The sequence below is a fragment of the Vanellus vanellus genome (assembly GCF_965231255.1).
Source record: "Vanellus vanellus genome assembly, chromosome: 9".
Taxonomy (NCBI): Eukaryota; Metazoa; Chordata; class Aves; order Charadriiformes; family Charadriidae; genus Vanellus; species Vanellus vanellus.
The window spans coordinates 14,976,943-15,098,838 of NC_138914.1; the positions used below are offsets into that span (position 1 = coordinate 14,976,943).

At 50.6% G+C, this 121,896-nt stretch overlaps 3 protein-coding genes across 5 annotated transcripts; 1 reads left to right on the plus strand and 2 right to left on the minus strand.

Moving 5' to 3' along the window:
* Window positions 1–260: 260 nt before the first annotated feature.
* Window positions 261–12,630, minus strand: ABHD6 (abhydrolase domain containing 6, acylglycerol lipase). The gene is made up of 9 exons (XM_082487851.1): window positions 12,129–12,630; window positions 10,294–10,445; window positions 6,729–6,885; window positions 6,205–6,318; window positions 5,860–5,992; window positions 4,394–4,551; window positions 3,487–3,541; window positions 2,910–3,010; window positions 261–2,168 (listed from the first exon to the last, which is right to left on the minus strand). Exons 2-9 carry the CDS (start codon window positions 10,410–10,412, stop codon window positions 1,992–1,994), a joined length of 1,014 nt encoding a protein of 337 aa, XP_082343977.1. The 5' UTR covers window positions 10,413–10,445; window positions 12,129–12,630; the 3' UTR covers window positions 261–1,991.
* An 11,367-nt stretch (window positions 12,631–23,997) lies between these two features.
* Window positions 23,998–30,028, plus strand: DNASE1L3 (deoxyribonuclease 1L3; the record flags this gene model as incomplete). Its single annotated transcript, XM_082487946.1, has 8 exons — window positions 23,998–24,129; window positions 25,852–25,940; window positions 26,546–26,638; window positions 26,921–27,033; window positions 27,552–27,664; window positions 28,038–28,195; window positions 29,095–29,191; window positions 29,444–30,028. 8 exons carry the CDS (start codon window positions 23,998–24,000, stop codon window positions 29,570–29,572), a joined length of 924 nt encoding a protein of 307 aa, XP_082344072.1. The 3' UTR covers window positions 29,573–30,028.
* Window positions 30,029–39,388: 9,360 nt separating this feature from the next.
* On the minus strand, window positions 39,389–114,831 carry FLNB (filamin B; the record flags this gene model as incomplete). Of its 3 annotated transcripts, XM_082487780.1 has the most annotated exons (47): window positions 39,389–41,196; window positions 41,925–42,128; window positions 43,081–43,299; window positions 45,726–45,902; window positions 46,941–47,073; window positions 48,947–49,062; window positions 49,153–49,290; window positions 49,749–50,015; window positions 50,616–50,738; window positions 51,895–52,047; window positions 52,649–52,852; window positions 53,238–53,396; window positions 53,537–53,710; window positions 54,210–54,338; window positions 55,963–56,103; window positions 57,006–57,108; window positions 57,832–57,906; window positions 59,666–59,913; window positions 61,722–61,911; window positions 63,623–63,779; window positions 64,052–64,175; window positions 65,007–65,096; window positions 65,703–65,870; window positions 67,008–67,168; window positions 67,547–67,709; window positions 68,114–68,287; window positions 68,519–69,116; window positions 69,753–70,015; window positions 70,738–70,855; window positions 73,009–73,178; window positions 73,422–73,512; window positions 74,088–74,248; window positions 74,509–74,632; window positions 74,981–75,124; window positions 75,653–75,766; window positions 76,127–76,320; window positions 76,697–76,833; window positions 77,386–77,512; window positions 78,740–78,877; window positions 80,594–80,791; window positions 82,070–82,232; window positions 83,042–83,119; window positions 83,875–83,993; window positions 87,130–87,277; window positions 88,164–88,261; window positions 89,251–89,499; window positions 114,483–114,831. In XM_082487780.1, 47 exons carry the CDS (start codon window positions 114,829–114,831, stop codon window positions 41,009–41,011), a joined length of 7,959 nt encoding a protein of 2,652 aa, XP_082343906.1. In that variant the 3' UTR covers window positions 39,389–41,008. The 3 variants fall into 3 exon arrangements, with proteins under 3 accessions (XP_082343906.1, XP_082343907.1, XP_082343908.1); XM_082487781.1 differs by lacking the exon at window positions 57,832–57,906 and having other exon boundaries at window positions 114,483–114,774; XM_082487782.1 differs by lacking the exons at window positions 57,832–57,906; window positions 65,007–65,096.
* Between the last annotated feature and the right edge of the window lie 7,065 nt (window positions 114,832–121,896).

Sequence of the window (121,896 nt, forward strand, 5' to 3'; positions counted from 1 at the left end):
GAGTGTTTAGCGCCACCTCCTCTTAATAAAAAGAAAAAAGCAAAATTCGTATTGTCTGTGAAGAGATGAGACCCAAGCCTTCCCAGTCTTCACCATCTCTCTTGACATCGTCAAATGTTTCTCGAGGCAAAACCTGCATCTCCCAGAAATGCGGGGAGGAAAGAAGAAGCAGAGCAAGTCCCCCGCGCCATGCATCATCCCACACCACAGCCCTCTTCTTCCTCAAAGGAAAAAATAACCGTTGCACTGTGGACTCCTTAAATCACTAGATTTTAATAGCCATATAAATCCTTTGTGTACAGCAATCTGTGGCATATGAGAAACCATATAGATACCCAACAACTTTTTCTGGCTTGTACCGCATAAAACTATCAGCAATCATTTTTTTTTTTTTTAAACCAACTCCTGTAGTAGAAACAATAACGAAGCAATTAACAGCAAATTTCTAATTTTCTAAAAGAACAATGTCTCTTCTCTTAAAAAGAGCAGAGAAGCTGATGGGGAGTTTCAGATATATGTACAGATCAGGGTACCTCAGAAAGACGGCGAGGAGATGGCTGTCAGCACCACAAGCACGCGTACCCAGTCTGCAGGGGAGGGGGGGCTCTAGCAGCACCCAGTGTCAACCCCCATGGAGGGATGGGGGTGACCGTGGGGTGACGGCCGCTGCTGCTTTGCCTTCCAGAGGACTACGCACCGCCTTGCCCTCCAGCAGCCACAGGTCCGCCGAGACCAGGACCAGCCCTCTCCCCGTGGGACACGCAGCGAGGGACAGCACCGGGGGAGGCGCAGGATCCATCCCCGTGCATCACCTCCCAGGCTGCAAAGCACAGCTTGTCTGCATTGCCTGTTCTTATCTATAATTTCACTCAGTCAGGGGTTATAATCACCGAGAGGATGTACAAGCACACTGTACCTTCCCACGCCACCGCCCAGCACCGCGCAGGCGAGCTGTCCCCCTCCTCACTGCCCAGTGACCCCACATCCCCCGTGTTATCCACATACACAGCCCCCTCCCACCCCTCACGCCTGGCTTCGGTGATGTCAGCATTTGCAGAATTCATGGAATTCATTAAGAAAATCGTTATTTACATCAACGTGTTCAGCAGCGTGATGCGATAGAAGAGCTGAGACAAGAGTTCGCCCGAGTTTGCTGACTCGCACCCTGCCCACAGGCTTATTGCTGACTCGGGCTCAGGGATCGCATCGCTCCGGCCGGTTTCCATCCCTCTGGTTCATACAACGGCGGTGAAGCTGCTGTCTGCACCCCAAGTTTTCACTCGCTGTGTTCAGCCTCAGGGGCCACCATCCCCTGGGCAAGGCAGGCTGTGCGCAGATGCCATACCCTGGGCAATGTTAAGGCATTACATATACGCAGGAGCTCTTCGGGGATTTAAAAAAACCCACTCAAAGTGTAAACATTTTTTGCACATACAGTCGTTGGACTTCCACGCGTGAAGTTTTCTCTTGTTTTCTGCATAAATCACAACTTAGGGAGCTACACAAAAAGCACTCGAGCCTGGAGCACTGGGGTTCTCTTACAGCACGGCAGCATGCAACGTGACGGACTCTAAGTAGTAGAAATATTGTTAAGTCTCAGTCTAGGACGCTTCCTCCTTCCTACGCTTCTTATATAGTTTCAGTAAATGTCATTAACAACTACGTGCCGGTAACTCGGGTAAGATGGGTGGCTGCATAAGGAGCTTCAGCACACGGCATGGCTAGCGCTTGGTGATTTCAGCTCGTTTCTACTTTGTCTCTAAGTAGAAAAGGGAGAGATTCTGCTTCCGTTCCTGTATCTATGGAGGTTGCTCAATGACCCCTAGGTCGCTGTGCCGGCGGTGCTATAGGTTTAGGTATCAGTGATTCTGCCTTCCTCAGGGACTTTGGCACGTTCACCCCGATTCGTACAAGATCCCTGAGAACTGATCAAAGCTGCAGTACTTTACAATTTAAAAGACCCGGTGTGGGCCCTCGGCTTCCTGCCACGCTCATGCCTGCTTCTTGTTGTTGTCCATGTTGTGCAGCAGCGCCAGGAACTCCAGGATGAGGTTGGCCGTCTTGCGGGGCCGCTCCACCACCACCGAGTGCCCACAGTTCTCCAGGATGTACACGTGGCAGTCCGGGATAGCACTCGCTAAAACACTGGCGCCAGAAACATCCAGGACCTGGACGGGAAGGGAAAAAATAGTCAGTTCCACGGGCAAAGCCAGGTTTTACTGGCCACCATAGAAACCCCATTGGAGCCGCCTTTGCAAGTCCAAGCGAGATGCTGAGCAGGGATGTGGACAGAGTCCTTGTGATGCCAGCCCCATCCCGTGGTACCCGTGCCTGGGGATGGGACAGGGAAGTTGCACGGTGCCAGTCTCAGCATGTGGCACGGAACTCTCTTGGATGTTTTTTGGCTGCCAGCTCAGTGCAAAGGGGTGCAAGCACACACTTGCACCTCTGCATTCGCAGAGCCTGCAGCTCGCCTCCTTCCCCCTCCCACTCCTCTCTCTGTAACCAGCTCTACACAGAAACACGGAAAAGTCCCATGCCTTTGCCTCGCCGCCTGCCCACGGCCAACACATCTCTCCCCAGTTGCCAGAAAAACTCTTTGCTGGCACTTCATTCTTCTTCCCACCCCACGCCTGCCACAGATGGTACCTGCCCCCCACCTGTCCCCTCGCCCTCCCCAGCCCTGGCTCTGCCCTCTCCTCCCTCCATCCCACACTGGCTGCCAGCTTTATGCCCATCGCCCCGCCAAACCCCATGTTCAAACCCACTGGGGACAGGGACACGCATGTGCCAGCTCCCGCCTAATGCAGTGCACAGCTCAGCAGCACAGCCTGTGCCGTGCCCCTGCGGGGGGACGCGGGCAGAGATGGAGACATGGTCCCATGGGGGAGGCGGAGCGGGACACGTACCTGGTCCTGTCTTCCCCAGATGACCTGTGTCGGCGCTTTGATCTTGCTCATGTTCTCGTGGAGAGAGTGCCTGGACTTTTCATCCACGATTTCTAAAAACACTAAGTGGGGGCAAGAGGAGAGTCAGTCCTACAAGGGGAATGCTTTGCCTTCCCTTCTGGCAGGGGTCCCTGCGGGCCAGCCCTGCCAGTGTCCCCTCAGTGGGACACCCAGGCAGGGGCAATGGAGAGAGCCCCGACGGGCTGTCCTTGCAAAGGCCGAGTCCTGCACCACTACCAAGTCCCTCTGCAGAGAGATCCTCCTCCAAGCCCGTCTCCTTGTAGATATTAGTACTAATTAACCCAGCTGGCAGGATGAGGGCAAAGCAGCAGCCCCATCGCCCAGTGGGTTGCTACCAGTGACTGAAGTGCATCCCCAAATCTGTTAATGATGTTGTCCCTTCCCACCCTCAGCAAGGCAGCAGGGGGGTGCAGGGGACAGATGGCAGCAGGGGACACGGTGCTGGGGACAGCCCATCCCCGTGCCCCGGGGGTCCGGCTGGAAAGCCTGGTGAGAGGGGCTGCCGCCGCACACTTACGTTTCCGGTAAAAATCATTGTGTGGGATGCGAACGTCGACGAGGCCCTGGAGGATCTGCAGGGAGAGCAAAGGAGAGCTGCTGGGGTGGGGGACAGACCTGCATCCCACAACGGGGCTGAGCGCGCCCGAGAACGCCTGCGAGCGCGGCAAGTGGCCGGGAGCGCACCCCCGCCACCCCGACCTGCTCTGCACAGCCTGGCCCTGGCGCGAGCTCCTTCCTAAGCACGTCTGGCAGTCGCAACCGCACTTAAGTAACATGTATTTCAGCAACAAGTACTTTTGTCTTTTATGATGTCAACCCAGTTTTATCCCCCAGGGCAGCTATCCACTGCCAGCAGGCTGCCTCAGCCATGACTGTGCTTTTCTTCCTTCTTTTATTCTTATGCTAAAAAAAAAAACCAGGTCTTGGCATTACCTTACATTTTTTTTCTTACTCTCCAATCTACTCATCCCAGACTTCCTAAGGAAAACCAGCTTAATGGCCAGACCCTCACCAAGTTCCTCTCGCCTGACAATGAGGCGATTAACATTTCCATTGCTTTTGCTTAAAAAGCAGCAAACAATCCCCCTCCAGGCCAGACAACTGCCGCCTTAGTTATCTAATCCTTCCTGCCAGCCATATTTACTAAAAAACCCTTCAACATCCCAGCCCGCTGCCAGAGACCTCGCAGGGAGGAGGAATTTCAGGAGGTCTTGCCAGAGGGAGCTGGGATAAGCCGGTTTGCTGGGGAGGTGCTGGAAGCGGGGCCGGGGGTGTCCCGCCTGGGTGACGGAGGCGATGGCAGCACCGGCTCTGCTCCTGGCACTGCCTCGGCTGCCGGCACGCACGCTCGGGGAGAAGCAAACCCGTTCCCCACCTCCCAGCCCCCCCTTTCCCGGCCGCCGCAGCCAGCCCGGGCTCCTCACCTGCTGCGGCACCTTGAAGCGGACATAGGAGCAAAGCTTCAGCATATCCGCCATCTCCTCAGGGGTCGAGGGAATTAAAGGGATCCGGTCGATGCATTCGGACTCTTGCAGCTCCCGGAGCTGCTTAATGAACTTGCTGTCGGTGGTACTTGGCAGGCCTGGGATGAACGAGAAGGGGGATGCAAGTTAAAACCCAGATGAGACCCGAGCATCACCATACCGACCTCCCTCATCCCTGCCTCTGGCCTCCCACTTCATAACTCATTAAATAAAAAAATAAGGGGAGGGGGAAGGAAAAAATCTGTACATACGGCAACCTTAGTACATACCCAGAGATACCCCAGCCTCCCGCCTGACCCAAGGCCTGACACCACGGGGCTGACATGGGCTGAAGCAACACGAGGTGTATTCCCTGTAGGCAGGCATGAACACTTTGGCAAAAATTATAATGCTTATTTTTATGTGGACAGCGGATGCAAATACTAATGCCCGTACCCGGCCTGCCACAGCAAAGGAAGGGTCAGACAGAAAATTTCAGAAGCCCTATCCGCATGCACCACTGCGGGGGAAAAATCCCCCAGCAGCTTAACCCCAAAACCTCTCTGCAGCCCCCACACAGAGGTTTCACATCCCGAAACACTGGGAGAGTCAGCCAGCATCTCCCCCGGAGCGGAGCAGGAACCTTGCCGCCCCCAGAGCCTGGTAGCTAGGTAACGTTCGCTTTGCTTCATTACTTATTTCTTATCTGGGAGCCGCTTTCCTTGTGTGGGAGGGGGAAGGAGCTGCTATAACAACTGGGATGCAGCAAAGCTCTCCCTGACAAAGAAGCGCGCTGCCAAAACCCCCGAGCCTCCTGCAGCATGTCATGCCCAGGGCTCCCCTGCCCCCCCAGCCAAGGGGGCAGTGGGGATGGAGGGGACGGTGGGGATGGAGGAGACGGTGGGGATGGAGGGGTGCTGCACGGGCACAGGGACACCCCGCAGACCTGTGCGTGGCCCCGACGCGCTCTTCCCATTGGGAGTACTCAAACGTGGGAGGACCGAGCCCTCCATCTCCTGAAGCCCCAGTCCTTTGGTGCACTGGGGCTCTCAAGCGGCCAGACTGGGGAGGCTTTTCCCATTGCTGCCTGGGTTCCCCCTCCAGAACCGAGAGGCTACAGATGTGCCACATATAACAGCTGCCACCCCAAGGGGAAACACATTTTCTTCCGGAGCAGGACTTGTCCCATTTGCCCTAGTCCCAGCTCTAACCACAGCACAGCGCGGCAAACCCCAAAGCCCTGGAGAAGAGCAGTCAGGACAAGGCTGTGATTTCCTCCCATGCTCTGCCAGAGGTTTTCAGACTGTACATACAAAATATTTCAAAATGCTTTGCACTGAAAGCCTATTTTGCTCCCAGCACTGCTCTGGGCTTTTGCACCGGCTCCTGCTCACCCTCTCCCCATCTGCCTCCCCCGCGTTGCCCACCTGCAGGACAGATGAGAGTCAGGCTGCAAATATCTTCTGGGTACTGAGCAGCATAGACGCCGGCTACATTCCCCCCCATGGAAGTGCCAACCAGATGAAAGGGCCTTCTGTTCAGCTTGATGCACTCCACGAACTGGCAGGGGAGCAGAAGGAGCGTTGTTAGGGGAGAGGAAGCAACAGCACGGGGTCATTAGAGAAATTCAAAAAAGCTTGAGGTCAGCGGCTCTGGCTGCCTGCGAAGGGCTGTGGGTGGGAGTGGGGCCACATGAGGCAGCGCTCGCAAGGCTTAACATCCCTCACATCCCCACGTCCCTCTGCAGAGGCGATGTGACGCCAGGGCGTTACCTGGTGTATTCTCTTAGCTTGCCCGCTAATGGAGTAGTCGTCCAAGGCCGAGCGGGTTGTGCCCTCGTGCCCAGGCATGTCAACGCACACCAAGTGCAGGTTCTTTGGCAGGAACTGCAGAAACAAACCAGGGGCGGTTATGGCGCAGGTGAACTGCTGCAAAGCCCAGGGATGGAAACCAGTGACCGCAGGTGGGAGTACGGGCGGGGGACACTCTCTTCCTAGCAGCCCCTGGTTACTCGTGCACCGTAAGTCGTCAGCCAAGGATGACATGATGAGAAACCACGGGCAAGACTCGCTTCCCGTGGAGGAGGTAGGTACATACCGCTCTCCCCTGAAGCTCTGCATGACATAGGGATGAAAGGGATCCAGCAAGCAACCAGCACAGAGCTGAGGAGGGTGTCTCTAGCACATCACAGACATCTTCACAGCCCATGCATGCAACTGTTGGGTCCCCAAACCACCCCCAAGCCCAGGATCATTGACTCTTGCTAGTGAGCGACATGATAGAAATGGGGTCCCACCTTGACTATGGACAGCCACATGTCTTTGTGGGCTGAGAACCCATGTAACATCAGGATGGACGGTCGGTATCCAGGTCTCCCTCTATAGGAATAACAAAACTGATAGTCATCGTAGTTCGCATATCTAACCTGCATACCCAAGGCTCGGCGCCAGTACCTGGAAACAAGGAGAAAATACCACCAGTGAGTGAGGCCAGACCAGGGCTCAGAGGCAATAGAATCCCGCTGACAGGTCCAAACTCAGCCACAGATTTGCTAGTTCGCTAAGGCCGGTTATGCTGGGCTTACACCAGTGCTGTCCTGGCCCTAACTGGGACTAATTCGGAGCATCTGGTCCCTGGACCAGACCCTATGCTTACATGTGATCCCTTACACGTGTAGCACCGGCTACTGGCTATTCATGGCTGCCCTGGAGATGGCTTGTGGAGACACTCTGTAAAAAAACTTCAAAAAATACCCAAAATAACTAATTTGCACAATTCCCTCAAGGAAATTGAAATGGGCCAAAATAGCAATCCTAAAACTAAAAACACCCAAAGGTTGGTATGAGGAGAGAGGCTCAAGAGAGTAAGGCAGTGCACACGGTGAGGCAGCGTGCAGGACAGGCAGGCCAAGGGAGGCACTTGTTCCAGGTGGGTAAGGTGGATCTGTCGCGGGTTTATTTGGGCACAACCCCACAGCCATGGGACATCACCACCCCACGGACAAGCACATCAGGTCCCAGCCAAAACAACAATCTCACCAGGAGCACCACAGAAACCCAGTTCCCATATGCCAACTAGATGATCTTTAAGAATGTATTCATACACACGCGAAGGACCGGAGGGGACTGTCCTTACACAGGGTCGAGCATCCCAGAAGATACTGGGCTAACCCCAGGCAAACCTGGGTTATTCCTCTGAAAGCAAAGAGGCAGACAGCTCCTGCCAGTGCACGCTTGCAGCCTGCTCAAAGAGGATGCAGTGAAACTGTCGGCCAGAGGGGACCTGGACAGAGATTATCGGTGACACTTTGGACACATGATGTGTACGTGCAGTCCAGGACGGAGGAGCAGGCATGCTTTCACTGCATTTCCCCTGTGTTCAGACATAACCCTTGTCAGGACAACTACCGGGCTACTCCTGATGGCCAAGATACTGGCAAATATTTTTATACACGATACCATAATTTATTTAGCAAGGTCACCAACACTGCTGGGCTGTCCTAGCTCTCTGCCCACTCAAAGCTTATGCATAGTGCAATCCTCTTTTAGCATAATCCCTTTTTGGAGGGAGTTAGTGGGACTTAAGCAGCATCTCGGCTCTGTGCTGGTCCTACAAGGAGAGGTGAATTTCTCCCTGAATAAGTGTCTTAAGAGTCCTCGCCTCAAAGGCACCGGTGTAAACTACTGATGGGCAAGATGATAACATTTTTAGCAACTGATCCTGATGGATCAATTCAGCAGACGGCAAAATAATCTGTGCAAAGCTGAACTGATCCCTCGCAAGGTGTTAACACGCTTAGCGGCAGCGGCTAAACTGATTAACCCCTGTCGGCAGAGCAGGCAGGCGCCGGGGCCGGGGTCAGCGGGGCAGCCCTGCACGTCACACCGGGCATTAGTGGCAGGGGAGGGAGCGAGGCCACCAGCGATGGGGGCCCTGCGTGACCCTTGGCCACGCCGGCTGAGGACACGCAGACCGGCAGTGAGGAGGAGAAGGGGGACAGTGAGTGGTGGGAGAAGGGAGAAGCATCCCCTGGGACCTCTCGGGGACCTCCTGGGAGCGGTGCCACAATGCTGGAGCTGCACGGGGCCGAAAGGGGGAGTGTGGCATGGCATGCTGTCTGCCCCCTCGCCTGCCTCTGCCCGTGGGGAAACACAACGATTTTGCCCCCCAAAAAGCCAACTCAGAAGCACATAGGAAATGAAGAGTAAAAGGCAAACCCGCTCTCCTCGTCCGCTGTCCCTAAGAAAAGAGGCTCCCATGAAACACAGAGCATCGCAGCTACTCCTGCAAGATGCCAATGCTGCCAGAAACGCTGGAAGAGGGAGAGATGGGGGCACTTACCCTTCAAAAGAAAACAGCCCTGCTCATCTCTGCTCACACGCTCCCTCCCTCAGCCGAACACAGACCGACCCACCCACCCACCGTGCATTTTCACTCAGCCCCTAATTTGTGACTCAAAGGATGATGCAGCAGGGTCTTCTCTACCTCCCTCTCGGCCCGGCTCCTCAAAGCTCCCGGCATCAGCCCATTGCACCTCCTTTGCCCTGTGCGGCCACCCCTGCCGGTGGCCCTCTGAAGGCTTCACCCCTGCCACACGCGCTCTGCTCCGGTGTGGCAGCGTTTCTCCAGCGATCCTCCCCTGAACCTGAGCCCTGGCTTCCGCCGGCCACTCATATATCTGAGGGAAAAAAACCCTTTGATGAACCCAGTACCATCTGGACCTGCCCCAGGCAGCAGCCTGGATGTCCCCGGGGCAGGAGGCTGTCACACCGCCTGCTCTCCTTTGCAGAGCGGCATTTGGCCTTTCAGCCCCCTATATGATGCACAACGGGAAGAAATTCTCCCCTGTGCTGATCCAGTCACCGGGGTTTTCATCCCATCCCCCCTCCTCTCTCAGCCCCTAGATGCTGGGATTAAAAGGTTGCTAATAAATGTGCCATTAGAAACAGCCTTCATCACGCTGCTGCATCTGAGTGCTGGGGTGGGCTTAATGCCTTTCATTTGGAAACACCCCGTGAGCAAAACTGCAGGAGCCGCCATCTGCCAGCAGCACGTGAGGGCAGCCCGCTGCGCCGCCCGCGCCGGATGACGAGACGCTGCCCCGGCTTCTGACAGCAGCGTTATTCCAGCTTTCCCCTGCAACAAACCCAGATGGGAAAGCCGCCAGCGTGTTTATCACTGGTGTCCAGGGACAGGCGAGGACTGAAGGATGCGGTTCCTGCCTCCCGGTATCGGAAAGGAGGAGATGCCAGGGGGTAAGGAAGAACATTGCTCCATCTTCTGTGATGCTCCAGCCCAGAAGAGAGGGGCAGAATGAGAAAAACCTTGTCCGTAACTACTAGCGAGAGAAAAGTCCCTGCCTGTGGAGCAGGCTGGTAATCAGGAGGGACCGTGTGAGCCAGAGGAGACGCAGCAGAGCCAAGGACAGCCACACCGACGTCTGCATTGACGAGGCGGGAGGTCAGCAGCCTGCCAGGGCTGCCAGGCTGGGGGACAGGCAGCATCGGCGATGCTTTTCCCAGCCGCAGTCCCATCCTTGGGGGAAACAACCCAGAAACGTTCGGAGACATCCCGCAGCCCAGCTGAGGCTGCCCTGGCAGATATAAGCCTCGGCAGCAAAAAAGCAATAAGAAAATGCCATTTTCTGCTCCCAGAGGTGCTTAAAGCTACACACAGCCAGTACATCCGTGGAAAAATCCACCTCACCCGCGCCTACCGCCACCACTGTCCGTGCCACCTTGCTGCCCGTGGCTCTTCGTGTACCCGTGTGTGCGCCAGGGCACAGGGACCTGATGGGGACCAGCAGTAATTCCACCCCTGCACTAAAATGAGAGCAGACAGGGTCCCGCTGATGAACTCACCAGTAGTAGATGCGGATGAGCGCCGAGGGCCAGAGGAGGAAGGAGGCCACGAAGGCCAGGATGGGGATGGCCAGGGTGCCACCAGCGATGACAAACATGTTCAGCACATCCAGGTCCATGCTGCTCTTCACTGCCTGGCCTCACCTGCCCACCTTTAGGGAAGGAACAGAGGTTAAACACCAGAAACAGTGACAAGCTGACACTAAATGAGATCTCTGCCACCAGTGAGAGAAGAAAGCAGCTCTGCAAGAGGCAAAGGATACTGCTCAGGAATGCGGCAAAGTCTCTTTCAGTTTTAAAACTCAATTATTTGTTCTGGTTCTTAACGCATATAATTATTGCAATGTTATCCTCTCAGGAGAGCACATCTCAAATGGGCAATGAGCCTCCTTGACAGGCACAGACCATGTCCAGGGTGATGGGGCACTTTGGAGACGGGGGGACACACAGCCCTGCTGTGTTGGGTGCAGGCAGCCCTCTCCCCCCCGCCATGGGTGCAGGCAGGGCTGCCTTAACACAGGCTCCACGTTTCTTTTTGGAGGCAGGCGTCCAGCTCCGGCTCCCCTCCCCCTGCCCGATCCCAAATCCCCAGCACACAACCACTGACCTAGAATTGATGGCTTGAGCCCGGCTCTCATTACCGCTCCGCACAGGCACCAACTAATCAAGGGAGCAGAGCCTATTAATGGGCTCGGGAACTGAAGGAAACAACCTGGCAAGGCGCTCTTTGGCCACCAGCCCTTATCTGAGACAAATTCATCCCCGCCCCCACGTCCTATTCCTGCCCCATGGCCGTTCTGCACTTGCTGTGGATCACAGGTCCCGATCCCGGCTCCCGAGCATCCTTCGGGCAAACCTCAGGGGCGGCCGGCGGAGGACACAGGGTGCAAGGGCGAGCTCTCACGCAACGCCACACTCGTCCCTGAACTCGCCCCACCACAGGCAGCTGGGATATATTTTTCTCGTTAAGAGATTAAACCCTGCCGCACATACATCTCCTCTAATTCTCCCTGCTAACCAACTTATGTCTCGCCCTTTCCTCGGCGCTAGCTCTTTTGTCACACCTCTATAAAACGAAACCTCCTCGTTGCCTGCTCTCCCACCCCGCCACCCCCCCCCATCATCACCACCACATTTCTCTGTGCCGGGACAGGCAGAGCTATTTCTGCTTCCCGCAAGACTCACGGCGGTATGTGGCACGTTGTATGTTGTGCCGTGAAGCAGGAACCGAATCACCACAGTCACGTCCTCTCCCCCTCCGACGCCATCACGCTGGATCACATCAAATGCCCACATTACGCACAACCAAGAAAAACGGTTTACAGCACCTCTGAAGCAACAGCCAGGTTTTCCCCTCTTGCCCCAGGGAAAATAGAAATAGCTGAAATTTGAGGAATAACTGTAAATATTTCCACCAGGCACCTCCTTAAAAAAGCTCATTTCCTTCATTTCCCTTTTCAAGCCTCAACAACACACCGTTATTCGTTTAATTAACATTTTGTAGAAAGATCTTTGATCTCTGAGCGGCTTGTTCATACATAAACGCTTGTTTATGTATGATACATACAGATAGACCTTCTACACGAGAGCACGGGCTGCACGGGAGCCCACCTGAGAGCACTTGCTGCCTTTCGCTATGTCACTAAAACAGGGAAAGAAATTAAGCACGGAAAATCGCCACCGTTCCCATCAGTGACCCGTACCAAGAGAAGGTTGCAGCCAGAGATAAGCGCGGGGCGGTGGGAGCCCCTGTGCTCCCTGCTGTGGGGTCACCACCTCCGCCGCTCTTGGAAAGCAAAACAAGAAGGAGAAAGCCTTTAAAAAGCTCAGCTTACTTTGCAGAGATCCCCTCCTCCTCTCGGCACAGGTCCTGCTCGCTGTGGGTAGTGGCAGTGTCTGAAAACACTGTCGGAAGAGGGGAAAAAAAAAGGTTAAAAATTGCGCTCCTGCCTTTTTTCCTCCTTTCAGGCTCGGTAGCTGGGCGAGACGGCGAGTTTGGGGTATTTAAGCCTCCGGTTTCCCTTCAAGATGCCTCATCTTCACCTTCTGACCAACCTTTCCCCTGTTTATGTCAATACAGTCTTTTGTGCAATAAAGCCAAACCAGGGCACTTGCTCCAAGCAGGACCAAAGTGCAAGCTGCCATCGGAGAGGGAGCGGAAGCCGGCACGGCGCGGCGAGCGGAGGCCAGCAGCCCCCGCCGCGGCAGGGCTGTGGCACCCAGCGCAACAGGGCTCATGGTTCCGCTTTGGGTGATTACAGCTATTAGAACAAAGCCCGCTAAGCTCCTTCCCATCCCCTTCCTCTTCGTCTTAAATGTAATTTTCCAAATGCTCTCAGTAACCACCACCGTCCCCCCCCGCCCCCCCCGCCCCGAGCCTTCCCTGTGCGGGTCGGGTTGAAGTGTAGCGCAGCCGCAGGAAATTACTGGAGAGGCAGGAAAACGCCGGCCTGAACTTGCCGGCAGCTTTCGGCCATGGAAATTCAAGCTGGAGGCACAGCAGGAGCACCGGAGCCTCCCTGAATGAGCGCTGGGGCTGCTTCAAGCCAGAAAATCCCTAAGAGATCCCCACTGCCATGGCTGCAGGGCCAGGGTCACCCTGGGGGGCTCCCATCCCTATTGTGCCGGAATGTTTCGGCCGGGCCACGGCAGCCACCGCTCACCACGTGAGCCCCGGCGCCCAATGCCGGCCGCGCGCACCCGACAAGCCCCACTCGGGGCCCCCGCCGGCCATGGGTGCCTGGGGGAGAGGATGCTCGGGGACCCCCACAGCACAGCTGAGCCTCCCTCTGTGTGGGCAGAGCATCGCTACTGATTGCCATGGTTACCCGTGATGGAGGCAGCGGGAAGGAAAACGCCGGCAGGCCCAGCTCCGCCGTCGGAGACAGACAGCATTACCCTGGTGACCAGCACCCCCAGCACCCGGTAAAACCACCCCTATCCCCAGCAGCGCTGCGGGGACGCTGGCTCCCGAAAGCCACGAGGGAGCACCCACAGTGCCAACCCCCTGCGATGGTGCTTTGCCTGGGGGATGATCCCCCTCCCTGCTGCACCCGTACTGGGGACGGGAGCGGACAGCATCACCCCAGACACCAGCACAGTCCTTCACTACCAGCTAGAGAGACATCGTGGGCATAAAAATTGAAGCGAGTCCTGTGGTAACAGCTGTAAGTCTTCAGACCACAGCTCATCCATCACTTTGAGGTGCCCTGTGACCAAGAGTCACAGCAAATGGCCCCGAGCATTGCTACTGCCTTCTTGGAAGGATCTCCAAATACCTCATAAATTAACTTGCAAACATCAATTAGGCAAGTCTGATAAATGCCACATGATCACGGCGGTGATAGGGCCAAGCGTGCTGCGCACCCGGCAGGGCACAGGATGCCAAACCAGGAGCACCGGTTCCCACGCTGGCAGCTGAGCCGCAGGCACCGACCACCACGGCCCCTGCGTCCCACCCGGTAGGACCTCCCCCAGACAAGCCACCCCAGGTAATGGGATGGATGGACCAAGGACAGACGCTAAGAGTCATCTACACTTGTCTCCTAATTCCTCCACTGCGCCAAATTCACACGGGTGCCTCATCACCTGCAAACAGAGGGGCCAAGAGGCAGGAGGGGGCTGCCGGTTGCTACAGAGGACAGAATGTTGATGACAGTCCCAGGGCCACCGGCCAAACGGCCAATAAAATACTGTGAGCAAGGTTTGAGTCCTCATGGCTATTTTTTCTCTTTCAAGTTCATTGGATCACACCAGGGAGGCTGGAGAAGACCCAACAGTGCAACTCAGGTGTATATATTGATTTTTTTCCAAGCCCCAGGTACGATGAAGCAGCCGCACATGCCAGTGTGTGGGATAAAAAAACTGCATTGAGCTCAAAAAAAAAAAAAAAGGCAATTACAGAAATGCGAAAGCAGCTGGGATTGTAACCCAGGGAGACAGGAGGCTCTTCCCCAGGATCAGCATCTCTCGCACAGCAGGTCTCAGAGCCTACCTGATGGGGCGAGAGCTGGCAAGGGGTACCTGGCGGGGGGGAGTACGTTGAGGGCTGCAGCACAAAAGCCTTCACAAGGTGGAGAAGCTCCGCTGGGAAGGGGAGAGCAGCAGCGAAGGTGCTGGGCAGCCCCGTGCAAGGCCAGGGAGGGTTTTCACAACGCAGGAATCATACGTGTGTGCTCACTGACCAGACGTGCCGAAATTCAAGCCCAAAGGTTGAATTGGGCTGTGCTCATCGGGACTGGGCTGCAAAACCAGGGCCGCTGCCGGCGTTTCGCTTACCACTGCCTGCGCCCAGAGCAGCCCATGGCCGACCGACAGTAGATTTTGAACCCCCAAATAGCTGAAAGCTAAGCAGCACATTCAGGCATACTTGAGGGTTTTTTGAAGAGCTGAAGAACAACCATCGAGCAATTTTAAGATCCCGCTGCAGAAGCAGGGGGCTTTGACGGGCCTCAGTGGCTGAGACTGGGCCGCCAGAAACCCTGACTTACACCACTAACTGCCTAAAAAGAAAAACCCAAAACGTGCAAGTAAGCCATTTCCCTTGGAAACTGCCTCCCCCTTGACACCCTCAACAGCCAGAAAATAATACTGACAATAAACGATGACATCACTAATATTATGATTCCTCAGAGGTATATTTCGCAGCTTGATCTTTCAGATGCCAGCCACAGTGAAATTTTAATTTAAGACCTCTTAATATTTGAAAGATCTTTGTCCATCAGCCAGCCAGCTCTCGATCTTAATCCAGCCGCCGGAGGGCCGAGAGTAGGAAATGTGTCCTTTCACCTTCGTTTATTTATAGATGGCAGAAATGAGATCATTATTTCTGCAGTGCCGTTTCACAAAACGTGCCTCTCTGACCTATTTGTATCTGTGCAACGCGGCTCTTAAATGTGAGCCAGAGAGCCTGGGCTGGCCCCCATCCCTGCTGCTGCACCCCGGGCTGGGAACACACAGGGACAAGCCGTCAGCGTCACTGCCAGCCAGCCTGGGGGACAAGGCAGCTTGAAAAGCACGACCGGAGCAGGCTGTGCTGCCAGCCAGCTGCTGGTTTAGAAATTCGTAACGTGCCCGTCCTCCTTCCGGACCTCGTCACCATCCCCATCCTGCCGCACACGCATGCAGCCGAGCATGCACAGCGCATCCCATGTCACGAGTGCGCCCAGACTCATCCCTCTCCTGGGTGGGGGTAGGAAAGAGGTGGGGAAGGAGGGGGTAGGAGTATTGGGGGTCACCTCCAGGTCCCCTTTCCCAGCACACAGCATCCCCCACCACCAAGCATCCTCTTCCAGCAAAATGATGGCACCCTCCAAATCGCAGCAGCAATGCCACTCTCTTCCCTCCGTGCCCCGTTTTCTGATTATTTTGACGGGGGGAGGGGTTTTAAGGCAAATTAATGAAATCTTTAAAATATATGTGTGTATAGATGCATATATAAAATTATTTCTTGCATTTTGGCTTTGCTCCTGCCCACTCTCCCTCCCCATCCCCCCGCGATGCCAGGGTTGGGACCTGGGGGTGGGGGGGGGACCGGGGCAGGGCGTCCCGTCCGGCGTCCGGGTCCCCCCGCCCCGGTCTTCCCCCAGTCCTTTCATTGCTACCGTCAGCCCCGCATCCCCCCCCCTTCACCTCTCACCGTGCCGATCCGAGCCGTGCCGGGCCGCAATGGCAGCGCTGAGTGGCGAAAAGCGGCGGCTCCGTTGCGCCCTCCCTCCGCGCCGGTACCGGGGCGGCTCCGCGGGGGCGCAGCGGAGCGCGGCGGCGGCGGGGATGCGGCGCGGCTGCGCAGGGACGGGGACGGGAGGGGATGTAGAGGGGATACAACTGGGTTGGAAGGGAGGGCTAAAAGGGAGCGCACTGGGGTGGTACAACGGGGGGGGTGCAATAGGGCTGCGGTGGGGTATAACGGGGGGGGGCGGCAAGTGGGGGGACATAAGGGGGTTCCGTGTGGGTATGAAGAAGGGTCCAACAGGGGTGGAAGGGGGGCTGCGATGGGGTCACAAGGGGGGGTATAATGGGGGTGCAAAGGGGCTGCAAGGCGGCTACAATGGTGGAGGTGTAGGGGGACTTCAATGGAGGTGGGGGATGCAATGGAGCTGCAACAGGGATGCAGGGGGGGACATAATGGGGCTTCCATGAGGATACAAGGTGGGGTTGCAACAGGGGTGAAAGGGGGGCAGCAATGGGGGGATACAGTGGAGTGGCAACAGAGGGATGTGGTGGGAGTTCAGTGGGGGTGCAAGGGAGGGATGCAACAGAGCTGCAGCCGGGTGCAAATGGGATATAACAAGTGCAAGGGGGGGGACATAATGGGGCTTCCATGAGGGTACAACAGGGGTGCAAGGGGGGCCACAATGGGGTGCAAGGGGGGAGATAAGGTGGAGGGGTAACCGGGGGTTGTGATGGGACTTCAGTGGGGATGCAAGGGAGGGATGCAATAGGGTTGCAGCACGGAGGAAAGGGGGATGTAACAGGGATATAATTGCGTGACTTAATGGGGTTTCCACAGGGTTGCAAGGTGGACAGAGCGGCCCTGCAATGGGGGTGTGTGCAAGGGGGATAAAACAGGGGTGCAAGGGGACATGCAACAGAAGGGCAGTGGGGGATGCAAAGAGGCTGCAAGGGGATTACAACAGGTTGCAAAGGGCATGTGGCAGAGGTACAACAGGGGTGCAAGGGGGCTGCAATGGGGTGCAAACGGGATATAACAGGGTGGGAGGGGGCCACAATGAGGCTGCAACATGGGTACAAGGGGGATACAACAGGGGTGCAAGAGGAATGCAAGGCAGCAGTATAGGGATACAGTGGGGATGCTTAGGGGGGATGCAATATCACTCCAGTTGGGGGTCCAAGAGGCAATGCAGCATGGCTGCAACAGGGATGCAATGCAGCAGGTCAAGAGGCAACGCAACAGGGAGTGCAAGGGGGAGAATACAACAGGGTTCTAGGGGGTACAGCAGGGAATGTAGTGCAGCTGCAACAGGGACACAATGGGGATGTAAGGGGGTATGCAGAAGAAACACAGCAGGCATACAAGGAGGATGCAATGAGGCTAAAGATGTTGTACAATGGGGTTGCCATAGGGATGGAACAGGGATGAAAAAAGGCATGTGGTATGGCTGCAGCAGGGTTACAAGGGTGGATACAACAGGGGTGTAAAGGGGATGCGATACAACTGCCACAGAGATACAAAGGGGAACGCAACACTGTGCCCCACACAGAGACCGCACAGCCCCCTTGCACCAAGCTTGGGAGCAAGCTTGGGGGGGGGGGGGGGGGGGGGGGGGGGCATGTCTCCCTTTCCCAGGTCCTGGGATGGCACTGTGATCAGGTAGCACAAAGCTCTGCGACATTTCCCATGGAAAGGACACAAAGGTTGAAATCTGAGGATCCCACTGGTACTTTTACACCTGAAATAGGATTTTTAAGCCTGCCATTTAGGTTACAAGCCTGTTACCTGCCCTCTCTTCCCAACAGATGACACAGCTCTCGAGAGCTGCATTTCAACCTGCATTTAAAACGTGCTCTGATTTTTCTTAAAACTGCCACCCAAATCCTTTTGCTATAAGCAAATTTACTTTCATTCCCCCTGGGTCACATATCAGCTTGGTATGCACCTTTAAGATATGCTCCCAAATATGAGAAAACTTAATTAAATTGGGAATGAGATAAGCTCCTGGGTAAATACAAGCAAATTGGGTCAAATCCTCACCGCAGCTGTGCTTTGATAAAGGATGTCCCTTTGGTCTGGCAGGCTGGGAGAACCTAGAGAAGAACGGGTGTAAAGGGCTTTCTGGGTCAGAGTTTACTACAATAACCAAAAGGTTTTGTTAAGATGAGCTATCAGAAGATATTTATAACTGAAATAGAGTTTTTTACGTGGCCCAGTGAAGGCAAGGCACAGCTGCATGGAGCTTTTTTGTGTTCATCTTTGAAGAGTTTCCCAGTCAAGCTAGGCTAAGCAAAGATGAACTTCTACTAAGGTGACCTAAGCGGACACAGGAGGTATTTCACAAGCCTTGAAATGCTGTTTGCAGTCGTATTTGTTTGTTCAACTTTCTCATGCATGGCCCCAGGCTCCCGCGGGACACGTGCAGGGCAGAGCTGACTCATGTCAGGGATGGATTACCCACCAGGTCGTTATTCCAATCCACCCGGTGGGAAGACCCCTGGGAATAGTCATAGCAAATGGCAGCTCTTAAAATAGAGAAGCTGAAGTGGAGACCTGCGGTGGTTTTTATGTCAAAACAAGGCATGAGCTAACAAAGGAACTCAGTCTCGCAATCCTAGCATGGGCATGCAGCCACAGGGAAGAGTCATCAGGTGCTTCCCGTGGTGGTGATTGGGAAAGGAGGGATCTTCGGGGCTCTCTTGAGCCAGCCGTCACCAGAAGGCCACAGCTTCAACAGGTCACAGTCCCAGTGAGGAGGTTGGCAGTGCCATGATGACTTTGCTAAGCAGGGACCAAGGCTGCTCCTCTGTCCCAGCACAGCAGAGGAGACCTTGGGCTCTCCGGGTGGCACGAGGGACCATGGGAGAAGGCAGGACTGGGCTGGGCTCCCTGTCCCCACAGAGAGCAGAGGAGCCCCAGGCTTGAGGGGAAAACCCCAGCAAATCCCGTGGCACCTCCTTGAGGACCCTGCAAAGCTGTTTTTGGGGTGGCTGTGGCATGGCAAGCTCAAATTAAAGGCCATTACCTGCACTGACCTGCCCCATCTGTTGCGTTTCTCCTCTCAGCCCACAGATGTGACTCATCACACAGCTGCAACAGCTGGTGAGGATCAAGTCACCCCCATGTCACCCCCCCAAGGCTGCCAGGGGTTTGGAGCCCAGTGCCAGCTATCCCGGTCCTCAGCTGAAAATTCCTCATTCCTAATGCCAGCATCAGGAGCCGGGCTTCCCACCAGCAGAGGAGCACAGCTTTGCTGGTGCGAGCAGGGCAGAGGATGACATGATCCAGTTAGGGACAAAATGTCTTTCTAAATCAGAGTAGCCACAGGGAAAAAAAAAGAAAAAATCAGGATTAGCTGTCCTATGTCCCCAGAAACGAGGCAGCGAGACTTTCACATAAACTGTCTTGTTTTCCATGGGAAGGTGGAAGCTATGGTTGGATTCAGGCCAGGGTAGCTGTGGAGAACTGAAGGTCCTGTCTCACCAAGCTGAGGAGCAGCGTTGCTCCAACCAGATGAAAGGCTTCCATGTTATTTTCCACTGCTGGATGATGAATCCCCAGGGAGCACGGCGGGATTGTTTGCAACCACAACAAGTGACGGCACGCCGCTTTGGCGAAGTGAATCATCTTTCCAGGGTGACTCGTCCCCATGTATTTCTACTCATGCAGTGTCGGCCCCACGGCAATCCCCAGGGGACTGTGGGCATGGGAGAGCACTGGGGCAGGTGGGTGCCGCGCGAACCTGGCATGGCCCCACAGCCCAACCATGGGACCTGCTGTTGAGGAACACCTCCCCATGCCCTGAGCAAAGGGTGACTTTAATGACATACAGCTGCCAAATTGATGCCCCAGGGCAGGGATAAGATCTCAGCTCACCCTGGTTTGCAAACAGCAGCTTTCAGTGAGCACAGGGGTAAATAACGCCTCTGGGCAGCCGCCCCGGCTTCATTGCACAACCTGGGAAAAACGCAGGAAAAAACGCTCCTGACTTTCAAAACGTTATAAAGCAAGACCTACTTGCCTGTTAACAGCTCTAAAAATACTTTCTTAACCCTACTCAAAGTTAATGCATATATTACACACATTTTAATTATGCCTTTAACCGCTAACAATAAGGGTGTACTTATTGTCAGAAAAACCTCCTTGTTTGGTGGCTGCAATATCTTTATGGAGGGGTAGCTTCAAAGCACCGTCTAATCATCATGCGTCAAAGCCTTTATTTCAGATTACCACGTCCTCTCCTATGTCTCAGCTAAGTGGCCTCGTTCAAGAAACTGAAAACATGATGAGGCAGTTTTCCTTGAACTGCTTTAGCAGGCAGGCTCTCACCCTTTAAACCACTACTTCAATAATACTGACGCATGAAGTTGTAAAAGAAAAACCTATGAGTCCTGTACCAGCGAAGGAATTATGCCCTGACAGTAATTTATTAGGTAGGAAATGTACCTTCCAGAATTATAAATAAAGTATCAAAGAAGACCCTATTGATTCAAAACATACCTCGTATCTTGCGCACCACATGTTTTTACCCTCAGTTATGCTGAATTTCCAGAGGGTCACGCCAGGACACTTGTTGCTGTTACTTACATTGACACTGAAGTCACTTCCCAAATGACCGTATTTGGTCTGCAGCCCAACGGTGAACTTTAGCAATACGAAATGGCCCGAGTGCTTTGCTACTTATTAACTTGAAATTCCAGGAGACTTCGATAAAATACTCTGCCCGAAGGTTGTGATAAGGTCACTGAGAGCCCAAAGGTCATTTCATTTGCTCAAAGGAACCTACTTTTACGGTGACATTGGTGACTTTGGGGCTGGTCCTTCCTGCTTCTCCCACAGACCTCCCCTCGCCGCAGTGGATGATGACAGAGCTGCAATTTGGGTAAAAATGATAAAAAATTAAGAAACACCCAACACCTCAAAGGGAAGGGGAGCGCGTGGGCCCCTTGTATGGAAAACAGAGCTGTGGTGGCATCTGGGGAACACCAGCCTGGAGGTGCCGGTCCCCGCGCTGCCCTCTGGCAACCCAACACCACCCTCTGCCCACGCTGCCAGCGCTTCCCCAGAGCCACACGCTCCCCTTTCGGGGGGACAGGCTTGTGGTGGTGCTGGAGGGGACAGCAGGGACACCCTGATGGGCCAGGCCTTGGGCAGGCTGGGACAGCCTCTGCACCCTTTGCAGAAGGTGCAGAGCAGCGCCAGTGTCCCCAGCACTGCCAAACCCCTGACTGGCACACAGACATCACGTTTTGCCCACGGGAGGAGAAATAAAGCTTCAGCATCATTTGCAGGTGCTGAGCAAAGCGCCCCCATGCCCCATGGATGCTCCCCTTCCCCCACGGGGCATCCCATAGGTCACATTGCCCTTCAAGGCCAGAATAGGTTCCTCTGCCAGCGCAGAAGGGGATGTGGGCTCGCCTGCGGTCTCTCCCTGCAGCCTTCCCAGAGAGGTGCAGGAAACGTCAGAGTTCCTCTCAGTCCATCTCTGCCAGCAAAAACAAAGCTGCGTGTGCCGCGCGAGGCGGCCAGGCCTGCGGGTGGAAGGAAACGGCTGCGCCTGAGGGGTGGGTGAGGAGGAGCTCACCACGGAACCCCTGCGCCCCCGCTGTCCCATGGGGAGCCTAGGAAGGCATAGACATGGGGACACGTCCCACCCCATCCATCCCTCAGCACCTCCCTGGGAGTGGGAAGATGACGGAGGGCTGAATCGCTGCTCCAGAGGTAGCAATGCACCAGCCACAGCCCCCAGCACAGGCTGTCAGCAAAGCTTGGCTGAAGGACCTTCAGGAGGAACCATCAGGGCCTGGGCAACACCTACTTATGCTCTAACCTCTTGCCCAAGCTGACCCTGGCATTGCCTACAGCCTCATCGCCTGCACCTTCTCCCCTGGGCACAGGGAGAGGCCGAGGAGGGGCGTTATTCGGGAATGTCCTGCGGGTGCTGCTCAGCTGGAGGTGGTGTTCCTCACCCAGCACCATTCCGAGTAGGGGCAAAAACCCATCCCAGGTTGGTTTCACCAGCAGCTCCACCCCTCTTGTGCAAGACCAGGACAGCCCTGAACCAGCAGGTGATCGCCAGCCTGCCTCCAGCCGGTTTTGTGGCCTGATAAGGAGCGAAGAGAACATGCTCAGAAAGTGCAGTAAACAGAGAGATAAAAGGGTGCAGAAAGGACCGTGAGCTCCCTGCGTCCCCCCCCTGCAGGTCGCCTCGCTGTTGCCTGTCCCTGCAGAGGGTGGCTCTGCCTGTTCTGCTGATAAGGACCGGGATGGAGGGGAAAGGGGAGGCTGATAAGTGAGTAGTCCTGGGGACAATGCATGGCACCAACGAAGGCGGGTCCCTGTGGTTCAGGGTTAAAGCCCTCATAGGCACCACAACAAACATTTGCTTTTTGACGCCATGGTAGCCAAAGCAAGCCTGGTTTTGGGGCGAGCTCCAGGTTTTGATGACCCTGACCCCGAGGCTGCAGCTGCCATCACAAGCCTGTGGCTCATGCTGCTCTTTTGGCCAGGTCAGGCGGGAGATTTACAACCCCTAAAGCTGTTGCTCTCCCTCCCTCTTCATTTGTGTCCTCCAGACCCCGTCCTGCCCAAGGCTGGCTCGTTAGAGACCCAGCGGAGAGAAAGCACCGTACAACCCTCTCCTGCAGCACGCGCCCAGGAGAGCCGCAGCCACCTCCCCGGCAAGACTGGGACCTCACTGTCGTCAGCGCTGCTGCATTTTTGGGAGCCCTCCGTGTGCCACGCTTTGTGCCAGCTCCCTCTGACCCTGTTTAATTGATTTAGGCAGTGCCGGGAGCCATGCGCTGGTGCTTCTGGGTCTGGATCTGCACAGGCAGGCAGGGGCAGGGGGGTGCAAGCAGCCTTCATGGCCCTTTTCAGGGAAAGGAGAGAGGATGTGAAAGCACTCTGTAAGCACAGGGAGGAAAATCCAAGACACTTGAAGATGCCATTTAGCCTGACTTCTTGTTATACCTCCTGCCATTATACCCTATCGGGGGCCAACAAACGCATCTCCGCCTGAGGGCTGGCACAGGGTGGAGGTGTCAGGGAGGGCAGGGAGATGGTTTCTCTACAAAACTCGCTCCAGCTGCAGCATCCTCACTTGAGGATGTCTTGGCCAAACTCGTGTGTCCCCTTCCACCGTGCCAGACCCATGTGCATGCACCTTAGGTCCCCAGCCCGAGACTGCTGTGCTGGGGACACTTGGCTGGGAGTTTGAGGGGCAATTTGAGGGCATCACGTACCTTCCCCAAGGCTGTACCGCAGTGGCTGAGCCAATGGGCCTTCTTAACTGTGGGCACGTGAACGCGGCTGTCCCACAGCAGCCGTCCCACCGCAGGGCACATCACAGCTCTGGGCGAAGGGAGAAGCAGGTAAAAGCACGTGGCCTGAAGCACATCACTTTCTCATGGCGTGATTTTCTAACCAAGGCAACAGCAGAAGAAAACATAGACGTGGTCAAAACCTCTGTGTCCAGGGTGTCCCACAACCATTGCCTTTCACTGGCGTTTCTCGTGCCCACCACCAGTGCCCTCCAGAAACACCTCTCTCCCCACCACTGCTTCCCAGACCCTTTCACCATCTGCCCCATCCGCCTCCTGGTTCTGCACGCTCTTGACCTCTTGCCTGGGGTGGCCCAGGGAGCCCGGTCCTGGCCCAGCACTGCCTGGGGTGGTCCTGGCTGGTGCCCAGGCATGGAAGGCATCCCGCAGCGGGTGCCTCCCCGTGGGGAGGGATGCTGGAGTCTGGCAGAGCAGTTGCCCCTCCAGGATGGAGAGGTCAGCTCAGAAGAGCCAGTTTTCCCCCCAAGGCAGAAGTTCAAAGTCTCCCTGCTGCTTCGTGCTGGGAGATGGAAGTGAGGGAAAGGAGGAAACGGTGATTCCTGTTCATGTTCGTGATTGACACAGCTGACTGCCCAGTGTGACCTCCCAACTGGCCACAGAGGGACGGATGCACGAACACGCTCACACACCACATGTATATATTTATAGCCATACTTTCAGCAACTCATTTTGTTCAAGTTCCTGAAGATGTTGCTCTTCATCTTGCTTTCACTCTTCAACTTCAACCCATCTCTGAGCCTAAAAATCTGCTCCTTCAACGTAAGGTCTTTTGGAGAAACAAAAATAGCCAGACCTGAAGTCGTCGATGCCGTGGTAAAGGTACGTTCATTTGCCTGGCTAAGATAGACATTGAGCTGTCTGAGGATTTCTTAGCTACATAGTCTTTGCTCTCTATTTATTTTTCACAGTTGAATTTCAAGTTAAAAAAAAAAAAAGAGTTACTAATTTAAATAATTTTGTACTCTTAAAGTAAAAATCAGCCTGTGGTTGAGTAGGGTGTTTGCTGTTATTTTAGCCCGCATGGGAATATAACAGAAACAGCATTTGCTGCTTCCTTTGGAAATGGAGTTAGGAAAGGAGGAAAACCTCTGTGCACAGTAAAAATAATTTTCATTTTGAATCCACAGAGCTTTGTTTTGTGATACACTGTTTACCTTGCTCATGTGCTAATTATTCTGAAATATTCTTGTCTAATTAAACAAATTCTCAGGACAGCAGAGAGTATCATATTAGAGTGTGGTACCAAATTGAAAAGCCTGATTGCTAATTTATGTAAATAAACCCTCACCATCAGGCTTCCTCTGCAGCAGCTGAAGATAACTCAGCTTTTTAAAAGAACCATGTTTTGGACTTACAGCTTTTGCAAGTCCCTTCCAAGACGCCACGGTAACGGCGGACGAGGTGCTCGGTGTTAGTGGGACGGCTGCCTGTGCCAAACGGCAGCAGAGAGGAACACCACTGTTTAGTTGAGCTTTAGTCCTTTTGTTGCAAACAGTTGGAGAAGAGGGATCATCGGGGCTTTGCATTTCTGGATCGTTCTCCCTATACTGTCAGCACTAGGGGCAATATATACTAGATTACGGGCAATATATTAATTTCTTACAAGTTTCAGGGGGAAAAAAAGGGGCTTTTTTTTCCACGAATATCACCCACAGAGTTCGAAAAGCAACAAAACCAGGGGCAGAAGGACACCCCTGGGGATGCCGGGCTGTGGGGTGAGCTGGGTTTTCCCACAGGGAATCCCAGTGCCGGCTGTGGTAGCCGAGCAAGGCTGGGGCAGCCTCCCCCCCCCTCCCCAGCACCCTGCGGCTCCTCTGTGGTGCCACAGCCCACGGGTGCCGGGACCCTATTTTCAGACCGGGGTTCACTTTGAGCTCCACGGGCTATTTCAGAGGGGTTGGCAACAGATGACTGGGACAGGCGAATGCTGACTGCACACGCAGCTGTCGGGAGGCACGGCACAGCGATAGGACCTTGAGGGTGTATACACCAAAAAAAAGATGAAAACCACTGCAGTGGGTTGATGATACACCCTAACTGGCTCCCCTCAGTGTCCCCCAAAACCTCCTGCCACATCCATCTGGGCACCCAGCAAGTTGGGATGCTGGTGGGCAGCACTGGTCCGAAGCAGGGAAGAAAAACTTATGTGGAGAGGAGCAGGGAGGAGAGAAAAGCTCGACTGACCATGGGGGGGGACGGGGACAGCACCCCAGCAGTGGTGGGGGAGAGCAGGCTCGCAGCAGCAGCAGCTCTGGCTGCCCCTTCCCCTCCACACTTCCTCCTCAGGGACAGGCATCCGAAAACAATCCCCAAACTGCTCTGCTCTCAGGTTCCCTCTCCCAGCTCCCGTGGGGGCGTGAGGCGGCTCTGAAAGCAGAAGATCTTCGCTCTGGCCACTGCCCCCCCTCCCCTGACCCCAGGGCAGGCGCTGCTTCTTCCATGAAGGAATTCCCCTGCACCAGTAACCACTTCTTCCTAGCGCCTTTCTAATCCTCCAAAACCCATCGCGTGCAAACTTGCTTCTGCTCCTTCCCCTTGCAGATCATTTCTCGCTGTGACATCATGTTGCTGATGGAAATAAAGGAGAACAAGAACCGTGTTTGTCCTCTCCTGGTGCAGAAGCTTACCAGGTAGGGTGGCCATGGGCAAGTAGGCAAATATGGGGACGGATGGTTGGCAAGAGCCCGTGCTCTGCTCAGCACCACTTTACCAGGGATAAAGCTCAGGGTCTGGGCTCTGTCCCAGCCGTCGGGGAAGGACCAGGCTCTGGGGGCCCTGCTGAAGGTCAGGAGCAAAGCCAGCTCCGGACCAGTGTAAGACATGCATTTTTAAATCAAAATAAGATTCAATTTGTAAAAGATTAAGTCTTAAAAGAAAACAGAAGGGAAGGACAGGCCCTCACCTGGCGAGCACCAGCTGCGGCGGGGATAGGAGTTGCTTCAGACTGGGATTTGCCCGCCTGGACTGACAGTCCAGAGGAACGAGCAGCGTACGCCTGGCTGGACCCAGATGACAACAAGCCAGAGGCTGCAATAAGCAGGGAGGGGGTAGAGTGAAAGAGCCAGCGATGGAGCACAGGTCCAGCCAACAGGTCCTGCGAAAGTTTTTTGTCCCTACCACCCATCTCTGAGGCCAGGCAGGCAACGTCCCGTACCCTCAGGCACAGGCAGAGTTATCTCCTCCTCAGCCCCGTGTGAATGCAGAAATAAACTCAGGAAAACCACTTTCCTTCCAGTCAGCAGAAGGGGCTGAAGGAGGAATACAACTGCGTGGTCAGCGAGAGGCTGGGAAGGAAGAGCTACAAGGAGCAGTACGCCTTCCTCTACAGGTGAGCAAGCCGCCCTCGCCGAGGAGCCGGCCCCGCACCCTGCCCTCCCGCACCACAGCCCTGCGGAGACGGGCTGGACACGGCGGAGGCAGCTTTGTCCCGAGGGTGCCGGAGAGGCGCAGGCTGTGCGGGTGGGACGGGCCGTGCCCACGTGTGGGGATCACCCCAGGCGCAGCCACCAGCCTGGCTCTACCCGTCCCAGACCAGGCTCTGGGTCAGTGTTAGACATGTCCCATCGAGCCGCCAGCGTGACATCCCCCTACCCTGTTCATTCTGCTGCAGACAACATCTGGTATCGGTGAAACAAACCTACCAGTACCCTGACGCACAGCCTGGGGACGAGGATGCCTTCTCCAGAGAGCCCTTCGCCGTCTGGTTCCAGTCTCCAAAAAGCGGTGAGAAGTTTCAGAAACAAATCATTCTCCCACTGGCGAGTCTCCCAGAGCACGACGCTGCTGGCTAGATCCCGGTGCGTGGTGGGGGCAGGCGAACGGGGCCACATCCTTCCCCCACACTACATCTCCTTACAAGAGAGGCATTTGCCTTCGGGGCTGCTGCCTCTGGCGTTGCCCGCGGCTCAGGGCACGGTGCAGCCCCAGGAAAGCCTCCGCTACTGCCAGAGGCAGTTGGTGGATGCGCCCCGTGCCCCAGGAGCAGCTCTTGCTGCGGGTGTCGGAGCAGGGTTTGCCTTGCCCTGACGCAGCACCTCACCACGCTGCAGCTCAGCATCCCACAGGCAGCTGATGGGGAGCACTGTGCAACTACCCAGCAATCGTCTCCAAACCGCAGCCAGAACAGAAGCTGTTTCTTCTTCAGAAAAACCTTCTTGCTTCCAAGTCGATCTCTGTTTCTTTGTGGTTCAGCATATGTTTAACCGTTACATTTTTTCCTGTTCTTTTGCCTTGTTTTTAAGCTGTCAAAGAGTTTGCTATAATCCCTCTTCACACCACACCAGAGACAGCGGTACGGGAGATTGATGAGCTCTATGATGTGTATTTAGATGTAAAACAGCGCTGGAAAACTGAGGTTAGTTGACACATCTACGTCACTAACAGCAGTTTTGGTACTGCATCACCTGGCACACAATTTGCTGTTCACAGCCTGATAACCTTAAAACTGTTGATAACAAGCCCCAGATTTTGCATATCCCTTTGATGTATTTTCATCAAGTTACCCACATCTTAAGTGGTGAACTTGAGCTCCCAGTAAAACTTCTGTTTTACCAGCATGCCTCAGTGCTGAGCCCAGCAGAAAGGAGATGCCCCACTGCACTCAATGAGTGCTCACTCTTTGAGCTCTATGGGCTATTGGGAGCATCTATTGACCCTAAAAGTCCTTGCCGGTCTTCTTTTGAAGAGCTGTCTGCATGATTACTTTTGAAAACTCTCCTGCTTTCCAGAACTTCATCTTCATGGGGGACTTTAATGCTGGATGCAGCTACGTTCCCCAAAAGCAGTGGAAGAACATCCGGCTGAGGACCTACTCCGAATTTGTCTGGCTAATTGGCGACAAAAATGACACGACAGTGAAGAGAAGCACAAGCTGCCCATATGACAGGTAAAGGGTTCACTGCCAAACTGTTCCCTGTTTATGACTCTCTGAGAAAAAAAAATATATGAAAAGGTGTCAGTGACTGTCAGATAAAGCAAATGTGCCCGAGGCCTTCAAAGATAAAACAGTGTCCAGGGGGAAACGAGATCTGAATACTTCTAGTCAGGAGCACAAAGCACTTTGCAGGCTGGTTGGCAAGCAGTTTTGCAGAAAGGGCAAGATTTCATGTAAGAACCAGCCGTTGTTGTGACTTAGGTGAAGATAAATGTCAGGCGATTAGGCAGGACTGCATCTGCAGGGAGCCCTGCAGGCACCCAGGTGGAAGGTGCTGCTGCCTCCTCCGTGCTGGGTTTGCGCCATGGTTTTCCCTCTTGCATTCGTAATTTGGATTGACAAATGCAAAATCCAGTTCTGCTCAGGAGATGGGACACCTCGCTTTTCCCGGGCACGTGGCAAGTCCGGCTGCTACCTGCAGCTCCCTCAGCAGGGACAACAAATACAGCAGCTGATCAGAGCCCAGAGTAAGTCAAGACTTAACCCTCTTGCAGAATGAGCTTCTGGATCAAAGCAGGACTTCACTAAGACTCCAGTCATTGGTGTTTTATGATTTTTGTATCCAAAGTATGGCTTCGAACTTTGCACCACTGTTGGGGTGGGTTTGGATACAAGTTATTTAATGTTGGCTTCCAAGGCCAACACACACCAAGGGTGTCTTACTCCCAAGGACAGCAATCAGCCAAACTCAGCAGAAGGCAGATGCATGCTGGCATCTCTAAGTAGGCAGCCCATAGGAAAGGACAAACCATATGTAGCTGTGACTCCATCAAGGCCACCTCTCTGGCCACTGGCTCAGTGCCGGTAGTTGGGCACCCCATAACAGCACCTCATTCCCTTGTTCCTTGCAGGATCGTGGTCAGCGGGCAGAAGCTCATCCATGCTGTCATGCCACACTCTGCCAACATTTTTGATTTCCAGAAGGACTTTCAGATGACGGAGGAGCAGGTAGGCACAGCACAGGCTCTGCAGCAGTGGGGCAAGGGCCAACACGGGAGCGCAAAGCCAACGGTATCCAGGCAGTTTTGAACATGGTCTTGTCCATAAAATCGTTGCATCCTCCCAAAGTGGTGCAACGCGAGCGTTGCACCCCCCCACATCCACCACTGCATGTCCACCTCCCCACCGCCGGGATGAAACCCCGTGGGGCAGGGTTTGGAAAGAGCCGGCTCCCAACCCCTCTGTGCCCTTGTCTTGCAGGCGCTGGGGGTGAGCGACCACTTCCCTGTAGAGTTTGAGTTAAAAACAAAAGGCGGCTTCTTCAGCTGGCTGAAATCACAGTTTTCAAAGAGGAGGAGACCAAGAAAGAGCCGCTGCTTGAGCTCATGAATGTGCTGAGTCCTCTCACGTGGCATGGAAATACACGGATGCCAACAGATCTTGTAGAAGACTAGTGTAGATATACTCACAGCAAGCGCATTATTTAGTGGAAAAAACCCACAAATATTTTGTTAATGTTCAAATACTTTGGCTAAGAAGGTAAATTAAACATTCGGGTTATTTTTCCTCACTGCATGCAAAAATAAATCAGCTAGAAGCAGCATACTATACTGGCTGTACCGATCATGAACGTAACAGCTACTGCAAGGCTAAAATACTTTTGTGTGCTTTATCTGTAACGCCTGAAGGGCAGGGATCTCCACGCATTCGCACGGGCTCTGGAGCTCTGCCATTCCTCCGCAGGGGCAGAGGGATTAAAAGGACCCTTCTGTAACGTCTATGTGTGTGTGTGCGCGCGTATTCTTCAGAGCTGCAACCGGTGAGACACGGGTCTGTGCCCGGGGATTTGCAATGCAAAATGTTGCTGAACTTAAGAGTATTTACTCGGTGGGGGGTTGAAGCTGCTCCCAGCATGGAGTGCTTGAGGAAAGACAGAAAGAAAAGACAGAGGGGCAGGCGGTGGGAGCACCTTTTCTGCACTAACCCACCCAGGGAGCAGGAGGAACAGGGCGCTGGTGGTTCCCACCCCTGCCACTGCCGTCACCCTGCCTGCAAACCTCAGGTGAGGAGTCCTGCGGGTCCCAGGTGACAGTACTGCCAACAGAGAGCGTCAGCAAAACTTAAATTAAAACCTAATTTCAGCATCCAGACGTGGAAGTGAGCTGCATCTCCCCCCTCAAAAAACCTCCGTGGCTAAAAACCTCCTAAAGTTCTCCGATGAAGCAGATTTTAATGATGGTTATTTAATGTAGTGGTGCAGCAATCTGTTTTCTCAGCTTAGCCCACAGGCTGTATTTAGTGCAAACCAAACCCTGTCACACAGATGGCATCTGAAAAGCGGGAACAATCCAACTGTTAGTAGAGGCAAATATTCATCTCCCTTCATCAACACCCCCCGGTTAGTCTGCAGATGGGGCAGGGAGGGCTACAAACGAGATACACTTTTAGAGGAGGAAAACAGTTTGGCCTTTGCGAAACTCACTGTCTGGGGAGAAAGAACTTGAGGAAAGAAACTAAATCGAGAGGAGATTATCCCAGTGGGGTGCAGGCAGGGCAGACAGCAAATCCTCCAACTTTCAGTAGCAATTAATCTTGAAACGATACAGCATTTCATAAGCTCCCTCAGTTATATTCCAGTCAAGGCAAAAGGAAAGAGCCTGATTTAGAACAAATATTTACATTGGGATTTTTATAGAAATGCCACTGTCTGGCTGACAGCAGCGGTGGTTCGTGTGAAGGTTGAAATCAGTGTAAGTCTCCGGCCTCACATCATAGTCCTACATAGGTCCCTACTTTCCTTCAGCTTTCAGAAAGAAGCAATGCACAAAGGAATAAATCACACTCCAGGAAAGCAATAACGGATACATTCAGTCATGAAAAATATGTAAATATGACTAAGTTTTACTGAAAAAGCTTTGTCCTTATTTGTGACATTGAGTATAACCCTTTACCGAGCATCTGAAGATAAGAGATGTGGCCAGAGAGTCGCCGCTGCAGCGGCTGCAGCCTCAGGTGTGATGTTAGCGGCTGTTGGTCCGGAGATGCTATTGCAGAGAGAATGAACATTTGACCGGCAGAGAGACATCTTCGTGCAAAACGATGCTCCTCCCTGGAGAGCTGGGATGCACTTTTGTGGGACTCAAAGCAGACAGACGGCATCTGCGCTCAGTTCCTAACTCTTGGTAGGGTCCGGGAGGTGTCCAAAGCTTATACAGTGAGCGCTGTTGGTCTCTATAGATATTCCTGTGTATATTCCATGCAGTCATTAGACAATATTATAATTACATCCTAAAATGTTTCACAGTTCATGTCATCTCTAGATCTTTGCCCATCAGGGGATCATTACACAGCTGTCCCAACTGCAAAAGGGTTTTCAGTTGTTCCAGCCTGCAGGAGCTTCCATGTATTCTGCAGCCAGAACAAAGCTTCTCTTTCCATGAATGAGGCTTCTTGAGCTTTATGATCAAACAGTGGTTTTACACTGGGAATCTGAAATGGCCTGGAGAGACTTTGTCTCACACAAGCCAGGTCACACGTGATGGCTGGGAGAGAAACAAAGAGGCTCTTCAGAAGCTGAAAACGCTCTGTTTCCTCCACAGCAGCTGTGGCCAGGCAAGAACACAGAGCAGATAGGCTTCAGCTGAACAAAAAGTGCTAAGACGCCCAATCCCTCAGGTTTGGGTTCTTGCAAAGACCACCTCCAATGCATGATGCTGGAGGCATCCTCGCTTCCCACAGACCTGAATTCTCGACCCCCTCATGAAGACCCCCCGACTTCCCAGCCCCATGGGAGGTCCCTGCTGCCCTGCACCAGGGATGGAGCCAGGGTTGTCCCTCATCCTGCGGAAACTCACATGAGTACGGCTTTTGCTGCCCTGGGGGAGTGAGTCCCTTGGCAGGGAATCCCCAGAGCAGCAGTCCGAGGCAGGACTGCCATTTCTCCATAGCCTCCATCATCTCCACTGGCTAGGTTTGTCCATCTGCACCTTGGACTCACCTGAACAGGGCTTATGTCCTCTTCCTGGCCTTGGCGCTGCTCCCCACTAAACCCTGAGGGCCCCGACACCTCACTGTCTGTGCCACAGGGCAAGAGACCCTTTGGCCCTGGGCAGGGCTCCATATAGCTCCTTTAGCCTTGTTTTAGGCTACAGAAGAGCTGGTACAAACCCCCACAGGGACCCACCTGGCTTGTTTGCTCAGGGTCTCTGTATGCCCAAACACAGACCAAGGCAGCATGCGCTGCGATTGAACACGCAGTGCTAGGGGAATACTAAGAAATGATATATAAACCACCATCAATTGGACAAACATGCTGGGATGTGCTGTTTAACAAACTCCACAGGACAGGGGTCAGCAGGACCAGGGACTGTCCCCTCTCTGCATCAGGGCAAGCATCCCCAGGTCTGAAGCCCTTTAGCATGACAATACCCAAGTGCAGCCCAGCACTTTCCATCCACATTTGCTTTGCTTTCCTGAAAGTTTAACTGTCTACAAATACACACAGCTATGAACAGTTGGAGCCTGAACACCCTCCAAAGCTCCTGCTGCTTCCCTGCCGCATGGGTGATGGGTGAACAGAAGCAGGTGCCAAAGCCACCACTGATGGGGTTTGGGCTGCGACCCATATGCATCCTCTGCTGGACATACAGAACAACACATGTACAGATGTATGGCCACATACAGATGTGCAGCAAACAACTGAGCTGCAGCCCTAAGAAAGGCTGTGTTGCGCTACTGCACAGCAGGGCCGATAGCACTGATAGCAATATCAAAAGCAGAAAAATCAAAGAGCCTACCAGCATGGGACTGCCAAAACCAGCAGTTTGTCCAAGCCGGGCTGCTTTACGGCTCCATCGGTGTCTGGAGGGATCGCGGGGAGCAGTTTGGTGCCCCAGGGCTGGACTTGGCCACTCGTTGATGGAGCATCCACTGCGGAAAAGGACCGAGAGCGGAGCAGGGGCTCCCTGGGCAGCGTTCACATGGCACCTGCAGCGTGCTTGGCTTCAGTCTCCCTGTAGCACAGCGCTCAGTGGTCCCTGGTGGGGCTTTTCCCTGCCGAGCAAGCCAAGAAGATGGAGAGCAGAAGGTGAAGACAGCACTCACCTTTCCCCTGCCTTTATTCGAAAAGGAAAACGATGTGAAAATTCACCTCTTTTTTTTTTTTTTTTCCTTTTTTCTCTTCCCATGGGCGATTAAAAATATTTGCACAACCTCTGCCAGCCCCTCGCCCCTTGGGGTAACGCAGGTTTCTGCCCTCTGCGAGGGCCGCTGCCCCCACCGCGGTGCGCAGCCACCGCGCCTCGAACGCGTTATTACGGCACCCTCTGGTGGCACCGCTGTGAATGCCAGCATGGGGGGGGGCTGTCCCGCCGTATTTAGACCCAGACGCCACAGCACAGAGAGCAAACCGAGCTGTGGCAAAAACACGATTTCATCCTTCGCTGGGAGCTCACAGATCTGCGTCCCCGTATGCGCCTCTGTACAGAGCTTTTCACGGCCGCCCGCTGGCCCACAGCTGGCCCACAGCTGGCCCCCGGCTCGCTGTGGCTGTACATGAGGTTTGCAACGAAAAGGCAGCACGTCTTTTTGGCTCCGGGCCTGTTTATTCGTTGCCCACGGTTGTTTAACCGGGAAACATGCTGCGGTGACCTTTATGAGACTGCCCCGCTCGCTGGCAGCACTCCCGGGACCGGGCGCTGGCGGGTGACCGGGCACCGTGTCCACCCAGGGGGACTCCCCGGTGTCCATCGCCGTACCTGCACCCAGAGCAGCGGGGATCGCGGCCTTCCCGGCCCGCTTGGCCCCTCGGGATGTCTTTCTGTGATCCTGCTTCTGCCCTGTGAGGGGTTGTACCTGGTTTTGGGATTGATGCAAGGCTGCTCCGGCACGAGCGGCATTGTCCCCTCTCTGCCGTGCCCACCTGTGCCAGACGCCCCTGACCCCTTTCTCCAGCACGGGGGGAAACCGCAATCTGAATTGGGGGCTCTTTCTGCAACCCCCAGGGCCAAATTTAGCCCATGTCCCTCTCTGCCATCCCACGGGTTAAGTGACACCATCTTTCCACTATCACCTGGTGTAAAACCATGAACGCCCTCTCTATGCAGTCTGGTCTTCCAGACGGTGCAAAAAACAAGGTTAAATACTTCAAGTGTCATTTTAAATATAGTGCCTCAGCTGTTGGTGCTTGCAGGGTATTTTCTGTTAGTCCAAAGACAGATTTATAGGAATTAATCTCCATATTGGCAAAGGAACCAGAAACCTTTGCCGAAAAGCTCTGCAAATCCCGGCATTTGAGACACGACCGCTTTCTGTGCGTCTCAGTTGGGAGGGGGTCCTGACCCTAGCCATTTTCAGTAAAGCCAGATGCAAAATCCTGCCCCCCCAAAAAATACCCTAGCAGGACACCGCTGTCAGAAAGAAATACCCTTCTGGCTCTTCCACGGGGCTCAGAGGAGTCACAGGCTTCCAGTAAGCATGGATGTAAATATTTGCAGTACCAAGGTCCTGCAGAAAGGCAGTTCATCACAGGAAAGAGCTGTCAAACATACCTCTGGGTCCTGCTAAATCATATTTTGCCTATCAATTTTTTTTAAAAAGAATCACATATATTAGCCATTCATTCATGTTATATGAAGAACGCGCTTTAAATCCCGGTCAAATTAATAGTGACATGAGCTATAAATTCAGCCTGATTTAGTGACAGTGTTTTTCCCAAGCATGCAATATAAATTCACAACTATGAAAATTAACTCTGAAAGTCTGAGAAATTCTGAAAAGCCGTTTAAAGGAATTTTCCCAGGAGGCCCTGGGGAAACAGCCCCGCACAGGAGGGAGAGCTGGCAGCGGGGCTGTTTTGATAACCTTCTACGAGAGGGACCTGCTGAATGTTAATGATTACTGCAGGCTAAGGAGAAAAAAAAAATTGCTGTAGCCGGTCCTGCTGCTTCGTCTCCTGCTCAGATGGAGCTGTGAAGATGTGGCACCTCGCGGCGGGATGGGGAATATCTCGAAGTTACTGTAACACAGGGAACAATTACTTTTTAAAATAAATATTTGCTCTACAGGAGTTGGGGAGTTGGATGTTTAAAGGTGCGGGTACCCGGTGGGTTTGCCCCCTGCCCGCAGCAATACAGCGGGGCTGGGTGCTCCGATGGCTCATCCTGCACCCCCCCGCTGCCGGCACCAAAACTCCAGACACTCCTTTCTGCTACTCTGGATGCAGACAGGAGATGTATAACGTATAAGAAAAATAAGAAAGATAACGTCCTCCGAGCCAGCTGGCCCAGAGCACAGACTGAACACCTGGGGATGCTGACAGCCGCTTTGCAAGACCCCGTCCCCTGCGTGCCAGCGGGTCCAGAGCTGTCCCTGACCTGGCAGAGGTGAAACTGGGCAACCCGTTTTGTTTGTCCCGTGGGAGAGAGCGGCGCAGCCAGCCGTCATGATAACAAATGTTTTGGAAAGAGCTTTACTTCAAACAAATAAAAAACACTGTGTAAAAAAGCATTGTGTCATTCCCTGAATTAACAGTTTCATGCAACTCCGTCCCAGTTTCTGTCAAGTGATGTCTGTTTATACATAATCACTTTGGACAGGCTTTTAAACGTGATTAATACATAATTTGTTTCCCTTTTTCTAAGTAAGAAAGACGCATTGTCTGTACCGCAAGTGCATTTCAATGTGGGATAAAAAAAAATTGAAAATAAAATCAAATCTGTTCGAAACAAATAAATTTAGAAGTTAAAACCGAGTAGAGAAAAAAAGCAGGTTCTGGATTGGAAACTTCACAATCTCGCTTTCCACAGACAATTAGGGGGAAAACTAATCACAGGGTTTGCATAATCTGACCAAAAACAGAGTCTTGCTAAGCAACAGCCCCACCACCCGCGTTGCTGATACACCCGATAAATGTCAGAGCAGCTCAGTGCTTCTTGGTGGGTGAAGGGAGATCCATTTTGGACACGCAAAGTACTCTGCGCAATCCCAGGCCCTGGTATAGACTGGAGACTTACTGCTGCAGTAACAGCGCCAGAAGAATTAAATATACTGGATTATCTTTTTTATATATATATTATTAAAATATTTCAAGGATTATGTTGAAATAATATAAAGATTTAATAATGTAAATAATAAATAATATAAATAATAAATAATATAATTTATTATAACTTATAGAAATAATATCTTTTAAATAATAAATCATTTCAGTTATTAAATAATTTAAAGGTATATATCTTTAATTTGTTCCAGGTAATCACTTACACTGATACTGGAAAGAGCAAAGAGGCTCCGTCAGCCCCGACTCTGCCCGTGCGCCCCACGCTCAGCCCCGCCGGTCACCGAGCGCCCCAGCACTCCTCAGCACTGGCATCACTGGGGGCACTGATTTCGCCCATGAATAAAGCAAAGCACTCAGTGCTACACCCCAAGCAATACCATCCCAGGTTGATTACCTTGCAAGAAGAAGAATATACCAGGTGACAAAGGGCATGAGGGCTATTCTACTGGCACGCAGACGCTGATGGAGGTGACCAGCTCTCGGCAGGCCCTGGATGGATCACCTTCTCCCGCGCCCGGGGCAGGGAGCCGAGCAGAAACAGCACCTTAGGCTTTTTGGAAGGAGCTGCCCTTCAATGCTCTATTTCAAAAAGGTACTTGGAAAAGCAAATCCCCACACTGCCGGGGTCGCGCTGGGGCAAACGCTAGAGCTGGCAAAGTTTACAGTGTGCGCTGCAGCCTGGGACCAGCCAGCGGCCGCAAGCGCCCATGCCCAAGGTTTTTCCCCCAAAACAATGCACAGCCGGGCACCAGAGCCCTGCAGAAGGCAGCTTCGTGCCCAGCGTGAAGGCCACCCACAGCAAACCGGGACCTTTACCACTGACAGAGCCCAGTCTGTAACAAGCTGCCTCCCCCAACTAACACGAGACCTCCTGCATCTTTTTTTTGTATGAGGCACAATAAAACAATTCACATTTGTGAGGGATGCAGAAAGCAAGGGCTGTGCCATCAGCAGGTTTAAGTACACTATCTGTGTTTGGAGGGGCCATCAACCACCTCGCCTCCCGCCAGGAGCAGCCTCCGAGGCGTAGATCAGAAGAGGAGTGGTGGGTGGGCTCCTGATTGCACTTCTGTAATAAAGCTGCACAAGACGAAATACAATTCTCAGTTTTGCGCAACGCCCAAGTATACAAGGTATTTGCCACGCTGGCTCCAGTGACGGCCATCAGAAACAGATGGAGACAAGACCAGGGACGCTCAGAGGGGTCTGAAGAGGGAACTCCAACAGCTCCCCCTAAACCGAAGAAGGCCAGCGGGCAGCAAAGCAAATGCAGGCAAAACCCCAGGGTATGGCAGGAACAAGCACAGCACAGGGACAGGGACTGCCACAAGATGGACTTGAGCAGTGTGGTGTAGCTCAAGTGGACAGGCTGAGTGTGCAGGTTGTGAGCTCCAGGACATCATCTCCAAAGACCTCTTCTCCTCACCCATTGAGATGAACAAATGCTGCATCAAAGCCCATCAATACCAGACAGGGGGATGGGATGCTCTTGAGTTACCATCCCTGGGTAACTGATGTGCTGCAGCGACTTACCTTCTACCACCCACCAAAATGTCTGGTGAACCTTCTGGAGGCGCAGCAGGTCCCAGCGGGCTTTCCTATGTGGCAGTACCCTGACTTATGGACTGCCCTGGGTCACTGGCCACCAGCAGGCAAGGGTCCAGCTGGCTACTGAGGGCACTTCCAGATCTAGCCAAGTGCTTGCAGGACAGTTTGGGCCAGCTGAGGAGGGACGGATGAGTTCTCAGTGGCACTCACAGGCACCAGGTGGCTAAATCCTACTGCAAACCACCACCAAGGAGAGATTATAAACAACAACAAAAAAAGAACATAAGCTCAACCACATCTGCAGAAAAAAAAACCACTTCCACAGCTAGAGGCAAAAAACCCCATGCCAGTCCTCCATAAATAATGAAGAAAGAGCATCTCATATCATTGCAAGTCTACTCAGCAAGAAGCACTGGGACATAACCCAATACACCAACACCAGAAACTTTCATCAAGGTGCTGAAGACCAAAAGCAGAGCACAGTGCACCACAAAGCACTGCTTTGTGCCCAACCCTAAGTCAGTCCTCGGCTGCCAGAGCTGGTGGAGTTGGCTAAATGCTGTTGCCAAAGAAGATGGATGCAGCCAAGTTGCACCAACAGCTCTTCTTATCAACACCACCCGGTGCTTGTTGCACTTAGCAAGTTCATTTTTGTGGCCACCCCACAGCTGCCAGGCAAGGCAGAATTGCTCGCTTGAAGTGGAGCTCAGCTTTTGCTGGAGGTAACCTCAGTCGAGGTAACAATTGGGGTCCATCAACTTCACCAACAACTCCCATTCACTTCAGCTAGTGTCATTAGAGCAAGACGCCAAGCGGTAACAGGCAAGAGAAGGCCAGACAAGAGCAGGGTTACTGGGAAATAGGAGTTACACAGGTGTGAGGCTCTCAAGGTTTACTCGACCCAGCAGCTGTATCCAGGTGTTTGTTTTGTTTAAAAACAATAAATAGGAGGTTCAGGCTGACGTAGCACAGAGCTAATGAAACACAGTTAACTATAAAAAGGAAATAATCTGATAAACCTGGGGCAGAAAAGTCCTTGGCAGCCGATGTGTCTCAGGTTTCAGCGGGGTTTCCAGCGGGAGCCGTGTTTGGGAAAACATCTGCTGGTTTCCATGGCCGCGCGCAGGAGCTGACTGGCCCCAGGTGCGGTGGCGCACTGGGAACCACCTTCTGCAAACAGCCCCATGGAGCCCGCAGGAGCCGGCGGGTGCCACCGGCAGTGCCCCGGGATCAGCCCTATCACCCTGCTGGCACCTCCGGGGACATCCCGCTCTCCAGCTCCGCTGCCCCAGGACACGGGGTCTACGCAGGGGAAAACCAGCGCAGCCATGTCATGACCCGTTCACACTCTGCCTGCTGCCGCCCAGTACCTTTATGCCGTGGCTTAAACTTCTTCCAGACATTTTCTTTTAGGGGGGAAAAAAAAAAAGTTTGAGAGAAAAAAAAAAAAAAGAATGGCAGGGAGGTTATGCCTAAGTTTTTCAAGGCTGCCTGCACGGCTCGTGGGTCGGGGGTTATTCGGTCTGCCTGAAGCTGCTCACGCTGTAGTTTTAGTTTGAACTTTACTGACTACATATGAAAAGAATCCAATGTTGGTTTTAACATGCACATTTTAATGAAGCAAACATTTCTATTTAATAAGTTATAAGATACAATTTTACAATCCTGCATTTTATTCCAGTTTATTTTGTTTTTACTTCCAAGTTTACAATGTAATGAGCATTTCACATTAAGGCACAAAAAAAGCACAGTAAAAAAAAAACCCAACCTTCCTTTATTTCCCCAATGACTGTGCTGGAGAGTAGTGCATCCACACGTAACTACAGAACCGTAAGCGTGAACATCTCCCTAGGGACAGACAGTGACGTCGCAACGGGTTTTCAAACAAATCCTACCTTCTCCTAATCGCAGAGTTAAAGCTCATTTGGAGAGTTTACTAAAGCCCCAGCAGCTGACAGCAATTCAGATACGCACTCGGGAAGTAGCACGGAGTAATCCAGGACAAACAGACAAGTTGTAATGGAAGTTTTCACTCCTTGACCCTCAGCAGGAACGCCTTTTGCAGCACGAAGGGGATCTCAGGAGAGAGGAGCGTGCTTCAAGCATGTCCTTGGACTGAAAAAACGACTTGCACCAAAGATGGGTTTGTTGATTGGTATTGCTATTATCGGTAAATTCGCACACCCGCCCCATACCCGCCTACAGTGTGGGGTCCCAGCCCCAGGCTGGCTTCTTTGCACCATCTCAGCTACTCGCCTGGCCCGCAGCCTCCAGGGAAACCGCTGATCATCTCCCCAATACACCGCTGTGCTCTGACCTCCATCAATTTTGGGTCACGCAGGCGAGAGCTACACCAGGCTCGGCAAGCGTAGGGGCTTTATTTAACTCAGCCAAACCGGGGGAGGGGGGTGGTGGTGTGTGTTCTTAAAATAAATCAAAGAGCGTGGGGAGTTACCTGTAAAGTCACAGAAATTTCACCAGAATCCCAAGCTAATTAAAAACCGCATCGCTAGCATCATGGCCAAAAAGCTACCTGTCTAGATTTACGAAGCATTAACATAGAAAGGCTGAAAGCTTCCAGGAAGTCATTTTCAGTCTGCTTTTGGTGTGCTATAAAAGATAAACTTTTCCTAAATGTAAACCATTAGCAAAGCATTTTCAGAAACATTTTAAATTTGAGTGGTAAAGCCACTTTTAGTAGCTTTTTATAATGTTAAGCGTTAAAATTGATCAAGTATACAAAGGCACCTATTATAGTACCAGTTTTACCTCATTTCTTTACAGAAAAGAATTTGAACTGGGGACAGCCCAAGTCATATTCCATAACTAAAACGTAAAGTCTCCAGTCAAATAAAATCAGTAGTTAAGATACCCAATTAACAAAGACAAATTCCAGTTTTCAATTAACATCTAAAGTCTTTAACATCCGCAAGGGAAATTAGTGTCTCGTTATCCACATGATTCTCCAAACATTAACAGTGACCCGGACAGTACTGCAAAGGTACGATTTGAGGAGGACATTAAATAGATTGACATTAGGTTGGTAAGTAGGATAGAAGTGAAATGCTTGTAAAAAATAAAGTTACAGAGTTTACTTCTGACTGTATTGAAATGTGAGCCGTGTGTATCTAGATACTGCATTTTGCAACAGGACTGCACCCCGTATAACTCTACATCTGAACTGCAAACGCAACGACCGACTCCGACACTGGACGAGTTTAAGGGACGGTGACGTGGAAGGGACTCCCGGGGATGTGCTCGTCACCCCATTTCACCGCCAGTATATAGTCACCCCTTTCCTTGACGACGTACGTTACGTTGTACTGGTGGCTGCCCAAATGCTTGATGGATACCTCTTCGCAGGGTATTGTAGGTCCGTGGACGCCAACTAACAACATATTTGAACCTACAGCAAAATAACAGACTGTTAGCGCTCCCGAGCTTAAATAAACAAGCACGGTTGTACCGTAACATATTCGCTCCAGAACGCAAGGATTTTGTTATTTTAATTCAGAGTGGTAGCCTGAGGTATGGCTAAGATAATTCGGTGTAAGGAGGAGTTTTATTTAAAAAAGCCTTCAGCCTCGTAGAGGCAAGGGCCGACTTGTGCATTTTGCCAGACCTGACAGAGCACTACCTAACTAGAGCACAGGGGCCATGACCGCTGCTCGCGAAAGCGAGCAGGCGCTGCCTTTCAAGTACTTCGTTAGAAGTTACTAGCGGAGAGGCGTGAACACGGCTGGCCTGTAATCCACCCACCACAGAGCTCCCAGATGATGCTGATCAGCGCTCAAGGCTTAGGAGAACACCTTGCTTACATGCTACACGGGAACACCTCACATGCTACAATGCGCCACGGGGGTTGCCTAAGTTCAGCAACCTGTTTGTTCTCATGCCATAACCCCGCGGTTTATTTCAGGTGCACTTTGCTCAGATAAAGCCATTTGGAGAGGAACTGGCATCTGTAAAGCCTCTTTATTAGGACTGATTTGTTGAGCACCGTGTAGCCTTTAGAGTTTTTCTTTAGAACCAGATCATCACCTCAAGCTCTGAATTTTAACTTTGCAAGTTGGTTCTGGGCAAAAACTGTCCGGCTAAACCGCCCTGACACCCGGCCAGTTCCTGCACTCGTACCTGCTTTGCTGCAGTCCACGGAGAAGGAGCTTTTCTGACCCACAAAAGCCTTTGAGAGTCCTGCTCCCCGGGAAACCACTTTGCTAGCATCCGAGGCGGACTTGGGAATGGCGCTATAGCAAGTTTCAGTCGATGACCTCGTCACCGACTCTACCAGGATGGAAGAAGTTTCGTTGGCGCTGCCTGGGCTGACCAGTCGCTGTCCTGGAAACAGAAAAGACTTCTGACATTCAGATTCACCCCATCTGAAAGGCATGTAACAAGGAGGTTTCGAAACCCTCCTAATGACTAGCACGCATTCTGCATCCAAAATGCATTTTTGGAGAGGAGCAATTTCCTACTTGGGTTTTTAAGCCGACATCTTCCAGCAACGCTGGCAACAATCCCATCCCAGAGCCCTCGAGTGGTTAAAGGACCACAGGAACTTCAGGATTCATTAAGCAAAGCTGGCTGCTTAAGAAGAGTTAATTGTGCTCCAATCACCAAATGCCAAAAATGACTCAAGTTGGCAGAAAAGCAGGTGAAATTTTGCAATAACCCATTTTGAAAGCAGAGCATGTCCCAGCCCGGGGGAGCGCAGTCCCTGCCGCCGCTCCCCAGAACATCACCGCGCCACGGGCACCAGGAGAGGGTTCACTAGCTCAGGGGCAGCAGGAGAGATGAACTCCAGTCCGTGCTTAAACACAGCGCTGAAGAGAGAAAAAGCTTCCTAAACCAGCCTTCCTCGCATCATCTAGAAGCCTCCCAGACATTACTGACCTTTGGTTAGGTGACATCTGTATCAAAATGAGACCAAGAGGGGCATCACCTATGCTACAGGCAACCGGGTTTCAGGCTTTGGGGGGGAATAATGGGTAAATAAGTAATGTTTCCCTACTGCTAATGCAACGTCTTAGCGCTAGGTCAGGATTTAATATTCCCCCATGAAGCTGTTTTACGGCCCTCCGCTGAGTCAAGCTGGCGAGCTCCGTGACTGATGCTCCTGTAGCCTCTCCTGAGACCTCTCATCTAGGCTCTGGAGGTGACAGGGAGAAATGTTTCGCTCCTCGTGTTTTTGGGCCTCTAGACCTGAAAGCTGCACTAATCTCGGAGGGACATATTTGCTGAATGACACAAACTACGTCAGGCACGCAGTAAATACTGGTTAGCTTTTTACCTGTAACCTTTGCCTTGAAGGGGCTGCCCACTATGTGGTTAGGTCCACCATATTTAACTCCAATTAAATAGTTTCCTGGAGCCATGGGTGTGTACATGACTTTGTAACCTTCTGGAGTTTCCTGGCAGTCCATTTTCACCTTTGATGGCCCTTCAATTGTAACAGAGAGGGTACCTGGACCAGCCTTGGTCGTGTTAATGAAAAACTCCGACTGCAATCCTAGAAAGACGTAGCACAGTAAGACACACTCTTCCTCACACCCGACGTTACAAAAGCAGCCTGTTATTAAATAGGAAGGGGTAACTCGGTGCAAGACGGGGCTGCGCAAGGCTGCAGGCAGGGAGGGACAGCGCGCCTCCCCCCGGCGTCCCCGACCGGGGGCTCCGCACCCCCGGCTCCCTCCTCCGCTCACCCTGTGTGACTGCGGGGCGGGCGGGAAAAGGGGCCACGAGAGCTGTTTAGGACCAAAATGAAAGGATTTGGGCATCAAAAAGCTGGCCGGGAGAGAAAACTCTTAGAACGAGAGCCTTTCTGCTGGGCGACGGAGCCCGCGCTGACGCAGCCCCCTGCGCGGCTGAGCTCGGGAAAGCTCAGAGCCGTCTCACTGCCCCGACCGTAAATCAGCAGTGAAGAGCCCACGGGAATGGAAGAGAGACGAGGGGCAGGAGATCTCCTGGAGGAGACGGCTGTTTGAACTGCTCGGCAACGGCACTCCGAGCGGTTTGTGGAAACAAAAGCTTGTTTAATTACAGCATCTGGTTAACACAGCTGAATTATTGCTGCTAATACTAAGCCAATGACACAATGCCAGCAACACAAGAAAAAAATTAAGCAAGGCTTTCGGCCCCCAAATAATTGACTGTCAAACTCTGGCTTCAAATATTTACAATCTCTGGGCTGCTGTATCAGACACTGCTGAGGGGGGAACAAAATGCCCGGGCTCGATCAGAACCAGGACCGTTATGGGAAAGTTTACTACAGCTGCGACTGAAGCACGCAAGCGTGCTGATAAACCAGGGAGAAGTTTCTAGCCTCTCCACGCGAGAGGCTGCTGTGTCGCAATGCTGGAAGAACCTGGCTCCCACAGAGGATTGTACCATCTCCCAGCGCGTTAGCAGTAAATCTCCCCGGCACGGCCTGCCCGGGAGGTAAGGCGGCCGGCTGGCAATACGCACCGCTCGGCCAGGGGAAAATTAGTTTCCAAAGCCAGCGAGCTTCACAGCTTCTCGCTGAAGACTTCTCGCTCCCAAAGTCACCGCTTTTTCCTGGTGCCCCAAATGAAGGCTCGCATTGTTGGAGGCTGCAGACGCGCACCCCGCCGGGGGCCACCTCAGGTGCTCAGCCACCGGCTATTGAAACCTCCACACTAGATCATTGTTCGGAACCGCTGCTCGGCAGCTCCCAGGGCACTGAGCTTTTATAGCAGCAGCCAAAGGGGGCACAGAGTAACTTTGCTGAAGTTAAACAGTCTACTTAGATTAAAAACAACCCCAAGCACCTTTATAGATGGAGAAAAATTCCCCTGACCCTGACGCATCAGTGGCTACTATTAATGAGTGCTTTTGTTTCCACCTACTAAAGCCACACAGGCTATAATATCTCTGTTTTACATAGTATATCCGCATGTTTCCAAAACCAACTGCTTGGTTTCTCCCAAACAGCAGAAGCTTTGACTGAGCAACTGCAGTATTTTTTTTTTTTTCCAGGGAGAAAAAAAGGTATGAAATGGAATCCACAAAAGACAGCAGTAGATAGGATAAGAGGAACTAGCTATCACCTCGCTTATCAAAACAACAAAAAAAGATCAGTATTACTCTGCTATTCACCTCTGTGTGTGGCCCAAGAAAGCACACAATTAAATAAATTGAAGTGCATATCCTGGAATTCTTTCATACATTCTTACTAAGGCCATAAATCATATAAATGAAAAAAAAAAATATGCGTAAACCCTACATTCTTGAGTGGAGAACTATCAGATGGGGCACGGGGCAGCCACAGCAGATAACTAGGTGTCAGATTTTCAAGAAGAGTCAGCATTTACACTGCATCTGAAGCTCGTATAGTACACTACAAACAGAAAAATCCACCCTACTTCCTCTTGTTTACACATCATATTACGTTTAACTTGAAATTTCTTAGAGGTGCAAGCACTGGAGAAAAGGTAACCGGGTACCCCCTCAGGCCCGTTTAATTAACGGAGGCATGCAAGTTAAACAAGACTCCTTCAACTAGACAGCCGACAATATCTGCATTCACAAAAGCCTCCTCCAGCCTTTGCAGACATCGTGTTCACGTGCGGAAGGGAGCCAGAGCATCTCCAGCGCTCCGAGGGACCACCGGCACGGAGCTAAGCTAACCGGCAGGGTCACAGCCCAGCCACTAGCCAGTTCAAGTGAACTTGTGCTGCAGTTGCTGGTTTACAGAGGTTTTAAGTTTGTTACAGCTCAGTATAGCCTTCAGACTCGCTGATCGATGGTTATAAGCCTCGAGGAGCGTGCGAGAAAGCAAAATTAGCCTGCGCCCAGGTCGGCAGAGAATGGGGGTTAGTCCAGCTGCCTTAGCAGGGAAAGTCATGTAAAAATACGCCTAGAAGCAGTCTCCGTCTCTCTCAGAAAGCGCAAACAGGTCTGTAAAAGAAGGGTTACCCGTGGTACCGCTCTCCAGGCCGGATCCGTACGCCGTGACGAGCGCAGGATTGCCCGCCTGCCCCGGCTCCCCGACACGCACTTTGAAAGGGCTGCCCACCACATGGCTTCCGTTGAACTTCACGTCGATCGAGTGGATGCCATTTTCGTGGGGGATGAACCGCACGGCATACTTATCTGCAAGAGAGAAGTGGCTTTTCTGATATATCGGAGATAACAGTAAAACAAACAGCAATTAAACCCAGCGCAGGGCTGGTTAGCGACCCAAGCAAGGCTTCTGTAATGCTTCGACATATTTTGGTCCCAGCTTAAGCAAACTCAGCTACGCAAGCTGCTAAGCTCACATTTAGGCGGGAAAACGCCGCGTTTATCGCAGGAGGTGTCACAGATTGCATTTTCACCTTGTCTGCTAGGACCTGATCTCAGCTGTCATCTAGTCTGCGGGGTGAGTTTTAGGGTTCTTTGCCTCACATGTGCACTAAACATGACAGCTTAATCACAGCCCAACCTGTCAGCGGTCGAGGGAGCAGCGCAGAGAAGAAAAGCAGCTGGGCCAGACCAAGCCGGCTCTCACCAGCGCTGAGCGTGCAGCTCCGACACCACAGATGCCGCACCTTTATTTAATAAAGTCATTTAGCAATTTGCTGATATTTAACATTTCGGATTGCGTGTTAACCCAAAGGAAGGGCCGGTCTTCCCCTGCCGGACAGCTGCTGTCTGTCCGTGGTACAGACCATAACTCATTCAGACTTCAAGAGAAAAAGAAAAGCTCATTGCTGAAACAGGTGTTGAGCTTTCTGTAGTGTTTGCTTATATTCAACTTCCTTGACATTTAGTATGAAGGAGTGAGTGTGAGTTAAAAATAAACTATTAGTCAAAGATGGAAGCATAGCTTTGAAAAATAAACTTCTTCCCTGGCTAAATTCAACAACCACATCATATTTCATTTATGACTAGTGTCACTGTACCTTCACTGGCAAGCCAAGACTTAAATATCTGTATCTTACACAAGGTCAGGGCTCAGCCATTTCCTAGTTATGTAGGAAAAGCACGGACACAACCCTCTTGACACCAAGCAGTCATTCTCCAAGCAAGGTCCTCGTCCCCGGGATACGCTGTCCGCAAGCCAAAGGGACTAAACGCCCTTGCCATGGGGCAGCCAGTGTGTTTTGGAGGTCACCCGCTTTGTTTTGACCAATGTAAAGCTGTGCTCACCTGGCTCCAGCTCAGACACGTGGCACTCTTCTACAGCTCCGGAGGGGCTGTGGACTTTAGCATCGATCTTGCCCTTTGCCCCGTTCAGCCTTATGGCAAAGGATGCCGGCTGATTAACTTTTAATCCAGACTCCTGAGAATGCAACAGTCAGATTATCAAATTTAAACCTCTTGTTTCAGACAGCACAAGATTTGTGGCAGGGAAATAACCGCTTCAACACAATTTTTTTTTTTTTTTTTTTTTTTTTTAAAGATTTCAACCAAAGGCGTAAAGTTGTGACTTGCACTAACTCTCAAATCAGAAGCTCTCTCCCTCTGAGGTGGTGGCTGGCTTAGGAGTCGCCCAGGTTGGCTAGGCTGATTTCTCCCATAGTAACAGACCAGTTTTGGAAACCAGACAACTCTGCCAAATCAGAGTTTATGAGACTAGTCACCCGTTATCGTGAAGTCAGCCCCCAGTATTCAGGCACTTGACTTAAAGGATGTTTAAGCTATAGCTCCATTTTCAGCCCGTTCATTCATTCCAGATTCATTCAGGGGAAAAGCCTCTGATAGTCCAGTTGTCTGTAAAGAGTAATAGGCATGTTTATATTTGCCACAAGAGGCTGCATTTAGAACGCCACCACAAGATGTCTTAACATGAGAAAGTAATTTAAGACACGAAACCAGATGTTGCCGTGCCGTCAGGCCGTCGGTGGAAGGCGAGGCAGCTCAGCGTCCGCGCTGCACCGGTCCTCAACCAGAGCAGCCCCTGCAGCTATCCCGCAGTAGTACTTTGTGCTGAACATACTTTACCTGATTTTGTTTTCAACTAAATCCTGAAGAGGGAAATAAATGCAACTGAGTAGAACTGAGGTACAATGTATAAAGCAAGTCCCTGATGCGGGTTTAGGGGAGGCTGATGCTGCACACTGCGCTCCGTTACGGAATACTCAGCTTTATCTGCCTCTCCAGGACTTAATTGAAGCGAGTATTCCTGTCAAAGAGTCTTTAAATGAAACACAAGAGAAACATCAATACCACAGTGACTAATTAACGCCCTTGTAACTCCTGGTTAGAAGAGATACCATCAGATCAGGCTGTCACGATTCATTTACACAGCCAAGGTGGAGGAGTCCTGCAGCCCAGGCAAACTCCTGGGGACCACAGCTGAGACATGCCCCCCCAAAAAATCCTCAACTGAAATACTAATTGTTTATCACAACTCGATGCAGACTGAGATGCAGTATATTTAGACACAGACTCTCAGTCTCACATCCAAGTTCCTGGCTTTGGAGATTTAAGTCAGGCCTTTAATGTTACTTGTATTTTAAAGCATGTAACCACACACACACACAAAAATGATATGGTGAGGTTAACAGACGAGCCCAGACCAACTACAAAGCTGTGATTCACTCTGAGATTCACTACTGCTCATGAATCATCTCGGCTGCGACTGTGTGGTTTCGTGACATCAGTCAGAGCAAATCTGTGCTCTGACTTCATGGCGGGGCCCCCTCCATCTGCCCACGCGAATGCTCCAGCAAGGCTGAAGCAACGTCCCCACCACGCAGCCCGACGCCGCCTCGCCCGTGGAACCCCAGTTCTTTACCAGTCCACATCCCAGCCGAGTAACTCGGTACCAGCGTGACCACTGGTGGTTCATGTTCGTGTTTCAGTTCTCCTTGGCCCTCCCTTAGCTAATGGGGTAGAAAGCAAGTTTTAGCTCCTCCAATGCTATTTCTAGAGCCTCTTATTCTTAATTCCCAAGTGTTACCACCTGTAATGCACTTAGTTGAGCGTTCTGCCTTCAAATTCTGGCTAGCCAGAGCTGGACCAGCTCTACTGGCCCAAGTTACCAAGAGACCAGCTGCCAAAAACCTCTCTGGCTGCAAGCTGATCTTCAAAACAAGCACCAACCAAGGCAAGCCTATTACTAAGAAGAAAGGACAACCATTTTGGTCTTGGAGAACAAGGACGAAATCAGTCTGTGTGGCAAGTTGTGGAGATGTTTCCTTATGTCTCACCTGAAGGCTAGTGACAGTGAGCCTGCGAGCATCATCAGAGGGGGCGATGACAGGAACCAGGTAGGGACTTTCAGGAATGTGCTCGTCATTGAACTTTATGGACACCTCATAGTTGCCTGCAGGGAGAAAAGAAGCGGTGAGTATCCTTAGTTTCTCTGAAAGCAGCATTCAGTGTTATTTCAGTATGATTTGGTCTTGGTGCGTACCTGGCTCTTGAACTATGTATGATACACCACAAGATCCAACTTTATGGTCCTCAAAAGCGATTTCCGCTTTACTTGGGCCTTCTACTGCAATAGACAGTCCTCCAGCTCCAGCTTCCCGTGTCCATATACTGAACTCGGCTGTTGAAGCACAGGAGAGCACACGCAAGAGTAAGTTTACTGCTGCTGGGTTGCAGCTTCTTCCCAACAGACCGTGCAGCACCCCATACTTATGCGCATGAGGAATGGTACCTCGTCCCATCATCTTGGGTAATAACAACACCTAGCAGTTCCTCCGAGAGGCTCCTATTAGTCTTGAATCTGCCTAGCAGCCCTGTGTAACACACCTTACACCCTCAAGCTCATCCTGTGAGAGCAGTCAGTTTCCAAAACGTGGATTTCCAGACTTCTCGTCCACGTGACACAGCAATATTACTTCTCCGTCTCTCTCCACTGACCACCCCTGGCTTGAGGCGACCCTACAGTGTTACAGCGAGCTCTGCTCAAGCTCTCAGAGGAGAAGCCAACAGAAACCAAAGCACTCCACTGCAGACCTGCACACGGTGGGCACTGGAGCCTAGCGAGAGCAGGGGACTCACCTGGGACACCCGTCTCTCCACGCTCCAGCCCTGGGCCTCCAGCTCTCACTTTATGGGCTCCTCCCTCACCCAGTGGCCCCACGGTGAACTGGAAGGGGCTGCCCGGCACCGGCTGCCCTCTGTATTTGACATCCACAGTGTGGACCCCCATTTCTTGTGGCACAAAGCGGACGCAATAGGTGTTTTTGTCAGCTTCCACGATTTCGGCATCAAAGTTTCTTCCAGAGGGACTAGTTACCTGGGCTGTCAAATCCCCACAATCAATTTCTAAAAAGAGAATAAAAAGTGCAGATGAGAAAGTGACAAAGTGTTTTGGGGTTTTTTTTGGTGGGTTTTTTTTTTTTTTTTTGGAAAGCAGGACCTGAGCTCACGTCATTACACAGTACAAATGACAGAAGAGGCATGTAGGTGCCCATTTTTATGCCCACACAGACGTGCGCTGCTGAGCAGCAAGCCCGGCCAGTTCCAGCTCACCAGGTGCTCAGAGGCAGATGAAGAGGCTGGATAAGTGCAGCCAGCTAAGACTGGCCTACGTGATTCACATTTGCCAGACAGCAGTACAAACACTTAACAGCCAACATGATGATATTGAAACCCTGGAGAGAGGGCGAGCTCTGCAGCCCGTTCTCCAGCCTGCCGTACGCAGAACACATTAAGGTCTCCCTGGTATTTATTTCTCCATATGTTGGATCGTGGTCGTGCTTTTTTTCAACGGTTCAAAGAGACCACACTACCAGTGTTTTTTCCCTAAACTATCTTAATATGAGGATGTCTTAACACTGAAATTCCTATTTCCATTGCTTCAGGTACTATTGCCCACACTATACGAGTGCAAGTTATGGTTATGGGGATGAGGATGTTGCTTACCTGGAATTTTTAGGTTCAGATCACATATGCTTCCTACTGTCGCAACAGAGGGAGCTCGTCTTGTCCGTGTGATGCTCTCCTTAACTCTTCCTTCACCACTTATCTTCACAGTAAACGGGCTGCCTGTAAGTACCACAGCAAGTCATTCCTCCTTTGCTCATTACACACCGCACTGAGGGGAGGAGTGAAAGCTTCCTCTGACTTGTAGTGCATCACAGGGGAAGTTTTAGAGCCAGCTAAGGACAGTCAGGTCCAAGTGAAATAAACCCATGTAACCAGAACAGTTTTGGACGCTTGCTGCTTCTGGAGGGTACTGGTAGGACCTCCTTGAATCTTTGGGACTTACTGTCCAATCCAGATAAAATCATAGAATCATAGAATTGTCTAGGTTGGAAGAGACCCTTGGGATCATCGAGTCCAACCATCTACCCTACTCTACAAAGTTCTCCCCTACACCATATCCCCCAACACCACATCTAAACGTCTCTTAAACACATCCAGGGATGGTGACTCAATCACCTCCCCGGGCAGTCTATTCCAATGCCCGACCACTCTTTCTGTGAAAAATTCTTTCCTAATGTTCAGTCTAAATCTACCCTGTTGGAGCTTGAAGCCATTCCCTCTTGTTCTGTCATTAATTACCTGTGAGAAGAGACCAGCACCAACCTCTCTACAGTGTCCTTTCAAATAGTTGTAGAGAGTGATGAGGTCTCCTCTCAGCCTCCTCCTCCTCAAACTAAACAGTCCCAGCTCCTTCAACCGCTCTTCATATTTGTCTGCTAGGCCCTTCACCAGCTTCGTTGCCCTCCTCTGCACTCACTCCAGTGTCTCGATATCTCTCTTGTATTGAGGTGCCCAAAACTGGACACAATACTCGAGGTGTGGCCTCACCCGTGCTGAGTACAGGGGCACAATCACCTCCCCACTTCTGCTGGCCACACTATTTCTAATACAAGCCAGGATGCCGTTGGCTTTCTTGGCCACCTGGGCACACTGCCGGCTCATATTCAGCCGCTTGTCAAGTAGAACCCCCAGGTCTCTTTCTGCCAGGCAGCTTTCCAGCCACACCTCCCCAAGCCTGTAGCGCTGCATGGGGTTATTGTGGCCCAAGTGCAGGACCTGGCACTTGCCCTTGTTGAAACTCATACCATTGATGTTGGCCCAATGATCCAATCTAAGTCTCTCAGATGACACAGCCCACCTGCGCTTCCAGTGCGTTGGCCAGCTAGGTAATACTTTTGTGGTGCTAATCAAAAAGTTGCCCAACGCTTCTGCTTACCTGGAATATGTTCATCTGCAAATTTAGTGGACACGATGTATACGCCAGGTACAGTTGGAAAATAGGACACTTTGCAAGTTCCATCTTCTAGGTCTTCAGTCTGGATATCTACCTTGCTGGGTCCTTCAACTGCAAGCGAGATCCCACCATAACCTGCAATACAGCTAAGTTCACTAAGATTTCCATATAAATTTGACATAAAGTATTTCAAACCCATAGCAGTAGCTAGTCAGTAGGTTTGTATCATAATGGACACATGGGAGTTGCACGATGCCTTAATGACATTTTTGTAGTCCTAATCAGTCAGACATTCAAGGCACAGCATGCATTCAGCTCCTAAAAATGCTCTGACCATATCTGTTTTACTTCATTGATATTGAAAAGTTAGCTTCAAAAGACTGTGGCCAAGATTCCACATTAAACCAACGGGGAAATATCTTCCTCGCTTCCTTCTTGCTGTACACAACAATACTAGAACCACCACCACACCACCAAGTGAAAGAAAAGCTTCATCAGTGCCTCAGCGAGTCCCTATTAGCTGTAACAGAAGACATATGCCACGACAATGCAAAGCATTTCAGAAGTTAGTAGCACTGTCTGTAGTTAATAACTGACAATAATGACTATGCATACTTAATACACTATTTGCATCTGCTGTTTTGCGGCTTGTAACGTGGTGGTCACACGCTGATGGAGACAACACTCTCATTTAGAGAGGATACATATCTCACAGTCTCTTTGCGACAGAACTAACCTGCATCTCTTGTGTCTACAATGAAGTCACACATTTCAAAGGTTCGTCCTTCTACCAAGCCACGTCCAAAAACTCTTGCTCGTCTGGCATCTCCTATCTCAGACTGGACCACCATGATCGTTACAGGGCTGTTTGGTACATGGCTCCCGTTTTTCTTGATGCTAACCAGATGTTCTCCTACTTCCCGTGGAATGAATGAGATGCCTACAAAGCAGAGAAAAGCAACAAACTTACTCACTTTTTATGCATGCTATACTTGATTTAAATACCTGAATCACACCAAGACATGAGATACTGAAAGAACACCCTCTTTACACATGTTGAAGTGTCGCTCTCAAATGGGCCACAAAGCCATTCACATATGCTCACAAAAAGCACTTCAATCCCAACCTGGCACATCACATGCAAGCTAACACAAGAGGTCCTTCTTCACACTCTTCTATCTTTGGCCAACTGTACCAAACAATATCAACCACTTGGTTTGACAACGCTCTTCTGGGAAGGAGCAGAGAAGTCATTTTACATAGCAAAGCAAGCTGGAGTGGAGGCTCCTATACTACTCTCTCCCATCAAGACTGTCAGAGCTTACCAATGTGGTTATTGGGTAGCCTCTTCAGAAGACAAGGCTCATCACGACCTGATGGGGCTTTAATGCTGGCTGTTAGGAGACTGAGATCGGTCTCATTGATGTCCAACAAAAAGTCAGCAGCAGAACCAAGCTTAACCTGGGACCGTCTTCTGTTATCATCTGAATATATAAAGAGAAAGGAGTCAGAAAATATTACAAGGCTAAGTGCAGACTTTGTGTTCCTGCCATGAACCAGGTCCCCCATGCCATCAGAGGTTAATTTTCATTATGCAGCGCTTCCAAAAGTCTAAACTTTATACCTGTGATCCTGGCCGTGAACGGACTGCCCGGGATGTGCTTGTCGTTGTACTTGACCAGGATGCTGTAGTTCCCAGGTAGCGTAGGCAGGTAAGTGACTGTGCACGTCCCGTCTTTGTTATCAATGCAGCTGATCTCTGCTTTTGAAGGTCCTTCAATAGCCAAGTCCAGCCCACCTAGGAAACACAGAGAACAGCACTTCTGTAAATCTTTGTGCTGCACACCAAGTCCAAAGACTTGGTCCAAAGAGGAAGAGCCAGTACTTGGTACCGAAAACACAGCTTAGATGCAGGTTTTCAAAGGATAGCAGCCAAAAGAGCTCAGGCCAATCCACTAAGCCCACAACTCTATTCAGGCTGTTAGATTTACCTAACAGTGATTCCACATCCAGTCATCATTCACTAAATCTAAGCTGCCTTCAGTTCATTTTGAATTAAATGAATCATTTGCACCCTGTACCACAGGGTACGTCTACTGCTCTCAGGATGAAGTAATAAGACAGTTTTCACTCTAAGTTACAGCTTGATGAAATCCATTTCACCTGATATTTGCACGTCATTTGTATCGCAGCAGGGATTCACGGTTGCACAGATGAATGCAAATTAACGCTGGGGCTCATTACACTTTCAAGAAGTTCCTAGCTTAGGGTGGGATGGGCTTAAAGAACAGACTTACCCTCTCCTGCGTCTTCCGTGACAATGGTGAAAGTTGCTGGTTTATTGGCAACCCCATAAATGAGGCCAGGCCCATAAGCAGACACACTGCCGCTGTTTGGATAATTCACATAGAACTGCAGAGGGCTCTCTAAGGGAAAAAACAAAACAAAAGCAGCACTTTTAAGGATGAGTGGCCTGGACTACAAGAACAAAACAGACATCAAGCTGCTCCGACACAATGGGATCTTATTTTTATGCTTACTGATAGCCGTGTTCTTCAATACTATTCTTACTGCTTGATATTTGAAGGCCATTTATGTGACTGTAATGCACTTAAAAAAATATAAAAAGTAAACCTCCCCTTTCATCTTCAAAAGATACTTCTCCACAATTTGTTCCACGTTCAGTCATGACAAAGTAACTGTTGCTCAAATTACCAGAGATAAGCTTCAATGATGTTGTAAAGGGTCTTATTCATTACAAGTTTATTTTTAGCACATTAAATCAGAACATGACTCAGAAGCGGGCTTTCAGTTCAGGCACAGATCCTGAATTTTAGTAGCTCAGAATTAGGAACCAGCACAGCACATTGTCTGATTCAATGAACCTGAACTAGCAAATTTGAAGGGTATCCAAAAACATATTTGCCAGCCTCAGATTAGCTAAGCTGGTGCCCAAGAACAAAAAGTACAGTCACCAACAGCCAATAACAGTTTCAAAAAAGGGCACAGACAGCTCTTAAGTCCAAAGTTAGATTTTGCAGATGAGACAGTAGCAAGTTTGATTCATGATAGCCTTCAAGAAGGAAACATTACGGCGCACCATCCTTCTGTCCAGGTGCAGGGTAATGGGTCTTACTGAACCGATACATCCGACAGTTTGGCACTTATAGAGGTGCTATATCCATCTACGCAAAGCGCTGAAGATACTGAGACAGCACCATTCATCACGTTACCGAGCTCCCTGCTTCAGCCAAAGTTATCCTGTGTCTCTGTACCCCAACAGAGCCAGCAGCCCAGTTCAGGCAGCGCTGGAGGCATTTTGCCTCATGCCTACACATCCTTCTACAGATCTGTCCCTTTTCGCCCCAGCCCCACGCAGCCGGCATGCCCGGAGAACCACGGGGCAGCCCCAGCCTCCAGGCCAGGCACGGCTCCGGCCGGGGAGCTGGTGAAGTAAGGACAAAAGAGAAAAGAAGAGAAGAGAAGAGAAGAGAAAGGGAATGAAAGGCAGTGGTTTCTGTCTGTGAAGATGCAGCCAGGAAGAAAGAAAGATTACAGCACAGTGTGCATGTGTGTTTTATTTTATTGCAATGGGACGGAAAGAGTAACTATAGTGTTTTAGCCACTTAGTCCTCCCCACAGATTGGAGATTTTACGCCAAGGCAGTTTTAAGGATAAACACACGCCGTAACCACTAGTTTTGCTGAGCACCGCAGCAGTAAATTTCAACCTGAAAAAAATGGTAGTTAGAAAATTGCATGTTTCTTCTTCATAATAAAATGCCACAAGAGCTAGTTTCCAAAACCAAAATCCATTTTAAGCCTGGCTGGTACTATTAAACCACGATGGAAGCTCACATGTGCCGGTGCTTGCTTCTTTGCTTTAGCTGCTCTCTGGACTGCTTGCAGATGAACTGCTGCTGAACGGTAAGATGTCGTGGGCAGTTCTTATCGCAGTGTACACAGTTAAGCTACAGCAACCTCACCAGGGAGCAGATGCATCAGCAGGACGCTGCACTCGGATTTGTGCCGCCTGCTTTGTCAGACTCACCTGGGATGTGCTTTCCCATATATTTTATGTGCATTTCATGCAGCCCGACCTCCGTAGGGGCGTATCTCACTGTAACTGTGCCATCTTTGTTATCCACAATATCTGGCGTATCCGTCTTTCCAGAGGGCATGTGTACTTCACCTACAAAAAGCCACCGTGGGAGTTACAAAAGGAGAAGTTGCCTGCTTCCCCTCTCCCACCCGCAAAGAGCTGTCTAGCCATTTTAAACAAGCATTTTAAATTGTTAAATTCCTTACCCACAGGCACAAATAGGAGACTAATGGGAACACTAACCAGACATGTTTTCTACTTAAGCTCCATGAATACAACGCAGTGGTAGACATCTGGCAAACAGTCCTGTGACCTTACAAACTCTGCTGGCAGGGCTGTTTGCTTCAGTCACTGAAGCCACGGCAAGCCCCAGGAAAGGCACCAGTCTACCTCCTCGCAAGACGCTCCCCTCTCCTGTGGCTCCTTGGAAAAGGAAAGATCGGTTGTCCCTTCAGCAGGGACAGACCAGGGCTTGGGGTGGGATTCTGAGCTAGAGGGCAGGAGGGGACACAGCCCGTGTGTGCGGGAGCTCAGTGCAACTGGAGTGTTACTGGGGTGATGCTCTCAGCTGCCAGACCTGTGGAAGAGGAGTCGCCTGCTTTGGAGAAGGTATGCGACAGGAATGCGGGATTAGACTGTTTTGCAGCATCTGCACAACTATAAATAACAGAGTTTATCAAAGATGCGTGTAGCTGCTCCAGAGGGGAAAAAGCAGCAACAAGTCCTACAGTGCTGTTGCTCACAGCCGAGCACTGAGGACCATGCATGGCACCACCAAGAACCCCCTCATTTAACTCAAACCATCGGTGGGGCGTATCCTACTCACCCTCAGCGGGTGACACTTCATGTGAAATTAAACAACTAAGCCGCTGGCAGGATACAATCCTCCCCCACAGGCTGTGGTCTGGACCACCCAGACTGTTAGCTGCAAACGGATAAACACGCTAACAAAAAGCAAAACCTCCCCGAGAGGCTACGCATACTCCAGGTACCTGTTATTTCTCCTTTCCTCACAGCAAAAGGGATAACCATATCAAAGGGCCTGAATCCCATGCCGTTCATGTCTCCAACCGGGACATAAGCTTCTTCCGTCACCTAAAGGAAGCAAAAGGATGGGTCACTCCAAAAAAGTCCGGTAAACCCAAACGAGCGCTGAGCAACTCCACTGTGAGCACAAGCAGAAGGGAGCGTGGGGTGATTATGGCAGCCAGCCACAGGACTGGGCTCAGCCAGAGCAGTGTCCGGCCAAGCTCTCCTTCATAACGCCACCACACCGCAGAGCAGAGCCAATCACACACGGTGCGAATGGGAGACATGCTGGAAAAAAGTTAAGAGATAAAAATGGAACGCAAAGGGATGGAAGACAACGTAGCGCACGCAAGACCTAAAGTGGCTCCATCTGAAAGGATTTAGTTGCTTAAGGCCTGGAAGAGAAAGTGATTTTTGAATGGGGCAGAGTGATTGCAACACAAAACGGACAGAAGAAACAAGTTTCACAATGCGACTCTGGACTCAAGACACTGTGCTGTTTTACTGAGAAAAGAAAGCGGTGCGCTCAGGTTGCTTTTGCCAACAGTAGACATTGCAGAAGTAGAAGCTGTAGGTGTAACGATCCTCTTCGTGTTTAAATGAGAGTTTATTTGGAGACTCCCTTCAAGCAGCAAAGGAAAAACAAGGTCTGGACCCCAAGAACAACTGATCAAACAGAAAGAAAGAACACAATGACCAGAGCGATTCAAGCAGTCCCAAGAAGCAGGCTGTCATCTGAAATGGAACACGGATGGGGCAAAACAGCTGAAAAATGTAAAAATTGTGTACCCAAGGGCGGAATCCTGGGGGGGAGGCACCCACTGGCTCCTGCGACCGCACGACAGCATCATCTGCATCTACGGCCTGGGCAGGGGTAAAGGCAGGTTAGGCGTTATTCTGGCACGGAGGCATTCCCACCTTCCACAGTACAGAACGCGCAGCTCCTTCTAGCACCTCAACACCTATCTCCCCACCACGCAGCCCTCCCACTCCTCTAGCCACCGCAAGGACCTGGATCCAGCCGGGGGAGCTGGGAAACGGCCCCTATCCGCAGGCACTGGGGGAAGCCACCAGCGGCACAGCGAAGGGACAAAGCCGGTACATGCCATTGCTGGGGGCTCGGGAGAGAAGCTGGAAAGCAGTGCCCCAACGCTGGTGGAACTGAATTTCAGAGCTGCTTTTTTATGGGACTGGTGCAGGGAGGGAAGCGAAAGGTTTAAAGCGCAGGTGCGAGCCTGCAGGCGCCGCGCAGCGCGGCGTGCCGGCGGGGAGGGCAGGGGAGCCTGCCGCCGCGGGAAGGCTGCTCCCGGCTCATGCGCTCGGCTGAGTGACCCAGCCCACGTCCAGCCATAGCTGCAAAGCTGTTCTTCCGATTCAGAGCCGGGACGGCGTCGTCAAGACGCCGAATGTGTTTTCCCCCACCCCGGCGCAGCCTCCCTTCCCGCCAGGCAGGCCAAGAGGATGACTTGCATATTCCCACCTCCCCCCAGGGCGAGTGGCTGGGGAGGAGACCCCCGCAGGCAGCCCCACCGGGCTGGGCCACCCCAGCGCCTCCCGCCCGCCTGCCCCACTGCAAACCACCCTGACAAAATAACCCGCTGGAATCTTACGCGTGGAAAGACTCCATTAAGAAAACCACTGCAAAACAGAAATACTGCTGTTTGACTGTTCCCTGTCCCCAGCTGAGACACCCAAGTCAAACACGTACTATCAGTCAGCTAGGAAGTGGCAATTTTGGCTGGCCAGGAGCGGGCTCCCTGACCTCAAGAGGCATTTCCTGCAGCGAGCTTTGAGCGGTGACCAAGGGAGTCATTTTTCTCGTGGAAATCTTCGGAGGCAGCGGTAGCGATCTGCCGGGTAGGAAAAGCCGGCGTGCCCGGCCCCGAGGACTCACCCGCAGCCTCCGGCCGGTCTCAACACAAGTACGGCCACGCGATTTCGTGGACCGAGATGTGCCAGAGGCCGCCTCAGCTGAGATTACAAGACCAAGACTTGTTTTGCCAACACCGAGAGCTGTTCTTCAGGTGAAGGCCTTCTGCGAGCCCTGAGAGGCACCTGGGCTGCTCCTCAGGGAGGCGGGGGTTTCGGTTGCTTTTTAAATCTAAACATGCTGAAGTACTGCACGTTGGAAGGAACATAATTAGACGGAGGGGGATTTGGCTATAACAGTTTAACTAGCACTTGCAAATCATTTTTAAGCGCGAGCTAAGAGCCTGCTTCCCTGGGATCTGTCAGCAGACCCTTCCTTATTTTGGGGTCAGCATTAGAAAGAGCGAGAGATGAACGAGTCAGAGCACCGTATCTGACAATGGCTGAAGTAATTAGTCGTGGAAGCCAATTGCAGCCACCTTTACATCGTTCAGAAAAAGAACTACACGGTCAGGAAATGAAAAACGAATTTGTTCAGAGAAGCCAAGTCTTCATCCTCTGATGGCTTCTATCCCTCCTCACTTCACTGTACTGCCTGCTCAAAATAAGCTCTGCAAGTAACAAGGATTCGTTAGCTCCTGCTAGTCTAATAAATGCCTAAACAAACATTTACACACGGAGTTAACCTATCACTAAATAAAACATGGCAGCAGGAATCTGAGTAGGAGGTGTTTTTGGAGCAGAGCTGGCTTACCATGACGGTGAAAGGACTGTTGGGAATGTCCACCCCACCAAAGCGGACATAAATCACATAGGTTCCTGGTTTGGCGGCGGTGTAGAAGATATCGTAAGTCCCGTCCTCGTTTTCAACAACATCTGCTTCAGCTTCTGTCCCATCTGGCGTCAGGACGGTGCACGTCACTTTTCCCTTCCCTGCTGATTTGGCGTCTACCACAAACCCAACCTCCTCACCAGTCTTCACAGTGGGTGCAATTCCAGGACCTACAAGGCAATTTTCATTACAGAAAGCGTTCAGAGGACAGTCTTCCCAGGCAGACCGCCTGCGAGGCGCCTGGGAAGCACGGCACCAAAATGCCAGTCCCAGGGACCCACAGACGTGGTTTTGGGAGCAGATGTACAAGAAGGGACGTTCGTAGTGTTGGTCAGCACAGCGGCATGCAAGAGCTGCCCACCAGCTTTCCTTCTCCTCTGCAATCAGAGAGGCTGGACGAGAACAGAGGGGAAAAAAAGCTAAGTTTGAAGAAAGCAATGCCTTAACCCATACTCTTATCGTCATACTCCTTTATGCAGAGCCAAAAGCACTATTTCTGCCCCGGCCAGCGACTCGGCTGCCACTGCTTCAACATAAACCTCCCCGTGTCAGCAGCTATAAAAGGGCACAGTAGCAGCCATGGCCATGTTTCCTCCTACATCACCCACAAATGATTTTCCACTGTTCTGCCACACATCCCCCAAAAAGCAAGAAAATCATGAAACAATGCCCAAATTGTAGCAATCAGATCCAGCCTGAAGAACACTGCGCTTAAATGAGAACTACTAAATCTTATTTGCAGTACACATTTAATACTCCTGCTTTTGACCAGCACTTGTTACCAGGTAAATGGCTCGTTTTCAAGTGGCAACGAACCTGCCGTTTTAATAATTTGACAGTATTCCAGCATCTACTCCTACGGCGATTGTATTTCAGCTTTACAGCAGAGAGTAAGAGGCACTTCTTGGAAAGGTGAAATTTAAGCTGGCATCTGAGAGTAATCACCATCACAGTTATTTTCAATAGTTACCAACTTGAGTTACTTGGAAAAGTATCAGATTCAGCCATTAAGGCCTCTTTTAAACAAATTTTGAAGCAAAGGGGTGCCAGATAGGCACAGGGTCCACTCCAACTGCACGAGGCAGGTCAGCACAATGCCCAGACACAGGTCTACAACCACACACTAAGTTTCCCCATTCAATTTGGTCTTGCCTAATTGCTTATTTTAAAATCAGGGGATTCAACATTCAGTGGAAATCTTGTAACTAGCTCCTGTCACTTCTGCTCCCTGCCACAGCCTTGGGCTGGCTGGGAGGTGGCAGCGTGCCACGGTGGCCAGCCCAAAGCTGCCCGATGACCACCCAATCCTGAGAACGGGTAAGGGTCGAAGCTATAAGTGTGCTCCTACAGCAACAAATTTGGAGTCCCTCCCCTACACCAAGGCACTGATTTTTGAGGCAAAGATTTTTTTGAGTTGCAGGAACTTCTTTAGGTTCTCTCCTCCTACCCGCACCTTCCAAAAGTCTGTTCAGACCCTGGCTAACCTTGACCAGACAGAAAAGCAGCAGAAACCTCCACTAATAATACCCAGCCTGAACAGGCTTTCCTAACGCAGAAGCACACAGCCAGCTATTTACATCCCCGTAATTAATTCTGTTCTTGCTCAGGACAAAAAGCTTCTTGCAACACTCACAGTGCAAGCAAGGAGCACAACGCAGTGAACGCGCGCAGATGTGTTGTTTATAAATCAACCTCACCGCGGTTCCAATCAACCTCGCTGCAGGCCAAAATAAGCATCGCACTTCGGTTGCATCTGTCTGTTTATAACAAGCCAGGCAGTTTGAAAGATTTTGCAAGAGATTCCCGCTCACCCACAGGGCGGACGCTGCTTTATCTTTAGGAAAACCCCTCTGGTCAAAGCAGCCAGATTGCACAAGTCTCTAGCGTCTCCTACACCCATTACACCAACTGTACCACGCTCAGAAGGTGGCTTTACGCCAAGTACAAAGAGCAGCAACAGAGAGGAGCCACCACTCACCTGTGGCCAAACACTTGCTGGCATCCCCAGCTGGGGACGCCCGGATCCGATACGGAGAGGATGGGATATCATCTCCACCATACTTCACACCAATCGTATAGCGGCCCGTTTTGTCGGGGACGTAGGTGACTGTGTAAGTGCCGTCCTTGTTGTCATGAATGTCCACTCTCTTGGGTTTGCCCTCTTGGTCCTGAGGAATGCAAAACAGAAGATTTAGGCACTGTGAAGTTAGTTACGAATTCTTTTAGCAGGGCAGCAAATCTGTTCACAACCACATTTAGACAAACAGATACAGAACTGCAGCTTTTTGAGGGTTAAATATATTTCACTCAAGGACTAGTACCGGGAACAGACTATTAGGAGCAAAACCGTATCAGACCACTATAAAACAATCGGTGCTACCATTAACTACCTTTTGTTTGATAAAAGAATGCTTATAACATGCAGCAGGCCATTTTAATGAACTTTACATGAACTGTAAGAAGTTTTAGGCTTCGTTCGTTGCCGTATCGCTGCTGGAAATGAAGAACACTTCCCAGGTCCCCGAGGCACAGACCGGGAGGCAGACTGTGCAGCTCTGCCCTGACAAAGCACTGGGCAGCTTTGGCCAGCTGCTCCCCGAAAGGTGCGAGGTCAGGGGGAAGCACGACCAGAGTCTGCTCTCAGCCCTCCTGGAGGAGGCGTCCAGCTCCTGACACACCACAAGGTCTACGGTTACGAGCAGGTCTACGTAGGCACTTCAACTACATTTCTACACCGAACACCGGGATTAAGGAGATGCCTGAGCAACACAGATCTGAGCTTCAGCATCAAGGTTTCGCATCCACAACCAAGATCTGCACCGTGCAGAATGTTTCCAACACAACTAGTCCCAGCCTCAGCTTTCGGTGCAACTCATCAGCTGCAAAGCCTGAAGCATTTTAGAAAGTCTTCCAGCCCTGCTTACAGGGAACCGCGTGTTGACCCCACTCTGTATTTTATGACTTAACACTGCCCGGGGTACAGTATGAGCTGCAAAGGACTTCAGATTTTAGGTACAGTGTGAAAGAGCTTACTTCTTTCAGGAAGGCTTGTGAAACGTTTGACATTCAACAGCTCAGAAAGAGAAGCAAACAAACGCTGTGAGGAGGACCGCCTATGCACTCCCACCACGCAGGAATGTGATCTTCAAAGCCACAGCCAGGCTGGGAGCTCTGATAAGCATTTTGGATCCTTTAAGAGCACACTTGCATGCCAGAATAAAGGCAACTGTGCTTTGGTGCACCTGAGCAGACAGCGGGACAGCATGGGAGCAAGAACGCAGAAGGGCAAGTACAACCGGCCATGCCATGACCTCGGCATGCCAGAGCTGAGAAATGTGCTCTAGGGCCCACTAACCCGAGACCTTTTTTGCTGAGGCCACAGAGTCCAGGCACCAGAAATTTCAGGAAAAGCAATAACAAAGTCAAATAAAAACATTCCTGTAGTATCTCCTTAAGCAGTTCATGACTTTTGGCAACCTTGAGGGAGACTTGTTTGTTAGTTTATCATCATGTAACGCTCAGTGTGGATGTTATCTTACGGCCTTGCTGAACTACACCACCAGAAGGCTGTCTCCATGTCAAATTCCAGCATTTTCATAATCGTACAAGAAACTATTTATCTCATTTTGGGCATTTACAGAGTGCAAGGTTAACCAAGAGCCAAATATAGCACGGGTGATGACTTTAAGACAGAAGTCTCATAAAAACAGCCTGATGAGCTTCACAAACGCAGAGTGCAAGACTTCCTTGTACCACAGCTTAAGGTCCAGCCAGCAGCCCAGTCTCCAGGAGACCGGGTATGTCAGGGTACGGCTGGGGACGCTTGTGCCCACCTAGAACAATGTGTTTCCACTCGTGCTTGGTTTTGTAGTTACTTACAGTGATCTGTACAGCCAGAAGTCCCTGTCCGGCATCCTTAGCATCCACAGCGAACTCCACAGGCAGGCTGGCTGGGATGCCGTAGGAACTGAGACCTGGTCCACTCGCTGTCACTTTACTGGCATCATATGTAGGAAGCACCTTCACCTTGAAGGGACTTAAAGAGAAACCCATTATTGCCCCCTCCTCCTACGTCAATGGCTGATAGTTACTGCAGTACATGCTGAGGTGTGGAGACACCTCCCCTACGGCGTCTCTGCTGTAGGTGCAGCAGGCTCAAACCACCGCTGAACCCTGAAGTCGTGCAAGGAGCTGCACTGGTTAAGTAGAAAGGAGCACAGCTAGCCCTTAAACGGTGCTCATGTGCTGCGAGAGTACAATCAGGTCAATAACTCTGCAGTTCATCTCAGTTTATCTTCACCACCTTACCTGCGGGGAATCTCTTCATCAGCATATTTGACAGAAATCATATAGGGTCCTTCCTGCGTAGGGGTGTACATCACCGTGTGGGTGCCATCTCCATTGTCTACTACATTAACAGGCTCCACAATTCCTAAAAAAGCAACAGATGATTTTCTCGGCTGCACTATTAAAACTCAATTTCTCACCAGCCATTTGCTGCACAAATCTCCAAGGTGCACTGTTCATTTACAGTTTGCAACAAGCTAAATTTCAATTTTAATTTTTTTTTTGAATAAAGGCAATGAGCATGGATCAGTGATCAGTTTCCCTTATTTTGTATTCAAGAGCCACTGACTTGAGACAGATTTGCTATCCACCGCTCTCTGGGCTCCCATCTTCTTGCTGTAAACGAAAGCTAGCATGAAAATATTGGAGAAAAATCTACATTTCTGTACAGTCCAGGTCAAGAGCAATTGCTCAAAATACACTGAAGATATTTCAAGAAAGAAAATGAATAATGGTTATAATTGCCTGAACCATCATTTACAAGATTATGTACTGTTGCCAGGATTCACTGCACAGAATTGAGCCTCAAAGCCAGCTGGTGCATAGCATTCACCAACTGAGCCTTTCACAATCAGGTATTTGGAAAGGCAGGCTCACTGCCTCGGCAGGAGAGCCCTGCACGCTGCCAAAGTCCTAAGAAAGCAGGATCAATTATTTCGATTTGCATTAAGCGCAATCTACAGCAGATTACGTGACCCATTGGTTCAGATCAACACACAAAGCAGTCTACAATTACAAGTCAGCTTTAAAACACAGGAAGGATTAGCAGTAAAGCAAGCACAAAAGGAACGTATAGTTGCCATGCAAAGCCTAAAAGCAACAGCGTTGGTTCCCACTCCCTCCTCCAGATGATTCTTGTTGCTGGCAGTTGGATTTCTGAGAGCCAAAATTGCCAGTAGTTAGTGAGAGTTCAAACCTGTCTCAGTGTCACCCTTTGGATCCCCTTTAAAGAAATCCGAAATCGCTTTCAATGGGGAGCGCCATCCCTGGGAATCCGTCTCATCCACTAAAATTAAAGAAGGGTTACCTGAGGGGCACCCACAGCAGCATGACCTGGCACTCGAGTGGGGAAGCAGCTCTCACCTCCTGGCAAGGTGAGACTCACAGCCCAAAGTGTCACTGCCGAGACACTGTGCTACTGAGACACAGCTTCCGAGGTTAACACAAACATCACTAAAGCTATTGCTTGAGCGCCTTGCTGCTCTCCGGGGACCACCAAGGGGTTCCTCCATGTTTCAGAGACTCCTGCAACCCAGTGACAGGGGTTTCCCAAGTCACCATTCACATGTGAGACTTTGGATTTCCTTTTTGATGTCTAAATCTAAGCCGCAACTGTTCACCAGTGATGGTTACTCACGTCACTTCTCCCAGCTCTGAAGATTAGGGTAAAGCCATCAAGGACACTGCCCAAAGTAGCACTACCTAGGACACAGTCCTCCTTTTACAGCATGACATACGAGTCAGCTGTCAAGGTGCACATGCCGGATGAACAGGAACAGAGGGAAATGCTCATTCAAGTGGTATCACCACCTTTGCAAGCAGGGCCAGGACCATGTTACCCACCCAAACACAGAGATGGGGGTACAGCTGGACAGACTACTTCAGTTCTTACCTCTGGGTCCTGCCACCACCACCTCGAGGGGTGCAACTCCTGCCTTGCTGGTGTCTACGGTGAAGGACTGTGGGATTTTGGCTCGAATAGCTGTTCCCAGACCCGGTCCTGCTATCTTCACCTTGCTGGGATCCACAACGTCCTTCACAGGCACCTTGAAAGGACTGCCTGGAAGTTAACGCAGCAAATGTTAAACACCGCAGAGTTAACAGTTACAGGAAAACAAAGGGGTTTTTTCCCTACTTTTCTGTGGGCTTTTTTATTACTATCCCTCAATCTCAGGCAGGAATGAGAACCCCACAGCCTCCACCCTACTTCTCCACTTCTGCAAAAGCCAGAAGAGTAATGATGTTGCTTCTACATTTTCACTGTCTACTCAACAATTCAGTGGTGATCCATCTGCTTCTCACACCTCAGAAAACAATGCATGAAAGAAAGCAGAAGTGCAAACAAAGTGTCATGCAGGCACCCGTTTCCTTCATACTTTACTAGGCTCAGTGTGTTGACAAATAAAATGGGACCAACTGGAAAGAATCAGCTCACAATGTCTAGGAAAGAATACCTAGATGTGTGCTGTATGATGGCATGTAGGAACTCGAACAGTGCAGCAAAATGTGCCCGGCATTTAGGAGTATTTAATTCTTGGTATCAAGCAAAATATTCTTTTAATTGTGAACTGCTGGATGCCAGATGTACCCAGAACATTCCTTAAACCTACTTCACTTCAGCGTAACATCCAGTGCAAATGCATACACAGGCAAACGTCAGGTTTAGGAAACGGTTACCGTGCTTTCTGCAGTGACCAAAACTTGCAGCGTTTAATAAAATCCCCATAACAAGCTCTCCCATTAGACCATCTTACTGCAGAACAGTCTTGAAGGCATCCACATACCAAAGGGCTATTTACTTGACCTAATGTATTATGCACCGCTTGTGCATAATACCAGTAATTTGTCAAGGGCCAGCATCCCTCCCCCGTCCCACCCACCTGTACCCAGTCTTTAGTTCCCCCCTGCGGGTGCTACAGTCTCCACGAGGCTCCTCCACATGCCCACAGAGGCTGTTTCAGAAACGAGAAGAGACTGCAGCCCTTCCTCAAAACTACCGCGCCACAGCACAAAGCGCTCCACGCTTCCCTGCCGGGTGTGAGGAACAAACGCCACCGCTGTTTCTGCTTGAATTCCCAGGAAAAGCAGAAAGTCAAAACCCTCAACATCCCCCAGCACAAGTGAGATGCAGCCAAGGCACCGAGTCCTTAGCTCAACGCCTTCCCTCTTCTGAAAGCCACTGAGCAAGAGCTCTTACCAGGAATATGCTCTCCCCCATATGTGATGTTAACATCGTAGTCTCCTGGAACATAAGGAACATACTCGGCACTGCAGCTCCCATCCTTGTTATCTTTACAGCTAATTTTAGACTCTGAAGGTCCTTCAACAGTTATTCCAAGGCCACCAATTCCTGCCCCTCTGCAAGACAGAAACACACTTTGTTAGAATTACTTGCTTCTAACAGCAGCTTCAAGACCTTCGCATGCCCTGGCTGCATTTTTACCCTTACTGGAAATGCAGTAACCTGACTTCTGATGTCCAGCCATCAGCACGCTCTGGTACGCAAGGCCATTCAGCGAAACCTCACTCACATTTTCCTAGAGTTTCAGCCTCAACCCCGAGTCTCAGCAGAGCAGAGTGCTCAGCGTGCGACGAGGCAGCACACACAGTAATCAGAAAGACACGGTTTGGCCTTTTTATAAATATTTGTAGCAGGTTTAGCATCCTGCATCACACAGTCCACTACACTCCTCCCTCCCTCAGATTAAACGCTCAGGATTCAGTAGGCCCAGTTACCTGGTGACAACCGAAAAGGCGTTTGGCTGATTTGTGAAAGCTTCTTTGAGTCCGGGTCCTTGTGCCTTCACCCGTGATGGATGGCAGCCCTCTGTCACGTTCACTCTGAAGGGACTGTTTGGCACAGGTACGCCATCGTACGTTACGCTGACTGTGTGCGGACCTGTTAAGAGGAGCAAAACATGTCCCGAATTCCCTAAATATTCTCATCACTTAACATTATTTCTACAAGATGCTACAGACTTAAGTGTCAGTATATAGGTAAAAGTTTTCTCCTGCCATTTCACCAGACTTCACGAGTGTTTCATAACCAAGACGCCATCTACGCACTGTTCTTCTGAAACCAAGTTACTGTAAAAGTCAGTTCTTCAAGTTAAAACAGAGCTACTTTCCGCAGAATTAGCTCCTCTGCTGGCAAAAATCTTGCTAAGATGCCAACGAGTTACTGGCAGACCTCTGCAGTTTGCCAAATGGAAGTGTCAGAAGAGCTGCTTGCTCTTGGTTTTCCCCTCTCAAGTGGAAAAAAAGAAACAAAAAAACCCAAACCAACAAAAGCCCAGAGGTTACCCTTTTCAAACGGCGTGTACTCTACTGAATACGTTCCATCGGCGTTGTCTTGGATGAGACAGTCTGTGGGGGAGCCGGACGGGCTCGTGATCTGCGTCCTGATGTGGTCACCACCAGCCTTCGTTAGAGGTCGAGCATCAACTGTGAACTCAGTTGTAGCTTCTCGGAAGACATCTGCAGGATACATTTTGAAGAGCCACTTAAAGAAGCGCATTTATTTCCGACAACAAAATATTTTGTGAACCAGCATGATAAACAACTCCTTTGGGAACATAACGAAACACCCCCGTTCAAGGGTGACCATGGGAACACGCAAGGCTATTGCAACTTTTAATGCTCCGAATACTCTGTGCGGGATAAAGGACCGCAAGTCCTACAAACTCCGATAACAACAATTATTCTCACCTTTCCCTTCCACTCCTGGCCCAAACACTTTAACTCTGCTTGTGTCCACAGCTGGCTCCACTTTGACCCGGGCTGGGAATTTAGGCACTTGCTCTCCTCCGTATCTCATCTTGATCGTGTACATGCCAGCCGAGAGCGGCACATACGTTACGACATAGGTCCCATCTTTGTTGTCATCGATCTGGACCTCGGCTTTGGAACCAGTATCCGACACCATGTCCACCCGCAGGTCCCCGGGACCGGCTTCCGTGCAGTCGACGTTCAGCAGCCCTGCCTCTCCTACTTTACCACGTTCCAGGCCCGGGCCCGTGGCAACGACTTTAGAGACATCAAATGGCATTTCTATGTCTGCCTTAAATGGTGAACCAGGAATGTGAACTTCTTCAAAGAGGATGTTTACGAAATACTCCCCAGGCTTCGTAGGCAGGTAGGAGACAGAGCAGGTTCCATCGCCGTTGTCTGAGCATTCAATTTTAGCTTCGCACGGGCCTTCTACCGTCAAACCCAAACCTCCAGTTCCCGCCCCTTTGGTATCTATTGTGAATTGGGCTGGTTTTCCAACGAGGCCTCCTCGAAGACCCGGACCATGAGCTTTTACCTAGAAGAGAATACACAGTTGAGCTAAACTCAGTTTTTCATGCTCTTGCCAGCACAGACTGCCTAGTTAGACTTGTTTGTACATGGGATTCGATTAACAAGCTCTTAAGAAGACACAGAAAGCAACATCTCCTTTGCCACTCCTCCCAGTTTTACTGTAAAGTTGGTATCTCTCCTCCAAAGAGGTTTCTAGGCAAGGACAGTCATGCTGTCACCATGGCTGGTTTTATATAGCCATGGGATATAAAAGGTAGGAACACTAAAATATCTGCTGACTGTGCACATGCTTTTCTTGAAATCTATTTCCTTAGAAAGAAGCATCTCAGTTAATACAGCCGAGATACTCATGAGGCCAACTTCTATGAGGCCAACTTCTATTAAATTAGGAGCAATACTTGTATTTGCCACACTATGCAGGACACTTGCAGTACTCTTAATTAGTTCAATGTTTTTTCAAATACAGTGCTATAGGAATAACTTGCGTGAGTCACGGAGCCTGCAAAAGGAACGACTCAGTACTCTGGGAAAGGATGTTCCTGGGTCTGGTTTGGCCAAAACCAAGCCAAGTCTCATGCAATAGCCACCATTCAGTTTTCAGGTACGAGTTGATGTTACGGCCCAAATGCATTCACTTTACCTTGGAGGGGTCTGGAGGTAGCGTGGCCTCCACAGTGTAGGGGCTCCCCGGGATTGGGTTGCCATCATAACTCACATCCACCACGTACAGTCCTTCTTCCCTCGGGATGTACTTCGCAGTGCTGCACTCCTTACCCAGAACCGGTTCCACCAGACACGGCACAGCTTTCCTCATAGGATTGGTAATATTAACATCCAGTTTACCTTGCCCACCAGCTCCTTTGGTGTCAATTAAAAATTCCTGATCCTTCCCTACTTCCACTCCTGAAAAAGACGAAACCCATATTACTACATTAAGTACTCAACATCACACAGTGCTCCAAGAAATCTCTCATGCACATACCACCGAGGGAGCAAGCGCTGGCAAAGCCCTGCTCAGGCTGCATCCCTCTGCATGCAAAAAACCCTGCCAAACCAAACAAAAAATTAAACAAGCGCTTTGGTTAATTGCAGCTAGAAAGTTACAGTGCTAAACAAGCCTTTAAGACATGGCCTGACAGTATCAGAGGCTTATTTCAAGAACACAACAATATTTCACAGCCTTAAGTTCTTCCGCTTTTAGAAAGTAAAGAGACTGTATGAATGACATTCTGCACTGTAGCAGTTACATATATTTGAACAAACAGCCATCTAGCCCCAAGGAAACCAGATTTCACCAGCGCATGCCCAGCCTGCTGAAGAGTCCAGCTTTGTTCACCACAAGGGACTAAATCCCAACACAAGCTTTGTCCACGTTGCTATGTAATCTTTGAAAAAATAAAAATAAAAATAAAAAAAAAATCCAAATTGAAGTTCAGTCCCCAAGACGACCAGGTAAGTCAGAGTGGTCAAGTTATAAAGCTGGGGCTGGTTGATTCCCAACTGGAGCAAGTTAAAAAAGAAGTTTATTTTGCCCACTTCTGTTCCAGCAGAACGTGTCAGCTATCACAGGTTCAGGAGACACTTCAGAGACAGTCTACGGGGCTTTCCAGCCCAGAGGTACTTACTGTTTTCGAGTCCGTTGACTTTAACTTTGCTTAGGTCTAGCGGAGCGGCAACACCCACAGTGAAAGGGCTTTTAGGGATAGGATCACCACCGTAAGTTACCAACACCTTCATTGGACCCTAGTTGGAGAATTTACAAGTTAGCTCCGTTCCTCCCTTCATACAGACGCACTAACATCCGAGCAGTACATAAACCACTTCACCTAATTCATTTTTGCTGACCACAGCCAAACTCGGTGCTTTATGGACTCTCAAGCTCTCATCCCACTGCAGCCCTTCAAAGCATTAAATGCTTTTTATTTAATGCAGGAAGAGAGAAAAAGACAGTTCTTTCCAACATTTAATTAGACTATATTCAAGCTGCCTGGCAAAGCCTCCAGCTCAGGCTGGCTCCCACCCTCCCGGCACTCAGACCCGACAGCTGAATGAATGTCCCAGTGCTCCAGACCAGGTATCCCCTTCCACCGCACGGAGAGGCCGGGCCAAAGCCAAGCCTGCAAAGAGGCCGTATTATTACAGCATTTGAAATACCAGGGTTTTAAGCTGTACAAGTCAGAAAGATTAATGCTTTTGTGTATTTTGGCTGGAATACCGTACACCCATGGCAAACTCCAGCCCACGATGTGTGCTCCTTTTATTCTCTCCTACCACAGTCCATATTTTAGCTATATTCACTGTTTGCTTACTTTTCGCTCTTGGCCGGTTCAGCTCCCAAGTGAAATAATCATGGATGTTTCACACAAGCTAGTGAATAGCTTCCATGATTATTCTTGGTTGTTTTTAGAAAACACACACACGGGTAGCTGTAGCAACACCACAAGCAAGATAGATAAGGCTGAGTAAACAGCTTTAAACCAAGGCTCCTCTGCCGCTGACGCGGCCCCTCAGGAATTTAACTACCTAGTCTGTCCTCCCCTGGCTCTGAAGGGTCCCGAGTACCATTCAGAAGCCACTGCCTACAAACCCGAGAAAGACACGGTCCAGGAATGGCCCACCTGCTCGCAGCCTGGAGGGACAACAAGGCTACTCTACTGTGCAGTCTATTTTCATCTGGTCTTTTTAACCATTGCTTTCCTGCCGCTGCCGTCTGAGCATCTCCTGTAAGTCCATAGCTCCTCTGTGACCCAAAGTACTTCCCCCAGATGGGAGACCCAGGTGGGAAAGCTGTTTTGAGCATCCTGGCTTGTTTCACCACCGCTTTTCACATGAAACATCGCAATCTGGTACTGCTCACACACACATGCACTGAGTTCAGACGACTTTGCTCCCCTCTGCATACCAACCCTGACTGAACAAGCAAAAGCTTCTCCAAACAGGCACACCAAGCCACATCCTGAGATCATGCAACTGCTTTATCCAAAAACAAATGCTAGCTCTATGGTGCTTCCAAGAATGCTAATCTGGCATTATCAGACAAATAATGCCGCAGCCCTCCATATCGGTCCACTTCTATACAGCTACACTCAAGGAAGCCGGTGCAGATGACTGAGGAGCTCATGTGTGTGTTTGTTCAGCAGAACAAGAGCAGCAAAACACTTTCATCTCAGCACTACAGCACCTACATCTTCAGAAGTACATGAGATTCGGGCATTCTGGCACTTAATGGCCTTCTAGTTATTAGCCGCTTCCGCTTTCAGCTCTTTAACGGTGTTGCTAGCAAGCATCTGCCCGTGAACCAAAATGAGTTAGACTGAATTTTTTTCCAACCCAAGGACAAACCTCACACACGGACAAGTACTTTGACACATTTAATGCTTCCCCCCTCAGCACCGACTCGTTCCCCTTCCTGCCAGGGAGCTGCTGCGCCATCACCCAGACGCTGTGCTTTCTGCCCCTGCTCTGGTTCGCACTGCAGCTCCTTTGACAACGGCAGTTGCTGAGGGGCGGCACGCCACGGCCACCGCTTCGCAGGACCGCAGCAGCCCAGGGCAGCCGGGGCAGCAGCCAGCCCCGTTTCGGACCCCGGCAGGGTTCACCACCTTTCCTCTTCCACTGATAAGGTGTGGAATGACAACATGAGCTGTGCGCTACTGCTTCAACATCTCACTTGTGCCCAGGAAAGAAAACAGTGCTAAGCTATCAACAATCACAGAAAGCTGCATTACCGCTTTCAAGTCCCGATTGTCCTGCAGGCTTTAGGGATCCCAGGGAACAGGACACCCTGGCAAGATTTATCTGCTCATTCCTCTGTGCACGGGGACCAGGGAGGGAGGTCACGGCACTACGGCAACATGAGCCGTTCACTCTTGTATTCCTACAGGAGTCAGACCTACCTGCTGTATTGGAGTGTACCGAACGGTGTGGGAATAGTCATAGTTGTCAATGATATCCAGATCCACCACCGCCTCTCCCGGCACCGGGCTGCTGAACTGCACATCCAGCGGCGCTTTTCCAGCTCCCTTGGTGAACACAGTGAAGTGCGTCGGCTTGCCATTTTCCACGCCTGAAGAAAAATGTTAATTCTAATTTATGCAGAGCCCGCACACAGAAACTCTTCCCAAGAAGCATTCGGCACCTACAAAGCCCAGTCAAGCAAAACGCCAAGGGAACGGAGTCGCTTCCAATCGCCTGGCACCGCACCCCGCTGCATCCAGCGCTGCATCCCAGCACACAGCCAGGCAGTGGCTACCAAGCCACAGCCCCCCATAGTCCAGCACTGGCCACACCACCTCAACCCAGGTCTCACCAGTTTTGTTCAGCCCAGGTCCTTCAGCTTTCACCTTGCTGGCATCGTGCGAGGGGTCCACTTTAACTCTGAACGGGCTGGCAGGAATTTCCTGCAACAGAAACGCAGCTTTAAACATAACTAGGTCGCTCTTCACTAGCTGAAACTAGACAGATAATAATTTTAAAATACTCCTCCTTAAACTCCAGCACCATCTTGAGTAAAATTTCACCTCACTTGAGCACTGTGCTTTGCCTTACTCAGTTGTACCATTCAAAGTCTAGGGCAAAGTTAACTGCTGAACAGTTTGCAGGGGCCTCTCTCCCTTCTTTTTTTTTTTTTTTGTTTTAAGGACAACTTATTTTTATTCCCATGTTCCTTGGAGAGTCACTTAGGTTTTCTACCCTTTAAAAAGCAGCTTTGCCCCAGGACTGAGACCACACTCGTTATGCCACCCCAACACGTTACATGCTTGAGCCTCAGTGTCTCCAGCCAACCCCTCTCATTTGCTTCAAGTACTACAAAAGTGTTTTTAAAAACAGTGATCAGACAAGGTGCACGTGAGCTGAAACGGAAGGATCCAGCTGTAAGCCACCACAGCCAGCTGTGGAGTGGTACATGCCCGGGGATCGAAGAGCAGATAAACAGACCCTGGACACAACAGGCTTTGGAACGAAGATGACAAACCTCTCCTGCGAAAAGCACTTTAATAGTGTAGCGCCCAGCGGCAGGTGGTGCGTATTTCACTGTGAACGTATCATTAGCGTTGTGGATGATGTCGAAATCTATGTCCTCTTCCTCATCGCTGACCACACGAGCATCACACTTAATTCCGACACTGACATCGCCTAGGAAAGGCAAATGGAGGCTTTGCTACAGACGGTACAGACATTGGTAGCCAAAGAGCCTGCACATTCCAATTTCCATTAGTTGCTCAAGTCACCTCATTAATTGATGTAACAAATCACGTCACAGTTCATTGCAATGTTCTGCTTCCTGAGGTTTTTGCGTGAAATGAGGAAAACCAGCTTGAAACAGTACATAATCCCCCCCTTCCCTGCATGACCTGCGGTTCTGATGCCACAGCAGCAACCCAGCCTGCCTTTACCTTCTCCAGCATCCGTGCAGTCCACAGTGAAGTGGGTGGGCTCGTTCGCTTTTAGGCCAGTTCTCTCCACGCCAGGTCCAAATACTTTGACTTTCTGAGGGTGACTCCCTTGACCTATGAGGACCTACATGGATTCACAAGGGTCAGAATCACACATCTGTGTCACGCTCGAGATCACAGTCAAGTCGGAGCATTGCTTGGACAGAGGCTACAGGGAAAGAGTAGCAAGGTAAGAACTAATTGCCCTGACTCCCCCCAGGCTGCAGCTGGACTGACAAGAGACCTCCGACGTCTGAGCTTGTAAAAGCAGAAAGCTTTTTTCAAGTGGATAGATTACTAAAAAAAGGGAGCAGAAGGGCACAGCACCTTCAAGTTCACAGAAGGGTTTTATCATCCTAGTTGTAATTACAAGTAGTTGAGAGCACGACCATCCCACTTGTCTAGAACTAGTAATATCCATCTCTGTACTTACCCTAAATGGGCTATTGGGCACGTTGGCTCCTCCCCAGACAACAGAAATTGTATGTTTGATTGGTTTAACTGGCACATAGGAACAGGCAAACACACCGTCAGGCTTGCTCTTTATCTGGATATCGATAGGGTTTCCTTCTCCATCCTAAAAAGCAGTAATACAAACAGACAGTTCAGGCACTTTAAAAATGTTTGTATAGTTTGAACAGCCCCAAACTGTTCCAAAATGTGGGATTTTTTCCAGAACTGCAGCTCAGAAATACCGAAGAAACAGGCAAATTACACTCCTGTAGGTCTTCCTCAGCTAGCACTTGCTCATTTCTAACACCACCCTACAACACATATTTTAACAAGCTCGCCTGAGATTCACAGGCTCAGAGACACTTCGGGTGCTTCCAAATGACAGCTCCAGGAAATTACAGCTTGCTTTGCTGAGGAGACTCCAAGTAAGGAAGCAAAGCCATGTATTTCATACGCCAGGGAGAAGTCACCTTGTCTCGAGTGAGGTTTGCTGCCTGACTACATTACGCAGATCAAAGCACAGAGCTTTGACAGAATTACACAGGCCCAGAATTAAGCGGTGTGTAAGCGAGCAGAAATACTTAAGGCATTTTTCTCAACAGTATTAAAGACCTTTTGCTGAAGTTTCACATTGCTGCCTTTGGCTTTTTACCTGCGCATACATCTTCAGAGGTGCTTTCCCGGCGTCCTTGGTTTCAACTGTGAACTCAGCAGGATTGTTCACTATACAGCCAGTCCTCTCCAAGCCCGGGCCATAAGCCTTCACCTAAAAAAAGAAAACCCACCCCAAGAGTCTTAGCTTGCAGTTCAGAAAGAGAAGTAAAACTAAGCGCTTTATTTCTGAAGACCTTCCCCTTCCCACAAAACCCACGAAGCACGGGATACAAGTAGAGGCTAGCGTGAAAGTTGTGAATTTGGACTAATTCAGCAAGTTTTCATTACATTAAATCAAAACCACAACAGTGTTATTAGAAAAAGCTGAGTAATATCTGGCTGGAGCATGGCAAATCCAGAGCTTTAAGTAGAGGCAGCTTAAGAACGAAGTCTGTTACCAGAAGCCTTCAGAAACATCTCTGCTGTAGATGTCAAAGACATGCTACGCCATGGATGAGCTCTTATACACCACCTTATCCGGGTTGAAGTCTCCTGAAGCCGGTCGGATGAAGGCCATGTAAGGGCTGTCTTTTATGTCCTCATCATCGCACATGATGTGCACAGCATATTCACCGGGCTCTTTGGGCCAATACTTCACATCACATGAGCCATCGTTCTTGTCATCACACTCAATTTTAGCCTGAGAAGGGCCTTCTATTGCAAAGCCTGAAAAAGGAACAAGTAGGTTCCTCGTGTTAGGTTTGTGGCGGCTGCTAATTCAACACCACTTCCTCAAACCGCTTTTTATTAGCCATAACCACGCCTGATGCTCTCTATCACCCTTCTTCAGCAATATAGGAAATAATCCATCATTCCCTTCTGGATCTCATCCCGCAAAACCACAGATTAATACTCCCCATCACACGTGTTCCTGTCTCTAGGACTTGCTTTTGATATTCTGATATAAGTTTGTGTTTAGACCAACATATCTTACAGACACCTTTTTTTTTTTTTACTGCTGGGAAAGCTATTGTTTCTCATGAGTTCGTTGCTAGTGCTGTAATATATAAATATTTCAGGCAAACTAAGTGAAGTAACATACCAAGAGAGCCAACTTCTGTGCCAATGGACTCTACCACGAAGTCAGCTGATTTGCCCACGATCCCCTCATGCAGCCCTGGCCCCCAGGCTCGCACTTTCTGAGGACCTGCTTCATGACCCACTTGGACTTCAAAGGGGCTACAAGAGAAAACCAAAGCACGGGATTAGAAACGAGGACAAATACAGCATCCATGTATTCTTCCCCAGGCATTTTAATGAGGTTTTACATTGGATTTCCCAAATTAATAGAAGCTATCATGTGGTGGCACAGTGCCCAGCAGACTGTCTTTCTAGCAGAGAGGTCATCCAGCCCGTGACGTGCTTACATCTTGCACCAAAAATCCTGAGTGTCAAATATTTGGCTTGCACTGCTCGCTGTAGCCCTGGACACCAAAATAACAGATCCCTTCAAAAAAACCTCACAGCGAAGTCCAAGTTGCGTGATCCACCAAGTTTTATTACTTTTCATATTCATCATTTTGGGTTCAGCAAGACTGATGCGAATCACTCAAAGCTCTCCCAACACAAGCCCCCGCAGCCCTAAAACCGGCTGTAGATAAACTATCACAGCAACTGCTTGCCGTTAACTTTGTCAGATTTTCTTCGAAGGTCAGCATTGTTTTAAAAGCCCACCAACTACACAACCCACCAAAGGGCACAAAAACTCCAAAGAAGCTACTTCTAACTCACCTTTTTGGGATGTTGTGCCCACCCCATGTAATCGTGACAACGTACTTCCCTGGGGTAGCTGGATAATATTCAAATGCATATACACCATCCATAAAGCCTTTTTGTTTCACCAGCTCCTCCAAGCCCTCTGTTGAAAGATCAATTCAGCATTAAACTTAACAGCTTCCATCCTGCCTTCAATTACTCAGACAAGTTCATGTTTTCTAGTATTTATTTTAGCTTGCAAGAATAAATTTCTTCCACCAGAGAAAAAAAGGTCAGGTTATAAGGGAAGTTAGTTCTAGTTGCCCTCTAGGACAAAGACAGCAAACACTTCCAGAAGAAATACAGCAGAAAGTATTTTAAGTTACCAGACTTAATAGGTTCCCTTGTGTTTTATTTTCTTAGTCTGCAGTATGATGCATGTCATATGTTAAAACAAAAAAGCTTAACATTTGTCAGACTTTGCAACCACAAGTATGCAGGGAATGCCTACTTTTCATTTTCTTCAAGATGAAGAATTTAGGGAGAAAAAGCTTAATACGCTAAAATTTACATTGATACGTCTGTTGCTTCCCCCCCCTCCCGCCTCTAACCGCATTAAGCCACACAGTGAGAGCACTGTGCGCGGGGAGGAGGTGAAGGCAATACAATGCACCTTTTAATACCGTCCCAGCGCCTGGGGGGAGGTGACCAGCTCCCAAGCACAGCAGCTCCCCGATAGCAGCAGCACAGCCACCGCTGCTGGCAGCCACAGGAGCCCCATGCACGAGCCAGCGGCCGCCGGCGCTCCCATGGCCCCAGCCTGCCACGGTCCGGGCAGAGGGCCACATCCAGAGCTCAGGACACAGCAAAGGACCTGGGGATGGATCCTGGCAGAAGGTCTCCGTGTCAGCCCACATGTTCCCTCGACCCTCTCCTCCTCTGCTCACGTGCCTGAGCCTCCAGCACAGCCAGGAGCACTGCTCTGAGCCGTTCCTAACTTCACAAGAGCAGGATTTCCACCCTGCCAGAGACCCTGGAGTGTGCCTTGCTCCCACAGATCAGACGAAGATGCAATGCGAACCCATAAAGTTTGGAGGCTACAGCAGGCAGATATGTGGATTTTCTCAGTTTTGCTAAACAATATGCATTAAAATGGAGAGACCTAAACCCAGGTGTAATCTTACCCAGCCCTGTGGATTGCAACCTTTGTGCTAGACAAAAGGTACCAGAAAAACTCTCTGAAATTTGGTTGTTTTTTTTTTTTTTTTTTTTTTTTTTATGGGAATACAAATCCCATCAGTTCCATCAGACCATCTCCTTACTGCTCTTCCTTTCACGGTTTCCCCTTCTCCAAAATCCATCCACAGCGCAAATTCACCCAAACACTTACTCGGTCCCTTTATAGTCACTCCGAGATCTCCGCTCCCCGCCGCTCTCGTATCAACCTTGAAGTCAGCCGTTTCTCTCATGCGGACGCCCTTGGGCTGCAGACCTCTACCAGTGGCACGGCACGCGTTCGGATTGCAGGCTGCAAGGGAATTTCAGACATCAATTCCGTCTTTGATTCTCAACACACACGTAGCCCAGCCAGCCTGGCACAACCTTTAGTTTAATGTTGACTCAGGGCAACCACAGCTTAGCTTTCAGCACAAGTTTAAGGCTATAGCATTAAGGCCGGCAGACAGGAGTCTGCCCAACCGTTGTCTCTGTCCCAGGGCTTTTGGGCAGTAGCATTTGGTGCAGTCAGGCAACGCTGACCCCCTACGAGGGCCATTTTTTAGAATTAAAGCAAACACCCTGTTGCTTTCCCATTTGATGCCAGTTATCAATATAAAACTTTTACATGGCTATCACATACAGATATCCACCGTATTAGGCACAATCTTCTTGATGCCTTTCGTGTTGAGAGGCACACTACAGCATGGAGTAAAGTTTCCCTTTGCAGATAAGCCCCAGTGAACAGTATTACTGTGCTGTTCTTTCAGAAGCACATGACTGGAATAACTGCTATTAGCAAAAACGAGTTCCGCACGTGCTTTGTTAAGAGATGTCATGTCAAAACCCCCTGCTTGTTGCAGTTCACACGTCCAGAAGCAAAGCCATCAAGCCCTCTGCAAACCGTAGCAGCCATGGGTAGGGGCAGTAGGTTACATATGGCTGAGCTTAAGCTTACGCTTGACCCCTTTACTCCAAGTGCTTCTCCAGGCCAGCAGAGTGGCTACATAAATCAGCTAACGCGCACTTGTGAACAGTTTTCGTTACACAATCCTGCTATCACGTGGCCTTCAACTCCAGAGACCTGAAGGGTTCGAAGAGCCTTACAAACAATCACAGCTTCCCAGCAGTGTAAACCCAACATGCATTTCCCCAAAATATGCCATGCTTACAGCAGGAGCACAAGTCTGCCAAGCGGCTCATTAGGTTGTTTTTTCACTCGTTTCAATAGCTTACAAGTTTTACCCTCACCCCTGCAGTAGCCAACATCACTCCACGTCCTACACTGGACGGTGTAAGCGAAGACCGCATGCCATCTGCTAGCTCTGGGAACTCGGTGGGAGCATACAGGAGCGTGCCCAACATGGAGTGGGAACGGCTCGTGGAGCCCTCACACAACTGCGTCGGGCAGCTTGTGGTTAAGTTAGTTTCACTGACTGGGTCACACACCGCTCCAGTTCGCTTGCAACTTTCTTCCCCAACCCCCACAAAACCAAAAACCCATTTGGCAGGACAAGCTGCAGGCTAGAAGCTTACGAAGAGCAAACGTGACAGAGCATCCTGCACACCTCTTACCAACTATGAAGCCATTAGCAGTGAAGTCCAAAATTCCACAAATGGAGGGTAGCTCAGGAGAGATGAGCAGAGATCTAAAAGCGTAGGAGCACGTAAGGATGGAACAGAAAGCAAGTTAGGTGTCAGTTAAGGAGGAAACCAGTAAATATAGTCATTTGAGGAACAAAGGTGGAAAACAGCAAGACACTGCATAGCTGCATAAAACACTTCAAAAAAATACAAAGGGCAGCTTAATGTTCGGAGGTCTAGGCAGAAAGGAAACTCTAGCAACAAAAGCCATATTACTGTTAGAGAGCACTGTTTTACCCTGTGAATACCCAGGTGACCCACTGAATCAGGTCTAAGACGCTGAAAGGTACCGAGAATGTCCAAGGCCCGATTCAAGTATACTCTGTGATCACATCCAAGGTGAAAAGTGGCCATCTACATTTAGGTGCATCTTTAAAAAGCATACCCTCTCCGACGAGAACAGTGCAAGGAGTTTTGGGAATTGCCTCCCCAGCAAAAGTCACTTTGACAATGTGAGGACCAGCTTGAACAGGTTTGTAGGTGCAACGGTAGACTTGGTTGCCTTTGTCTTCTACTGCAACTTCAGCAAGGCTTCTCCCCTGAGGATCCTCCACTTCCACATTCACGTCGCCCACGCCAGCACCTGCAGAGGAAACAAGCCCAGCTGAGCCCTGGCTTCCCCACAGCAACACGCGCTGCGTTTAGGATCACAGCCAGCTGCCCGGGCTCCGCCAGCCGTTCCCTGCTGCCATTTCTAGGCACAGCTTCTGCTGACAGCAACCAGACATTTAAGTGGGGAGGGAGGCGAGACAGGATGGTGGCACCTCCGTGAAACCATCAAACTGGCAGGGCTCTGCTGCTCCATTCGCAGGGTATCACAACACTACAACAGCTCTGAATACACGTACAGCCTGGTCACCCCATTGCTGCCACCCTGCAGCACCTCTGTCACAGACCAGCCCACACCTTAACCAGGCAGGTCCATCTCTCGAGATCTGAAGTTGTTAGATTAAGAGCTCGGACAATGTGCACGCTGGTCTGGACGAGGAGCCTTCTCTGCTGGGCTACACATATTCGCTTTTGTTCAGACACCTGCTCCTCTCACGTTTTCTTCAACTCATCATGCAACAAAAACAGTTTTCCAGCCACTTTCAGAGGCCAGACATGTCTTTACATGATTCAGACCACTCCCTCTCCCAATTAGAGGCTGAACATTACACTTCCCCTCACTATAACCACATTTAATTTTCCTTCTAAGCACCCTCAGGCAGAAGGCAATTTAAAAATATGCTACTCAGCATATTTCAGTGTTAAAACACTTCAAGTAACTGCTCTAAGTAGTTTCGCATTGTTCTAAATGAATTAGCATTTGTAGCATCTTATTGACTCGTTCCTCTAGGCTACAGCATTGGCCTAATAGCAGCCATCAAGCCACGTGATGGAAGTGCCCTAATGAAGATAGTAGCCCTCTAATAATTACAAGAGAGGCTGAAACCAGTTTGCCATTGAAGTATGAGCTCAAAGTAGCACTGCGGCAGATTCTTTCTGCAAAGCTAAATAGAGAACACATTAAGCGTTTACAGTTTACTCATAGTTCATCCTTCAGAGGTGGGCATTTCACATCCCCGTTTAAAATGAGTCGGGGGAAGAAGCCAGCCAGGAACTTGCCTGCTGCCATTCAGCAAGTTCATGGCAAATTTCTGGGTAATGCTTAGCACCTTCCTGCCCCAGCCCAGCTCCATACTTCACGTGTTTTGTACACAGCTGAAGCCTCCAGAGCAGCCTGGCTATTATTTCACCTCTGAATTTGATGGGGCTGCAAATCCTCATCCACTTTTCAGGTTGTTTATTCCTCCAAGGCTTAGGTTCTCCTCACGTTTGAGGAAACTGCAGGATTTCAGCACTCGTTCATCCTGCTTACCTGCTGTGTAGAGGTCAAAGTAGGTAGGCTTGTTGGCGATGTTCCCTGTCGCCTCCAGTCCCGGTCCCTTTGCTGTTACTTTGCTCGCATCTCCCTGGGCTTTGTCAACGTTGACTTCAAACGGGCTCTTTGAGATGTGCTGCCCGGCAAACAGGACCGAAACCTAGAGACAGACAGCGTCAGCTCCGACACACCGGGCAGAGGCAGAGCTCAGCATCACCGCCACATAGCCAAGCACAGGGTGAAGTGCCTGTGTTCCCAGCACAGAGAGTCTACGCCTCAGAGGCGAGAGAGCATCCATCCCACAACCTTCATCCTGTCCATGCAGCGTAACTGCTGGCCACCTCCTTAAAGTGCTACTGTGATCACGGGGCCAGACCCACCAGCGGGGATGCTCGAATCTGGATATGCCAATAAGGGGCAGATCATCTTTCAGCAATGAAGTGGCAGCAGAAGTTGCATTTATCTCTCCAGGCTGGCTGTGGGGACCAGCCATTCAGGCAAGCGCCAAGCAATGGCATCACCCATCATAAACCTGCTTCTGCAGGCACCTGGGGACACAGCTGGGTGGGGAAACCTTCTCTGAAAAACCCCTATGGTGGACAATATCATCAGCAAAGAAATGCCTTATAGAAACAACCTGGTACTTTCCTCTGCGACTGTGTGACAACCCACAAAACTGGCTTCATGAGCTGCAAGAAGCAGCCCCCAGTGAGAGGAGAGCCAGCTGTAGCACTTCATCCACAAACACCCACGCGCTTTCACCCAACACACATCCCCACCCTTGAGAAGGGGGCAGCCCCATAGCCCAGACTGAGGACCAGGGCCACATCAGGTTACCTGTTCCTCGGGATGCCCAGAGTGGCTATTACGCCACCAGTAAACAGCCAGCCAGCCCTCAGGGGCTCACGTTAACAACCAGCAGAGCAGCTCGTTTAGCAAGAAAATACTGGTCATTGACCCACAACCTACCTTGTGAGGTCCAGTAACCCTTGGCACATACTGAACTGAATAGGTCTTGTTTTTGTCACTGGATGGGGTTATCTTCGCCTAGGAGAGAAAGCACATCCATCGTTGAGCTGTGCCTACGCACACCAGCCTAGGACTTTTCTGGGTAGCGCTTGGTACTGCAAACTATTTCCAGAGTCAGCAATTCAGAGACATGTTTCTGTGGGAGCAGGAACACTTGCTACCTTCTCTTCTCACATGGAAAAAAACCCATTGATTTTGTCTTTACATGAGACAAAACAAGCTACCGTCTCCCCACCCCAGCCTTCTCCCTCGCTGTTAATTGCTCTACTAAGGCAGGCCAAAACTGAGGAGACGTCAAGTCCAATGTACAGCTGTATTTTTCTGGAATGTTGTAACATGATCAAGTGGAGTACTTGGATGAGAAGTTTCTATAAACATTAAAACCAGCATTTTAACTCAAAATGATTCATGGCATCTAAATAGCTGCTTTAGCCATTCTTGCAGAATGAGTAAGGGCAGACAGTGATTTAGTGATGTGTGTTATCTAAAAGCATGTCAGAATGTACTTGGCCAGTCAAGCTAAAGCACCGCAACTACTGGACATTGGAGTTGTTGCTTAGTTGCAGATAGTGAGGATTTTTTCAAGTTCATCCAGTAAGGCAATTACGAGGAAAAGCTTGAGGCTTGCATTTTTGTTAAGATTTTTTTTTTTGCAACTTCTTTCTATATTACTTACCTGTTAAGAACTCAGTCGTGAAAGATGAAGGCTACTGCAAAAACTTCAGCGTTCAGACCAGCTTTACTTTTCCATGCACCATATTGAACATACATACCTCCTCTCTGTTTCCTTCCGGATCCTCTACGAAGACCATCAGGTCTCCCTGCCCAGCACTGATGGTGTCTACTGTGAAGATGGCAGGCTGCTTCACCATGTTCCCATGAGGCTCAATCCCTGCAAGGCGGAGCAGCACATTAGCTGTTGCTACAGAACCCAAAAGCTGGTGCAGAACCCACAAGTTGTCCAACCCGCCCTCACACACGAGCCCCCAGCACCAGCTGCCCCCGGCCGCTGCGTGACACCTCTTCACCAGCTGCCCAGAACACCACGCTCATGAAAACCCCTACTTTTATACTACATTTCTAAAAAGTGGTTGAATCACTGGCACTCAACTCCTCACAGGATCGCCAGTGGACTCGGGAACCCAGCTGGTGTCTGGTTCCAGGTGAAAGCAAGTCACCCCGCTTGCCGGAGCAAGGCCCTGAGGGTCACCCCCAGAGCTGGCGAGTGCCAGCCTCTGACAGCACGCGGGGCATGTCCATTAGTTGCTCTTTAGGAGCTGCTCTGCTTCACAGGGGTAAATGCTGCAACGGCCCTGCACTGTAGGAAGGGCAACCAGGGCGGCAGGAGAGAAATTTTGGGAAGCCTTTTGGTATTACCTTAAAACCAAGGGTGAAAGACTTACTTAAGCAAGACAGTTCTTACCTATACTGTCCCATTTTACTCCATTTTCAGAACTCAGCTGTACGGACATTGCTCAGATTTATTATTCTTTGAAAGCTGCTCAAACTACTTTGCCAGAGTGAACACTGTACAAATGGCATGCCGGAACCTCTTTAAACCACAAAAATCCTGCAATTCAGTGTCACTTTCATTTAACTTTCAGTCAGTTTCCTTCTTCCTCAGCACAGGGCCTGCTAGAGCGTGCATTTACCAGCAGGGTTTCATCATCTCCCTATACTTAGCCCCAGGTCATGACACCTGTCATGGTGGTGTCAGACTGAGTGGGTGGAAGAACTTCCCAAAGTTGCTGGTTCCAGACTAGCCCAAACATATATACCCTTCCTTCCGAGGGAACTTCTCCTTGGCTTATTCATAAAATCATGGGCACTACTGCTCCACAGCACAATTAGTGGAAAGTGCAACGTCTGATAGATTATAAAGGAAGTGGTTGTGAACAACAGAATTCCTGAAGTTGTTTATCTTCAGAAAACAATAACTTGAGAGCAATGCAAGGAAGATGGTGTTTTGACTAGGAAATCTGAGCATTCTGATAAGGTGTTAACAATTGACATATTCATTCTTTCAAACTAAGCCCTAGATTATCATCTAGTTTAAACAGCTATAAATTCGCTCCGCGTATCTTCAGTCCACCACACAAGCATTAGGATATGGTATTCGGGTTAAGTATCCCTCCTTCTGCAAGCACAAGCAGGATTCCTTATCCTCAGACGACAGCCTCAGCCAGGGCAGCATTAGTCACAGCACTTTCTTAGCCTGCATTTAATCCTCTAGGTTTTACTCTCTTCTCAGAGATGTGCTTTGCCTGGGCAAATGAGAACTCCTACTGCGTCAGTGCTGATCTGCGCTATTGCGTACTGCACCTCTGCAGGCTCACTGCACACCAGGTCTACACACGGCCACCCCAGGAGTAAACCACCGCAGCGTCCAGGGCGATGCGCTGCAACTAAGACTCATGTTGGGAGGTTAGGAATAACTTACTGCAGTACATGGAAAAACGATAATACAAAAAAGCTAAGACCGACCAACTCCACACCTGACCATCACCTTTTTCTGGAAGCGTCAAGACCTCTTATTCATTCGTCCAAAGGACCCTGACCAGTTTGGCAGTGAGCGCCTTGCGGTCAGAGTCACCTTTCGGTTCTGACATACCTTAGCAGTCAGAATTGTCAATTATATTTAGTGACTCTGTTTTGGCAATTAACTTTGGGAAAACACCAATCTTTCAAGAAGAGCCACTCACCCTTTATAATTTCTATTACAATGGGTCCGGAGCACTGCAGCACAAAAGCAGACAACAAAATAATTCCATTTTTTGAAAGAATAAGAACATGACTAAAGCCAGACTTGATAGATTGAGGCAGGCTGATGAGTCATTTCCACAGTAAGTGGGTACAGGTAGTCCATGTATTTGGGATCTGACAAATGGGTCTACGTATTGTGGTTTGCTGTGGAAGGCACCAATGAAGGACATAAACCCCAAGGAGGGTACGTGCTAAATCCACTTGTGGCTATTGTGACCGCTCATCACTGCAGAGATAAATGTGTGCATTCATTCCACTGGTTAAGTTTCAATGGAAAATCAGGTTGAAAAAAAAAAACCACACACATGAAAACCAGAAAAAAAAATAAGGAAGGTTTTGTTTCTTTCCATTATACTCTCATACACCCAATTCTGAAACCCACTAATTCTAAAAATCTTGAAGGATCACAGCTGGCCCCACATCTACAAAAAAAGACGGAATGGAGAACAAAGCGCAACGTGTAAGTGACTTCTTGCTACACACCAAGCACATTAAAAGTAAAAATCTGTTATTCATTTAGTTGTGATTGTACTCCAACCTAGAGTAAGAACCACCTCAGAAGTTACAGGAATTATCCATTGAAAAGGTAAGTTAAAAATATGAATGCCTATGGATTTTCACATAGCAACTGGCGTAACATCTATGGACGAGTCCTTCCAATTAGCAAACACAGCCTTTACAACAAAAGCTCGCCACTATTCAATGTTTGAAGGGTTACCAACCCACCTTTGTGCACATGCAAACAAAGTATTCACACCTACCGATCAATTCAAATACCTTATTTAAAATTAGCTGACCCTAATACGCATCTGCCACCAAGCCTGGGGAACTGCGGGCTCTGCCTCTGCAGAGGGCCCGCTCAGAGATACGCGCCAACGTAACGAGGTTTTTCCTCTTTGATGGAGTGCTCTATCACAAGACACACTCACTGCTAGCTCAGCGACTGTCAGCAGCGATGCTGCTAGCTTAAATTTCACACCAAGGTTGGTGTAGCCCCGTAGCACGCTACTTCTTCCAGCTGTGGACTGCAAGGTTGGCAGCTTGCAAAACAGGTTCAGAGACTTTGGGGAATTTACATGTTAGAACTAGGAGTGTCTTTTGGACTACATCCACGTATTTCTGAAACTAGGCACCACACCAAGAGCATACAAGTGAAACTTTGAAGTCAGTTACAGTAGGTCTGGAGTTCAACATAAGCAAAAAACCCCACCCAGCTTTCTGAAGAGTTAAATGCTCTGTGCAGCTGAAGCTCACCGAGTCCTTACCTCTGCCATAAGCCCTTGCTTTCTTTGGATTCAGTTTGGGTTTTAAAGGAGCTCCTGGTTTCAGCTTGGCTTTGGGGAACTGGGACAGGTAAGTCATTACAGAGTGCTCATCCACGTCAGGGTGGATAATTTCTTCAGGGGTAATAACCTGAAAGACAGTGCAATTAAGTATATTGTACCGCTGCTTGGTTACCGCATGTCAACACAGAAACAGAGCTACAACGCAAGAGTCTTACATTTCAAAACTCCCGCATGCTAATGTGATTTCTTACATTTATTTTCCCTTTGATACACGCAACATCATTTGTTATCTCACAGCAAGAAAATCAAGCAGCTCATTATGGTCCAAATGTGGTTTGGGGGCTTTTTGTGCCTTTCGTTGCAAGGGGTTCTCAGGAGACCATGACAAACTCAACGGTAGCGAGGCAAGACAACGGTAGCTATGTTGCCCTCAAAAAGCAACACGGGGATAATTGAAAGAATTAGTAATTCATAATCCTGTGTGCTAAAGCTCTGTAGTGCAGCGCTTGCAGAGTGAAACTTGTGACCAGCCTCTTCTCCTGCTCCCACGACACGAGCTGCTGCGACAGCTTCAGAGACTTCAGTGCTTTTGTCCAACTTTATCAGCGTGAAAACAACCCGGTTTGCAAATATATTGTTCCCTGCATGGAAGTCATCTTTGCAGGTGATTTCTGAAGCCAGTGAGATTTTCTTCCGTGGCATTCAATGCAGCAAAACAAACTCACTCCCCGGGCTAACAAAGCAAGCACATGCACTTTTTCCCCTACCCCAGACGCTGCACCACCAGCTGTCTTCAGCGGAGACACCTACACAAGATCTTACAACCAGAGCTCTGAAATGTCATAGTGCGGTTCGTTACAATTTGCCTTTTCTCAGGCCGTTTCACCCAAGTAAACTGTAACTTTTGGAAGCGTCCAATCAACTTCACCTGCTCTCCTCAGCCTACGGGTCAAGCTAGTCACGAGTCCAAAGCCGCCCGCCGTGCCTCCCGCCGGCGGGCCGCACCGCCTTACCTGCGGCACACCCAGCCAGTCGTCCGCCTGCTGCATGGCTTCCCGCGCGTTGTCCACGGGTTTCTTCGGGTCCCAGGTCTCCCAGTCAGGGCACAGGCCTGCAAGCACGTTTCAGTTGTTAGGCATTACCTGCAAGGGAGCTTCCCTCGCTGAAGAAGCCAAGTACAAACTCCACAGCCACTTGTTTTACACCGCCCCACGGAAAGACGTTCAGGGTGTCGCAGAAGTAACCAAACCAAGGTGAGCACGTGCTGCTCACTGAAACGCTTCCGAGACAACAACCAGCATCTCCCCAGGCCCTCCCGGCACAGGCAGTGACAGCCGGTTCAAAGGGACTCCCACCCACCTTGCCTATCAGCTACGGATGTATAGCTTTTCAGTCAGCCACGCAACTGCTTTAATACTGCTTTAAATTTAAGCCGTGCAAGACACGGCTCCAATTCAGCACAAACACATCTCGCCCTCCTTTATGTTTCGCTGGCTCTCCTGCAGCAAATCTGGAAAAGCAAATTTCAACGGCTTGCCACAGCACCCCAGATTGCGTTAGATGAACGCCAGCAACCGCACTCACAAGGCTGTTTTACAAAAAAGGTGAGGAAACGGTGCCTTTTTCACACTTCATCACACTACTCGCTTTAAGTAGCGCAGCCTGCGCTTGCTGAACGCCGGCCTTTCAGGTAGTGCGCAGCTTCTGGCCGCTCTGCGCTCCCTCTGCAATCCTATTTCAGGAGAACACACGAAGCCTCCTGCTGCGCCCTGAAGTTGAAAGGTTGTTGGCACTCGCTGTGGGAACAAGCCTTTCTTGCATTTAGGAGCCAGCATTTGCGCCTTTGTCCCCGGCACCCAATACAAAGCTCAGACCTGGCGCCTCCAATAACGCAATCGCACATTCTGCTTTAGGCCAGTATTGCTCTCGGCCAAGTCGTTTACAACTTGCTGCTTCCCACAGCTGGCCTCTTTGGACTCAGGTTGAAAGCCTTATTCCCGTCTCCAGCTGAGCAGTGAACACCTCCTCCCATAGGAAGAGCAGAGCAGCCGCAAGGAGAGCAAGCGAGGAAAACACTGACCGTCGAAGCAAAGGACGTACCTGGAGCACAGCTGTCAACAAGAGCCCCCAGCGCTTTGCCATCTTGCCAGTTTTGATTGAAGTTCGTGATTGGCAAGTAAGGAATTTTGTTCTGGATCCAGCCCAGCAGCCTCTGCTTAGGGGTCTGCTTCTTTGCATCATCATCACCTTCATCCTCCCACACCGGCATGGAAATGGAGTAGTGGAGGATAAGGGTCCATATCAGACCAAGGATCAGCTTCAAGTTTCCATCAACTATGGCTTTACTATCTGGAAGACAAAAGGCATACATCTGATTATTTCCCACCCCAAAGGAAAGAGGCATGATTTTAAAATACTGTGCCTGCACTCGTGCCCAGGCAATTAAGGACAAGAGAAGCGACCCAGGTCACCGTAGGCACTTGCTCAGGCAGTGACACCATTCTTCACGCCCTGCACTAGACAGGAGGAAAGAGAGGAGTCCAAAGACTTGGTGTTCTCCAGCCGTCTTGAGAGCTCAATGGTCTCCAAGGGTCGTGTGACTTGCCCTTGAAGCTTTACAATGTTAACCTTGGGAGAACTGGCAGTTGAAGATGTCTGGTATTTCACATTTGGATGATAAGTGCCACCTGGTATTTCTAAAGGCATTTGTATCTTATGAAAGAGGCCAAACAGCACATGATGGAGTTCACAAGAACAGCATCCCAATGGGGGTGAAATATCCTGGGGCATACCTACAGCAGCATTTAGGAAACTGCATTTATATACAGAAACGTGCCTCCCCACAAACAACCACAGTTTGCATTTAAAATGGTAGCAAAAAAAAAGTGCTATATGATGAAGTCCAGCAAAGTCAGAGTTTGGAATGTCTGAATATATGACTACCTGGGTACAAACAGCAAAGCGGAGTGGAGGTCCATGGGGCATCCTTTGCACCATCACACTCCTGCCTGCACAAAAAGTCACCCCTTCACACTACAAATTGAGAGTTAGAGGAAAAGGAAAAGCCAACTCTGGCAACACCATGGCACACTTTAGTCTAGGAGAAGTTTGTCACCACAGCGGCCACGCTGCAGCTCTACTTTCGGACACACCATGCAGCTGAGCTTAAGGCTGCTGGGCATCAAGATCAGACTGTCGTACAAGCTGTCTGAAGGGGCAGGATATTTCTCTGCATCAGTTTGGCCTTATAAAGTGACCTCTACAGTTTTGTGAACACTCTTCCAATTCACTTGGGCTTTAGCGAGCCACCGGTCAGCTGCACTGCCTTTGAACTTGTCGCTGCTACTCAGCCTGCAGCATCCTTGTAACAGCTCCAGTCTGCCCAAGCTCAACCAAACCAGGGTTGTTCTGCAACGTTATGGGATGGATGCCCTCAGCCTGACTGATCCTTTCATTCACAGCAACACGTTACAGCACAGCATTTTTCTGTTCTCTCCTCCATTACAATGAAAACTACTAAAGAAACCTTCTTTTCAGCCAACAGAAGTTACAAGTGAGCTGGAAGCTCTTCTCTGCTCTCCAGCTGCCAGAACAGATGCTGGAGTAAAGACAACCACAGTGGTGTAAACTCACTTTCACGCCACCAAAATGATTGTACAGGGATCTTAATGAGTGTTCAGTACTTCTGATGGCCTTCTCCAGTTCAGAGTGTATACCGGCAGAGTCCTCCAAGCCAAGCCTCACCATGCCCAACACCCACTGGCCATGCTGTACCTCTTCCTCTTGAGCTACAGAGACCACAGTGGCAACGCATATCATCTTATCAATACCAAAAGATCTCCTGGCTTTCAAAGCAAGTGATTATACATAATAGTGACTGAGAACAGTAAGCACCAGGGTGTTGTTCCCTTTAACCCAATGTTCAGGGGAGGTGGTTAATATTTACGTGGTTTCACAATAGGGCGGTATGTCCTGAACAGATAATACTGTAACTTCAGACCTTGAATGGCATTTGGCCTTTCTCGATAGTTAACATCTGGTTTCTACTCAGATTTTATTTGTACCGGATTTTTTTTTTTAACATCAGTTTTGACTAATCTTACAGGATTATGATAAGCGTCTGCCGCTTGACTGCTCACTGCTGATTTCACATCCAGTCTGAGATATACAATAGATAGCTATGAGATGATTAAGCCCTGCTGGGTTTTAATTACAGGTTCCAAGGTGAAAGTCTGCATCACGTAAGCAGTGTGTCTCCTAGCGACAACTAAACAGACGGTCCCTGCTGTTTCCCATTTCCCCCTCCTTCCAGCCGAGCTGCAAACCGGCCAGGGGAGGGAAGATGCTCCCTTACAGCCCACTAGGGAAAGCTTTCTTGAAAGAAAGTGTATCGGAGCTGAAGGAAGAGCTGCATTTTACCTAAGAGAGAGACCCCCAAACCCTGCTGGCAGGCTCACCATGGCACCCGAGCTCTGCAAGCTGGAATTAAGGGCTGGAGTGTGCGAAAGCCAGACGGTCGGTGCGAGCCCCCCCTCCCTGCCTGCTCCCCATGCCCGCAGCACCTCCATCCTGCGCCCCACGGCAGGACCACCCGCTCAGCACACCACCGGCCAGCCCAGCCCAGCCCAGCCCAGCCCAGCCCCAGAAAGGCCCCCCCAAGCTTCAGATTTATGCTGACATCGGCATTTTTACTGGAGTGGACACAGTGATGATTTAGTATGCTACAAGGAAACTCATCCCAGAGAGCCATCCAGCACTCCCGGGGAGGAAAGCCAGCGGGACAGAGTCACATCGCGCACACTGCTACACGCACGTTACTCGAGAGAAAGAACAGCCCGTTTCATATTTACAGCACATAAACAATATATGTGGACGCACTGCGGTCAGTGCGGCAGCAACCGTGTGCTCAGAGCCCCCTCCAGCGCCCCATCGCCACCTCCCAGGGCACGGCTGGGCAGTGGCCCTTGACCAGGGGAGAAAGAGCCTGCGGACAAGACAGCTTCCCATTGATAACAAGAATATCCCAGCTCATCAGCCTCGTCCAGAGAGGCCGGGCGCGGGGCCGCTGCCCCCAGGAGAGGAAAAGGTCACCGCAGGAATGGGACGGCTCTTCCTGCCCGGGGCTGGTGCCATCCCCACGACGGCGCTCTGTTAGCGAAGTCAGCAGGCTCTCGCAGCCTCCTGCCTTCCTGACAGGCATAGGGATCTCATGATGTAATTTTTTCCAAGGAGGGCTTGTCTGCTTTCATTTGGGGTGGGGAAGGAGGGAGGGAGGGAGAAGAACTCCTGGGCAGGACAGGAGACCTTATCAGCACCCAGCAGAGCCGCCCGGGCGCCATTCCCACAGGCGCCCCGCTCCCAGATACAGGGGATCCCACCGGCAGCTCAGCCCCGGGCCGGCATGGGCTCATGATCTCTCTCACGGTATAATAGGACCCTCCAGGTTCAAGAAGAGACCAGTCCAGCCCAAAGCAGACTTAGCTTCCACGCGCTGGTGTGAAGCTCATCTCTACCCAAGTGTTCAGCCTCTCCAGAAAAACCTCTGCTTTGGTGCTGCCTTCTTAATTAACTGACTGAAAACCATTCGGTGTATTCTCTGCAAGGTCTCTCGGGCATTAAGACACGAGTATCTGTTAACAGGCCCTGCGCAAGGAGCACAGAGACGGTCCAGAGAACCCCAAAAGCCGCTTAGCACAGCTAAATTCACAGGCGTCCCCCACCAGCTCCCAGTGCGTGCTGCCAGCATGCCAAGATTTTGAAACGGTGAAAAAAAAAAAAAAAAGCAAGCATTTCCAATGACAGTCAAGCACCAACAATCATTATTGCAGGAGCTGCTGCGTACCCCAGCTCTGCTGGCTTTCCACTGGATTCCCCTCATTCCCCGCTCTCCGAGACACATTTTCTGGCCATCCCAGGCTGGAAAACAGATCATAGGAACAGCAGATCTTGCCACACCGCTTTCCTACTACGAACGTTACTTCTAGGCATACTTCCTACTCACACAATCTATGCTTTGAAGCTTTACAGAACCTTTCAAGCTGCGTGTCTCAACCACTCCTCTGGAGCTTACAGTAAATCTGCAGCACGGAGACGCACACGCGCGGTCAGTGCTTCAGAAGGACAACATAAGTGTGTGGCCCCACGAGGATGTGTCCTCCACCGCCGGCAGCACCAGCAGCCGTGTTCGGCGTGCAGCTTTGGTCAATCAGGTAGATGGGAACAAATTGTTGTCTTTCAGCTGAAACGGAGATTGTGTGTTTACTCCATGGCACTGGGCGAGTTCCTGCAGGTTAAAGGAGCCCTCTCCAGGCAGGAGACAGCCACCGATCCCCGCCTTCCCGCGGCGCGGGGGAAGCGAGCTGTTGCATCTCATCCACCAAGATAATTTAGCAGGGCTGAAAAAAATCCTCTGCAGCACCTTTGTAGACAGCTTTAATGTAGCCTTTTTTGGAGAAAGCGTGGTCATCTGCAAAATTTGCTTTATTCACGTTACAATGCCTACATTAACATCCGCACAATGCACCTACACGCATGCCAGAGCACGCTCGCTCACTGCTTCACCGTACCTGATGGGAGATGTGTGCTTTGGAGACCAAAGTTCCCACAGAGCTGAGTCACACCACCGCGCCGGAGCAGGATACCTGCTGACAGCCATTTGTCCTTTCAAAGGACACATTTTTATGAGGAGCCCAGGCATAAAGCAGGAATCCACGGCTGGAGTGCCACAGGACCTCTCGCCTGCCCTGCACCAGTATTTAGGAGGGCTTCAGCTCAGCTGGAAACACAGGTGACCAGTTTTAGAGGTGCCATCTAGAACAGCCAAAGGGTGAGGGTTTGGGGTTTTTTTTGAGTTTTGTTTTGGTTGGTTGGTTGTTTTTTTTTCCTCCATTAGAACTCAAGAAGTTTTGGGATGTTACATGCAAGTCCTGCTGATAGCTGCAGTGTCCAACTTTGTGAATGCTGTTAGATGACCACTTTTAGACAGTCTGCAAGTTATCATGGCTAGCCACATGGTTCAGAACCGGCAAGAAACAGAAACACTCAAGTCTGGCTTTAACAGGAACCTTCATTCCCACCTACACGGTTCAGTGTTCGTTTTAACTTTAGCTACCCCAACTCTTAACTCACTTTCCTCCTCTAAAAGGGCCCGATGGCAATCCAACATCAACAAAACAGCAACCGCCGGGGAGCAAGACGCGGCCCTGGCTCAGAAGCCATGTGCAGGGACAGGCTGCAGCCAGCCCGCCGCCGAGAGCTCCTGGCCTTGGGATGCCCATCAACGGGACCCACACGCTGACGGCTGGGGAAAACCTGCCAACCGGACTTAAGCTGTTCTGCAGAATCAACACCAGCATCGAACAAGCAAGCCCTCACTCTCCTGTAATAAAAAAAATTTAAAAAAAAGAAAAAGAAAAGCCTATATATAGCCTACAACATTAAGTTTTATGGAGGAGTATCCTGCTTCTTAGTCAGCTATTAGGATTTAAGTGGCTGCCTGTTAGGGTGAAGAGGAAAACAGACTGAACCAGAGCTCGTTTGCTTCCCCCATCACACCTCTGAGTCTAGATTGTAATTCTTATCCTTTTATTATCCTATTAACTAAGTGGCAACCGGCCCAAAAAATGGATTATGGCGATTCCATAGGCCGGCAGTACACGCCACCGGTCTCAGTATTGAAAAGGAACCAAGTTTTAACTGCTCAAGCTGATTTATAATTGTTGCTTTATACTAAATATTAATATGATATGTTCGACTTGGACTGTTAATATCACACTCCTTAAAGCACAAAGGCAGACGTTAAAGCGCCCAGCCTTCAGCCAGCAGCGTGACCAGCCTGAGCCAGCAATGTGACCATCTCCAGACAAACGTGTGTAATTTTTACAGCTCGGGCCACAAAAAACTTCCCAACCCAACCTACCAAGTGGAAAACTGCCAATGCTGCAGAGCCTGGTCCTCTGTATGTGTGTACTTGCTCCAGGAGCAAGCGCCAGCACTGAATCCTGGCATGGATTTGAAGCTTGCAAATTCATCTACTCCAGGAAACATCCCTAAATTCTACCTGGAACGGTGTGCCATAGTCAGCAGGATGGTAAGATCTCTCACTTCTTGTTGGCTCTTTAAATAGAGCTGCTTTAGGGCCTTTAAGTCACAATATCTGTGACTAAGTAACTTCAGCATCTTTTGTCTTTAAGCTAAGCACCTACAGCATGTTACGATTCAGTTTTAGGCATCTTCAGAACTGTAAGAATATTAGACTCACAAACCATCATCACTCGATCTCAAGAGCTAGTGCTGCAAGAGAAATTCCCGTGACCTCACGCATCTTTCAGGACAGCTTCACTTGTCCTTCTTGGGCTTTTTCCCAGCCCAGCATACACCCTTTATTTCAGTCGGCTCTATACTGGAAGAAGGACTGTTTCCAGAGCGGGGGGGAGGGGGAATTAAAAATCGAAAGATCTTGCAGACTGGGAGTTCCCTCACTCCTCTGCTCAAATGGGTTTCCAAGTTGCAACATGGAAAATTCCATGCAGGTTTTTGGGAAAAAGGGAAGTCTTCTCCATGAGGGCTGTCACATACTGGAACAGAAGCCCCGGGGCCATAAGGTCTCCATCCTCCCAGATACTCAAACCAAAGTGAACATACACCCTTGAGCAACCTGGTCAAGTCGGGTCTGCTCTGAGTACATGGCTGGAACCATATGTCCTTCATTAGGTGTCTGCAAAACTAAATTGTTCTACAGTTAAAGAAGATAAATCCACTGTTACAAACAACTTTGTGACTAGTATCTTTTGCTCATGTGCAAGTCTGCTTTGCATTCAGATTAAGCACAAGTACTCCCCGAACTATGGCAACGCTCCTTGAACTCTGCCCTACAGCTGAGCTGCAAGTCATTTTCTGTCGGACAATTAGTGGAAACAAGATAAGCTACTGCAGCAGACAGCTTCCTTGCTAAATCGAGCTAGCAATACAGACTGTGCAAAGTCTTGTGAAACAAATGAAGGACTGAAAAAGAAAGTTTTGAGTACTGAATTTATTTTTTAAAAAACAGCTTCTTGGCTGAGGCTGCAGTCAACATGGCTTGTTCAGAGTCAGGGCAAAATCATCTCAGAAGTTTTGCTGTTGATCTTCACGTGTGGAAGTTCTACCACAACTAGCACTGATCTTTGTTCCTCAGTTCCTCTAACAAGTGGTCACCCTCTCTCAGTGTCTTCCCCATTTATAATTTTGTTTTATGCATTATATGGAGGAAGAACCCGAAATGCACGGTCCTTAATACAAAGCAAAGGAGCAGTCTCCACAGCAGCCCTTACCCTCCATTTCCAGATACAGAAGGAACTTTGTATAGTGCACAAAGTTCATCTGTTATGGATCATTTATATATAGACTGTAGGAATTTCAAATCCTGATATCTTGAGGTTTCCGAGTACTTTCTCCCCTCTAATTACTCTCACCTATTGTTAAACAGCTATAGCAATTGGGGGGGCAGAAAAATTACGTGCTCATTAGGGCTCAGTCTTCTGCAACAGTGAGAACTCTGCATTGACCAGAGCTCTTCCAAAGCCCTGCTCCGCACCGCGCGCGTGCCGAACAGAAGTCTGCAGATGAGACGGAGCTGAGCAAGCCGTCTAAGGAAATTCTTTGCTGAAGCATACAGTATGTGTTCACAGGCTTACCGCGCCTGCTAAAGACATTAGCGACATCCTCCGCAGGGATACCACGTCTTTAAATCAATTACACGGGTTCCTCCGTGCTTTGAGAACACACTGCAACCATTTCCTCTGGTGACCCTTAAGCCCAGGTCCACCTCGCAGCTTGCCGGGGCATCGCTTGTCGCCCGGCCAGGCGCAGCCGGCTTTTCCCAGCGAAAGCACGGGCTGTGCCTATTGCAGAGCTGGCACCGGGACGGCGGAACTCCGGCCAGTTCCGTGCATTCCTAGCCGTGACCTGCTAGCCTCCAAACGGCAACGTGCTCCAGCCCCGCTGCATCCCGGCTTCTCGGCCGCGCTTGCAGCTGGTGCTGTGACACGCAGTAGAGCTGGTCCCCGGCACCCAGCTTACCTGCACAGCACCGGGCATTCAGCTCATCCGCTCCCAAATAGGAGGATAGGAAAATATGGAGGATGGGGAAAAAAAAAATTTTTTTTTTTTTTTTTTTGCAAGAGGATGGAAACCATTTTCCTCTGTGCTCACCGGGGTGTCTTGTTATTTAAAAAAAAAAAAAAAAAAAAGTAAGATTCCTTTGTGAGACTCATCTTAGGATCTGAGGATATTAAACACTACAATTCAGAGGTTTTCAATAGTTTTTGCTTTAACTGGATTTGAAACCATCCAGATCAGTCAGAGAACTTCAGGCCACTATTGCACCCATCGCCCTGTACTGTCCACTAGTGCACATGGGGCCTCTGGCAAGGATGTCTCATGAGGGGGAACAGGCAACTGTAAAAATAAGGTCAAATCCAGCCTTTTCAGTGTAGGCTTGGCAAGAAAAAAAAAATAAACATACAGACTTTTAATACAGAAAAGAATAAAAAGAATCAAACTAGTGGAGCTCACAGGAGTGAAATACAGGTTAAAACAGCTCTGCCCAACTTCTTAATGGGCACCTGGAGTCCACTAAAGTCTCACATCCAAAAAAGAAAGCCATAACATGAAGCAAGTTTAAGCCAGCAGTATAACAACAGCAGCAACCAACCCAGCTTGTCCAAGAGAAAGCGGAAACCCATGGGGGCTGGAAGGAACAGTCAAGAATTTCAAAATTGGGAATTGTTGGGGTGGGTGGGGAAAAAAGTCAAGCTGCGGGTGGCTTAGGATCAAATTCCAGAACGCTTTCAGTCTGAATACACGTAGGGTTTCTGCTGCCTTTAGAGCCACGTACCACGTTATGGATACAAGAAGGTAAATGCACGGATCTGACGTTTGGGAAAAGCCCCAGGCAGGAGGTGTCAGAGCACATCAGACTTCTGCAGCCCGTGCTCCTGGGGAGCATCTCCACCACCAGCGCAAGGAGGGCTCCATGCTGCGGGGACGGGACCAGCGGCAAGCAAGGATGCAACGCAGAAGAACAAGAGCTGCCGTTCACACCGGCTATTTCAGATGCAGTTGCTCACTGCCAAGCAGGTCCCCGCTCGTGGGACCGTGGTGCAGATACCCAGCCGAGCTGCATACAGGAATGCTGCGCTAATTATTTGAGATCCTTTTTGGGAGGGGAAAAAAAAAAAGAAAGAAAAAAAAAAAAAAAGAGAGTCTGAATGTTCAGCCTTTGGAGCAGCAAGTTTCCATAAGTGCTGCTTTGTTTGCAGCGAGCGAGCCCCTCGCCAGCTCTGCGGGGCAGCCCGCCACCACCGCGCTCTGACCCCAAAACGCCGGCTCGCCTCGTTAACCGGCGCAGCCGAGCGCCCGGTGGCCGTGGGGCGGGAGGCACCGTACCGCTCCCCGCTCTCGCAAACCCCTCATGTCCCGCCGGTGGAGACGCAGGCTCTGGCCGCCCTGCCGAGCGCGGGGCCTGCCGCGGCACGCCGCCGTCCATGACATCATTGCCAAAACCACCCCGACAATGGGCCCTGTGAGCGCGGCCCCACTCGCGCCCAGCAAAGCGCATTCCCCGCTGCTGAGCTCATCCCACCGCCCCTCCGGTGCCGGCCCCGGGAGCAGCCGGGACACTGCGGCTCCCGCTTGCGGGAAGGGCCCCGCACTGCGGCCAGACACGGCGGTTGGAGTTCAGCGGCCTCCGTTGCAATCCAGGGCGCTGAACTCCAACCGCCGCATTCAGCAGTGGCATTTTGGGGGACGAATGAGTGGAAGCCGGGCAGCAGGGGCAGGAACGGGCTTGCAACCCCTTCACGCCTCACCGTGCAAAGGGAGCCCGAGTCCACTTGGGACCTTCCCGCTCCACCCCGGTTCGGGGTGACACAGCAGCCCCTCGTCCTCCAGGGCGCCATGGCTGGCAGCATCCCAAAGACCGGTTGTATCGACCCCACAGGCAACAAGCAGCTTGGGACAGCCCCTGGAAAGGGCCAGGCAGCATGGGATGGGGCTGTGGGAAGGGTGGCAGGATTGCACCCACCGCCCCAGGGTCAAACACTGGAGGAGGCAAGCACAAGGACGCCGTGGGGAGAGGGCAAGGCAAGCCACCCAAGGGCTGATAATTCATTCAGGAATGACCGGTGAAGGAAAGCCCCTGCAGTGGGGAGTGAGCATTCTGGAAAGTGGATTTTTGTTAAGTGATGGAGGGAGGAGGGAAAGAAAGAAGTCCTCCTGCCTTTGCCATGCTCTGCTGAGAAATGCTTGGCTCGGCTTTTGAAACCAAATGACACGACGCAAACTACACCCCCCTCCTCTGGGCATGGATGGGAGCAAAAGGGGAATGATCCTGTGCTGAGTCTCTGCTCCCCAGGGGTCGCTACACTTACTGTCACAGCACCACAAGGCTTCGCGCCCCCATCAGAGCTACACCCGAGACAGCAACACCACTGCCCAACTCACAGGGAACAACCTCCGCTTTAAGCAAGACACGAAAATTTTAGTCAAATGCAAAATTGCCTAAGCTTAGCATGAAATACTCGTCTAGGAGTCTGATAAACTGGAGGTTATTTCATGCACGCATGCAAACCAAAAAACGCCTCCTCGCAGCCCCTCATGTGCTTACACAACCAGAAAGCCAAGCCTTGAGCAGCAAGGCTGAACCGATAAAAACAGCTGCAGAGTCAGATTTCTGCGAGTGTACCACAACAAAACTAAGAATTGCCTCTGAAGGACGAGAGGGCTGTGACCATCTCCGCCAGATTAAGGTAATCCTAAATCTCAGCAGGTCACTTCAGGTTGCATCAAGGTTAAAAACCTGGCTAGCTCTTGCAAAGACATCCCCGGGGCTGGCAGCGGCATTAGGTGACAAGTCATTAGCGCTGTGGTATATCTTACATTACCAAAGGAAGGTTACCAAGCTTCCGTGCAGGGGACCAAGAAGAAGGTCCACTCTCAGGCACCAGCGTGCACTGGAGATGAAAAAGGTGCAGTAAATGCAAGAAATGCCTCAGCGAGGCCAAAGAGCAACGAGTAATCCAGAGGTTTCCAGACACCGGAGTGACCTCCGCGCTACTGAATAGTGTGTTTACTCACACTGGGGGTAGGTCAAGATAGTTATAAGAAACAGCATGTGAAATGCTGCCGAGATAAAGGAGCCCATTCAGATAGGGCTGTCTAACATCTTCTGTGGCAGACGCCAGGCACAAGAGCTGCAATGGATGGAGTTTCTGAAGCCAAAACCAACACATCGGAAATTATCAGAAGTGATTACTGTTTGGGGAAATCCTTGGCCACAACATACACCAAGATTCAATTTTTCCATCTAAAACCGGCATTGCTGTACTGGCTGTGATTCACTGTGCACAGGGCTGTTCGAAGGAAATCCCCATTCATCCAAGCCCTGCACCACTCAACCCATCTCCACTCCACGCCGCAGCACCGAAGCGCTCAGCATTGGAGCGGACTTTGTGGTTCAGGGTTGGTGACACATCAGAAAACACCCTGCCAGTTACTTTAGCTATGCAAAACTTTTGTGGTTTGTCTCAGAGTTGATAGTCTGTGATTTGGAGCACCTAACAGCACAGCTCCACACAGGTTTTCTTTGAAGCATTTAAGCACAGATACCCTGTTACAGCAGCTCTATAGCCCTCTGTAGGTTAGTGACAAAGTTATTCCAGAATTTATCAGCAGGTCAGTTATCTCTGTCCTACCATTTCCCTGAGAAGCAATAGGAAAGGTGATTAATCTCTAGCATGCAATTCCATCCCCACTGCAGATAGGGACGGCCGCTTTGAAAGTCTCCCTCCGACATCTGAGCCGTTTCAACAATTCAGTTTGACGTTCAGACATACACATCAACACACAGCACCAACAGCAGCCCAACACCCACACGCTGCCACCAGAACATGTCTTGCCACGCCACTGCAACTCAGCGCTGCTGTGGTGGTGCAAACCGCCTGAAGTCAGCTGTGGTCCTGCCTCCGAGCTGCGGCCACGGTGCTGCCACCCAAGTGCCCGTCAGCAGGGGGATGACACATCTGCACAAGCCAGGCTGCTGTCTGCAGCCACGCGCCAAGGGAGGATGCTCGGGGCAGTTACACGGTCACTACAAACACATGCGGCCCTGGCAGGCTTCTCCATGTTTCTCCCTTTGCTTTTCCATGATCGCTATGAAGATGTCTTGATGCTTTTGTGTGTAAACCAACCAGATGTTAATTCTCCATGAGCTTTCACATATAGACACCTATCCGCCCCTCCACTGGAAACTGTTACCATCCCTGTCCAAAGAGGAAGGAGGCCATTTTCTTCCATGAAGGCCAATCCTTAAATAAAAGATACTCAGTGTTGCGCAGCTGCTTCTTGAAGGAAGCAGCCTTCCCTTTTTTCTAGAGAAAGGAGTGAAGTCGTTTCAATGTGTTTTTGTATACTTGTGCAACCCAGCAGTAAACACGCTTCCATCTGCACACAGCAGAAGGCTCACCCCTGCGCGGCCGAGACTTAAGCCGTGTGTGTTTAACATCCCACACAGGACCGCGCTGTGTTTATACGGTTGCAGCTACAAGCTGCTAACATAAGGAATAGACGCTTGGCTTGAAGCCCAGGTAATTCATCCGACGGTGGCAGCCACTATCAGACAGACCTCTTTTGAGAGGAGCCTTCAGGAACAGGAGCCCGGCGGTGAATCTGCAGAGGCACAGACTGCACGGGTGGTCTCTGAGCACCTTAAAGAGGACCATATGGGATTAATGGTACAGCTCGAGCACATATTAGCCACAGCTGTGTGACGTGTGCTTGCGTGGACCCGCTCCTCCCACCCAAGCTCACTCGCCACACCGCAAAGCTTTGCTTCGGATGGGTGAGTTTTGCATCACTCCGAGCAGCCCAAGGGACCCCGACTCCCACCAGCTGCTCTCCCGCACTTGGGTCCTGTGTCTTGCACAGGCTCTCTCCAGAGGATGGACTTCAAGTCTTCCAACTAAAGGCTTCGCACAAGTCTTTCCAAACTCGTCAAGCTCACAGCTCTCACCCTGGTCTTCAGGGACAGCACTCCACCACACACGTGCTGACTGAGCAGGGTGCAGGCAATTACCCAAATCCTCACCAGCTGCAAGATCTCATTTTTAATCTGCAGTCTCACATTGTTCACATTTGCAAGCCTATTGTGTTTCACATTTTTAACACAACACACACAAAAAAAATAAAGCATGGGCTCTAGGGGCAATTTTGGAATATTTGCAAGCTCCACTGCTCTGCCTGAGCTCCCATGCCCCTTCCAGTTACCTACCAGGTTAGGTACAGCATTAGGCCACCTCATTTGTTATCAATTCCTCCATTTCATCATGAAAAATGTTTAGTAACATGCTGCATCCAGACAGAACGAAAGCCACACAGGTGTTTATCCTACTCCCAGATGAAGACTGGGCTGCTCCTTTCAGCTCCTACACTTGAGCTTGACTGCTTTTCCTGTCCAGGTACTGCTTCAGAAGCCCGAGATACTTTTCTCACAGGTAGAGTATGAAATAGTCTGCAGTTTGTTAAAGCCTATGTTTAAGTAATAAAGCTGGTTAATTAAAATATTTAAGCTTCCTCTGCCTTAGGCAGTGTTTTCAACCAATAGTTGCAGCACTGCATGTGAAGCAGTTCAATTTTCCTCCGTGCCATTAAAAACCTGTTAAAGGTGCAGTTTTCTTCAGTTATTTATCTATACCAGAAGAGGTATTTCTTTAGTTTTAAACACCAAACTCGGAGCTAGGCTACAAAACCATAGCAAAATCTGAAGTAGATTTGTTGAAGTAGGGTTTTATGCCACTGACTGCAGGGCGCTTCCCTGCTTGAGACCAGGTTGTTCAGCAGAGCTTTCCACCGGGGAAAGCCCAGATGTCTCCGCTGTTTCCCGGGCCTGAGTGAGCAGCTCCTCACCAGAGTCAGCAGCTCCTGGTGCTCCCATGGCAGAGCAAACCACCTTCGCGAGCTGACCCTCGCAGAGTAGCTCCAGACCGTTTCCTCCCAGAAAGCGGTATATTGGGATATACTCCAGTGAGGATCCCAGCGGCGATGCGGTTAATTCTCTGGGACAAGGTCTTTGCAATACCCTTGTCCAGAAGTCCCACATGCTCCTATCTTTGTAACTGCAGATGTCTGCAAGTCATTAGCGTGCTCAGTAATGCTCACTTAGCAGCCACTAATCATCCGGTGTGACCGCACCAAGGGCAGGGCTGAGCGGCTTTACCACAGCAGCGAGCTGAACACAAAACTTCAATTAGTGCTTCTTCACCCCTATGTACTGGGAGAGAATCTGACACACTGGAAGGCAATCTCGGGCTATACCAACTTCTTTTTGGGTGTAAAAACTATAACTGGCTACCTGTGAGCTGCGCCTGCTCCTGCACAGCTCTGGGGAGCCCTGGGGCACACTGCAGCCCACGGCCACGGGGATCTGTAGGTGCTCCTCAGTAGCCTGATGTTGTGTCCCCTCAAGCAGACATCTCACTTGGCCTTTGGCAACTTGACTGAGCTGGCAATCCTCACTCTCGCTTGCTACCCAGGTTAGGTAGAGGAGCTGGTAAACTGATAAACATGCAGCCAACCTCTGCCAGCCAGGGTCTTCTCTGCCAGCAGCTGTATTGGGTCGTGGTAAGAGTCACCATCCTCCTTTTGGCCACCCGTATGCAAACTGGCTGTTCAGTTATCCAGCACACATGCTGCATTCTCCATTAAGCGTCAAACTCACTTCAGCCAGCACTAGATACCACGGGGCTACACCACCACAAAGCCTTAAGGGAGCACTATGACGGCACCACTACAGAGGGTCCCGTGGTACCCGTTTAAAACCCTCCATCTCTTTGTCCTGACATCCAACAGCCGCAGCGTCCGGCACTGCCTGGCTCAGGCTGTGGCACTGGAAGTCACCACCCTTTCAAGAGCAACCACAAATTTTCCCAGCAGTCACCAGCCGCGTTCTTCTATTTCTTCATAGCTGCATTTTTACCACAAGCCTAAAAGAGTTACCAAAAGAAATAATTCTCAGAGACAACTAAAGCTGTTTCTATTTGACTTTTAATTAGATCATTGATCTTGTTCAAGTAGTTACATAAGCTATCAGATATGTGCATGCAGCCACACTGTTAATCGACAGCCGGAACAAAGCTGAAACAACACGATTAGCATCCTAAGTCTTCCCACAGCCAGTATGTTAAGTCTGCTCAGACACCAACTCTTCCCCCACAGGGGAATTTGATAACAAGCAGCGTCTGAGTGAGTGACAACTGCTCAGAGCCACCACAACGAGCAGTGACACCAGCAAAGACCAGCTCTGCAGCAACATCCAGGTGTTGGAGCAGGCTCAAGGGTGCCGGGGCTTTGGGTTATTTGGGAGACCAAAAAGCAGAATTACTCAGAGTCTTGGAGAGAGAAGGAAGCTCTACAGAAATTCACCGTTTAGCTACAAAGGTGAAGTAACACTTGATATCTTGCATCATCCAAGACGACAGTTAGGCACCTACTTTGTTTAGCAAGCCCATGTTCCCCATTCTGTAGCGAGGCTCAAAAGCTGTCAGACTAATCCAAGATCGTGTCTCACACCACAACAGATACACAGCATATTGGCTATACTGCCAGTACTCAGCCACGGAGATGCATCGGAGACAAACGTGGGACCCCGCACCCCCCCACACCCAGCTTGGGCTCTTCCCTCCTGTGGTCCGAGTCCGGAGGGACCTGTTGCCACACTCACCTCATAATAACGGGAGGATCTGCACAAAGGTGAAGGTCACCTCCAAGACGTACTCATCAGCGTTTTAAGCCTTGAGACCCCAACTAGCTCCGAGACCTGGCTTGTCAGTATTTGCCTACGGGAAGTCCACTACCACTGCTGCACCTACTGGCTGCAAGGTTGTTGTGAGAGAGGGGAATGTAAAACAGTCAATTATAACAATTAAAGGAAGCACAGATAGAGCGCATCGGTATCTGGCCGAGGGGAACAGTATTTCCTCTTCTGTGTTTGAATAACCTTCAGATGCACATATCACGGGTGTTTGCTCAGAGCAGCTCCGCGCGCTGTGCCTTCTGCTGCAGGCTCCCGAGGAGACTGCCACAGCTTGTATCCATAACACGGCTCACCAGTTGCCACCTACAGCTCGCTTTGGGGCCACCAGCCGCGACCATGCCCTTTAACATCAGCTCAGAAACACAGACACATACATTGTCTCCTCACAAGAGCAGCCACAGACTAATCAAAACCAGTCAGCAGCCCGGGCTGGTCGTGGGTCACAAGCCGTGGGGGAGAGACCTTGCCGCCAGCATCCCACCGCCGCCGGGCTGGAGCAGCCCCCGGGGCCTGACGCGATGGCAGCACCCACGCGAGGCACAAGGAGCACCATTTCACAGCCCGGCCCATCTCGCAGGCAGACAGCCTGAAGTGCCCCCCAGATTTCGGGACAGGCAGCGGGTGGAAACGCAGCGGCCGCGGGCTGGCAGGAAGGGTGGCTCCCGCTGCTTTCGGTTACCGCTCCGCCAACGCTCGCACCCCACCCTGGGCTCACAGAAGACAGTCAGAGCTTTCCCCAACGGCATGGGGGACAGCAGAGGGTTGCTCAGCACAGCACCAACGCCGCACGAGCATCCTCCGCAGCGATGCACCGCCTGGGCGACGCTGGGACCTGCTGCTGCGACGGCCCTTGCCCAATTTCCCCCTGACAGCAGGCAGGCCAGGCATCAGCGTGGCAAGTCCCTCCGTCCATCTGTCTGCCCCCTCAGAGGGCTCAGCGCCTGGGAACCGTGCTGCCCCGCAGCCCCGCCAGCTCACGCTGGAGTAACTCAGTGCTCTGACAAATAAATGCGTCGTGATTTACGGCGTGCCCTGAAGCAAGGGAGAAGGAGCCGCAGCCCATGACGTCATCACAGCCCACAGCCGTTTTTGTGCTATTGCTGGGCAATGTTGGCAGGAGAGTTCACGCAACCTGCTGCTGCTGTTAGATGAAAACAGCTTATCCCTTCGCAAGAGAGATCCCAGCCTGGATGTTCAAAGCTCTGCCACCACCGACTTACCACCCTGATGAGTAAAGCTTGCTATATTTCAGTGACCCAGAGAAAACAGCTCTGAAATATCAGCTGAGTTCATGCTTTAAAGCCTTCAGTATTTATTGGTCCCTTCCCATTAGATTAACTGGCTACTTCTACAAGTTGTAAGGAACAGCAGAGGACCATCACCTGTCTGACCCAGAAGAAATATCCCATTTGCAACCAGATGGTGCAGCTGCGTGTGTGGCCACTCTTCTCAGACGGTTTGAGAGCACCATGGCTGCTTTCTTCCAAGGGCAGCACCAGCAGGAGGTCCAAACAACCTCAACCCATCACACCAGGAGAGACAGGATTCATCTGCGCCATCCTCTGCCCAGCCCCGGGCAGCTCCAGGGCAGCGTCTGTGGTGTTACTCAGCACAGAGGAGGATGTGCAAGGCAACCCCAGCTTCCCCGGGAACTTGGGCAAAGCTGCCTTTGGCTGTTGTTTGAAGTGGCCTAGCTTTTCCCAAACACAAAAAAACCCCACCCCGGTTTATTCTTGTAGTGGTTTGAGTATTACTGTTGCCACGTACAAGCACAGTAGGAACGAGACATTGCATACATCTCACTATGGATGTCAGACTTCAACTGCTTACAGCCAGAACAGCTTTTACACAAGGAATTGCAATCCGGCAGCTGAACCCAAAGCCCACCACAGCAGATCACAGTCCTCACTGTGATGTACCAGTTATTATGTAGACACCTCTAAAACTCCAGTTGCAGGAGGGACAGAAAGCTGAGGGAGGCTCACAGACAGGTTAGAGACCACGTCAGAGTCCAGGGGACCATCTGGTTATGATACAACACACACTCACTGCAAGGCTTTCAAGTACAGGAACTAGGATTTATCTTCTAATGATGACCTGGAAGAAAGTGTCTTCCCTGTTACATTACAGAGTACTGGTCCTTCCTCAGCAGGAATGCAAACCGGTAGGAGTGCAAGCTACAGAAACTTTTGCCTTATGGGGAAAAAAAACACCTGCACCAAGTTCCCAGAAGCAAGACCTAGGGAAAAACACCCTCACTCGCACTTCATTGCATTAATCCAAAAATCAACAGGCAGAGCTCACGTAGCCCACTGAAGAGAGAACCTCAGATCTCGGCTGACTCAACTCTGAACCCGAGGTCAAGTTCCCAGGAAGAGCAAGGGTAGCTGTGCTCACCCCACCCTGGCGGCGGTCACAAGAGGGGTGTGTGAGCATCCACGTCCACCACACACACACTGCTAGAGCAAATCGGGGAAAGGTACAGGAGCAGCTAGCCCTGCTTTTGCAGACAGTGTTTTCACAAAAACTGCTCCTCTCCTTTCTCCAAACACAACATGAAGGCACATAGCTGTTCGCCCCCACCGTTAGCATGAATTCAGCCTGCAACAAACTGAGCCTCGTCAGCAGTGCCATGTGGTGAAGGCGGTAGCAAAGACTGCTCAGATCTCCTCACAAAGATGGGCAGTGCCTTCCTTTAGCCTTTTCTACATGTACTTTGCTTTGGATTCTTCCCCCAACAGTTAACCCTCAGCTACACACCATTTCTTTCCTCCAGCACAGACACGCTTGGAACATCTGATTCTGTTTTTCTTGCCAAGTCCAAGCAGATTGCAGCAACACATCCTCACCTACTACCACCCACCACAGGTGCCCATCACTACCTTGGTGCGCCTGCATGGAGATGACTCCCCCTCCCCATGGGTGGGTGCTCTGGAATAGGACCCACAGTACTATCAGAGCCCATCACAAAAAGCAAGAAAATCTCACAGGAACGTACATGTTTCTCTACAGAAAGCCTGGCTACCTCACCGAGAGCCAAAGTCAGGCTTGGTGCTTTGGACACAACAGCTGCTGGGACATGCTCTTCAGGCACAGCGGCATCAAGCACTAACAGATCCAAACCCCGGGTCACTGAGCGTTGCATCTTCATTATTGTAATGACTTCCAGGTCAGGTGTGGTATTTGCGAGCTGTGTACCACGCCAGGCAGCAAAGGAAGACAGGTCCGCTGAAGCTGGTGGCAGAGACCTGGCGAGTGTGACAGTATAGCAGAGATCTGTTCACACCAGCATCACCTGCAACGCAATGTTTCGCTCTGGTGTGCCTGCTTAGCGTGGATTAGTGGTCTAAACTTGGCAGGCCCTTGTTCAGGTCCCAAATTAGCTGCACATCAAAGTCTGTTTCTGAGGGGCAGAGAGAAGACAGCATTCCTCAGCAGCTTGGGGGATTTGGAGATCATTGTGTTTTACTTCCCGTCGCTTGGAGCGGACACCGAACAATACTGGCAACGCAGAAATATGGCCACACACAAGGCTAAACATGTTCTTAGATTACAGCTGTAGGCTAGGGAAAGAGTTATCCTGACCCATTTAGATTTAAACATCCCCATGTAAGTCAATACAGGACATGGCATTAGAATATGGAGCAGTTAAGACTTCGGTCCTTCTTGAATAGCTGGCATGGTGTTCAGTGCCTTAAATGAAAAAGCTGTTTAGCACATTAGGCTAACTGGTCCCAAGTAATTCTACTGAAGTTTGATCACTTTACAAGTTTCCGCTCACGTGCAAAAGAATGCAAGAACAGTCTGTGTAAGCTACCTTAAAGTTTCCTGTAACTTGGAGCAAATAGCTCATGCAGAGTCACTTTTGCTTTAAACGAGCAGTCCAACTATTGAAACAGAAGGTCCTGAGGAGACCAACCACTCTCAGAAACCGAAGCCACCTCCAGTCTCCAGCAGTGAGGCCCACTGCCAGTCTATCGAAAATAATTTTCGAGGGGAAGGATTAAGTGTCACATTTCCAAGAAGCAGAAAGCTGCTTCCAAGACACACTGGATATTTTCCAGAAAACAGCCTCCAGGGAAGTCACAGGTAAGTGGCAGACAAAATGCAAGTGTATTTTGACTACCTCCTTATGATGTGTTAATAGCACCTGGAGTGAGACAGAGAGAGACCCTAAGCGTACACAGGCTGAACACACATTTTCTATTTTTTCCAGTTTTCAAGCCCCTAGCTCTAGGTGTTACAGGACAATACCTTTACCAAGTTTTAGAAAAGATGAATTTTCCTCTAAAAATTTAAGATTTGCTTTGTCCCCCTTCAGCGAGTGTATCAACAGCCTAGGGAAGAAACTTGGTTTTCAACCGTTTTCCTAAAACAAGATTTCAAAGAAGTACTCAAAGGACTCACAGGCCAAGACACTTCAATCTTTAGAGCATTCCAGAGGTCTGCACTACACAGCACACTGCACGCATCAAGTACTCTGCCATCAACCAAAAACCCACCCGATACACAGGTTAGGCCCAGTCGCAAAGAGACAGCCCTTCCAGAAGTAATCCTGCAGCTGGGACATCCCAAGACCACCAAGGTCTCCACAAGGCATGTACCAACAGACCATGATTATAACATCCTCTCCTCACCCATCTCCCTCCTGGCACAGCTCAACTCCCTCCAGGCACTGCAGTGGGACTCGGGACCACCACAAAGACAAACCTTCAAGCCAACCACGTAGCTATAGCTGAGGCTGGCACCGGACCCCAGTGACACCCTGCAGCTGGGAGGCACGCCAGATCAGCTCACTTACCTGGTGAAAGCACAACCCGGCAAAGAGAAACTACACGTTTTTCAGATTGATCAATCTGACTGACACAGTCTAAGATTGAGGTTTTACCCAAGAAACAAGCCAGACACTCGGCACCCATCCTGCCTCTGCCGGCAGCAATGGGGCTGCCGGGTGAGCAGTGGCCACGAGGACATCGCCAACAGGCACTGACCAGCCCCAGAGCACACACCTAGGATCTGCCGGCTGCAACCTTGGGTGCAACTTGGCAGGTCACAGCCCAAAACCACCTGCCAGGCTTCAGACACTGAACTCCTCTGTTTCTAAGCTCAATCAGTTGACTCCTGTTGCCCCATATCGGGGTTTCTAGGGGCAAGCTCAGTGCCAAGTTAGCTTCAACCTCCCTGCTCTGCCACTTGCTGCAGCTTTTAGCAAGGCACGATGTGACTCCCGTACAAAGTAATCTGCAGACTCAATCAGCTCCTTTGGCCAAGAGCAAAGCCCTTGTGCTCTGCATTCCTGGCGTCCCACTCCACAGCGCCTGTCACGCCGCATGCCACTCAGCACCCAGGAATCTGCAATTATCTCAGTCTAGCAGGCAAAAAAAAAAGCTAGACTTAACACTTGTTAACACTTGAGTAGCACAGCAGCTACCTCATGTTGAGCAGAAGACTCACAGAATGGTAGGGGTTGGAAGGGGCCTCTGGAGATTATCTAGTCCAACCCCCCTGCCAAAGCAGGTTCACCTAGAGCAGGTTGGACAGGAACACATCCAGGCAGGTTTTGAATATCTCCAGAGAAGGAGACTCCACAGCCTCTCTGGGCAGCCTGGTCCAGTGCTCTGCCACCCTCAAAGTAAAGAAGTTTTTCCTTACGTTTTGATGGAATTTCCCATGTTCTAGTTTGTGCCTGTTGCCCCTTGTCCTGTCACTGGGCACCACTGAAAAGAGTCTGGCCCCATCCTCTTGACACCTGCCCTTTAGATATTGATAAGCATTGATGACATTCCCTCTGTCTTCTCTTCTCCAGGCTAAACAGACCTGGGTCTCTCAGCCTCTCCTCATGAGAGATGCTCCAGTCCCCTGATCATCTTTTGTAGCCCTCTGCTGGACTCTCTCCAGCAGTTCCTTGTCCTTCTTGAACTGGGGAGCCCGGAACTGGACACAGCACTCCAGATGTGGCCTCACCAGGGCAGAGTAGAGGGGGAGGATAACCTCGCTCAACCCGGGGCCACACTTTTTAATGCACCCCAGGGTACCATTGGCCTTCTTGGCCACAAGGGCACATTGCTGGCCCATGGTCAACTTGTCCACCAGGATGCCCAGGTCCCTCTCTGCAGAGCTACTTTCCAGCAGGTCGACCCTTAACCTGTACATGAGGTTATTTCTTCCCTGGTGCAGGACCCTACACTTGCCCTTTCTGTACTTCATTAGGTTCCTCTCCACCCAATTCTCCAGCCCGTCCAGGTCTCACTGTATGGCGGCACAGCCTTCTGATGCGTCAGCCACTCCTCCCAGTTTTGTGTCATCAGCAAACTTGCTGAGAGTACACGGTCTCCTCATCCAGCTCATTGATGAGTATGTTGAACAAGACCAGACCCAGTAGTGATTCCTGGAGAATACCGCTAGTTACAGGCCACTAACCAGACTCTACGCCGCTGATCACCCATCGCCCTTTGAGCTCAGCCATTTCTCAATCCACCTCACTGTCCACACATCTAACCCGCACTTCCTAAGCTTATCTATGAGGATGTGACTGGACAAAGTGTCAAAAGCCTTGCTAAAGTCAAGGCAGACAACATCCACTGCTCTCCCCTCGCCTACCCAGCCAGTCATGCCACCATAGAAGGCTATCAGATTGGTCAGCTCCTTCATGTTCAAGTCACCCCCCCTAACAGCAGCTTTTTCAGAGCTTTCAATCCCATCTTTGCTGGATAGCACAAAGCACCTATGTGCTTTATGGCTGTTTTTCAGTAGACCACACACGTGGCCACATCTGCACTGGAGTGAAGACACTGCATGACTAGAAGAAAATCATGAAACTACCAACAGACTCTGAGAAGAGACTAAACAAGGGGTAACAGCAGCAGGAGAGGTTGGACTCCTGACTGTGCATCCAGAACGGGCTGTGGTCAAACACTATAAATTTAAACTGTCTTCTCTGTGTATAGACAGACTTATTTTAAATGGACAAAAATTGAATGCCAAAAGTTTGCTACTGAAAAAAAATTAAAAGTGTGGTTGTAGTACAGCAGCGGTAGCCGAGCCATAATACATGGCTTCCAAAACATTCCTGGAAGTTAAATAATAACTGGAACAGGCAGTGCATCCACTTAGCAGAGGTCTGATGGCATTATTAATGCCAGAAATCCAGCAGCCACAGCTGTCAGGTTTTCCCAGCCGATTTGGCTCAGAGCTGGCCCTAAACACCCCAGGCCCTAAAGACCAACCTGGTCATAAAAGTTCTCTACCTAAAAAGCCTTTACTGGTACATAGCTCTGACCCCACAATGGCCTCAGTTTTGTTCAGCAACACAACAGAAGAGACTAAAAACTAGAAACAAAAAGAAAGCCCCAAGTTCTTCAGAACTCGCAGGGAGAAACACGCGTGGGGCAGGCAGCGATCCCAGCCGACCCTGCGCCTGCGGGAGAGGGGGTGTGCGCTTCAGCCCCTTCAACCGCATGGAGCACCACGTGGCTTGCTTTGAACGTTCTTTTTGGAAAGGGAGTTCAGGATGTTTTTTCAGGAGTGGCTTCAGTTTACCCAGGACTATAAGTACAGTAGGGCTCCTGTGCTACCACTTGGCGCTGGTGGCACAGCACGGATGGAGCCGTAAACCCCTTCATGCAGAGGCTGGGATATGGCAAAGGCACGAGCAGCCACGGCCGTTTCTTTCTCTAAAGCATCAACTACAGGTTTTGGGGTTGGGTTTTTTTTTTGCTGGGTTTTGGGGTTTAGTTGGTTGTTGGTTTATTTTGTTTTTAACAGCCAACACAATGCAAGTAAACTGCAAAACAGACTAGTGTTAAATGGTCACGGCCAGCCCGCGGCTCAGTCTCACCCCGGCCGGGAGCCGCGCTGCTGCAGCAGCGTTTCTAGAAAGGAAACCCCTGGGAGCCGGGCCTGACCGGACTAACCTTGATCTCCCAAACCCGCAGCCCTCGGGAAGTCCCACAGACAAATAGGAAGGCAGCCGGAGCACCAACGTTTTTCTAGGGCAAACAATACAATAGGAAGGGAGCGCTGGCCGCAGTGTTAGCCCTGTGGCCGGTTAAGGAGCTATTGCCGTGGCTGAAGCAGAAAGGTGAGCTTCCCAAACCAGCAAAAGCAAGCTCGGCCCAGGAGTCGGCAGCTGCAATTCGAACCCCGCTGTGCGCGAAGGGAATGCATCTCTTAAGTAAATAATTAGCACCAGCTCCGTTCCCAGCTGCATGTTAGCTGGTTTGCCCGAGGAGGATAATCAGCCACCCGGGACGCAACAGTCCCCATTTGTCCAAAAGCTGCTTTTTACACATTAGTAGAGAGGAACAACAGGGTACCCACCTACTCCACCCCACCACCAATTTCCAGAGAGGGCCGGGTGTCTCCCAAACTGGACAAGTTTATATTTTCTTGCTATTGTAGCTAAAGCCTCTGAAGGGAAACAGCTTTCACCTTGGCCAAGAGTTTTAGGCAACTGAGCAGAGCTGCACTCACCCAAATTCAGCTGTGCAATTCATCGAGGCCAGAGTCATCAGGAGGCAGTAATTAGAGTTATCTGGCAAAGAACTAGAAAAGGCATTCACATTCCTTCCCAGAGATCTCTCAGGCATTCAAATTATTGCTTTACAGGCTGTGTTGCAGCCACACCTGAGCTATTCCCAAAACGGTTACCGCATGCATTCCTGAGGGGTCATCTGCAATTTGACGTGGGTGCCAATGGCTTTCATTTCCTGAGCAGCCCACTAGTTATCTAGCAATGGCACCCTCCAGTATGGCACGGGCAGTCAAACCTAGCACCAGCCAGGGCAAACGTTAGCCCAAAACAACAGTCTCCAGGAATTAGCAGAGGTCCTCATACACTTCCTACCACAGCAGAAAGATCAGGGAGAAAGCGCAGACTGTTCAAAAGCCGCAGCTGCGCTCAGGCGAGCGCCCGCTCTAGCCTGAACGCTGGCATCATCTGCTGGGCTCTAGCGATCAAGACAAATCTCCTCACGCTCCTCTACCACCTACAGCAGCACGTATCTCCCCAGAGCCCACCCCAGGAGAGCCGGGCTCCGGCACCCCGCCAGGGCCCGGGTACCCCTGGCTGGGACAAGCATCCTCCCGGCTGCATCTCCTGCCAGGGCTGCCGGAGGGCTCAGCGCCCGGGGAAACGGCCTGCACGGGGAGAGGACGTGCTCCGGCACTGGGTTTCTTCAGGAAAAGACCTGAAAGCAAAGCCTCACCTATGAAACAGCGGCTGAGAGAGGAACTGAGGAGGACAGGATGGCAGTGGCAGCCCTGACACCCGGGCCCCACGGCACACACCAGTTTAGACCAGCGCTACACTGCACCCCCAAAAACTACTCTTTAAGGAAAAAGCAGTAATTCCTCAGCTCCCGACGCGCAGCCCCGGGGCAGCACCGTCCACGCTCCGCGGGGCAAAGGTCCAGCGCGGGTGGAGGGGGGGGAACCACAGTATAAGGAGAAAAACCCCCAAACCACCCGCCGGGCACGCACTCACCGATGGAGACCAGCTTGATGCTCTCCCGCTCCAGGAACTCGAGGGCCACCGAGACGTTCTCCAGCTGCATCTGGCGGAAGGTGGGCCGCTGGTGGTACTTGCGGTACATGCGCTTCTGGCTGAGCACCTCCAGGAGGGCGATGAGGCGCAGCCCGTCGCTCAGGTCGTGCTGCAGGTTGCCGATGCGCTTGTTGACGCAGCGCAGGTGCTCGTTGCACCAGCGGGTGAAGGTGTTCTGCTGGATCCGCTTCCAGGGCGCGTCCTCCGCCAGGTCCTTCTCGGTGGCCGGCATCTCGCCGTCGGGATCGGCCGCTCTGCGCCCGCCCTGGCCCCGCGCCTGCGTGCTCATGGCGCGGCCCCGCTCCGCCTCCTCCACCGCCTCCTCCTCCTACTCCTCCTCGATGCGCTCCGCTCCGCCCGCGCCCCGCCCGGCCGCGCCCGCCCGCCTGCGGGGAGGGAGCGCAGCGCTCAGCGGCGGCCCCGCTCCTTCTCCTGGTCCCGCTGCCTCGGCCCGCCCTCTCTCTCTCTCCCGCCCGCTCCGCGCCGCTCCTCCGCTCCCCGGCTCTGCGCGGGCCCCCGCGCCGCCGCCCGGGCTTTATCCGCCGGGAGCGGCACGCCCTCGGCTGCATCAGCCTCCCGCGCCCCCGACGGGGGGGGACGGGGACGGCCGGGCCGGGCTGGGAGCGCGCCCGGCTTTCCCTCCCCCGGCGGGCACGGTGCTCCCGGGGGCGGGATGGGGGGCTGGACCGACCCTCACCTGGGCCCGTGGCGCCGGGGAGCCGCCCCCGTGGGGCTGCGGCACCAGCGGCGGGAGGGCGACTCACCTGGGCTAGTGCGTGCCCAGGGTCGCCAGCCCCCTTGCAGCGGGGCATCCGCAGCGCTGCCCCGCCGCCGTACAAGCAGGAGCGCTCATACGGCGCAGCACAGCACCCCCGGCACAGCGCAGGCCCGGCACAGTCCGGGGGTGGGGGGCTGGGGAGGGTGGAAGGTAGCCACGGGTGGGCGACTGTGCGGCTGAGCCGGCTGGCTGCGGGCTGGGAAGGGATCGCTTCCCGCACGTCTGTACCGTCCCGCGGCCGTCGGGGCACAGCCCGGGGCGGCAGCGGGGGACCGCGCTCGCAGAAGGCGCAGCGCGCTGCTAAGGGACTCGGCGGTCCCCGGCGCTGATACCCGCGGTTTTCTCAACCGTTTAGAATACAATAGAAACTTCAAAAAGCAAGCGAGCGAGCATTGAATTCTCGGGGGGTCTCTCCTTTCCCCCCCCCACTTTTGTGACTGGTTTCCTGCGGCGCCACTCCCTGCCGGCTTGCCGCTGACTCATTCCCTGACAGCAAAGAGTCAACAGAATTACCCCATCCGCAGTTGCTCCATGCTGACTCTGTACAGGTTGCGAACAGACGTCCCGTGACACTTCCCCGATCAGTGAAAGCTGCAGTGAGGTGTCCCTGCGTGTCCCTGCCCCGCGGGAAGCCTGCGCCCACCCGCTCGCCCTCCCCTCGGGGGCTGATCCCCCGCACACTTACAGTCCCTGGCCCGGAGCTGCTCCACCGATGTCAAGCGAAGTGTACGTGTGCGTATCTATTCACATCAAGGCCGTCACACTGAAAGATGTGAGAGTCTGTCAGAGACAGAAAAATCCATTGAAACACAATCCATAAAGTCTGATTTAATTAAATGACCACAGCCACTCGCCACTAAAATTAGAATACAGATTTCCAACGATTTTCTTTCAAGGGTTTTATTCTAAAGCCTTTACTAAACCGTGGCACTGTGCTTTCTCTCCCGTGAGCTAACAACTCCTCCCCCCGACTATGTAAGTTTTATCAGATAAATTTGTTCATGAGAAAATAAGAAAGAACCAAAGATGATGATGAGGTGAAGTGGGAGTTACGCCTAAACTTCCACTGCTCCCCAACCAGTAGGCAGCATCACCTCCTGCTTCAAAACTATCAAAGAAATCAGAGAGCAGATTTAACATACTGAAATGATGAGCCGTATCTCATGGCACAGCAGCCACTGCCCTTCCCTCAAATTACTGAGCCAAGCAGCAAGAAGGATTGGAATAAAAACTGACTTTAACTGAGGGATTTTATTTACAGAGTAAAACCGGCGACAGGCCGTAGAGGTGCCCCAGCCGGGGCAGGCTGTGCCTCCGCGAGCAGCTCCCTGACGTCGGCACAGGCTGGTCCAGCCCAGGGGAAAGCAGGCTGGAAACATGGAGCTGAGCCTTTTTTCAAGGGCTTTTCTCCCGTCATCATATACTTCATCTTTTAATAGCTGCTAATTGCCTATCGACTTTGGCCTGGGTTGGGACTCCTTAGCAACCACTCCACATCCTGATCGTCCGATTGCTTATAACATTTTTATTTCCGTTCCTTTCCACTCCCACACCTAGCAATGCACACTCGCTTTAATATCGTCTTGTGCCCAGGCCACACTGAAAGTTGAAGCTTCAGCCATTTTTTTTCTGTAGCAGAAGAAGTTAATAAAAGTTAAACAGCAAAAAGGCAGAATCAGTATCAGGACCTTCATTTTTAAGTTAAAGATTTAGCTAAAATTTTCAACAGAGGTAATTTTTTCCCTACACCCAGCAAAGAAATTTTTCATCCCAACGACATACTGTGCAACGACATGCTCGGCACACATAAGGACAGCGGTTTCTTCGAGTGGTTTTGTACCCCTTTGTCCACCCCTCCATCCATCCATCCACCCATCCATCCATCCCACCAGCAGCATTCAGGCACAAAAACAGATGTGAAGCACTCGGCAAAGTGCCGGCGTAGAGCTGTAAGCCCGCCTCGCCCCGTCAGCCTCACGAGAAGGGCAGCGGTGCAGTTGGGCTGTTGCTGCTTGGGACCACGCGGGGTTGGTGGGATGATGGTGGTCTGCATGCAGCAGCCCATGTCGCAGCTGCCCTTCACAGGGCTTTTTGGACAGAATTTGGCCTTTTGCATCCTGATTGCTTTCAGGATTATTGGGAAACAAAGACTGCTTTATGGGAAGAGGATAAAAAAAAAAACAAAATAGTTTCTGCTCTGAGGAACAAATCTTCTTTCCTTCCTTCCCTCCTTCCTTCCTTCCTTCCTTCCCTCCTTCCTTCTTTCCTTCCTTCCTTCCTTTCTTCCTTCCTTCCCTCCTTCCTTCTCTCCCTCCTTCCCTCCCTCCTTCTTTCCTTCCTTCCCATTCACAGATGACCCTCCCAGACATGGTCTGAGCAACGGAGGGGGCAGCCCCGGCATGCACCCCATCACCTGCATGGGTGTTTGAGATCGGGAGAGGCACAGTGCCTGGGAGCTGCCTGGCCACAAGGGTGGCACCTGGCTGTGGCAGTGATGGCCATGCCAGGCAGCTCTGCCGGCACCAATGCCTTGTCCTCCTGCACCGAAGAGAGAGTCCCCCTGTGCTGCTCCGTGATCGGGTTGTTCTTAGGGTCATGTTTGGCCTGAAAAAAATGGATTACCTTTGAAATGAAGTTGGAAGACACTTTAACACAAGCGAACACGTGTGTCAAGTTTCATCAGGAGGCAGAGAAGTAAAAACAAGCTAACCCATGAATCCATACTTGCTGGAATACTGTCTTGGTACTGTATATTATTACAAGTGAACTAATGTATACCTTGCAGAAATACCTTATGTGTATATTTTTACGGGTAGATGTTTGTGTGGATGTATGTGTATACGTACAGAGGGAGGGAGATTTCAACACTACGCTCTGGGGCAGATACAGCACAAATTAAAAGGAAAAAGCATGATGAGGATCTTTCCATCCCGGCTCTTCCTTTGCTCACTAGATGCAGATATAAGGAAGGAAGAACACTGTCATTGCTTTTTTGGTTCTCTTTAAGCAGTTGCAAAAACACAGCCCTGAATTTTTTCCACTGTTTTAAAAATACTCTTCCTCCCTCTTTATGATAACTCACTGCAAGGCTGGACTTAAAAAGACCCTGTCTATTCATCAGCAGAGGTCTTCCACTGCCACATACTTACTGTTTTATCACAGAACTGCACAGAATATTTTGCATTTGAAAATGCATCCTTGACAAATGGAATGAGTTGTAATGGCATTTGGTTTCTCTATTTTTAGCAAAAAGACATTGAAGAATGTCTCTGTGAATTTGCAAGGAGTGGATTCCTGCCGTGTCGGCAGGAATAAAAAAATTGGGAGCATACTTTAAACTGTGAAGGTAAATAAAAGTTGGCTGGCCTTTACAGGTCTGCTGCTGCAGAATCTGGATAATCCTTAATGGAAATTTAATCTCAGCACAGATTTTTTATCACATATTTGAGGCCCTGGAAGCATACTGCGGGATTCCGCAGTGGACACTTGCCATTAGTTTTTTGGAGCATCCTAAAAGCAGGGGGAAGTAGGGGCGCTGACCACCGGCTGTTTCACTCAGGAGAGGTCTGTTTAAGCCTGGCTTGCAAAAGCAGAAGGGTGTGGGGAGCGGTGGCGCGGGCCCTCGCTGACATCAGTGGACAGGCAGCGCATGATGGGGTGACTAATGAAGTCTGATGTCTGCTTCGGGATAATCAGCTTTATCACGGTCTCATGTGATGATATGTTCTTGGATTCCTGCGAACCATGGGCTATTTATGAGAGATCCCAGCCATTTGGGACACTGTACGTGTTCTCTGCATTATTCAGCAACAGCTCGCTTTGGTCCTAAGAGGACAAGAATCGGAATTAATATCAAGTGTTAATCCAAGATCTGCACGGTTTGCTTAGAGCAGGAATCGGCCGTGGCTGAGCATTCCAGGCTGAGTCTTTGCAGGTGGAAGGGCTTTTCTCTACCACTGGCAGATCGTGGTTCCGTTGTCACCTTTCTGAGGATCTGTGCATCTAGAAACAACATCTTTTAAAGATTTCGGTGCTGCTGCTGATACATGAGGAGCGCTGATCTTTTTCCCACGCTACAACGAACCCCACACAAATGACTTTGAAGATGCATCACATCTCAGCAGAAACATGCGGTGAAAAGCCAGCAAGATGCGCCCATCTTTTCCAAAGGCTTCTGTCAAAGCCGCAGCACCCTGAGGCTTTGTACCCCGGGGCTGTCAAAGCTCAAGAGTTGTCAGGGCAATGGCTTGGAAAAGGAACAAGTGGGCCATGGGCTATAGCACCCAGCTAGCTTTAGTAATTTATCAGGAGATTTTAAATATTTATAAGTGTTTGGCACATAATAGCCTTGTCCAAACACAGGACAGCATTGTGCCCTGCAACAAAAGCCATGTGCACCAAATGCCATAAAATAAATTATAGCACATTCAAACCACTGTGCAGATGCTAATCCTCGCAGCGCCGCGGGGAGACTCGTCTGCTAATCCAGCACTCAGCCGGTAGCGTTAAAGGCAGAGAAGCTGAGGCTCAAAGTATTTAAAGGTTTGGTTTTATCAGAAGCCGCAGACAGCGTAACTCGATGGGATTTCATGACTAAGTGACCATAAATGGCATTGCCGCGCAGCCGGCAGCACCCGTCCTGGCTCTGCAACCACAGCCGGGTCCCCGGGAGCAGCACCCGGTCTCCCACGTCAAAGGTTTCCAAACACACCGCACATTTTCTTCTGCCAATACGCTATTCACTGAGTTTTAAAAGACAATAGAAGTGTTTCTTCTTGATTGATAAAGTAGTCATTAAGCGTCTCCTTTTGTTACCGTGATCGCTACCAAGCGAAGCAAAACCGAGACAAGTCGTTCAAGTCAAAGCATGAATTCAATGGATTGCGTCATGGATTGCATTTTCCTTATTCAGCAGGTCCGTGGAAGGCAAAGGAGTTCTGCATTATACAAATATTGGCTAGGACATCTGATACAACTTGTTCTGAGTTTTTCCATCTTCGTTTTCCTCCTACCTCTGTTATCCAGGAGAGACAGCAATATGAGAGCACGCAGCAGCGGTTCAGTCCAGATCAGACAGAGGGATGTCTTTGGGCAGAGAAATCTCAAGAAATAAGCTAACAAATGTAAGACTTCGTCCTGGAATTTGTATTGAAATTTATAATTTGGAAGTCTACTTAGGCAACAGTTGCTTGTAGTAGCAGTTGTGTCTGCGGCATTTTTTTCATCTCTCTCTGTCTGGAAGAATATGATTTTTCTTCTGTAGATGGAGGTCCTGCTGCATTATATATGTATACAGAGGTCCTGCTGCATTATATATGTATTCAGAAGCTGAAACTGGTGCCAAAAGCAGCCATCCACCTGGCAAACACAGTGCTTTGCCAGAACTTACAGTGCTGCTGTTGTTTTGGATCCTGGAGGGACTTGCCGCTGGAATTTAAAGCTCTGGGTTTGACACAGGCTGTAAATGGCCCAAGAGCAAGGCTGCTCCTGCTTTTTGCTATCCCGTGGCAGCTGAAATCGGGGGAGACAACCAAACTGGAATCCATTTAGCACATACTGGAAGAGCAAGGACAGGGCATTCCCTGGGAGTGTCGCTCATTCAGGAATTCACCTCGTTTCTTTGTCCAAAATCCCCTCGCTGGTTGTTCCTATGGAAATGCTGCAAAGTTAATCTATTTTTCTAGGTTCATCTATTTTTTTCTGATTGACAGACTGCTGCAGGGTGTTTAATTTTACTCCTAATTTGTGAAGATGGTCTGAAGTGAAATAAATGCATGCTCGCAGCCACGGATAGTCATCTCTTTCTTTGCAAAACCCAAATAAAAGCTGTGTTGGTGCCTGAGGACGATGCCTGGCGGTGCAAACGTCCCCACGGCAGCGCCTGCTCCCAGCCAGAACCCCCACCAAGCACCAGGAATGCAGCGATGGCCGCGCTGTGGGTGTCCGAGCGAAACACAGCTTACCCAAATAAATGTGACTCGATGTATCAAACACGAAGTTGAAAAATAATTTGAAAGAGCAACTCATTTTTAAAATAACTCAGGATCTGATTTCATGACCTGGGAAGTCAGATCCTATACAAAACCACACAATGCTCCAGTGTGCAGCTAATCACAGCTTCCTGCCCCGATCAGATACCACAGGCACGGTCCTCATTAGACGTTTTCTGTGCTTACTTCCAGCTTTACCTACTGCTTGTGTTTGCGTTCAGAATAACCAGGGCTCTCTCCCTAACACGGTACGCTCCTTTTTCTCGGGGTTTGAGCTGCTTTTCTTGTGCTTTTACTCTGTGAGTTGGAGTTCACAGGATTGATGGTGTAAAATCAGAATAAAACATCTCACATCTGCCAGAGGTCGTGGACTGCACGGAATTCCAGGTGTTCCCCCGTTACTCTTCGAGAGTTGTTTTAACCTGGGGGACAGATGAATAGTTGCGTTTGATTGCAGAGGGGTGGGCAAGCTCCTCCTTGGGACAGCTGGATGAAGCGGAGGAAGGAACATTTTCCAGGGGAACAGTGTATATTTTTTAAACAAACCAAAGCCCTTCTGCATGACATAAACAAAACTGTTGACCTA

Coding starts and splice junctions, on each gene's coding strand:
- ABHD6 (XM_082487851.1), bottom strand. CDS start 10,412: ATGGACCTGGATGTGCTGAACATGTTTGTCATCGCTGGTGGCACCCTG. Junction 5,993..6,204: donor AAGCTAAGAGAATACACCAG/GTAACGCCCTGG, acceptor CTCCCCTGCCAG/TTCGTGGAGTGCATCAAGCT. Junction 2,169..2,909: donor TCTGGGGAAGACAGGACCAG/GTACGTGTCCCG, acceptor CTTCCCGTCCAG/GTCCTGGATGTTTCTGGCGC.